Raw genomic sequence first — 144,179 nt, 5'->3', positions numbered from 1 at the left:
TCAAGCATTATTTGTTCACTAATATGTAGCATTGAGCTGAGCTGTTGGTGTCCACCGGAGTTTTTCCCTTGGCGGTTGGTGCTGTCCCAACCCTGCGGTGGAATGCTTTGTACCATAATTAATTCATCCGTGTCATAAACTCTGCTTATAGGTTGTTGGACTCCTGTATCTCCTGTGTACATGTGTTTGCTTCCAAAAGAAGAAGTAATTGAATAATTGAAACTTCTTAACGTATAGAATAAACCACGAACATCTTCTGTGTATCCATCTCTGAACTGATGTCTTTATTCATTCAGCAGTGTGGAAATATATCCTTAAATATCTTTTTTCATCCAGACTTTGATAAATTTGGCACATTTTATCACTGTCTAGTGTAAAGGAAACCTGTCACTTGATTCATGCTGCCCAAACTGTGGGCAACATGAATCAGCGCCTCGCTGCATGACTGCAGCCAGTTATATTTTTCTCTGAAGCACTCTGACACTTTAAAAATCTGGCTGGGGATGATGGCTGAAGGTTAGACTATTCCGGCTATTTCCAGTGCTGCTCTAGGTGATTGACAGGTTTATCAAAAACAGATTTAGGCAATGTACAAAATACATGGTTGTAAGTGATCAGCACTATGCCCACAGACTTACATAACTTTTTCATGTGGTGATTTAATTCACTATTTTTTATTGAAAGGGGTCTCTGTTATTTTTCCAATTCATTATGAGAGATCCACAAGGTATCCAATCTTCATTTGTCCTAATGAATAAAAAGTAATTAATTGTTCATATTATGGAGCTCAATTTTTGCATTCATTTTAGCACCAACAAGTCATTGCGCACCCTTCGGGAGTGCGCTGTGATTACGAACCACGCAATGGGGTGTAACCATGCAGCAGACTGACCTTGAAATGGGGTGTACCCACGCACTAGACAGGCGTATGTGCAGACTAATAGCAAACACAAATACCTGGTGTATCTCTCCTGCCGCTCCTACCTTGTGTATGAAAAAGCTCTGTAGTTAATATTGTTCAGGTAGAACTATCCGATAGCGCTATCCATGAAGAAAGTGAACAGGTAGAGCTATCCCATAGCCCTATTCCTAAAGGAAATGAACGGGTAGAGCGATCCGATAGCACTATTCCTCAATGTTCCTGAGTGTAAGCTATTTCAAATGGTTGAGCGCACTTGGGATCTGCCCACAAGCCCTGCCCATGCCCAATGTTTGGTCCATAGACTGCGTCTAGGAGTTAGTTCCGCTTTTGTGTACAAAATGTTTGGGCTTTTACAATTGTTAAAAATCTTAATAAAAGACTTCTTTGTACACACAGTTGACAGTAAACCATTTGTCAACGTTAGGAATAAGTTTACCTTGCTTCTGTGTCTCAAACATTTTGACCTTAATTTGATGGCTTTTCCTTCCCCTGGAGAAAGCCACATATACATAGTTACATAGTTACATAGTTATTAAGGTTGAAGGAAGACTATAAGTCCATCTAGTTCAACCCATAGCCTAACTTAACATGCCCTAACATGTTGATCCAGAGGAAGGTAAAAAAAAACCATGTGGCAAAGAGTAAGCTCCACATTGGGGAAAAAAATTCCTTCCTGACTCCACATACGGCAATCAGACTAGTTCCCTGGATCAACGCCCTATCGAGGAATCTAGTATATATAACAGGTAACATTATACTTTTCCAGAAAGGTATCCAGTCCCCTCTTAAATTTAAGTAATGAATCACTCATTACAACATCACACGGCAGAGAGTTCCATAGTCTCACTGCTCTTACAGTAATGAATCCTCGTCTGTTATTATGCTTAAACCTTTTTTTCTCCAAACGCAGAGGATGCCCCCTTGTCCCTGTTTTAGGTCTATGATTAAAAAGATCATCAGAAAGGTCTTTGTACTGTCCCCTCATATATTTATACATTAAAATAAGATCACCCCTTAGTCTTCGTTTTTCCAAACTAAATAGCCCCAAGTGTAATAACCTATCTTGGTATTGCAGACCCCCCAGTCCTCTAATAACCTTGGTCGCTCTTCTCTGCACCCGCTCTAGTTCAGCTATGTCTTTCTTATACACCGGAGACAAGAACTGTGCACAGTATTCTGCGTGTGGTCGAACTAGTGACTTGTATAGAGGTAAAATTATGTTCTCCTCATGTGCATCTATGCCTCTTTTAATGCATCCCATTATTTTATTTGCCTTTGTAGCAGCTGCCTGACACTGGCCACTGAGTATGAGTTTGTCATATAACTGCCCGTGTGAAAACACTGGGAGAGGCAAATAAATTCCTACAATATCCTAAGACTGTCTCTGAGATTTACTGATGGTCATTGCAAAAGCCAACATGACAGGAAACTGATGCACCACTCTCATGGGGGTGCTTTCCTTTTTGCTCAGGTAGCACACGGTCTATTGTTGATTCAAAAATATTCTTTTGTGAGGGTTATTAGACACTTCACAATTATTATTATTTTTGTTGATTTCTTTTTCATTGGTGTCTGTTTGGATTCTTGCTGTTATGGATTGGGAGACCAGGGAGGCCGCTTGGCGGACTTAATCATCTAATCTTCTACCTTGTGTTCTTGTTGCAGCGCTGGAGTCCTGGGTTTGAACCCCACCAAGGACAACATCTGCAAAGAGTTTGTATGTTCTCTCCGTGTTTGCGTGGGTTTCCTCCGAGCACTCCGGTTTCCTCCCACATTCCAAAGACATACTGATAGGGAATTTAGATTGTGAGCCCCATCTGGGACAGCGATGATAATGTGTGCAAAAAATGTAAAGCGCTGCGGAATATGTTAGCGCTATATAAAAATAAAGATTATTATTTATTATTAATCTATTTTCGAATACTAGTCCCATAGTGAATGATTCTGATTTCACCAAACTTTCTTTTGATCTCACTTCAGCCAATAAATCGGCTGTGAGGCTTTGGTGGAATATTCTAACTCTGGAAGAATACCTCAGAGTTGGCATTGTACCACGGGGTCTGCGGGTTCAAATCTTTCCTGCATGGGAACCATCTTCTTCCTTTCAACACACATGGGAAAAAGGATTATTGCAATGTTCAAATGTCATCATAAATATGTTATTAGAACGAACATGATAGACAACTTCTCGCCCTTACCAAACAAAATAATAAGGAGCTGGAAAACAAACTGGCTGCCTTTGATTAGACACAGATGGTATTACCCTTTAAATCTAAATTGAAAGAGATGCTTGACAAGTTTGAAAAAGAGGTAATTGATCGCAAACAGAAGAAATTTCAGAGGGACCGCTTTGATTTTGATAATCAAAGGGCCTTCCGATGGAGACACTCTGGGAATTCTCGTCCTACTCTACAACCACCAAATTATTCCACTTCCACTCTTTTGGAGACAGCGGCAGGTGCCACTAGCTAGAGTGATTTTTTATCCTTGGGAGGCAGCGACCTCGACACAAGACAAGACGGGGACACAAACGTAAGAAGCCTCAGAAAACGCCAGTCCAATCGGAGGGGTCTCATCTCGCCCTATCGATGCAATTACAGGAACAAGCGTCGATGACTGCCTCCCCTATCACTCCCTCTACAATGGCACCAACAAAGGTACAATCCTCTGTTCTACAGGTGATCAATTTATCCGATTATGTTTTATCACCAGCTGAATGCTCGGTATTGCAAAGAGGGCTGTCCTTTTCCCCTACTCAGACCACAGACAAATTTGACCTCATTAAGGACCTTTACTTATTTTGCAGAAAATTGATTTTACTGGTGATCCATCAATGACCAGAAGCTATTCAAACTTCCTCCATCAGTGACCAACAAGTGCTTCAGGATCTTTTGGACCTTCTAAAAGAAAATGGCACACCATCAGGTAGGAAAAATTTTCCATATAAAAATAAGTCTTCTACTGCTCCATTTTTTTCTTTGGTCCCAGCGGTCAAATTTTTCTTTGAGTCCACTAAAAGAGACATTTTACAGCTACCTCTGACTATTGGTAACCTTCATAATCTCTCCTTGCAAGAAAGGAAAGCCATTGGCTCCTTTAAAAATAATGACTCCATTATCATTAGGGAAGCGGATAAAGGTTGGAATATGGTGCTTTGGCCCACCCACCTTTATCTTGAAGAAGCCAACAGACAACTTAATAATCCAAACTTCTATGTGAGATTACCTTCAGACCCTACAGAGGTGTTTTTAGAGAGGCTACATAAACTAATTAACCAAGCAGCAGTCATGGGAAATATTTCTACAAATGAAATTAAATTTATGTGGGTTGAAAATCCTGTCATTCGCACATTTTATCTTTTGCCAAAGGTGCACCAGAACACCCGCAAACCACCAGGCAGGCCCATTGTGTATAGCATTGGAAGTATATGTGAACGAGTATGCACTTACATTGATTTTTTCATACAACCAATAGCATTATCACTACCATCTTTCATCAAGTACACGGCGGATTTTATTCGCATTTGCCGTAACTTCACCCTCACTGGCCATGAGTTACTTGTAACCTGTGATGTTGAATCACTTTATTCCAACATCAACCATTCCCATGGCATTAAGGCATTGTCTTTTTTCCTTAAACGACTCAGCAGGAAAAACCGTCTCCATGATTCTTTTATTTTAGATCTTCTGAGTTTTGTCCTGCACCATAATTATTTCCTTTTCGACAGAACCTATTACAAGCAAGTATCAGGCGTGGCTATGGGCACACGTTGTGTGCTGGCTTGCGCAAATATTTTTCTTGGATGGTGGGAAGAGATGATTGTTTTCCGTTCCCAGGGATTTCATGATCACGTCAAACATTGGCACCGCTATATAGACGATGTCTTCTTCATTTGGGTAGATACTGAAGCTGATTGTATACAATTCTTCAGGGAACTTAATGAAAATATGTTAAATATCTTTCTAACTCATTCTTGTTCCTCGGATTAAGCAGTTTTCTTGGATCTTCGGGTCTTGACAGATGGGTACAGATTGGTTACGGACCTATATCGCAAACCTACAGCGACTAATAGCCTTCTACAATATCAAAAGTTTCCATCCTCTGCACACTCGCATGGGAATTCCAACAGGACCGTTTCTTCGGACTCGCCGCAACTGTACTACAGATGAAGGTTTCAGGCAACAATCCTGGGATTTAACCATGAGGTTCCAACAGTGGGGAAACCCTCGGAGGACAATCTCTAAAGCCTTCCAGCGAGCCAAAACATTCAATCAAGAATCTCTTTTGACATCACATCCTCGACTGCAAGACTCTACAATGAGATTCATTACGGAATATTGCACCAACTGGAACCAGGTGAGGCATATTCTTATAAAAAATGGGACATTTTGACTTCAGATGCCCAAACCTTGACCTGTGTGAGTCCCAGACCCCTGATGACTGCAAAAAGGGCACCAAACTTACGTGACTTACTTACCAGAAGCCACTTTTCATGACCTGTCACCAGATTGAACCAAGGAATCCTCCTCAGGGGCTCATTCCCCTGCAGTGATTGCACAATCTGCTCCTTTATGCCGCCTACGAGAGACTGTTTTAGTAACCCTTCAGATAATTTGGACCATCCAATTCACCAATACATTAACTGTAAGACGAGTTTCGTGATTTATGCTATTATTTGTCCATGTCATAAAGTATATGTAGGTCAAACCTCACAGGAATTAAGAAGACGTGCACAAAAACATCTCTCAACAATCAATGTGGCTCACTCTGACTTCAAAAAGGGTAAGGTCTTAACCCCTTTCTGACATGGGACGTACTATCCCGTCGAGGTGGGGTGGGCCCCCATGACCACTGACGGGATAGTACATCCAGCGCGATCGGCGGCGCTCCCGGGGGGAGCGCCGCCGATCGCGGCCGGGTGTCAGCTGTTTATCGCAGCTGACATCCGGCACTATGTGCCAGGAACGGTCACGGACCGCCCCCGGCACATTAACCCCTGGCACACCGCGATCAAAGATGATCGTGATGTGCCGGCGGTATAGGGAAGCTTCCCGCAGGGAGGGCGCTCCCTGCGGGCTTCCCTGAGCCCCCCGCAGCAACGCGATGTGATCGCGTTGCTGCGAGGGTCTCACCTCCCTCCCTGCTTCCTCCAGCCCTGGATCCAAGATGGCCGCGGATCCGGGTCCTGCAGGGAGGGAGGTGGCTTCACAGAGCCTGCTTAGAGCAGGCACTGTGAAGGCTGCAGCGCTGCATGTCAGATCAGTGATCTGACAGAGTGCTGTGCACACTGTCAGATCACTGATCTGTGATGTCCCCCCCTGGGACAATGTAAAAAAGTTAAAAAAAATTTTTCAAAATGTGTAAAAAAAAATAAAAAAAAATATTCCTAAATAATGAAAATAAAATATATATATTATTCCCTTAAATACATTTCTTTATCTAAATAAAAAAAAAAACAATAAAAGTACACATATTTAGTATCGCCGCATCCGTAACGACCCGACCTATAAAACTGGCCCACTAGTTAACCCCTTCAGTAAACACCGTAAGAAAAAAAAAAAAAAACGAGGCAAAAAACAACGCTTTATTATCATACCGCCGAACAAAAAGTGGAATAACACGCGATCAAAAAGACAGATATAAATAACCATGATACCGCTGAAAGCGTCATCTTGTCCCGCAAAAAATGAGCTGCCATACAGCATCATCAGCAAAAAAAAAAAAAGTTATAGTCCTGAGAATAAAGCGATGCAAAAATGATTATTTTTTCTATAAAATAGTTTTTATCGTATAAAAGCGCCAAAACATAAAAAAATGATATAAATGAGGTGTCGCTGTAATCGTACTGACCCGAAGAATAAAATTATCAATTTTACCAAACGCGGAACGGTATAAACGCCTCCCCCAAAAGAAATTCATGAATAGCTGGTTTTTGGTCATTCTGCCTTGCAAAAATCGGAATAAAAAGCGATCAAAAAATGTAACGTGCCCGAAAATGTTACCAATAAAAACGTCAACTCGTCCCGCAAAAAACAAGACCTCACATGACTCTGTGAACCAAAATATGGAAAAATTATAGCTCTCAAAATGTGGTAACGCAAAAAATATTTTTTGCAATAAAAAGCGTCTTTCAGTGTGTGACGGCTGCCAATCATAAAAATCCGCTAAAAAACCCGCTATAAAAGTAAATAAAACCCCCCTTCATCACCCCCTTAGTTAAGGAAAAATTAAAAAAATGTATTTATTTCCATTTTTCCATTAGGGTTAGGGCTAGGGCTAGGGTTAGGGCTAGGGTTAGGGTTTGGGCTAGGGTTAGGGCTAGGGTTAGGGTTAGGGCTAGGGTTAGGGTTAGGGTTAAGGTTAGGGCTAGGGTTAGGGCTAGGGTTAGGGCTAGGGTTAGGGTTAGGGTTAGGGCTAGGGTTAGGGCTAGGGTTAGGGCTAGGGTTAGGGCTAGGGTTAGGGTTAGGGCTAGGGTTAGGGCTAGGGCTAGGGTTAGGGCTATGGTTAGGGCTAGGGTTAAGGCTACAGTTAGGGTTGGGGCTAAAGTTAGGGTTAGGGCTATGGTTAGGGCTAGGGTTAGGGCTACAGTTAGGGTTGGGGCTAAAGTTACGGTTAGGGTTTAGATTACATTTACAGTTGGGAATAGGGTTGGGATTAGGGTTAGGTGTGTGTCAGGGTTAGAGGTGTGGTTAGGGTTACTGTTGGGATTAGGGTTAGGGGTGTGTTTGGATTAGGGTTTCAGTTATAATTGGGGGGTTTCCACTGTTTAGGCACATCAGGGGCTCTCCAAACGCGACATGGCGTCCGATCTCAATTCCAGCCAATTCTGCGTTGAAAAAGTAAAACCGTGCTCCTTCCCCACCGAGCTCTCCCGTGTGCCCAAACAGGGGTTTACCCCAACATATGGGGTATCAGCGTACTCAGGACAAATAGGACAACAACTTTTGGGGTCCAATTTCTCCTGTTACCCTTGGGAAAATACAAAACTGGGGGCTAAAAAATAATTTTTGTGGGAAAAAAAAAGATTTTTTATTTTCACAGCTCTGCGTTATAAACTGTAGTGAAACACTTGGGGGTTCAAAGCTCTCACAACACATCTAGATGAGTTCCTTAGGGGGTCTAGTTTCCAAAATGGTGTCACTTGTGGGGGGTTTCTACTGTTTCGGTACATTAGGGGCTCTGCAAATGCAATGTGACACCTGCAGACCATTCCATCTAAGCCTGCATTCCAAATGGAGCTCCTTCCCTTCCGAGCCCTCCCATGCGCCCAAACAGTGGTTCCCCCCCACATATGGGGTATCAGCGCACTCAGAACAAATTGGACAACAAATTTTGGGGTCCAATTTCTCCTGTTACCCTCGGGAAAATACAAAACTGGGGGCTAAAAAATAATTTTTGTGGGAAAAATTTTTTGTTTTATTTTTACGGCTCTCCATTATAAACTTCTGTGAAGCCCTTGGTGGGTCAAAGTGCTCACCACACATCTAGATAAGTTCCTTAGGGGGTCTACTTTCCAAAATGGTGTCACTTGTGGGGGGTTTCAATGTTTAGGCACATCAGTGGCTCTCCAAACGCAACATGGCGTCCCATCTCAATTCCAGTCAAGTTTGCATTGAAAAGTCAAATGGCGCTCCTTCGCTTCCGAGCTCTGCCATGCGCCCAAACAGTGGTTTACCCCCACATGTGGGGTATTGTCGTGCTCAGGACAAGTTGTACAACAATGTTTGGGGTCTATTTTCTCCTGTTACCCTTGGTAAAATTAAACAAATTGGAGCTGAATTAAATTTTTTGTGAAAAAAAGTTAAATGTTCATTTTTATTTAAGCATTCAAAAAATTCCTGTGAAGCACCAGAAGGGTTAATAAACTTCTTGAATATGGTTTTGAGCACCTTGAGGGGTGTAGTTTTTAGAATGGTGTCACACTTGGGTATTTTCTATCATATAAACCCCTCAAAATGACTTCAAATGAGATGTGGTCCCTAAAATAAAATGGTGTTGTAGAAATGAGAAATTGCTGGTCAACTTTTAACCCTTATAACTCCCTAACAAAAAAAAATTTTGGTTCAAAAATTGTGCTGATGTAAAGTAGACATGTGGGGAATGTTACTTATTAAGTATTTTGTGTGACATATCTCTGTGATTTAATTGCATAAAAATTCAAAGTTGGAAAATTGCGAAATTTTCAAAATGTTCGCCATATTTCCATTTTTTTCACAAATAAACGCAGGTAATATCAAAGAAATTTTACCATTGTCATGAAGTACAATATGTCACGAGAAAACAATGTCAGAATTACTGGGATCCGTTGAAGCGTTCCAGAGTTATAACCTCACAAAGGGACAGTGGTCAGAATTGTAAAAATTGGCCCGGTCATTAACGTGCAAACCACCCTTGAGGGTAAAGGGGTTAACCCCCATTGCAGCCCACTATTACAAAGTACATGGAGGTAAACTCACTAATACCCATTTTTTTGGCCTACAGAGTATCCTATGTAATGAAAGGGGTGGTGACCGACACAAACTGCTATTGCAATATGAAGCTCATTGGATTTTTCGTTTGAAGTCCACTTCACCTATCGGTCTGAATGAAGAGCTCTTATACACAGGCTTCTTGGGCTAATTCCTCCATAAGCAACTGTCATCATACCTGGCCCTCCTTCTTCCATCTGGCATCTTGCGGATCCCTTGGGTAGCTTTCTCTGACTCCTCTATGTTTGGAAACACTTTGGGATGGATCATTTGGCGAGATATATATATACATATTTTTTGAACTGTCTTTGAGGACTGATGGGATTTGGGGACCAGTAAGGGATGTGCTGTGTCTATCAGCGAAGCAATCTGGCCTTTTTCCAAAGATGCATGTGTATTATGGAATAGACATCTGCGTACAGAGGCACCAGTGGATTAGAGACTCATTTAGAGATTTATCACATTTAAGATCATTATGGCATTGCACATATATTTTTTATTTTTATTTATATTTATTATGATAATTTTTATTTATATTATTATTATTTATTTATTTTTTGTTATAAAGCTTCTTTTGCTGTTTACATTTACATTTAACATTATGATTTCCATTTTGAACACGCATCATTTATTATGCAATAATTTTCGCTACATCCATATTATGGTCTGTATTTTATATATACGTAGCATGTATATTTTTGCATGTGCATCAGGGCCGTATTTGCCACTAGGCACTTGAGGGCACGTGCCTAGGGCGGGGACAGGCGAGGGGGCGGCACCTCAGCAAGGTTTTTTTTTTTTAAATACTAGTCCTGTGCGTCCCTTCCTGAAGAGTAGCCAGGGAGCGGCAGAGCGGCAGCCAGAACACGTGGTGCTGGTGCCGACTCTCCCTACTTCCCCTGCTGAGACACAGTGACCCCCTGCTCACAGTCAGCCTCACTGGTGCCCGGCAGAATGTGACTGCTGAGGTGGAGCAGCGGCGCCCTGTGTCCCGACCCTGGGTCCTGTAATGGACTCACATTGCCTGCCTGGAGAACTCGCAGTAGAGCAGTACATACACAGTAAGTAGTGTGCTGTCTCTGTAATCTGATCTCCCTCCTGGCTCGGTGGCTCCTGCCCGCGCGCTGCCTGCTGCAATGCACAGCTCTGTCTGTGACTCACCTCACGGTCCTCACCTCTTCCCTCACATTCCTCAGCCTCATTTCTGACTGTACTAGTGCCTGAGGCTGGAGGAGCCGTGAAAACACTGCAGCCCTTGAATGTTTGATCTTTGCTCCCAGCAGACAGATCCAGAGAGTGAGTGGTGGGGGTGGGGTATAATACACCCCCACTCACTCTATCTGGGTCCAAGGAGCAAACATTGCCAGTGCTGGTGTGTGTGCCTGTATGTATGTGTGTGTCTGTGCGGTGCTGCATGTGTGTGTGTGTGGGCAGCAGAGCTATATGTGTGTGCGGGCAGCAGAGCCGTATGTGTGTGCGGGCAGCAGAGCCGTATGTGTGTGCGGGCAGCAGAGCCGTATGTGTGAGTGGGCAGCAGAGCCGTATGTGTGTGCGGGCAGCAGAGCCGTATGTGTGTGCGGGCAGCAGAGCCGTATGTGTGAGAGGGCAGCAGAGCCGTATGTGTGTGCAGGCAGCAGAGCCGTATGTGTGTGCAGGCAGCAGAGCCGTATGTGTGTGCGGGCAGCAGAGCCGTATGTGTGTGCGGGCAGCAGAGCCGTATGTGTGAGTGGGCAGCAGAGCCGTATGTGTGTGCAGGCAGCAGAGCCGTATGTGTGTGCGGGCAGCAGAGCCGTATGTGTGTGCGGGCAGCAGAGCCGTATGTGTGAGTGGGCAGCAGAGCCGTATGTGTGTGCAGGCAGCAGAGCCGTATGTGTGTGCAGGCAGCAGAGCCGTATGTGTGTGCGGGCAGCAGAGCCGTATGTGTGAGTGGGCAGCAGAGCCGTATGTGTGAGTGGGCAGCAGAGCCGTATGTGTGTGCGGGCAGCAGAGCCGTATGTGTGAGTGGGCAGCAGAGCCGTATGTGTGTGCGGGCAGCAGAGCCGTATGTGTGAGTGTGCGGGCAGCAGAGCCGTATGTGTGAGTGTGCGGGCAGCAGAGCCGTATGTGTGAGTGTGCGGGCAGCAGAGCCGTATGTGTGAGTGTGCGGACAGCAGAGCCGTATGTGTGCGCGGGCAGCAGAGCCGTATGTGTGAGTGTGCGGGCAGCAGAGCTGTATGTGTGAGTGTGCGCGCGGAGCTGTATGAATGTGTGTGTGTGTGCGGGCAACAGAGCTGTATGTGTGTGCATTCACGGGCAGCGGAGCTGTATGTATGTGTGTGTGTGTGTACGCACGGAGCTGTATGTATGTGTGTATCTGTGCGGTGCTGTATGTGTGTGTGTGTGTGGGCAGCAGAGCTGTATGTGTGTGCGGGCAGCAGAGCTGTGTGTGTGTGTGCGCGCGGAGCTGTATGTATGCGTGAGTCTGTGCGGTGCTGTATGTGTGTGTGTGTGCGCGGGCAGCAGAGCTGTATGTGTGTGTGTGCACGGACAGCGGAGCTGTATGTGTGTGCATGCACGGGCAGCGGAGCTGTGTGTGTGTGCGCGCGGAGCTGTATGTATGTGTGTATCTGTGCAGTGCTGTATGTGTGTGTGTGCGGGCAGCAGAGCTGTATGTGTGTGCGGGCAGCAGAGCTGTATGTCTGCGTGCACGGACAGCGGAGCTATATGTGTGTGTGTGTGCATGTGGAGCTGTATGTATGCGTGTGTCTGTGCGGTGCTGTATGTGTGTGTGTGTGTGTGGGCAGCAGAGCTGTATGTGTGTGTGTGAACGGGCAGCGGAGCTGTGTGTGTGTGTGCGCGCAGAGCTGTATGAATGTGTGTGTCTGTGCGGTGCTGTATGTGTGCGTGTGTGGGCAGCAGAGCTGTGTGTGTGTGGGAAGCTCTATGTGTGTGCGGAGCTGTCAGTGCCAGTGTGTCGCCCCATCCTGGACCAACTTTTTACTATTGATGCTGTCTATGCAGCATCAATAGTAAAAAGATAAAATGTTAAAAATAATTACAAAAAATAAAAAATTGTGCTATTCTCACCTTCCTCCGTCCACCGATGCGCGACGCTGCCACCAGCTTCCGTTCCCAGTGATGCATTGCAAAAGTACCCAGATGACTTAGCGGTCTAGACCGCTAAGTCATATGGGTAATTTCGCAATGCATCACTGGGAACGGAAGCTGATGGCAGACCGCTAAGTCATCTGGGTAATTTTGCAATGCATCACTGGGAACGGAATCTGGCGGCAGCATCACGCGCATCGGTACAGCTTCGGTGGACGCCGGGGGGCGAGTATATAACTATTTTTTATTTGAATTCTTTTTTTAACAGGAATATGGTGCCCACACTGCTATATACTACGTGGGCTGTGTTGTATTCTACGTGGGCTGTGTTATATACTGCCTGGCTGCTATATACTACGTGGGCTGTGTTATATACTGCGTGGGCTGTTATATACTGCGTGGGCTGTTATATACTGCGTGGGCTGAGTTATATACTGCGTGGGCTGAGTTATATACTGCGTGGGCTGAGTTATATACTGCGTGGGCTGAGTTATAAACTACGTGGCTGCTATATACTACGTGGCTGTGCTATGTACTATGTGGCTGTGTTATATACTATATAATATGGTACTGAGGGGGTATAGAGCTTAGAGCTGGAGTAACAGATCTACTCCCTCATTTGTATGCAAACCGATTTCAGATGAATTGACTGAACATGTAAAAATATTGCTGGAATTGTCTTTGAAAGAGCTACATGGGCATATACATAGATTTGGACCCCTTACTGATTCCCTATGGGACTTGCGAACATGTGCAGCACTTGCGGTTTTACGGAAACCTGTCGCCCTCGTTTTTTCAGTATGAGATAAAAATACTGTTAAATAGGGCCTGAGCTGTGCGTTACAATAGTGTATTTTGTGTACCCTGATTCCCCACCTATGCTGCCGAAATACCTTACCAAAGTCGCCGTTTTCGCCTGTCAATCAGGCTGGTCTGGTCATATGGGCGTGGTGACATCGCTGTTTCTTCCCCCAGATCTTGCATATCTTTCCGTTGGTGGCGTAGTGGTTTGCGCATGCCCAACTGCTGAATCCACTGCGCAGGTGAAGAAAAAACGCGCGATCGGCTCTATTTCCCTGGTGATCGGTGGGGGCGGCCATCTTCCTGAGGCCGCGCGTGCGCAGATGGAGTCCTCTGCTGCCTGGGGCTTCAGGAAAATGGCCGAGGGATGCCGCGTGTGCGCAGATGGAGATCGCGGCGGCCATTTTCCTGAAGCCGAGTTCGGGGTACACAAAATACACTATTGTAACGCACAGCTCAGACCCTATTTAACAGTATTTTTATCGGGGTGACAGGTTCCCTTTAAGATGAGACAAAAAAAACACTGCTAGCAGCGTTTTTTTTTCCGTTGCTGCAAGTACCGCATTTACCGGATCGCAGCAAAACCGCAAGTGCGGCACATGTCTGCAAGTCCCACAGGGAATGAATGAGGCCGAACGCAGTGTTGCCGTAAGTGATGCGTTACATGGCAGATGCAGAAAAACTGCCCGATCTGCCGCGAATGGTAAAAATCGCTGATGTGAAAGTAGCCTAAGACACTGACAGTGTCTGCATTAGTCATAGTCACCAATGGGGGAGGCAGCACGAAAAGTGCCTAGGGCAGCAAAAACTCTAAATACGGCCCTGATGTGCATATATATTTATGGATGTTTCTATATATATATATATATATATATATACAGTTAGGTCCATATATATTTGGACAGAGACAACATTTTTCTAATTTTGGTTATAGACATTACCACAATTAATTTTAAACAAAACAATTCAGATGCAGTTGAAGTTCAGACTTTCAGCTATCATTTGAGGGTATCCACATTAAAATTGGATGAAGGGTTTAGGAATTTCAGCTCCTTAACATGTGCCACCCTGTTTTTAAAGGGACCGAAAGTAATTGGACAATTGACTCCAAGGCCATTTCATGGACAGGTGTGCGCAATCCCTTCTTTATGTCATTCTCAATTAAGCAGATAAAAGGCCTGGAGTTGATTTGAGGTGTGCTGCTTGCATTTGGAAGGTTTTGCTGTGAAGTAAACATGCGGTCAAAGGAGCTCTCCATGCAGATGAAACAAGCCATCCTTACGCTGCGAAAACAGAAAAAACCCTTCCGAGAAATTGCTACAATATTAGGAGTGGCAAAATCTACAGTTTGGTACATCCTGAGAAAGAAAGAAAGCACTGGTGAACTAATCAATGCAAAAAGACCTGGGCACCCACGAAAGACAACAGTGGTGGATGATCGCAGAATTATCTCCATGGTGAAAAGAAACCCCTTCACAACAGCCAACCAAGTGAACAACACTCTCCAGGAGGTCGGCGTATCAATATCCAAATCTACCATACAGAGAAGACTGCATGAAAGTAAATACAGAGGGTTCACTGCACGGTGCAAGCCACTCATAAGCATCAAGAATAAAAAGGCTACACTGGACTTTGCTAAAAAACATCTAGAAAAGCCAGCACAGTTCTGGAAGAACATTCTTTGGACAGATGAACCCAAGATCAACCTCTACCAGAATGATGGAAAGAGAAAAGTATGGTGAAGGCTCATGATCCAAAGCATACCACATCATCTGTAAAACATGGCGGAGGCAGTGTGATGGCTTGGGCATGCATGGCTGCCAGTGGCACTGGGTCACTAGTGTTTATTGATGATGTGACACAGGACAGAAGCAGCTGAATGAATTCTGAGGTATTCAGAGACATACTGTGTGCTCAGATTCAACCAAATGCAGCCAAACTGATTGGTCGTCATTTCATACTACAGATGGACAATGACCCAAAACATAAAGCCAAAGCAACCCAGGAGTTTATTAAAGCAAAGAAGTGGAATATTTTTGAATGGCCAAGTCAGTCACCTGATCTCAACCCAATTGAGCATGCATTTCACTTGTTAAAGACTAAACTTCAGACAGAAAGGCCCACAAACAAACAGCAACTGAAAACCACCACAGTGAAGGCCTGGCAGAGCATCAAAAAGGAGGAAACACAGCGTCTGGTGATGTCCATGAGTTCAAGACTTCAGGCAGTCATTGCCAACAAAGGGTTTTCAACCAAGTACCAAAAATGAACATTTTATTTAAAAATTATTGAATCCGTCCAATTACTTTTGGTCCTTTTAAAAACAGGGTGGCACATGTTAAGGAGCTGAAACTCCTAAACCCTTCTTCCAATTTTAATGTGGATACCCTCATATGAAAGATGAAAGTCTGAACTTCAACTGCACTGGAATTGTTTTGTTTAAAATTCATTGTGGTAATGTCTATAACCAAAATTAGAAAAATGTTGTCTCTGTCAAAATATATATGGACCTAACTGTATATATATATATATTTGTTTCAAATGTCACTTTATTACTGATGTACTATATATCGTAAACCCCCTTTTTTATTTGCAGTAGATTCTTTATATTTATTTTCTTTCATTTCAGCAATGGCTATCCACCTTCAGGTCCCTCCTATGTTCTCCATTTACTTTTGGGAATAAGAAAGAGAAAAATGGGGGCGCACCAATTTCATATATGAAAAGTCATGAAGGAGTGCAATACCAAGTCTATGCGTAACCACATAACAGAACAGAGAAAAGATAGACTCATAAGTAGTGTTGAGCATTCCGATACCGCAAGTATCGGGTATCGGCCGATACTTGCGGTATCGGAATTCCGATACCGAGATCCGATACTTTTGTGGTATCGGGTATCGGTATCGGATCCATAGTGAGGTGTAAAATAAAGAATTAAAATAAAAAATATTGATATATTCACCTCTCCGGCGGCCCCTGGACATCATCGCGGGTAACCGGCAGGCTTCTTTGTTTAAAATGAGCGCGTAGGACCTGAGGAATGACGTTGCGGCTTCTGATTGGTCGCGTGCCGCCCATGTGACCGCGACGCGACCAATCAGAAGCCGCGACGTCATTCCTCAGGTCCTAAATTCCTAGAATGAGCGCGTTTAGGACCTGTGGAATGATGTCGCGGCTTCTGATTGGTCGCGTGCCGCCCATGTGACTGCGACGCGACCAATCAGAAGCCGCGACGTCATTCTCAGGCACTAAACTCCTCATTCTAGGAATTTAGGACCTGAGGAATGACGTCGCGGCTTCTGATTGGTCGCGTCGCGGTCACATGGGCGGCACGCGACCAATCAGAAGCCGCGACGTCATTCCTCAGGTCCTAAACGCGCTCATTTTAAACAAAGAAGCCTGCCGGTTACCCGCGATGATGTCCAGGGGCCGCCGGAGAGGTGAATATATCAATATTTTTTATTTTAATTCTTTATTTTACACATTAATATGGATCCCAGGGCCTGAAGGAGAGTTTCATCTCCTTCAGACCCTGGGAACCATCAGAATACCTTCCGATACTTGGTGTCCCATTGACTTGTATTGGTATCGGATATCGGTATCGGCGATATCCGATACTTTTCGGGTATCGCCCGATACTATCCGATACCGATACTTTCAAGTATCGGACAGTATCGCTCAACACTTCTCATAAGATATGCACAACCACAAGAAAAATCAGAAGCATATATATATATAAGTACCGTATATAAAAAACATCTTTATTGCACCTCAGAAAACTATTAAAAACATTTAAAACATGAAAACACAATATAGTGCATATACCCCCAAAAACATCACAGATAAATGAATGAAAATCCCCTCAATATGCCCACCTACCAAGATTCTGTATGGAGTATCCCCTAAGAAATAACCATATATGCATAAACGACTTGTATATATCCGCCTAATGGAAAAAATGCCCAAAGATATCACCATCGGTAACTGGTGTACATACTGATGTATGTCCACCCCAGGAACCCAATAGGGGTGATTAAGGGAAATCAAGACAGATACAACCTGTAACTGATCTGCTGGCAAATGTAAGTGGAGCCGTTTGAAGATAAAAGTGTGGCAGGCATAAGCGGTACAAAGTCACTAGCCAGAGCTAAGTCCCCATAAGGCCAGTAAAGGGATCGGCACAATAGCCAAAAGGTAGATACAGGGGGTATGGAGAACACAGGCCCCACGCGTATCGCTGCCTCAGCAGCTTCGTCAGAGGAAGTGGCTAAAAGGTGTCATGGTCAGATATAAATAGTATATCGGATAATGGTAATTACGTACAGCTGTGTGTGAGATTCCCTGGACATGGGGAGGATACGGGGGCGGGACCGCCAAGTAAGCCAGATCGACACAGCCAGCACAATAAAGAAAATGAAAGTGAAAGTAAGAGTGACAACGTCCATAGGGCACAATGCGCGTGCGCAAATTGCGACTCCTGATTGGATCGCCTTGCGCATGCGCCGTCCCAAGCCGGCCGGACATGTAGAAAGAAGGAAACAACATGGTGGCAAATATGAAAAAAAATAAAAAAAATAAAAGAGATCAAAAGAAACAGGTAGAGCAGGCTGAAACAGCATGATGGAAGTGGGCACCAAGAGCCCATAGGAGGCAAAGTACACCCGTCACAAAGCGTCATATTATTGCACACGTGTTGTGTCAACCATAAACACATAAATAAATAAATAAACAAATGGACCCATAAGCACATATACCCCATAGAGGAAAAACTCCTGATAAAGGAACCAGATGGTGAAAAATACGTTTGAAGTATATATGGACTAATCCAGTGTTGGCGAGGCACTGGATAATAATCAAGTGAGCTCCAAGAACCTAGAAGGGAACTGGTTAATGGGCAAAATATATACACATGCCAGTAATGCATAAGTATCCCACTTTGAATATTATACCCATAATTTCCTTGTTTTTATCTATAATAAGATGGTAGAAACCCCCCCCCCCACTATGCAATATATCCCAGGGTCAAAAATGCACCCCGGGAGAATACATATACAGTCCCAGATAACAAAAGGGGTTCCTCGTGCCGCAATGTTCCATCTTGCTTGCTCAGTTTGGTAGCCCTTCCATGGTAGCAAACCCCATCAAATGACCAATGTGTGTCTCCATCTACTTTTGTCATCGCATGCTCTTTCCCCGCTCACAGCACCTTCCCCTTCTTCCCCTTAATACAGACGCTCCACCACTACATGTGCGGCCGCACAACGCGCCTGCTACAGCTCTCCTCTTTAAGCTGTCATTCCCTGCGCATGCGTGGCACTTACTGTTCTCATCGTGCTTCTGCGCTTGAACTCCTTGCCTCCTCCTTCACTTCCGGATCCTCAGACACCAGTAACTGATCAGCTTATTATTGCCGCTATATAGAGCTGACACCTTGCACTGGGGAATCACTTTCACTGACGAAGCTGCCCAGCGGCAGCGATACTCGTGGGATCTTCCCACACCCTTCCCACCATTTCTTCCAGTCCTGTTACCTTGGAGTTTCACTTGCTGCACCCTCTTCCATGCATTTTTACGGGCTCAAACCACTCTTGGTTCAGAACTATCCATGGCTGAGCCACACTTGGGGTACGCTTACCATCATTTTGTGCCTCACACAACGTTCATTTATGGCACTTTGTTAGCCATTGCTTTATTTTTTGTCATTGCAAATACCCCTTTTGCTTCATACATTCCTCTTTACTCCAACAGGGTCTTTTTCTATCTGGGCATTGCTTTATACTATATGTGCCGTGGTGATTAATGTATGACAAATTTGGGGACGCCCTTATATTGTCTGTATATACTGGATTAGAATCTTGTATCTTGCGTTAGGTGTTTATACACCTTTATTTTTTATTTGGAGTTATCTTTCATATATATGTGCAGTTGTGATTGCCACAGTCAATAATCCAAGACACACTATAGCTTGCCGTGTCCAGGTTTAATATATTATATGGGGAAGGGTGTTTTGTGGTCATGTTTTTAATTGGTTTAATATTTATGTTTGTGTCCTTGTTGTTTACATCATAACGTTTTGATCTTACCCCCAGCATGTAACAGGTGTGCACATATTTATGTAGTGGCTTTCTCTTTTTTTTTGGTACACGAAACTGATGCAGTCACATTTGGACTGGCAAGTTTTTATCTTTGGAAATCAGGTCAATTCTTGGAATAAGAACTGTCTGACCATTTACTTTTCCATTTAAAGGGACACTGTCACCTGAATTTGGAGGGAACAATCTTCAGCCATGGAGGCGGGGTTTTGGGGTTTTTGATTCACCCTTTCCTTACCCGCTGGCTGCATGCTGGCTGCAATATTGGATTGAAGTTCATTCTCTTGCCTTGTGCAGGCATGTACTACAGAGGACAGAGAATGAACTTCAATCCAATATTGCAGCCAGCATGCAGCCAGCGGGTAAGGAAAGGGTGAATCAAAAACCCCAAAACCCCGCCTCCATGGCTGAAGATTGTTCCCTCCAAATTCAGGTGACAGTGTCCCTTTAAAGCAACGGCATGAATAACGTTTGCATTTAAGCTTTTTACATAAAGCCTTGTGCCATTACAAAGGCCACGCTTTCTGTTATGATTACGCAGGAGCATTATTACAGCTCCTGGTTTCAGCTTTAGTTCATGAGGAGGCATCCCAGTGGGATTCAAACAGTTAAGATACTTTACAGGGTAATCTGTGAGAATCACACCCTCCTCTTCCGCAATTGTGTCGACGGAGAGATATGTTGGGTGTTCACCTTAAACTTGACTAAGAATTTTGTCATTCAAGGCGTGAATGTCATCATTCAATGGCGTAGGAATTGCTTTATTGGCAATTGCTTCTACCATTGCATCAGTAATCTCAATTGAGTCACCAAAAATAGCTGTAACTAAATCAGCCTCTTCAATAAAAGAATTTGAGATTTCAATTGCGTCTTCTGGTAAACCATATACATTTGACAACTCTCCATTGCCAAGTTTCAGTAACCATGAGTTGTACTCAACTTCGTCCTGAGACGTTCTCATATTCTGTTGTAACTGGAACCGTGAAAACTGATTCCAGGATTTTGAGTATTTAATGGTGGACTGAACAATTTGGGCTCTTTTTCCACCTTCCACTCTTGGTAGGGTTTGACGAAAGTCACCACCGTTTATGAAAAATTTTCAACCAAATGGTCTTTTTTTTCACATATGTCTTGGAACAAATTATCCATAGCGTTCATATTAAAACAGGGAGTCATTGTTACTTTGCCCTAAATAACGACAGATGACTCCCTAAGCTCCTTTGCTTGAAGTGAGGCTGGCTTAATTTTTGACACTGTGGTCTCATTTGTTGTAATTCCAAGGCCAAACTCAGAATGGTAGGTGCTACCGTTTTGTAGTAATTCAGCCGCCAATCCAGCCAAACCAGAGCAAATACACTTCTTTTCTTCTTGTAGTGTCTTGTGCAAGCAGTCGTACAAAAATGTCTTCCCACTGCCTCCTGGGCTGTCCAGAAATAAACAGTGTGAGCTAGTGTTGTCTGGCTGTGATGCAGCATTGACTGCTTGAATAATTGCATCGAAAGGTGATTTCTGAGCTTCATTAAGCAAAGCTTACAATTGCTCAGCCTCCTGCTTTATTACAGCATAATTCAGTTTGTCCAGTATTTCATCTGGAACATTTACTGGAGTTGGCAATCTGTAGTCAGCACAGGACTTTTTATTGCTTAGGAGAATTTCATTAATATCACAAAGAGCCAGTTGCTCAGCAATTTCTGGAGTATACTGCCTGGTGTAATCTTCCATGAATTTGGTTTTATATTTTTGCCATAATGCCAATGGTTTAGCTGGTTCCCCATATACACAAATTATAGCAAATAACTTGCGAAGCTGGTAGGGCATTTGGAAAGCGATTGCATCCATTATACCATCTTCCCATTGGGAATCGTCTTCCAAAAAAAAAAGATAAATGCACGCATTTTTATACATGTCATGTACCACTCTATTGACAGTCCTTAAGTCAGCATAAGACTTTACTCCTCTTATGTGAAGTAAAAGGAGTCTTAGGTAATACAGCTCACCATCTTTAAAAGAGACTGCATACATTCGGGCAATTGTTTTCCCAAATTGAGCCCGTCGTTTTTTCCATCCTTCTGGTACAGCTTTTCTATACCAGATGTAGTGTTCAGGAATTTCACTGTACAAATACTGATGGGTGGAAGCGTGAACTCTGTTTAGCTCAAAATAAGCCTGCAGAGTAGAGGCTTTTGAGTCTGAAATAAAAATATCCACACTACCATCTTTGAAAAATACTTGCTGCTTGTTTTCAAGGTGAACAGCAAGCCTTTTAATGGTATGTGAAGCTTCATGCATTTTATATTTTCTGATTCTCCACATGCCCTCAGGGGTGCTTATATACCAAGAATTTAGGTACATGGCTGGTTCATTCCAGTTTAATATATCAAACTTGATATTGGCACAGTCATGCCCTTTGTATACATATTTGAAAAGATATTTAACACTTTTTATTGAAGCACATATCTCAACATTGATATGGCAATTGTACTTGAGTAATAAATAGGGATTGTATGGAACTACCAATTAATTGTCTACTTCTCATATTCCTCGTCTGGTTTTCCCAGTATTGCTTCGACGGTACTGTGGGTAACCATCAACATTGGGGTTTGTCTCTGTATTAAATTCCTTTGGGAATTTTTTGGCGCATTGACCATCCGTCAAGCATATAGCACCAGGTTGATCTTTGCCACATGGGCCATGAATCATGTGCTTTATCACTGCCTCATGCAGTTTTGGATTTGCTGTCTCATTTGGGATTTCAGCACAGACCAATTTGTAATTTATTTCTCTGTCCCTCAGTTTATCTTCCTCTCTGAGGATTAAGAGCATGTGAGCGTGTGGTAGTCCACACTTTTGAAATTCTATTACATGCACATAGGCAACTACACGGCCAAAAATGTCTGTTTTCAAAATCTCGTTAAGCATAGCTTGGAGTTTGATTTTAAATACTTGTGCAACCAAATTTGATCTGAACTCTGGCCTTTGCTATGGTTCTAAGTTTTCAGTAACTTCTTTCCACTTTGGGTTACAGGTCATTGTAACAAAAAGATCTGGCTTTCCGAATTTTCGGACAATTGTCATGGCGTCTTGGTAATTTTGCTGTATAGCTCTTGGGCTTCCAATGAAAGTGGATGGTAAAATTACTGGTGTCCCAGCTTTTAGCCTTTGGTGTAACACATCATTATGGATGTTGTCAACGCGTAATGCCTTTTGATTTTGTTTTATATATTCGATCCTGCGGATTCAATTTTGACGTAACTGTCAATGATAAATTGTTGTGTCAACTTCCCAGCATTTAAAAAGGGATAGAACTCGTCACGAATGACCAGCCTGTATGTATAGTACTGCAACAGGGTGATTTTTTTCTTGTCGATCTTGATCCATTGGTATGGATGGTAGATTAATGTCACCAATTCCTTGATCTTGCACACTTAGGGCAATTGGAGTTGTGAAATGTATTGTCCATCCACTGTCCCCATATGGGAATAGAAGTGGATATAGCATTGCAAAATTTGTCCATGAATTCGAAAACAGTATGGACCATGCCCAGGAGGTGGTGCTACTTGTGCTCCCATTGATGCCAAAGCAAGCGAGCTATTGCATTGCCTTATATTAGCCATAAAATTATTGGAGATATGATGCTCTCCTGTCATCAACTTGACTAATTGATCATCCATACGAATGGGACGTAATTGGATGCGCCCTCTCTTGCAGCAGGAAGGGAATATTTTGTCCTGTGCCATTTCACCTTTGAAATTTTTAGATTGGCAGAACTGACATCGAAATGTCAGTTCGCCAGCATAGTGCTCTTCAATACGTATCTCATCAATTTGATTGAGAAGTCCTCTAGCAGCAAATGTAACTTGCCGTCGTCGAGTGGCTCTTGCATTTTGGACACATATTCTATCTTGTTCTCTTTTTGTGAAATATGTGTATTACTTTGTGCATTGCGTGTTGCTCATTGTTGTGCAGCATTAGATACTTTACGTGATTCAGTTACTTTATTAATTTCTCTTGCTCTGGCTGCCCTCTGTCGGGCTGCATCAGCAGTTCTTCAACAATTTTGTTCATCTTCTGCTTCATTAAGATGCAGGTTACGCATCCGTATGCAATTCGCTTCGCTACGTGCAGCAGCACACTCAATTTGATCCATCTTTGCAATGTTGCCTCACAATGTTGCCTCAGTGTTGCCTGAGTGTTGCCTCACAATGTTGCCTCACAGTGTTGCCTCACAATGTTGCCTCACAGGCTAACGTTCAAAAAAGGCTTATGCCTTAACTCGCCACCAAGGAGAGCTCCTCTCCTTAGGTATCCATGGTTATGCCCATGCAGTTAGCTGCTAGTGGTAATAACTATGAATACCTAAGTTACTGTTCAGCTGTGGATGACTCATTGCGCACAGACACACAGACTCATCCAAATTAGGTATATTGATAAAAAAATCAGAAATTTTAAAATCTGCATAACACACCAAATAGCTACAGATTCTGTAAGGATATGAAGTGTAATTAAAAGTTTACCTTATTGTCATAAATGGGCATGTTTTATACCAGTTTCACACAAACAAATTATAGGCTCATCTCTGCACCTGTATTACAGCCACATGTGGTGGTCTGTCTGAAGACGTAATGATCTGAACTGATGGCATGATAGATCTCTGTGAATCTGATTGTTCAGCTCATTAGTCCTGCAGTTGGGCCAGAACATTTAGCCACATAGGAGTGCAGAAATATGCCTGGTGTGCAGTGAGCCTGAATTTGAGCGTGGTATGAATAAAGGCGACAGTTTATCAAGAAGTATGAGAATACAGCATGTTCAATATTTAGTAACATAGTAACATAGTTAGTAAGGCCGAAAAAAGACATTTGTCCATCCAGTTCAGCCTATATTCCATCATAATAAATCCCCAGATCTACATCCTTTTACAGAACCTAATTGTATGATACAATATTGTTCTGCTCCAGGAAGACATCCAGGCCTCTCTTGAACCCCTTGACTGAGTTCGCCATCACCACCTCCTCAGGCAAGCAATTCCAGATTCTCACTGCCCTAACAGTAAAGAATCCTCTTCTATGTTGGTGGAAAAACCTTCTCTCCTCCAGACGCAAAGAATGCCCCCTTGTGCCCGTCACCGTCCTTGGTATAAACAGATCCTCCGCGAGATATTTGTATTGTCCCCTTATATACTTATACATGGTTATTAGATCACCCCTCAGTCGTCTTTTTTCTAGACTAAATAATCCTAATTTCGCTAATCTATCTGGCTATTGTAGTTCTCCCATCCTCTTTATTAATTTTGTTGCCCTCCTTTGTACTCTCTCTAGTTCCATTATATCCTTCCTGAGCACCGGTGCCCAAAACTGGACACAGTACTCCATGTGCGGTCTAACTAGGGATTTGTACAGAGGCAGTATAATGCTCTCATCATGTGTATCCAGACCTCTTTTAATGCACCCCATGATCCTGTTTGCCTTGGCAGCTGCTGCCTGGCACTGGCTGCTCCAGGTAAGTTTATCATTAACTAGGATCCCCAAGTCCTTCTCCCTGTCAGATTTACCCAGTGGTTTCCCATTCAGTGTGTAATGGTGATATTGATTCCTTCTTCCCATGTGTATAACCTTACATTTATCATTGTTAAACCTCATCTGCCACCTTTCAGCCCAAGTTTCCAACTTATCCAGATCCATCTGTAGCAGAATACTATCTTCTCTTGTATTAACTGATTTACATAGTTTTGTATCATCTGCAAATATCGATATTTTACTGTGTAAACCTTCTACCAGATCATTAATGAATATGTTGAAGAGAACAGGTCCCAATACTGACCCCTGCGGTACCCCACTGGTCACAGCGACCCAGTTAGAGACTATACCATTTATAACCACCCTCTGCTTTCTATCACTAAGCCAGTTACTAACCCATTTACACACATTTTCCCCTAGACCAAGCATTCTCATTTTGTGTACCAACCTCTTGTGCGGCACGGTATCAAACGCTTTGGAAAAATCGAGATATACCACAGTGTCATTTTAACAAAAAAATATACATTACAACCAATGGACAAAGAGCTAATAAGTTTGCATAGTTATGGTTGTATTGACAGGACTCACAATAAGCTCTCTTAAAAGAATGCCTTGGAATATGCAATATCATACTGAAAAAATTTGCAAGCTTGACCAAACAGCTTTTTGACAAATCATGAAAATACAACAGATACGAAAAAAAAAAACTGTTGAAAGTTTATCCTGTTAGCTCAGCGAGCTGAGGATTGTTGGTTCAATTCCCAAGTTCACTGGTTTAAAATGAAAGCCTGAGGCACTATGGAGTGCTCAGCTGCTGCAGAATCCTCACAAGTCTTCTAATCCCAATGCATATAGATACTGTCAGGAGAACTCTGACAATGATCTATTATTCTGATGTCAGATTGATAGGGATTGAAATGTCAGCTTATTTTCCAGGAAAGAGAAACAGTAGTAAGTCTTCAGTGTGGTCAGTAAGGAGAGGTAGGGAAAGATAATTACCAGCAAAGTGTAAAGGGGCAGGGGTTGGGAGATGGAATGTAATCTACAGCTGTAAAGTTTTTCTCTGTATTTCTCAATATATTTCCTCTAATGTAGTGAATTTCAAGGATGTCTCCTTATCCTACATTACAGGACATCTACTCTGTTGTATATTATACTATGTTATAAAACCAAGCAGATCACTCATAGCAAGAATAACCAGGGGTTATGTGGTTGATGAAAATCTTTTTCAAATATTCTATTTAGTAACTGAGTTTCCTGTTATGGACACATCTATTTGTCAGAGTGAATCTTGTTCTGGGGTACTTGGCACAACCATACATTACTTTGTCAGTCTATCCATTTCATAGTAAACAACGTGATACGTAAGAGGCGTCTATCTGATGTTTTAAGACTTTTAAATCAATAAAGTGAGTAGGAGACTTAAACACCTATACAAACATACCTTTGCGGTTGCATATAGAATAATATTAGAAAATGAACTTTGATCAATTAATCAAATCAGTTTATGAATGCTCAAGCTCTGAGAGTGCTAGAGTTCTCAGAAAACCCAACTGAAATACTCCCACTCTCACTTCGCCAGGGCTGCCAAACTTCCAGAAATTATGTCCATAAACATACTTTAAAGTGTCTCTAATTTTTTTGAAGCTGAAGAAACTTATTCAGATAATTTTGACTCTGCTTATCATCATTTTACAGTTCACAGAGAATGCAGCTGATGTCTTCATACCAGATTTATCAGCTGTAGACATTTATCACTTGTAATCATGATATATTGTTTTTAAATGTGTCCGTAAAATATATTGTTTGCCCATGATTTTTGATAAGCTGTACAAAAAAAATAAAATGTCAAGTTAGTAACCCTGCACTTGACTTTGATTGAGGACTCCACCATTCTGCTGTGTCACTGAACCATTTACTGGAGCCATCAATAAAGACCAACCAGGGAGTCAAATAGATTTTACTAAGGGCAGAGTACTTGTAGGTTTTGGGAATATCCTTTTGAACAAATTTGCACTTCGTGAAAGTTATTTTTCTCTGCAGTGCAATTAAATATGGAACCATAAACATATGTCCATCCCGTGATTGGTTTAGGAGACATTAACCATATTACTGTCTCCTTTTATAGAGGTTGTCCACAAAATCTGTTTAATTGTGTTTAAATGGCTAATTTATAGAGCAAGTACACTTTTTCTACTGTTTGGATTATTTCATCCCCTTCACCCTTCTATGTCAACACATGTAAAAGATTTGCAAAGGGGTTTACTGTGAGGCTCAGTGCAGAAGCTATGTTACATAGTAACATAGTAACATAGTTAGTAAGGCCGAAAAAAGACATTTGTCCATCCAGTTCAGCCTATATTCCATCAATTAATAAATCCCCAGATCTACGTCCTTCTACAGAACCTAATTGTATGATACAATATTGTTCTGCTCCAGGAAGACATCCAGGCCTCTCTTGAACCCCTCGACTGAGTTCGCCATCACCACCTCCTCAGGCAAGCAATTCCAGATTCTCACTGCCCTAACAGTAAAGAATCCTCTTCTATGTTGGTGGAAAAACCTTCTCTCCTCCTTACGCAAAGAATGCCCCCTTGTGCCCGTCACCTTCCTTGGTATAAACAGATCCTCAGCGAGATATTTGTATTGTCCCCTTATATACTTATACATGGTTATTAGATCGCCCCTCAGTCGTCTTTTTTCTAGACTAAATAATCCTAATTTCGCTAATCTATCTGGGTATTGTAGTTCTCCCATCCCCTTTATTAATTTTGTTGCCCTCCTTTGTACTCTCTCTAGTTCCATTATATCCTTCCTGAGCACCGGTGACCAAAACTGGACACAGTACTCCATGTTGGTCTCCTTCTGTGTTAATACATCAGTCAAGATGGGAAATGGTACACAATATAAAGTGACTAGCACACTCCAGGGTGTTGTGATGCAAAAAAGTGGGGATTTATTACATACAGTAAATCACAAACGTTTCGGTCGATACTGGACCTTCATCAGTGTGCTACAAAAAAGAATTATATACAGAACAAAAAACAATAAATGTGTTGTACATATGAAAGACAAAAACAAAACAAAAACAAAAGTATATACATCACGGACACACAGGTCATAAAATGAGGAGAGAGAACAATGACCCTGGAGGACATTCAACTTGCGTGGATACAGGTGTACATATATATCTATCCGTACATAATTCTTTAAATCATAGGCTGCAAGTTCTAACATGGAAAAGCCGTTGGTACGCTGAGGACATAGGTCCAAGAGGGAGTGTGAGAGGACTACTTTGTGGAACACGAGCGGTGAAGTGATATGCCGAGGGGAGAGTTGGTGTACAGTGAACACATACCTAGGTATAATTGTATACTTGTATGGCCCCAAAAACAATAGAATACTCGGATTTGCATCTAGAGATGAGAAAATGGGGTTACGGTCACAGACACTAATGGTGCCGAGTGTGTGTGGAGCTAAATAAGGCTACCTACCAATCAGACATGCTGGAAAAAAAGGGCAACAAGCCGGGAGGAAACAGAACCAGGCTGGTCTGTGGAGTAATGGCAAAATAATAATGGAAATGTAAGACAAGATGCTATTATGTGTACATGGAGAGTAATAAGGAGGGGTACATACCAACTGACGGTGAGTCAGAATAATAGGTGGCGCTGAGGCTTAAAAGAGCTGTCTGTAGGAGGAGGGTAAAAATCTATTGTTAATGTACTACTACAGAGACCATGTAAATTGTACCGCCATAAGCAGGGGTCGGTATTGGGACCTGTTCTCTTCAACATATTCATTAATGATCTGGTAGAAGGTTTACACAGTAAAATATCGATATTTGCAGATGATACAAAACTATGTAAAGCAGTTAATACAAGAGAAGATAGTATTCTGCTACAGATGGATCTGGATAAGTTGGAAACTTAAAGGTGGCAGATGAGGTTTAACAATGATAAATGTAAGGTTATACACATGGGAAGAAGGAATCAATGTCACCATTACACACTGAATGGGAAACCACTGGGTAAATCTGACAGGGAGAAGGACTTGGGGATCCTAGTTAATGATAAACTTACCTGGAGCAGCCAGTGCCAGGCAGCAGCTGCCAAGGCAAACAGGATCATGGGGTGCATTAATAGAGGTCTGGATACACATGATGAGAGCATTATACTGCCTCTGTACAAATCCCTAGTTAGACCGCACATGGAGTACTGTGTCCAGTTTTGGGCACCGGTGCTCAGGAAGGATATAATGGAACTAGAGAGAGTACAAAGGAGGGCAACAAAATTAATAAAGAGGATGGGAGAACAACAATACCCAGATAGATTAGCGAAATTAGGATTATTTAGTCTAGAAAAAAGACGACTGAGGGGCGATCTAATAACCATGTATAAGTATATAAGGGGACAATACAAATATCTCGCTGAGGATCTGTTTATACCAAGGAAGGTGATGGGCACAAGGGGGCATTCTTTGCGTCTGGAGGAGAGAAGGTTTTTCCACCAACATAGAAGAGGATTCTTTACTGTTAGGGCAGTGAGAATCTGGAATTGCTTGCCTGAGGAGGTGGTGATGGCGAACTCAGTCGGGGGGTTCAAGAGAGGCCTGGATGTCTTCCTGGAGCAGAACAATATTGTATCATACAATTAGGTTCTGTAGAAGGACGTAGATCTGGGGATTTATTATGATGGAATATAGGCTGAACTGGATGGACAAATGTCTTTTTTCGGACTTACTAACTATGTTACTATGTTACTATGTTACTAAGTTGCAGAGTGACGCTGAGAGTAGGGTTGAGCGAAACGGATCGTTCATTTTTAATAGTCGCCGACTTTTGGCACAGTCGGGTTTCATGAAACCCGACCCGACCCCTGTGCGGGGTCGGCCATGCGGTACGCGACTTTCGCGCCAAAGTCGCATTTCAATGACGCGAAAAGCGCCATTTCTCAGCCAATGAAGGTGGACGCAGAGTGTGGGCAGCGTGATGACATAGGTCCTGGTCCCCACCATCTTAGAGAAGGGCATTGCAGTGATTGGCTTGCTGTCTGCGGCGTCACAGGGGCTATAAAGAGGCGTTCCCGCTGACCGCCATCTTACTGCTGCTGATCTGAGCCTAGGGAGAGGTTGCTGCCGCTTCGTCAGAAGCAGGGATAGCGTTAGGCAGGGTCCATTAACCACCAAACCGCTTGTGCTGTAGCGATTTCCACTGTCCAACACCACCTTTTGTTTGCAGGGACAGTGGAAGCTACATTTTTTTTTCCTCAGCGCTGGAGCTCATTGGGCTGCCCTAGAAGGCTCCCTGATAGCTGCATTGCTGTGTGTACGCCGCTGTGCAAACCAACTGCTTTTTTCAAAGCACAAATCCTGTTGTTCCTTCCTTTCTGCACAGCTATCTTGTTTGTTTGTCCACACTTTTTATTTAATTTGTGCAGCAGTCCACTCCTTATTGCTGCCTGCCATACCTGGCTGAGATTACTGCAGGGAGATAGTAATTGTAGGACAGTCCCTGTGTTTTTTTTTTTTTTTTAATTCTCCCTAAAAAAAAAAGCTGTGGGAGATTAAGATTGGCATTTCTGCTTGAGTGCCATCCCTGTGTGTGCCATCTCACATAGTGGGCCATAGAAAGCCTAATTTTTTTTTCTGTTTTTTTTTGTGGGGTTTCTAAATTCTCCCTTAAAAAAAAAAAAAACAGTGGGAGATTAATATTGGCCTTTGGGCTTGTGTGCCAGTCCTGAGCGTGCCATCTCTCTCTCAAATAGTGGGCCATAGAAAGCCTATTTATTATTTTTTCATTGGTTTTATAAATTCTCCCTGAAAAAAAAAAAAAACAGTGGGAGATTAATATTGCCCTTTGGGCTTTTGTGCCAGTCCTGAGCGTGCCATCTCTCTCTCAAATAGTGGGCCATAAAAAGCCTATTTTTTTTTTATTGGTTTTATAAATTCTCCCTAAAAAAAAAAAAACAGTGGGAGATTAATATTGCTCTTTGGGCTTGTGTGCCAGTCCTGAGCGTGCCATCTCTCTGTCAAATAGTGGGCCATAGAAAGCCTATTTTTTTTTTTAATTTGTTTTCTAAATTCTTCCTTAAAAAATCATTTTTTTGGGGGGGTTTCTAAATTCTCCCTGAAAAAATAAAAAAAAAACAGTGGGAGATTAATATTGGCCTTTCTGCTTGTGTGCCAGTCCTGACTCCTGGGTGTGCCATCTCTCTCTCTGAGATAGTGGGCCATAGAAAGCCTATTTGTTTGTTTTTTTATTTGGTTTCTAAATTCTCTCTGAAAAAATCACTTTTTTTTAATTTGTTTTCTAAATTCTTCCTTAAAAAATCATTTTTTGGGGGGGTTTCTAAATTCTCCCTGAAAAAAAAAAAAAAAAACAGTGGGAGATTAATATTGGCCTTTCTGCTTGTGTGCCAGTCCTGACTCCTGGGTGTGCCATCTCTCTCTCAGATAGTGGGCCATAGAAAGCCTATTTGTTTGTTTTTTTATTTGGTTTCTAAATTCTCTCTGAAAAAATCACTTTTTTTTAATTTGTTTTCTAATTCTTAATTCTTCCTTAAAAAATCATTTTTTTTGGGGGGGGGTTTCTACTGTTAGGGGTCGAGTTCCCGCTTCTGCACAGGGGGAATCTCGGGCCGCTTCTGCTGCGGTCTCCCATTCCTCTCCTGCCGCAGGTAAACCTGCTCAGCAGAGACGACGGTCCTTGCGTCTGGCTCAGTCTCACTCGGTGCTTAGGCTTGCTGTTGCTTCTCCGGCTTTTGCCATTAAAGCCAGTGCTGGGCAGCAGCGAGCGGGCTTCTCTGGGACTAAGTCCTTATTTGCACACACTGAGCATGCCCAGGGCAAGATCTCCCGTTGGAGATCGAGGGTCACATGCTCAGGCACTGCAGCACATCCCATTGGTCCTCTTGGCAGGTCCTGAAAGGGCAAAACTTCTGTAGCTACTTCCTGTGCTGCAACTATATAAACTGCGCATGACCGCACGGCCATGTGCTAGTGTACAATTGTATACGTGTGTTTGTTGTGAGTGCAAGTCGTTCATTAAATACCCCTACCCTATTGTATGACTGTTCGCGTATGGAGTATGGCTGCTATCTAGCGCCCGACTAACCACTCAACGTGTCACACACGTATCAGCGTCTATTGCTGTGTCCGCCAGTGCGGCGCCACGCGCCAGTAGTGCGCTTCCTGACCCACGTCTGGGTGCTTAGTGGTGTTTGCCAGCACGGCACAGTTCGCACTTCGGTGCTCTAATTATAATAGTTACCTAACACACCCAGTTGCGGTGTTGTGTCAGCAAGTGGTCTAATCGGACTTCAATCCTGAGTCTTGGGGTTGTGTCCGCTGACTCCTTGCTTGCACTCTTTAGTGCGGTATTGCGGACCTGTGGCTTTACCGGGTTCGCTTCCACCGCCATATTACGCTGCCATTTACTAGCAGCAGGTTTTCACCTGCACGGTGGACCTCGGACTGCGAACGCATCTATTACATCTTTCTTGGTGCGTTCCGCCAGTCCTAACAGAACACTAGCGCCAGGGTCTGGCTAGTAAATGGCGGACGATCAGCGTTTACAGCGGTACATCCAGCAGCTGGAGGGAAGGTTGGCGGCTCTAGAGCGTTCAACCTCAGCTGTGGATGTCACTGCTGTCGCTGTTCAGGCTGCAAGTGTAGCCGCAGCCAGTTTGTCCGCTGCCACCCCTGCTCCGACTTTATCCCGTCTCCCGCTTCCTGACAAGTTTGCTGGCGACAGTAAACAATGTCGCGGATTCGTGAGCCAGTGCTCCATACACCTTGAGCTCCTGGCGTCACATTTCCCTACGGAATGGGCGAGAGTGGGATTTATTCTATCTCTCTTGTCGGGCAGGGCGTTGGAGTGGGCAACGCCACTTTGGGAGCGAGATGATCGTGTGGTACAGAGTGCTCCTCTCTTCCTGGACACTCTGAAGCAGGTCTCTTTAGGACCTCGTGTTACCCACGATACCGCGCTCCAGTTGTTGTCTATTACTCAGGGCTCGTCCGTGGTCAGCCAGTTTACATAGTAACATAGTAACATAGTAACATAGTTAGTAAGGCCGAAAAAAGACATTTGTCCATCCAGTTCAGCCTATATTCCATCATAATAAATCCCCAGATCTACGTCCTTCTACAGAACCTAATAATTGTATGATACAATATTGTTCTGCTCCAGGAAGACATCCAGGCCTCTCTTGAACCCCTCGACTGAGTTCGCCATCACCACCTCCTCAGGCAAGCAATTCCAGATTCTCACTGCCCTAACAGTAAAGAATCCTCTTCTATGTTGGTGGAAAAACCTTCTCTCCTCCAGACGCAAAGAATGCCCCCTTGTGCCCATCACCTTCCTTGGTATAAACAGATCCTCAGCGAGATATTTGTATTGTCCCCTTATATACTTATACATGGTTATTAGATCGCCCCTCAGTCGTCTTTTTTCTAGACTAAATAATCCTAATTTCGCTAATCTATCTGGGTATTGTAGTTCTCCCATCCCCTTTATTAATTTTGTTGCCCTCCTTTGTACTCTCTCTAGTTCCATTATATCCTTCCTGAGCACCGGTGCCCAAAACTGGACACAGTACTCCATGTGCGGTCTAACTAGGGATTTGTACAGAGGCAGTATAATGCTCTCATCATGTGTATCCAGACCTCTTTTAATGCACCCCATGATCCTGTTTGCCTTGGCAGCTGCTGCCTGGCACTGGCTGCTCCAGGTAAGTTTATCATTAACTAGGATCCCCAAGTCCTTCTCCCTGTCAGATTTACCCAGTGGTTTCCCGTTCAGTGTGTAATGGTGATATTGATTCCCTCTTCCCATGTGTATAACCTTACATTTATCATTGTTAAACCTCATCTGCCACCTTTCAGCCCAAGTTTCCAACTTATCCAGATCCATCTGTAGCAGAATACTATCTTCTCTTGTATTAACTGATTTACATAGTTTTGTATCATCTGCAAATATCGATATTTTACTGTGTAAACCTTCTACCAGATCATTAATGAATATGTTGAAGAGAACAGGTCCCAATACTGACCCCTGCGGTACCCCACTGGTCACAGCGACCCAGTTAGAGACTATACCATTTATAACCACCCTCTGCTTTCTATTACTAAGCCAGTTACTAACCCATTTACACACATTTTCCCCCAGACCAAGCATTCTCATTTTGTGTACCAACCTCTTGTGCGGCACGGTATCAAACGCTTTGGAAAAATCGAGATATACCACGTCCAATGACTCACCGTGGTCCAGTCTATAGCTTACCTCTTCATAAAAACTGATTAGATTGGTTTGACAGGAGCGATTTCTCATAAACCCATGCTGATATGGAGTTAAACAGTTATTCTCATTGAGATAATCCAGAATAACATCCCTCAGAAACCCTTCAAATATTTTACCAACAATAGAGGTTAGACTTACTGGCCTATAATTTCCAGGTTCACTTTTAGAGCCCTTTTTGAATATTGGCACCACATTTGCTATGCGCCAGTCCTGCGGAACAGACCCTGTCGCTATAGAGTCACTAAAAATAAGAAATAATGGTTTATCTATTACATTACTTAGTTCTCTTAGTACTCGTGGGTGTATGCCATCCGGACCCGGAGATTTATCTATTTTAATCTTATTTAGCCGGTTTCGCACCTCTTCTTGGGTTAGATTGGTGACCCTTAATATAGGGTTTTCATTGTTTCTTGGAATTTCACCTAGCATTTCATTTTCCACCGTGAATACCGTGGAGAAGAAGGTGTTTAATATGTTAGCTTTTTCCTCGTCATCTACAACCATTCTTTCCTCACTATTTTTTAAGGGGCCTACATTTTCAGTTTTTATTCTTTTACTATTGATATAGTTGAAGAACAGTTTGGGATTAGTTTTACTCTCCTTAGCAATGTGCTTCTCTGTTTCCTTTTTGGCAGCTTTAATTAGTTTTTTAGATAAAGTATTTTTCTCCCTATAGTTTTTTAGAGCTTCAATGGTGCCATCCTGCTTTAGTAGTGCAAATGCTTTCTTTTTACTGTTAATTGCCTGTCTTACTTCTTTGTTTAGCCACATTGGGTTTTTCCTATTTCTAGTCCTTTTATTCCCACAAGGTATAAACCGCTTACACTGCCTATTTAGGATGTTCTTAAACATTTCCCATTTATTATCTGTATTCTTATTTCTGAGGATATTGTCCCAGTCTACCAGATTAAGAGCATCTCTAAGCTGGTCAAACTTTGTCTTCCTAAAGTTCAATGTTTTTGTGACTCCCTGACAAGTCCCCCTAGTGAAAGACAGGTGAAACTGCACAATATTGTGGTCGCTATTTCCTAAATGCCCAACCACCTGCAGATTTGTTATTCTGTCAGGTCTATTAGATAGTATTAGGTCTAAAAGTGCTGCTCCTCTGGTTGGATTCTGCACCAATTGTGAAAGATAATTTTTCTTGGTTATTAGCAGAAACCTGTTGCCTTTATGGGTTTCACAGGTTTCTGTTTCCCAGTTAATATCCGGGTAGTTAAAGTCCCCCATAACCAGGACCTCATTATGGGTTGCAGCTTCATCTATCTGCTTTAGAAGTAGACTTTCCATGCTTTCTGTTTGCCATCCAGTTCCGGACTCTAGCTTCAGAGTTAGAGTGGCCAGACAAAGTTCTTATTCCGGTAAAGGACGCCTTGGCAACCAGGGAGATACCCGCCACACTGGAGGAACTTATTTCTGTATCTATCCGCATCGACCTCCGTTTTCACGAGCGGAGGTTAGAGCGGACCCAGTGTAGGCAGAGGTTTTGGCTGGCTCCCACCTTCGCCAGACCTCTTGAATCTCCTGTCTTGGCGTCCGACTCCCATGAGGCCATGGAGGTTTCTCGAGCGGGACCTAAGTCTCAGGCCGCTCGAGTACCCGTGGTTTCTAAAAACTGTCATCAACTAGGACATTACGCCAATAAATCTCCGCGGCGGTCGGGAAACGATCGCGTCTAGTAACCATTGGGGGAGGTTCACTAGACACAGCTGCATTTTCCTCCAAACTGTCCTTTAAAGGGACAATCCTGTTAGGCTCCTCCACTCTAACAGTCGAGCTTTGTGTGGATTCAGGAGCAGAGGGAAACTTCATGTCCTCTGCTTTTGCTCTGCGCCATGCTATACCACTAGTCATGCTCGCCAAACCTGTAACAGTTAGAGTTGTGAATGGGGCGACACTTCCACTGCAAATCACACACCAGAAAGTTCCATTCTCGCTGTCCATGTCCCCTTCCCACCAGGAGATTATTTCCCTTCTTGTTCTTCCCGAGGGAATGGATGAGATTTTGCTGGGAATACCCTGGCTCCGTTTCCACTCCCCACATATTGAGTGGTCCTCAGGGAGAATATTGGGTTGGAGTAAAGTCAGCACTGAAGTCAGCACTGGTCACAGCCGCTGGGTATCATGGACCACTGAGGGTTCTCACGCTGAGAATAGTTCACTACCGTTCAATGGCAGGCACAGAAATTCTCATGCTCCTGCCTGCACCTGACTGCGAATAACCATTTCAGGGGTGGCTAAGGGCTGGTACAATTGGACTGGGAAGTTGCCAATATCCATGGCCCTTTCCAGTCTATTAATATCAGCCCACAGCTGTCTGCTTTGCCTTAGCTGGTTATTAAAAATTAGGAGGACTCCATGTAATTTTTTTGGGATCCCCCATTTTTAAGAACCAGCAAAGACAAAGCAGGCAGCTGGGGGCTGATTTTAATAGACTGGGAAGGTTCATGGATTTTGTCCCCTTCCCAGTATAATAACATAAGCTCATAGCAGTCCGCTTTCCCTTAGCTGGTTATTAAAATTAGGGAAGACCCCAGGTCATTTTTTATATATTAATTTATTGGTATTTATTTATTTTGTATTATTAAATAAATAATAATAATAAAAAAGTTAGAAATGCAAGGGGGCCCTTCTATGTTTGATAACCAGCCAAGATAAAGCAGACAGCTTAGGACTGCAGCCCCCAGCTGTCTGCTTTATCTGGGCTCATTATAAAAAATCTTTTCTTTTTTATCATTTTTTTTTTTTTTTAAATGCTGCAATGGCCAGTCACATCCATGCCAATACTTGGCATGGCTATGATGGGGCCGGAAGTGCCCAGACTTTTAAAGCATATTGATTTGCTGTGCTGTAGCCTTTCAACAAGCTTTTCACAGGTTGTTGAACCAAAACAGTAACACAGACTTACATAAGAAATCTTTGGAATTTGGAGACCGTGCATTGAGACTAGGTGCTCGCTACGGACCCCGAACTTTAGGGTTCGGGTTTGCCCATCATTAACTACTATATAGTTGGTATTGCATGAAACTCTGCTGCATGGTTGTTTATGGGTATTATCATGTACTGCTGCATATGTAAGGGCAGGTAGGAAGGTAGGAAGATTTTCATAATACAAGTGGCAGATGGAAGATACTTGCTCTTAGACTCAGTGCACCAAAAAGACCAGTCCCATTTCCCATCTTGTGTTATAGAAGATGCTAAGCACAGCCTAAATAGGGGAGGTGCACAGTCATAGGTGCCCAAACCTGAACGTATACAATATAAAGTGACTAGCACACTCCAGGGTGTTGTGATGCAAAAAAGTGGGGATTTATTACATACAGTAAATCACAAACGTTTCGGTCGATACTGGACCTTCATCAGTGTGCTACAAAAAAGAATTATATACAGAACAAAAAACAATAAATGTGTTGTACATATGAAAGACAAAAACAAACAAAAACAAAAGTATATACATCACGGAGACACAGGTCATAAAATGAGGAGAGAGAACAATGACCCTGGAGGACATTCAACTTGCGTGGATACAGGTGTATATATATATATCTATCCATACATATAATTCTTTAAATCATAGGCTGCAAGTTCTAACATGGAAAAGCTGTTGGAACGCTGAGGACATAGGTCCAAGAGGGAGTGTGAGAGGACTACTTTGTGGAACACGAGCGGTGAAGTGATATGCCGAGGGGAGAGTTGGTGTACAGTGAACACATACCTAGGTATAATTGTATACTTGTATGGCCCCAAAAACAATAGAATACTCGGATTTGCATCTAGAGATGAGAAAACGGGGTTACGGTCACAGACACTAATGGTGCCGAGTGTGTGTGGAGCTAAATAAGGCTACCTACCAATCAGACATGCTGGAAAAAAAGGGCAACAAGCCGGGAGGAAACAGAACCAGGCTGGTCTGTGGAGTAATGGCGAAATAATAATGGAAATGTAAGACAAGATGCTATTATGTGTACATGTAGTGTAATAAGGAGGGGTACATACCAACTGACGGTGAGTCAGAATAATAGGTGGCGCTGAGGCTTAAAAGAGCTGTCTGTAGGAGGAGGGTAAAAATCTATTGTTAATGTACTGCTACAGAGACCATGTAAATTGTACCGCCATAAGTTGCAGAGTGACGCTGAGAGTCTTACCAGTACGCCGGGACACTAGGGATAAATGCGGTATCCACCGCTAATAGAGTGTGTGCAGGGATCGCCGGCATGGCCCTTTATATAGTGGGGCAGAGCACGTAGTGTGCTGTGTGAGCTGGCAAGACACAGGAAGGGGCAGGGCGGTGACGACATGGGAGTCAGCTGACTACAGGGGGCGGTGATCTGAGCGTTCCACTGACACACAAAAAAAAAATAAATGTTAGAGGTGTATTCCAGCTGCTGGGATGAGGTGTTAGCTGACCGCAGAGGGCGGTGATGTGAGCGTTCCACAAATGGAGGTGAGTTCCAGTTGAGAGGAGCAGTGAATAGCCGTGCATTCGTGGTGGCCGAAAGGTGTCACAAAACGGCAGTGGAGAAGTGAAGTCAGAGTGGGCGATTCTGTGAAAAAGAGCAAAGATAATTACTATGCTATATTGAACACATTTAGCAGCAGACATGATAACTACATTGGAATATACCAAACGTGCAATATTGATACCGATATAGATGCAAACCAAGGGGTTATACAGGTAAAAAAACCGGGTTATATTACAGACCTGGAGAATAGGAATAACAATAATTACTGTTAGCAAAAAACTCAGTGAGTTGCGGGGGTGAAAAGGACAACCCCTTAATTATGGGATATACAAGACCCAAAGATACTATACCATAGCATAATGGTTGCATGATAAAAAAAGGTGCACTTAGGTATAAACCTGATGAAAGAAACCATATGGGGCCACTAAAGATAGAGGTACTCCTGTCAAGGAAACAGAACTGCAGGTTATAAATAATATGATAACAAAATGTAGAATCATAAGGCAACGATAGCACATTGATGTTACAGATGATCAGAAATTGGATTTTTAATTTCAAATGAAGGACATTAGTTCGTAATCCCTGTTGAGACCTTTGGGACTTAAGGTGTTAAGCTCGTGTATCCAATAAGCCTCCCTACGCTTCAGTATAGTAACTCTGTCTCCCCCGCGGCGAGGTGGTGTGACCTGTTCGATTATTTGAAATCTGAGTTGGGACAGGTTGTGGCCTTTCTCTATGAAATGAGACGGTAATGGGAGCATGAGATTGTACAAGACTTACTCCAACCCAATATTCTCCCTGAGGACCACTCAATATGTGGGGAGTGGAAACGGAGCCAGGGTATTCCCAGCAAAATCTCATCCATTCCCTCGGGAAGAACAAGAAGGGAAATAATCTCCTGGTGGGAAGGGGACATGGACAGCGAGAATGGAACTTTCTGGTGTGTGATTTGCAGTGGAAGTGTCGCCCCATTCACAACTCTAACTGTTACAGGTTTGGCGAGCATGACTAGTGGTATAGCATGGCGCAGAGCAAAAGCAGAGGACATGAAGTTTCCCTCTGCTCCTGAATCCACACAAAGCTCGACTGTTAGAGTGGAGGAGCCTAACAGGATTGTCCCTTTAAAGGACAGTTTGGAGGAAAATGCAGCTGTGTCTAGTGAACCTCCCCCAATGGTTACTAGACGCGATCGTTTCCCGACCGCCGCGGAGATTTATTGGCGTAATGTCCTAGTTGATGACAGTTTTTAGAAACCACGGGTACTCGAGCGGCTGGTTACTGCTGTCTTCCATAATATCACAAGGAAGATCGCATGGTGCTTGGATTTGGGATCAAGTTTGGGCACCATCCTGGTACCCAAACCAAACTTATTTCTAAGGTTCTGTAGAACCCAACAGACCCAATAATCCACAAGTCAATCCATCCCTAAAAGCAAACTTTTCCTGCCAAGTAAGTATATAAGAGGTTAATGAATAAGTTTAGCATATGTGAACAGAGATCTGAGGAGTGTACATGACAGAGGTGAGTGAATCTTTTGAAATATATATTTGACAGGTTTAGTGAATTAAAAAAAATAATTTTATTAAGCGTGATTTGATTAATCAAGTATTTTAATTGCCTTGATAACTTTAGTATAATACTCAGAGATGTCTTAGAATTGTATTCATCTCACTTCAAGCTCTTTAGCAATAACACAGACTTTGTAATGTATATGACCTCAACATATATGGTAATGGATGTTAACAGCTATTCACTGATGTGCTATCACACACTATTTCACACTCTGTCACACACAGTGCAGTAGTTTTCTCCCCTTATCTCTATGGCTTAGCTGTGAGTTGTATAGTCCTGACTACTGCATTTCCTGTCTCTGCTTTCACACATTTTTTAATGGCGCTGAGAAAGAAGGGTATAGTGCCACCAGTGTTGGAAAATCTCCGGGGTCTCAGCTACCGGGGGCAGCTTAGCCTCTGAAGAATATGATCAGGACTGGTTTTTATGGTCCCTTGTCACGTGATTACATACACGCACAAAAAAATTCAGATTTAAAATTAATTTCTCTCTCCTCTAATATGATCTAAAATATCAGAGAAGACAAAAATGGGGTCCCCCGAGCCCTCTTGATACCTTCTCCATCCTCGGGCCCTCCGCATCATCTTCCTGGAAAAAAATGGCAGGCACATGTGTGGTGCGCCCACCAAGATCTGCCACCCAGTACATGGCAACAATAGGGAATTTTTCCTATTGATTCCTTATTATCACTGTGATAATAGTAAATCAAACACCACTTTGTCACCCCCTTAGTTAGATTTAAAAAATTATAATATAAAAAATTGAATTTTTTTCCTTCCATTGCAGTTAAGGTTGGAATTAGATTTAGGGTTGTGTTAGCATTAGGGCTATGTTAGGGTTGGGGTTGTTTAGGGTTGAGGAAAGGGTTATGTTTGGGATGGCGTTCAAATATTTTTTCAAATGTTAAAAAAATGATGATATCATGGCTAGTGTTCAGCACAAGCGCTTGTTACCCGAGTGTGCATCAGGTGCTCGGGTATTCACGGAGTATCGTGGAACCCCCCCATGTTTTTTGGGGGTGTCTAACAGTGAAAAAACATGCAGGGCAGGCACTTGAGCATGTCATTTCAGCACCCACGATATTTGGTGCATACCCGAGAATCCGATGCAAACTGGAGTAGCGAGCACTACTAATGATTACAAATTCAATATGACGACCTAGTGTTATCAAATTCTGTGTCGTACCTGTGGGTTCAAAATGCTCACTATTCCCCTGGATAAAATCCTTGAGGGGTATGGTTTTACAAAATGGCATCACTTTTGGGGAGTTTCCACTGTTTAGGCACATCAGAGGCTCTCAAAACGAGACATGGCATCCGCTCTCTATTCCAGCCAATTTTGCATTCAAAAAGTCATATCGCACTCTTTCCATTCCAAGCCCTCTCATGTGCCCAAACAGTGGATTTCCCCCACATATGGGATATCAGGGTACTCAGGAGAAATTGCACAACAAATAAATTTTGTGGTCCATGTTCTCCTGTTATCCTTGTAAAAATAAAAAAGTTTGGGTCTAAATTAATTTTTTTGTGAAAAAAGTTATTAATTTTTTCCTTCCACATTGCTTTAGTTCTCGTGAAGAAACTGAAGGGTTAATAAACATTTTGAATTTGGTTTTCAGCACCTTGAGGGGTGCAGTTTTTAGAATGGTGTTACTTCTGGGTAATTTCTGCCATATAGACCCCTCAAATTAATTTCAAATGTAATGTGGCCCTTAAAATGGTTTTGTAAATTTTGCTGGAAAAATGAGAAATCACTTGTCAACTTTTAAACCTTATGACTTCCTAACAAAATAAATTGTTGAAAAAATTGTTCTGTTATAAAATAGACATGTGGGAAATGTTATTTATTAACTATTTGTGTGACATAACTCTCTAATTTAAGGGCAGAATGAAAGCGTGAAGAGTGAGAAAATTGCTAAATTTTCAAAATTTTTACCAAATTTCCATTTTTTTTATAAATAAATGCAAGAAATGTTACCTCTACCATAAAGTTCAATATGTCATGAAAAAATCATTCCCAGAATCAGTGGGATATGTTGAAGAGTTTCAGAGTTTTTGCTATATAAAGTGATACTGGTCAGAATGATTAAACTTTGCTTGGTCATTAACCCCTTAATGACCGCCAATACGCCTTTTAACTGACCTGACATATAAGAGAATGGCCTCCCCATACAGATGACAATCCAGCATCTGTTGGTTGTACACTATAGCTGACAACTTGCTGTATCAGCCATGATCAGTATTTGCACCTTCTAAATCTGTTTAACCCCTTAGATGCTGCTGTCAATAGTGACTACATCATTATAAATGGTTAACAGAGTGTGGGGGCTTCTTCTTTATCCCAATTGGTGCCCTCAGATCATGATTTTGTTGTCCTGATGTTTGCGATGGCAATTCATGACCAAATAGCGGCCTTAGAGTCTGACGGCTGTTGTAACCTGTTCAAAAGTTAGGGCCATTTAGGTGGTAAAAATACACATTTTCATTTCTGTCATGTCACTTTGCATTAATTCCTGTAAAGCACCTGATGGGTTAATAAACTACCTGACAGCAGTTTTCAATATGTTTAGGGGTGCTGTTTTTAAAATGGTATCACGTTTGGGGGTTTCCCAATATATGGGACCCCTAAAGTCACTTCAAACATGGATAAGTCCCTAAAAAAATAAATGTGGTAAATTTCTTTGAAAAAATGAAAAATTGCTGCTACATTTTTAAACCTCCTAAAATGCTAACAAAATAAAATAACATTTTACAAATGGTGCTGATGTAAAGCCGACATGTGGGAAATGTTATTTATTAATGGTTTGCTGTGGTATGACTATCTGGATTAAAGGGATAATCATTCAAATTTAGAAAATTGCTAATTTTTTAACATTTTTCTCAAATTTTTTATATTTTTTATAAATAAACACAAAAAATGTTGAACTAAATTTACCATTATCATAAAGTATAATGTGTCACGAAAAAACAATCTCAAAATCACTGGGATTTGTTGAAGTGTTGCAGAGTTATTACCACATAAAGTGACACTGGTCAGATTTCAAAAATTTGGCTCGGTCACTAAGGGGTTAAGGTTAAAATTTGTTCAGTCACTAAGGGGTTACTGAAGTATTGTTTACATAAAGTTTGGAATATGGAGTGTTATATTTATAACTAGAGTAGCCATGAGGGAATTATTACCCTTACTAGTGCTAGGGGCCCGGTGAGCAGAAGCAAAGGAGGAGGGGCCCAGACTGCCTGAGACATGCTGGCAGAGTCTGACCCAGTCCAGGCCCGTCCTCCTTTCCTCTTCCTCACCGGGCCCCAGGGGCAGCATCAGTCATCTTTTTTTGCTAACACAGCCATGCACACATGCGGATTGTATAAACACAGACCTTCGTGGTGCTTGTCTGTGATTGGCTGTGAGCTCCAGCTCACGGCTTCCTGGACCTACCCTTCTGCTCCAGTGACAAGACAGGTTTCCCTGTGTTTGTGCAGAGTGGTGCACAGACCTAATGGCAACTAGAAAGAAAGGGAAGAGGTGGGCAGGGATAGGTATTGAGGGGAATAAGACAGTGCTGATGACGGGGTTGATGATGGGAGAATCTGCTGAGGAGATGGGAAAAGCTACAAAGGGGAGGTTGATACATAGTACTGGGGAGAGGAGAGTAATATTCCTGAGGAGAGAGGAGAAAATTGACAGCACTTTCCCCTGTATGGCTGCTTTTCACACACAAGAGCCCCTTTCCTCCTGTAATGCTCCCAGCACCTCATCAGTCAGGACGGGGAGGTGCGCAGGGCTGACAAGACTGTTCCCTGCCCTCCTAATTCCTAACTACTTGACCCCCCATTTCTTGTCCTTTATGATGAAGAAAAGAGTGAGTATATATGTGTATATACAGTGTGTATGGTGTGTGTGCAGGTTGTGTGTTGTAATGTGAGTATACAGTTGTGCTCAAAAGTTTACATACCCCGGCAGAATTTTTACTTTCTTTTTTCAGACAGTATGAATAACACCAAAACTTTTTCTCCACTCATAGTTAGTGGTTGGGTAAAGCCTTTTATTGTCAAACTACTGTGTTTTCTCTTTTTAAATCACAACTGTATATGTGCAGGGCAGCAATCAGGGCATTACTGGTGTATGGGGCCCTATCTCTTCTGCTCTCCTGGCCCCAGCGGAAGGATTTTGTCAGTGCAGTTCCTGAGTTTGCGTCGGAGACCCAAGTTCAGTTAAAATCTATTACCGTGCAGGCCTGCATGGCAATAGTTAAAAGCCACAAGCCAATCGGAGGCTGACAGCTGACATCAGTGTGCACATCGCCAGCGTATGACGTCATTGTCATTTGCCAGCAAGTCCACACTTGAAATGGCTGGAGGGGATGTCGCTGCTGGACATCGGCCAGGTAAGGAGAAAGTATTTCCTTTTTAATTGAAAAAGGCAAACCCCAATATGCTTTGATGGCAAGATGGAGACACATGGGGCACAATGGAGACAGATGGGATGTTATACAGACAGATGGAGCAGGAGCATGGGGCATGATGGAGACAGATGGGGCATGATGGAGACAGATGGGGCAGAAAAATGGTGCAGGATCATGGGACAGGATGGAGATAGATGAAGCAGGATGGAGACATATGGCGCAGGATCAAGATGGACACAGATGGGGAGGGATGGACACAGATTGGACAGGATGGAGACAGATGGGGGAGGAACATGGGGCAGGATGGAGACAGATGGAGCAGGATAGTGACACATGGTGCAGGATCATGGGGCATGATGGAGACGGATGGGAGTGGAGGGAGATAGATGGGGAAGTATCATCAGACAGATGGGGTAGGATAGAGATGGATGGTGCAGGATGGACAGAAGGGCAGGATGGAGACAGATGGGGCAGGATGGAGACAGATGGGGTAGGATCATGGGGCAGGATGGAGACACATGGTGCAAGATCATGGGGCTGGATGGAGACACAAGGGGCAGGAACATGGGGAACAATGGAGACAGATGGGGCAGAATGGAGACAGATGGGGCAGGATGGGGAGATCATGTGGGGCAGGATGGGAAATCACATTGGGATTTGGTATTCATGAGGGCAGGATAGGAGAGCAAATAGGGCAGGAGCCAGGAATGAGATACAAAGGGGCTAGGATGGGGATAGTATTACTGTAGGGGCTAATTAAGGGATATTATTACTGCAGTGTTGTATTTTATTTTTGAAGGATTCCATTTTCAATTGGGGTCCTGTTACTGTGCAGAGAGACACTATGTTGCCTATTTTTCTTCACCTGATGTGGTGTAGAAGTTGGGAAAAGATGAGGTAATGTGCTCTGCACGCGGCTCTCTACATACCTGTGTTATTTCCTTTAGAGATGAGTCCTGGCTGGAAGAAATGATGGCGGTCTGTGCTGGATGAAGATGAAAAGCGAAGATGAAGGACATCACCTAGATACGTCACTGGTGTGTCATTGTATTACATGCACATGCACACTATACACTGAATATTATATGCAGAGCTCCTGTGTATAATGTCACTGGTGATCACTGTATTACCTGTACTCTGACACTGTATACAGAGCTCCTGTGTATAAAGTCCCTGATGATCACTGTATTACCTGTGCACTATATACAGCACTCGTGTTTATAATGTCAATGGTGATCATTGTATTACCTGTACTCTGACACTATACTGTTATGGCTGGCAATCAGGCAACACAGCGTGCAGTAATCAGCGCACATACAGAAATCTGGCAATAACCAAAAACAATAGGACGAGCTCTGAGACGTGGAATCTCTGTAGACTGCAGTACCTGATCTATCCTCACACAACTATAAGCAGCAGTGGATTGCGCCTATCACTACCTATGCAACTCGGCACTGCCTGAGGAGCTGACTAGCCTGAAGATAGAAATACAAGCCTGACTTACCTCAGAGAAATACCCCAAAGGAATAGGCAGCCCCCCACATATAATGACTGTTAGCAAGATGAAAAGACAAACGTAGGAATGAAATAGATTCAGCAAAGTGAGGCCCGATATTCTAGACAGAGCGAGGATAGCAAAGAGAACTATGCAGTCTACAAAAAACCCTAAAACGAAAACCACGCAAAGGGGCAAAAAGACCCACCGTGCCGAACTAACAGCACGGCGGTGCACCCCTTTGCTTCTCAGAGCTTCCAGCAAAAGTTAATAGCAAGCTGGACAGAAAAAACAGAAAACAAACTAGAAGCACTTATCTAGCAGAGCAGCAGGCCCAAGGAAAGATGCAGTAGCTCAGATCCAACACTGGAATATTGACAAGGAGCAAGGAAGACAGACTCAGGTGGAGCTAAATAGCAAGGCAGCCAACGAGCTCACCAAAACACCTGAGGGAGGAAGCCCAGAGACTGCAATACCACTTGTGACCACAGAAGTGAACTCAGCCACAGAATTCACAACAGTACCCCCCCCTTGAGGAGGGGTCACCGAACCCTCACCAGAACCCCCAGGCCGACCAGGATGAGCCACATGAAAGGCACGAACAAGATCTGGGGCATGGACATCAGAGGCAAAAACCCAGGAATTATCTTCCTGAGCATAACCCTTCCATTTGACCAGATACTGGAGTTTCCGTCTAGAGACACGAGAATCCAAAATCTTCTCCACAATATACTCCAATTCCCCCTCCACCAAAACAGGGGCAGGAGGCTCCACAGATGGAACCATAGGTGCCACGTATCTCCTCAACAACGACCTATGGAATACATTATGTATGGAAAAGGAGTCTGGGAGGATCAGACGAAAAGACACCGGATTGAGAATCTCAGAAATCCTATACGGACCAATAAAACGAGGTTTAAATTTAGGAGAGGAAACCTTCATAGGAATATGACGAGAAGATAACCAAACCAGATCCCCAACACGAAGTCGGGGTCCCACACGGCGTCTGCGATTAGCGAAAAGCTGAGCCTTCTCCTGGGACAAGGTCAAATTGTCCACTACCTGAGTCCAGATCTGCTGCAACCTGTCCACCACAGAATCCACACCAGGACAGTCCGAAGACTCAACCTGTCCTGAAGAGAAACGAGGATGGAACCCAGAATTGCAGAAAAATGGAGAGACCAAGGTAGCCGAGCTGGCCCGATTATTAAGGGCGAACTCAGCCAACGGCAAAAATGACACCCAATCATCCTGGTCAGCGGAAACAAAACATCTCAGATATGTTTCCAAGGTCTGATTGGTTCGTTCGGTCTGGCCATTAGTCTGAGGATGGAAGGCCGAGGAGAAAGATAGGTCAATGCCCATCCTACCACAAAAGGCTCGCCAGAACCTCGAGACAAACTGGGAACCTCTGTCAGTAACCAGCTGGGGTTGTCAGGGAGTACATGGTGATGTTCCATTTTTGTCTATTTCGTCATCCATTCCTTCTGACATCGCAGAGTTCTTGTCGGACTTTCAGGATGTATTTGAAGAGTCCAAGTCTGATGCCCTACCTCCGCATAGGAATTGTGATTGTGCTATCGATTTGATTCCTGGTAGTAAATTCCCTAAGGGTCGTTTATGTAATTTGTCCGTACCTGAACACACCGCTATGCGCAGTTATGTGAAGGAGTCCCTGGAGAAGGGACATATTCGCCCATCGTCGTCACCATTGGGAGCAGGGTTCTTTTTTGTAGCCAAGAAGGATGGTTCGCTAAGACCGTGTATTGATTACCGCCTTCTTAATAAGATCACTGTTAAGTTTCAGTATCCCTTGCCATTGATTTCTGACTTGTTTGCTCGGATTAAGGGGGCTAGTTGGTTTACTAAGATTGATCTTCGTGGTGCGTATAATCTGGTGAGAATCAGGCAGGGAGATGAATGGAAAACGGCATTTAATACGCCCGAGGGTCATTTTGAGTATCTGGTGATGCCGTTATTGGTACTGTACAGTCCAAATTCCTTTTGTCCATTACCTTAATGTGCTCTTTGTCATCGTATTCTGTCATGGCGTTTGTGGATTCAGGCGCTGCCCTGAATCTGATGGATTTGGATTATGCTAAACATTGTGGATTTTTCTTGGAGCCTTTGCGGTGTCCTATTCCGTTGAGAGGAATTGATGCTACACCTTTGGCCAAGAATAAGCCTCAGTACTGGGCCCAGCTGACCATGTGCATGGCTCCTGCACATCAGGAAGTTATTCGCTTTCTGGTACTGCATAATTTGCATGATGTGGTCGTGTTGGGGTTGCCATGGCTACAAACCCATAATCCAGTATTGGATTGGAACTCTATGTCGGTAACCAGCTGGGGTTGTCAGGGAGTACATGGTGATGTTCCATTTTTGTCTATTTCGTCATCCATTCCTTCTGACATCCCAGAGTTCTTGTCGGACTTTCAGGATGTATTTGAAGAGTCCAAGTCTGATGCCCTACCTCCGCATAGGAATTGTGATTGTGCTATCGATTTGATTCCTGGTAGTAAATTCCCTAAGGGTCGTTTATTTAATTTGTCCGTACCTGAACACACCGCTATGCGCAGTTATGTGAAGGAGTCCCTGGAGAAGGGACATATTCGCCCATCGTCGTCACCATTGGGAGCAGGGTTCTTTTTTGTAGCCAAGAAGGATGGTTCGCTAAGACCGTGTATTGATTACCGCCTTCATAATAAGATCACTGTTAAGTTTCAGTATCCCTTGCCATTGATTTCTGACTTGTTTGCTCGGATTAAGGGGGCTAGTTGGTTTACTAAGATTGATCTTCGTGGTGCGTATAATCTGGTGAGAATCAGGCAGGGAGATGAATGGAAAACGGCATTTAATATGCCCGAGGGTCATTTTGAGTATCTGGTGATGCCGTTCGGACTTGCCAATGCTCCATCTGTTTTTCAGTCTTTTATGCATGACATTTTCCGTGAGTATCTGGATAAATTCTTGATTGTTTACTTGGATGACATTTTGATCTTCTCAGATGATTGGGAGTCTCATGTGAAGCAAGTCAGAATGGTTTTCCAGGTACTGCGTGCTAATTCCTTGTTCGTGAAGGGATCAAAGTGTCTCTTCGGTGTGCAGAAAGTTTCATTTTTGGGGTTCATCTTTTCCCCTTCTACTATCAAGATGGATCCGGTTAAGGTTCAGGCCATCCAGGATTGGACTCAGCCGACATCTCTAAAAAGTCTGCAGAAATTCCTGGGCTTTGCTAATTTTTATCGTCGCTTCATCTGTAATTTTTCTAGCATTGCCAGACCATTGACCGATTTGACCAAGAAGGGTGCTGATTTGGTTAATTGGTCTTCTGCTGCCGTGGAAGCTTTTCAGGAGTTGAAGCGTCGTTTTTGCTGTGCCCCTGTGTTGTGTCAACCTGATGTTTCTCTTCCGTTCCAGGTCGAGGTTGATGCTTCTGAGATTGGTGCAGGGGCGGTTTTGTCACAGAGAGGTTCTGGTTGCTCAGTGTTCAAACCATGTGCTTTCTTTTCCAGGAAATTTTCTGCTGCTGAGCGTAATTATGATGTGGGCAACCGAGAGTTGCTGGCCATGAAGTGGGCATTCGAGGAGTGGCGTCATTGGCTTGAGGGTGCTAAGCATCGCGTGGTGGTTTTGACTGATCATAAGAACCTTACTTATCTTGAGTCTGCCAAGCGCTTGAATCCTAGACAGGCCCGTTGGTCGTTATTTTTTGCTCGTTTTGATTTTGTGATTTCATACCTTCCGGGCTCTAAAAATGTGAAGGCGGATGCTCTGTCTAGGAGTTTTGTGCCCGACTCTCCGGGGTTATCTGAGCCGGCGAGTATCCTCAAGGAAGGAGTCATTGTGTCTGCCATCTCCCCTGATTTGCGGAGAGTGTTGCAGAAATTTCAGGCTAATAAACCTGATCGTTGTCCGGCCGAGAAACTGTTCGTCCCTGATAGGTGGACTAGTAAAGTTATCTCTGAACTTCATTGTTCGGTGCTGGCCGGTCATCCAGGAATCTTTGGTACCAGGGAGTTGGTTGCTAGATCCTTCTGGTGGCCATCTCTGTCACGGGATGTGCGTGCTTTTGTGCAGTCCTGTGGAATTTGTGCTAGGGCTAAGCCCTGCTGTTCACGTGCCAGTGGGTTGCTTTTGCCCTTGCCGGTCCCGAAGAGGCCTTGGACACATATTTCGATGGATTTCATTTCTGACCTTCCCGTTTCTCAAAAAATGTCGGTCATTTGGGTGGTCTGTGATCGCTTTTCTAAAATGGTCCATCTGGTGCCCTTGGTTAAATTGCCTTCCTCCTCTGATTTGGTGCCTTTGTTCTTCCAGCATGTGGTTCGTTTACATGGCATTCCTGAGAATATTGTTTCTGACGGAGGTCTCCTTGTACTGTTATGGCTGGCAATCAGGCAACACAGCGTGCAGTAATCAGCGCACATACAGAAATCTGGCAATAACCAAAAACAATAGGACGAGCTCTGAGACGTGGAATCTCTGTAGACTGCAGTACCTGATCTATCCTCACACAACTATAAGCAGCAGTGGATTGCGCCTATCACTACCTATGCAACTCGGCACTGCCTGAGGAGCTGACTAGCCTGAAGATAGAAATACAAGCCTGACTTACCTCAGAGAAATACCCCAAAGGAATAGGCAGCCCCCCACATATAATGACTGTTAGCAAGATGAAAAGACAAACGTAGGAATGAAATAGATTCAGCAAAGTGAGGCCCGATATTCTAGACAGAGCGAGGATAGCAAAGAGAACTATGCAGTCTACAAAAAACCCTAAAACGAAAACCACGCAAAGGGGCAAAAAGACCCACCGTGCCGAACTAACAGCACGGCGGTGCACCCCTTTGCTTCTCAGAGCTTCCAGCAAAAGTTAATAGCAAGCTGGACAGAAAAAACAGAAAACAAACTAGAAGCACTTATCTAGCAGAGCAGCAGGCCCAAGGAAAGATGCAGTAGCTCAGATCCAACACTGGAACATTGACAAGGAGCAAGGAAGACAGACTCAGGTGGAGCTAAATAGCAAGGCAGCCAACGAGCTCACCAAAACACCTGAGGGAGGAAGCCCAGAGACTGCAATACCACTTGTGACCACAGAAGTGAACTCAGCCACAGAATTCACAACACTATACACAGAGCTACTGTGTATAATGTCACTGGTAATCACTGCATTACCTGTACACTGACATTATAAACATAGCTCCTATGTATAATGTCACTGGTGATCACTGTATTACCTGTACAATGACACTATATACAGAGCTCCTATGTATAATGTCAGTGGTGATTAGGGTTGAGCGACTTTTCTTTTTATAGGATCGGGTCGGGTTTCACGAAACCTGACTTTTTCAAAAGTTGGGTCGAGTGAAATCGGCCGATCCTATAGAAAAGTCGGGGTCGGGGTCGGCCGAAACACGAAACCCAATGCAGTGCATTGGGTTTCTAATGGTTCCCAGGGTCTGAAGGAGAGGAAACTCTCCTTCAGGACCTGGGATCCATATTTAAGTGTAAAATAAAGAATCAAAATAAAAAATATTGATATACTTACCCTCGGACGTGCCCTGGTTCTCACCGGCAGACTTCCTTCCTAAGAATGAGCGCCTGAAGGACCTTCGATGACGTCGCGGCTTGTGATTGGTCGTGTGAGCGGTCACATGGGCGTCACGCGACCAATCACAAGACGCGACGTCATCTTAGGTCCTTCAGGCGCTGATTCTTAGGAAGGAAGGCTGCGGGTTAGAACCAGGGCGCGTCCGAGGGTGAGTATATACCTATTAGGAATATACTCACCCTCGGACACGCCCTCGGACGCTTCCTTCCTAAGAATTAGCGCCTGAAGGACCTTAGATGACGTCGCGGCTTGTGATTGGTCACGTGACCGCCCATGTGACCGCTCACGCCTCCAATCACAAGCCGCGACGTCATCGAAGGCCCTTCAGGCGCTCATTCTTAGGAAGGAAGGCTGCCGCTGAGAACCAGGGCGCGTCCGAGGGTGAGTATATCAATATTTTTTTTTTATTATTCTTTATTTTACACTTAAATATGAATTCCGATACCGATTCCCGATATCTTAAACATATCGGAACTCGGTATCGGAATTCCGATTCCAGATTCAGAAGATCGCCGACCTCATGGCCGACCCCACACAGGGGTCGGGTCGGGTTTCATGAAACCCGACTTTGCCAAAAGTCGGCGACTTCTGAATCTGGCCGACCCGTTTCGCTCAACCCTACTGGTGATCACTGTATTATCGGTACACTATATACAGCGCTCATGTGTATGATGTCACTGGTGATCTTTGTATTACCTGTGCAGTGACACTGTATACTGAGTGCAGATCTCCTGTGTATAATGTAAATTACGGTGATGTTAGTATTGTGTTTTTCTATTAATGTGTTTTTCTATTAATGATCAGTATTGTAGTATTCAGTCACTGTGGTGGTAATATGTGGTCTGGCCATGGTGTGGTGGTATTTGTCCCCTGTATGTGGTATTATTCAGTCACTATGTGGTGGTAATATGTGATCTAGTCATGACATGGTGGTATTTGTTCCTTGTATGTGGTATTATTTGGTCACTATGGTGGTAAAATGTGGTCTGGCCATGGTGTGGGGGTATTTTTCCCCTGTATGTATTATTCGGTCGCTATGTGGTGGTAATATGTGGTACAGTCATGGTGTGGCGGGATTTGCTCCATGTATGTGGTATTATTCAGTCACTATGTGGTTGTAATATGTGGTCCAGCCATGGTGTGGTGGTATTTGTTCTTGTATGTGATATTATTCAGTCACTGTAGTCGTAATATGTGGTCTGGTCATGGTGCAATGGTATTTTGTTCCTTATATGTGATATTATTGGCTATTTTAAAAATTGAAAAATAAATAAAAATATACCTAAAGAGTATTGGATATTTTAACAAATATTCAATAAGTTTGAGGGGTCAGTACAAAGAACTTTCTGATGATCTTTTTAATCATAGACCTGAAACCGGGACAAGGGGGCATCCTCTGCATTTGGAGGAAAAAAGGTTTAAGCATAATAACAGACGTGGATTCTTTACTGTAAGAGCAGTGAGACTATGGAACTCTCTGCCGTATGATGTTGTAATGAGTGATTCATTACTTAAATTTAAGAAGGGACTGGATACCTTTCTGGAAAAGTATAATGTTACAGGGTATATACACTAGATTCCTTGATAGGGCGTTGATCCAGGGAACTAGTCTGATTGCCGTATGTGGAGTCGGGAAGGAATTTTTTTCCCCAATGTGGAGCTTACTCTTGCCAAATGGTTTTTTTTTTGCCTTCCTCTGGATCAACATGTTAGGGCATGTTAGTTTAGGCTATGGATTGAACTAGATGGACTTATAGTCTTCCTTCAACTTTAATAACTATATGTAAGTTACAGTAGAGTAGTGCTCGGTCAGAGGAGCTACTTTGACATGGTGGTGGATTAACCCCATTCTGACATATGACGTACTATCCCGTCAAGGTGGTATGCACCCGTATGACCACTAATGGAATAGTACACCATCATCGATCAGCCATGCTGACATCTGGCACTATGCGGCACAATAACCCCCAGAACACTGTGATCAAACATGATCGCAGCATTCTAGCGACATGAGGAATCATCGCAAAGGGAGGGGGCTCCCTGCGTGCTTCCCTGAGACCCTCAGAGCAACGCGATGTGATCACGTTGCTCCTAGGGTCTCCTACCTCCTCCTCCCTGCAGGCCCCGGATCCAAAATGGCCACGGGGCTGCTTCCAGGTCCTGCAGGGAGGTGGCTTACAAGCAGTTCCTGTCAAGATCGCTGATCCGACACAGTGCACTGCAAAGTGTCAGATCAGCGATCTGACAATATATAGTCATGTCCCTCCCCCCGGGACAAAGTAAACAGGTAAAAAAAAATATTTACATGTGTAAAAAAAAACAAATCCTAAATAAAGAAAAAAAAGTATTGTTCCAATAAATACATTTATAAATAAGAAAACAATAAAAGTACACATATTTAGTATCGCCGTGTCCATAACGACCCGACCTATAAAACTGTCCCACTAGATAACCCCTTCAGTGAACACCGTAAAAAAAAAACGAGGCAAAAAACAACGCTTTATTATCATACCGCCGAACAAAATGTGGAAAAGAAATTCATGAATTGCTGTTTTTTGGTCATTCTGCCTCACAAAAATCGGAATAAAAAGCGATCAAAAATGTCACGTGCCCAAAAATGGAACGAAAAAAAATGTCAACTAGTCCTGCAAAAAACAAGACATCACATGACTCAGTGGACCAAAATATGGAAAAATTATAGCTCTCAAAATGTGGAGACGCAAAAACTATTTTTTGCAATAAAAAGCATCTTTTAGTGTGTGACAGCTGCCAATCATACAAATCTGCTAAAAAAAAACCCCGCTATAAACAGTAAATCAATCCCCCTTCATCACCCACTTACATAGTAACATAGTAACATAGTTAGTAAGGCCGAAAAAAGACATTTGTCCATCCAGTTCAGCCTATATTCCATCATAATAAATCCCCAGATCTACGTCCTTCTACAGAACCTAATAATTGTATGATACAATATTGTTCTGCTCCAGGAAGACATCCAGACCTCTCTTGAACCCCTCGACTGAGTTCGCCATCACCACCTCCTCAGGCAAGCAATTCCAGATTCTCACTGCCCTAACAGTAAAGAATCCTCTTCTATGTTGGTGGAAAAACCTTCTCTCCTCCAGACGCAAAGAATGCCCCCTTGTGCCCGTCACCTTCCTTGGTATAAACAGATCCTCAGCGAGATATTTGTATTGTCCCCTTATATACTTATACATGGTTATTAGATCGCCCCTCAGTCGTCTTTTTTCTAGACTAAATAATCCTAATTTCGCTAATCTATCTGGGTATTGTAGTTCTCCCATCCCCTTTATTAATTTTGTTGCCCTCCTTTGTACTCTCTCTAGTTCCATTATATCCTTCCTGAGCACCGGTGCCCAAAACTGGACACAGTACTCCATGTGCGGTCTAACTAGGGATTTGTACAGAGGCAGTATAATGCTCTCATCATGTGTATCCAGACCTCTTTTAATGCACCCCATGATCCTGTTTGCCTTGGCAGCTGCTGCCTGGCACTGGCTGCCCCAGGTAAGTTTATCATTAACTAGGATCCCCAAGTCCTTCTCCCTGTCAGATTTACCCAGTGGTTTCCCATTCAGTGTGTAATGGTGATATTGATTCCTTCTTCCCATGTGTATAACCTTACATTTATCATTGTTAAACCTCATCTGCCACCTTTCAGCCCAAGTTTCCAACTTAGTTAGGGAAAAATAATAAAATAAAAAATGTATTTATTTCCATTTTCCCGTTAGGGTTAGGGCTAAAATTAGGGTTAGGGTTATGGTTGGGGCTAAAATTAGGGTGTGGGTTAGAGTTAGGGTTGGGGCTAAAGTTAGGGTTAGGGTTGTGGCTAAAATTAGGGTTAGGGCTAAAGTTAGGGTTAAGGTTGGGGCTAAAGTTAGGGTTAGGGTTGGGGCAAAAGTTAGGGATGGAGCAAAAGTTAGGGATAGGGTTTGGATTACATTTATGGTTGGGATTAGGGTTAGGTGTGTGTCAGGGTTAGGGGTGTGGTTAGGGTTATGGTTGGGATTAGGGTTAGGGGTGTGTTGGCATTAGGGGTGTGGTTAGAGTTGAGATTAGGGTTAGGGGTGTGTTGGGTTTAGGGGTATGGTTGGGATTAGGGTTAGGGGCGTGTTCGAGTTAGGGGTGTGGTTAGGGTTATGGTTAGGGTTGAAATTAGGGTTAGGGGTGTGTTTGGGTTAGGGTTTCAGTTAGAATTGGTGGGTTTCCACTGTTTAGGCACATCAGGGGCTCCCCAAACACGACATGACGTCCGATCTCAATTCCAGACAATTTGCATTGAAAAGTCAAACAGCGCTCCTTCCCTTCCGAGCTCTGCCATGTGCCCAAACAGTGGTTTACCTCCACATATGGGGTATCAGCGTACTCAGGACAAATTGCACAACAACTTGTGGGGTCCAATTTCTCCTTTTATCCTTGGTAAAATAAAACAAATTGAAGCTGAATTAAATTTTTTGTAAAGAAAAGTTAAATGTTCATTTTTGGTTAAACATTTCAAAAATTCCTGTGAAACAACTGGAGGGTTAATAAACTTCTTGAATGTGGTTTTGAGCACCTTGAGCAGTGCAGTTTTTAGAATGGTTTCAAACTTGGGTATTTTCTATCATATAGACCCCTCAAAGTGACTTCAAATGTGATGTGGTCGCTAAAAAAAATGGTGTTGTAAAAATGAGAAATTGCTGGTCAACTTTTAACCCTTATAACTCCCTAACAAAAAAAATTTTGGTTCCAAAATAGTGCTGATGTAAAGTAGACATGTGGAAAATGTTACTTATTAAGTATTTATTGTGATATATCTCTGTAATTTAAGGGCATAAAAATTCAATTTGGAAAATTGCAAAATTTTCAAAATTTTCACCAAATTTCAGTTTTTTTCACAAATAAACGCAGGTAATATCAAAGAAATTTTACCACTATCATGAAGTACAATATGTCAGGTAAAAACAATGAATTATCAGGATCCGTTGAAGCACTCCAGAGTTATAACCTCCTAAATGGACAGTGGTCAGAATTGTAAAAATTGGCCCAGTCATTAACGTACGAACCACCCTTGGGGATAAAGGGGTTAAAAAATATTTTGGCAAAAGCAAAAGCTGCTATCCATGTCATCTGGTAATGAGGAATGTTAATGTATGATTGGTGAGGATGTAGTGCAGATGTGGAGTTTTTCCAAAAGTGGGCAGTGGACTTGACGCGGAAGCAGCTTAAATATTGTGGCCATAATATCGACCAATACCTTGCATACATTGTTATGTTTTTGGTGCACTGTATATTTTTCCGGGGTGCGGCTGGGCCCTAGATGGCTCTTTACACTGTGGCCTCTGTTCACACAGGATGCATTATGGTGAGCCCGCTACATGGCGTCATTAATAGGCTTTGAGCCATATACTTTGGATTCCTGTGTGAACACTCCACATACAGACTATTTGTTTGCACAGGTGCACCAAGCGGCCAATTCCTCATTGTAGGGTGGCTGCCTTATCAGTATTATTGCACCTGTGTATTTGCCATCTTAATTTGGGTCCACTGCACCTTGGTTAGTGCAATTGTTGGAGGCCTTGAACAGGTAAGCATCTCTGCCTGTGTACTGGTGTTTTTTTTTGTATGGTTCGAGGAGTGGAGGTGGAGCTGGGGTGGAGCCTGGGTGGAGTCTCAAGGGAGAGCCAAAACTTTTGTCAGTATAGGGCCCCAAAATTCCTAGTGACAGCCCTATGTATGACAAACCAGCAGCACTGAGAAAGTTAAAAGAAGAATATTTGGGGTATTTTCCCTTTGATTTCTGTAATTTTTAAAATAACAGTGGCCATTTTAGACAATATGCCCGAATTGAAATGCAAAATGTTCAAATTCAGTGAGCTCAGAAATTTTCTAAAGATTGAATACGGATTTGACCTCATTGACTTGATTGCCTTATTATTAGTACACAACAAACATGATGTGAACACTCATAGCAGTTCATCAAAGTGTCTTCACCAGAACGTTTTGAAAAATCTTTGAACAGTGCAGAGTTGTGCCAAAATTTTGTGACTTTAGATATTTTCACCCCAGTTTGATGCAGGTCTGCTAAAATAGGCAGAGCTGGGGAGGAGCCAGTGTGGGACAAAGTATGGATATGCCTGCCTCTCAACTTCATTGAAATACATTACACCAGAAATTTTACTCCAGACACTGACTGGAGTAACATTTGTGGCAAGGTGTAACAAGGCTCATGCCTCTAATTAGATGCACAGAATTCATTAAGTGGCCTATTAGTGAATTTTGCTAATCTTATTCTTACACACTACTCATTATGACGTATACAAAATTCTGGTCTTAATGAATCAAGGCGATAGACATGTTTTTAAATAATTATTTAAATGACTGCTAATACACGTAAACAATATTTTATGTAACATTCTTTTTTTATTTATTGCATATTAATTAATTGTAAAAGCTATTGGCTAAATCATAAATTGTCCTATATTATATTGTATAATTAATATGCAATATAATGTAAAACCATATTGGCAGTATCAATGTTTCAACATGTAACATTTTAAGGAAGTTCTCTCTAAAGCTAACGTACCTAGGGAAGAAAAGTCACTGTCAAAAACAAAAGTAATGTTGGACATTTAAAAACAAAGTCAGTGACAGTAACTGACAGAGCATCCCCCATAGTCCACTAAAAAAAACAAATGTGACAGAGCCATGGGCTTGGGACTATTAGCACATGGCAGGCCAATGAAGCTGGACCTATATTATCTGGAGCTTGTCTTATTTTCTTATTTGGAATCTTTGCACTAATGACCTATAAATGTAAATATACAGTATATTACACACTTATTTGATTTTATTTTCAGATTTTTGCTCTGATATTTCTTTTATATTTCAACTTTGAACTGAACAGATAGAGCAAACTGAAAGTACATTAGCAAAAGCTGAAAAACACAACATATTTAGTAATATAATTAAACAGGTAGTTGTATTTAGCGGCTTTTGCTAATTTGATTTCAGCTTCCTCTATCTTCCTAGTGCAAAGAAGGTATCAAAGAGTTAAATTCTGAAAATAACATTTTTTGTTTTAAAAATAAAACTGTTATATATACACTATATATATATATATATATATATATATATATATATATATATATATATTGCTCAAAAAAATAAGGGGGACACTGTGACTCTGTGAAATCAAACTGTCCACTTAGGAAGCAACACTGTCAGTCAATTTCACATGTTGTTGTGCAAATGGAATAGTTAACAGATGAAAATTATTGGCAATTATCAATACACATTCAATAAAGGAGTAGTTCTGCAGGTGGGAATCACAGACCACATCTCAGTACCAATGCTTTCTGGCTGATGTTTTGGTCACTTTTGAATGTTGGTTGTGCTTTCACACTTGTGGTAGCATGAGACGGCCTCTACAACCCACACAAGTGGCTCAGGTAGTGCAGCTCATCCAGGATGGCACAAGTTGAGCCAAGAAAGTTTGCTGTGTCTGTCAGCATAATGTCCAGAGGCTGGAGGCGCTACCAGGAGACAGGCCAGTACACCAGGAGATGTGGAGGGGGCCGTAGGAGGGAAATAACCCAGCAGCAGGACTGCTACCTCAGCCTTTGTGCAAGGAGGAACAGGAGGAGCACTGCCAGAGCCCTGCAAAATGACCTCCAGCAGGCCACAAATGTGCATGTGTCTGCACAAATGGTTAGAAACTGAATCCATGAGGATGGTCTGAGTGCCCAACGTCTACAGATGGGGGCTGTGCTCACAGCCCAACACCATGTAGGACGCTTGGCATTTGCCACAGAACACCGGGATTGGTAAATTCACCACTGGCTCCCTGTGCTCTTCACAGATAAAAGCAGGTTCACACTGAGCACATGTGACAGACATGACAAAGTCTGGAGATGGCGTGGAGAGCGATCTGCTGCCCGCAACATCCTTCAGCATGACCGGTTTGGCAGTGGGTCAGTAATGGTGTGGGGTGGCATTTCTTTGTAGGGCCACACAGCCCTCCATGTGCTCGCCAGAGGTAGACTGACTGGCATTAGGTACCAAGATAAGATCCTCAGACCCCTTGTGAGACCATATGCCGATGCAGTTGGCCCTGGGTTCCTCCTAATGCAGGACAATGCCAGACCTCATGTGGCTGGAGTTTGTCAGCAGTTCCTGCAAGATGAAGGCATTGAAGCTATGGACTGGCCCTCCCATTCTTCAGACCTGAATCAGATTGAACACATCTGGGACATCATGTCGCGCACCATCCACCAATGTCACGTTGCACCAAAGACTGTCCAGGAGTTGGCGGATGCTTTAGTCCAGATCTGGGAGGAGATCCCTCAGGAGACCATCTGCCACCCAGGAGGAGTCCACGAGTTGTAGGGAGGTCATACAGGCACATGGAGGCCACACACACTACTGAACATCATTTCCTTGTCTTGAGGCATTTCCACTGAAGTTGGATTAGCCTGTAACTTCATTTTCCACTTTGATTTTGACCATCATTCCAACTCCAGACCTCCGTGGGATATTAGTTGTGATTTATGTTGATAATTTTTAGGTTTTATTGTTCTCAACACATTCCACTATGTAATGAATAAAGATTTACAACTGTAATATTTCATTGATATCTAGGATGTGGGATTTTACTGTTCCCTTTATTTTTTCGAGCAGTGCATATATATGTGTATATTATTATTATTATTATTATTATTAATAGAGGTTCATGTTGGATTATTTACTCTTGGTTGTGGTGTACTTTGATGCCAAGATATTAAGGGGTTATTTAAATTTGATTCAGTTACTGATTTTAATTTGCAAGCAGCAATAGCCAATGCAAAGTATTATATATTCCACAGGCAAGTACCTGAATGTCAGAAATGAGAAAGTGCTGCATCCAGATAAGGTAGAGATGAAAGATAACAAACTAGGAATTTTCGTTACCTAGAGGCTAAGAAATGCTACATCCTTTTATAAATAAGCTTTTAAGCTTTTTTGCTATGATAAGGGGATTTGAGTCCAGAAAAACTGCTTTGGCTATCTTCCAGACCTTGTTAGACATGTTTTAGAGGTGGACAGGACACTCATTCTACATTATATAATTACATACATCAAATAATTAAGCTATATCGAATAAAAAACTTTTTTTAATTTATTTAATGTAAAATGTTTAAATTGTTGTAGAAAATATGAAATGATGGTCAATAGAATAAAGTCAGTAAATTGCTTAAAATATGCTTAAAAGGTAATAAATAGCATTGTACACCATTTTTATTAAAATCACAGCTTTTTAATAAAATATTCAGGTACATAAACTCATATTGCAGTAACAGAAAGTTATACATTATAAAGTAAATTTGCATTACATTCAAATTAGTTGACTTTGAAATCTCAAAAGCTTAATAGAATGCATATCACTTCTTACCATGTTAGAATGTAAATTGAAAAACATATTATTATTGATAATTTTAACCCATTTACCCCCAAGGGTGGTTTGCATGTTAATGACCAGGCCAATTTTTACAATTCTGACCACTGTCCATTCACGAGGTTATAACTCTGGAACGCTTCAATGGATCCTGGTGATTCTGACACTGTTTTGTCATGAGATATTGTACTTCATGATAGTGGTAAAAATTTCTTTGATATGACTTGCACTTATTTGTGAAAAAAAAAACGGAAATTTGTCGAAAATGTTGAAAATTTCGCAATTTTCCAACATGAATTTTCATTCCCTTAAATCACACAGATATGTCACACAAAAAATACTTAATAAGTAACATTTCCCACACGTCTACTTTACATCAGCACAATTTTTGAACCAAAATTTTTTTTTTGCTAAGGAGTTATACGGGTTTAAATTTAACTATCAATTTCTCATTTTTACAACACCAATTTTTTTTAGGGACCACATCACATTTGAAGTCACTTTGATCAGTCTATACGATAGAAAATACCCAAAGTGACCCCATTCTAAAAACTGCACCCCTCAAGGTGCTCAAAACCACATTCAAGAAGTATATTAACCTTTCAGATGCTTCACAGACATTTTTGGAATATTAAAAAAATGAGCATTTAATATTTTTCACAAAAATTTTTTGTCATATCCAATTTGTTTTATTTTACCAAGGGTAACAGGAGAAATTGGACCCCACAAGTTGTTGCGCCATCTGACTTTTCAATGCAAAATTGTCTGGAAATGAGATCGGACGCCATGTCACATTTGGAGAGCTCCTGATGTTCCTAAACAGTGGAAACACCCCACAAGTGACAGCATTTTGGAAAGTAAACTCCCTAAGGAACTTATTTACATGAGTGTTGAGGACTTTGAACCCCCAAGTGCTTCACAGAAGTTTATAGTGTAGAGACATAAAATTAAAAAATCATATTTTTTCACAAAAATGATTTTTTAGCCCCCATTTTTTTATTTTCATAAGGGTAACCGGAGAAATTAGACCCCAAAAGTTGTTGTCCAATTTGTACTGAGTATGCTGATAACCCATATATGGAAGAAAACTACTGTTTGGGCACATGTTGGGGCTCGGAAGGGAAGTAGTGAAATTTTGGAATTCAGACTTTGATGGGATGATCTGCGGGCGTCATGTTGCATTTGCAGAGCCCCTGATGTGCCTAAACAGTGGAAACCTACCACAAGTGACATCATTTTGGAAACTAGACCCTCCAAGGAACTTATCTAGATGTATTGTGAGAAATTTAAACCCCTAAGTGTTTCACTAAAGTTTATAACGCAGAGCTATGAAAATAAGACATCATTTTTTTCCCACAAACATGATTTATTAGCCCCAAAATTTTTATTTTCCCAAGGGTAATAGGAGAAATTGAACTGCAAAAGTTGTTTTCCAATTTGTCCTGAGTATGCTGATAACCCCATATATGGGAGTAAACCACTGTTTGGGCACATGGCAAAGCTCAAAATGGAAGGAGCACCATTTGACTTTTTCAACGCAGAATTGTCTGGAATTGAGATTTGGACGTCATGTCGCGTTTGGAGAGCCCCTGATGTGCCTAAACAGTGGAAACCCCCCAATTCTAACTCCAACCCTTACCCCAACACACCCCTAACCCTAATCCCAACCCTAACCATAACCCTAACCACACCCCTAACCCGAACACACACCTAACCATAATCACAACCCTAACCATAACCCTAAGCCCAAAACACCCCTAACCTCAATGCACCCTTAGGCAGGAGTCTCACTACAGAGAGATACGGCTGAGTCTCACAGGTTAAAAACAAGCTCTGGCACCAACTCTCCGGAGTGGAGCGTGCGGCTCCATGTATTGCTATGCGGCCGCACGCTCCACTCTGGAGTGCCGGTGCCAGAGCTTGGTTTTAACCTGCGAGACTCGGCCGTATCTTGCTGTAGTGTGACTCCGGCCTTAACCCTAATCTCAACCCTAACCATAACCCTAACCACACCTCTAACTTTGACACACCCCTAACCTTAATTCCAACCCTTACCCTAATCTGAACCGCAAATGTAATCCCAACCCTAACCCTAATGCAAACCCTAACCCTAACTTTAGCCTCAACCCTATCCCTAACTTTAGCCCTAACCCTAACTTTAGCCCCAACCCTAACCCTAACTTTAGCCCCAACCCTAACTTTAGCCCCAACCCTAACCCTAACTTTAGCCCTAACTCTAACCCTAACCCTAATCACCCTAATCACCAGGCTTTTGTCATCTAACCTAAGAGTGGCATAATGTAAAGACAGAGACCCTGATTCCAGTGATGAGTCAAATGTTCTGCTGCAGGGTATAGTTTTGTTAATCTCCTGTTGTTAAATGTTGATTTTAACACTAGAGGACTAAGGGGGTCAGATCGAGCGATGTTGGTAGCCATTCATGTGGCCCACGATGACCAATCCACTTTCCAGGAAACTGTTCATGTAGGAATGCTCAGACTTGACACCCATAATGTGGTGGTGCACAATCTTGGGTGTCAGGTCCAAGCATTCCTACATGAACATTTTCCTGGAAAGTGGATTGGTCATCGTGGGCCAGTTGAAAGGTTACCAAGGTCCACGATCTGACCCCCCTTAGACTTTTATCTTTGGGGTCATCTGAAGGCAATTGGCTATGCTGTGAAGATAAGAGATCTGCAGCATCTGAAACAATGGATACCGATAGCCTGAGCTAGCATTTTTTCTGTGGTGTTGCTATCAGTGTGTCAAGAGTCGGAGTTTAGAGTTACATTGACAATCCAACACAATGGGCAGCACTGTGAATACATTTTATAAGTGGTCATAAACTTGTAAATAACTGATGAAAAAATAAAGTTATGTTACAACCAAGCACACCATAGTTTTTCTTGTGAAATTCTCAATAAGTTTGATGTGTCACAAGACCTTCTTCCCATTGAAAAAAGTAAAGTTGGATCCAAAATGGCCGACTTCACAACTGTTACCACCCATCTTGAAAAGTTTTTCCCCTCCCATATACTAATGTGCCACAAACAGGAAAATGAGATCACCAACCATTCCCATTTTATTTAGGTGTATCCATATAAATTGCCCACCCTATACTTTTGCGTGTGTACTTAGCAAAATGTCTATATATGTTTGTATTAAAAAATGATTCACTTGAATAAATTTATACCTTTTTAATATTAATTTGGACAGTGTTACTCCACAGTTTCTTCTAATGTTCTGCCTGAGATCTATCCACTGGGCTTTGGGTCCTCATGGCAGTCCACTTATGACTTCCTATGTGGGTTTGTGTTACTTTGAAGTCTGTGCAGTTTATTTAACATTGATAAATACAATCGGTGAAGCAGCATTGCTATCACAGAAGAGGATAAAATGGTGGATGTCCTCATTACACCAGACTGTAAGAATAATTTGCTTATTCTTCCCACAATGCATCACTACAGAGCAAGAGACAGGAAGAGAAGAGAGACAAAGGCTAGTGCCGACAGGCGAATTCAGGCACTAGATGGAGCAAGTGTGCTGCAAACAAAAACTCAGTAAAGAAACTCAATGCTGAAGACATGTTAGTAATATAAATATATACAGTGCCTTGCGAAAGTATTCAACCTTTTCCCACATATCATGCTTCAAACATAAACATACCAAATGTAAATTTTGGTGAAGAATCAACAACAAGTGGAACACAATTGTGAAGCTGAACGAAATTTATTGGTTATTTTAAATTTTTGTGGAAATTCAAAAACTGAAAAGTGGGGCGTGCAATATTATTCGGCCCCTTTAGTTTCAGCGCAGCAAACTCACTCCAGACGTTCATTGTGGATCTCTGAATGATCCAATGTTGTTCTAAATGTCTAATGATGATAAATATAATCCACCTGTGTGTAATCAAATCTCTGTATCAATGCATCTGCTTTGTTATAGTGTCAGAGTTCTGTTTGAAGTACAGAGAGCATCATGAGGACCAAGGAACACAACAGGCACTGTTTTGAGCAATAAAGCATAAAAGTCATCCAAACACGACCCAACCAGGACTGTCCTATTATTTCTCCACTATAAAAACCTCACCTTGTGTAAGTTAACCTCAACATAAATAAGGGCAGAGCAGGACAGGAATATAGATAACCATATGCAAAGCATTTCATGAACATATGTTTAGGAATATTCTTCAAATGGAAATATAAAACAATGTGTGAACAAAGCTTTATAGAGAATCTGTCACCAAATTTTGGCCCTATGCTGTAGATAAGCCCCAAATGTAACCTGTAAGATAAGAAAAACAAGTTAGATTATACTCATTTGGGGGGGGGGTCCGGTGTGGTCTGGTCCGATGGGTGTCGCAGGTCGGGGTCCGGTGCCTCACATCTTCATACGATGTTGTCCTCTTCCTTGCTACTGTCATGGCTCCTGCGCAGGCGTAATTCTCTGCCCCGTTGAGAGCACAGCAAAGTACTGCAATGCACAGGCGCCGGGAAAGGTTAGAGAGGCCCGGCACCTGCGCAGTGCAGTACTTTACGCTGCCCTTAACAGGGCAAATCAGTACGCCAATGCAGGAGTCGCAATGGAAGCAAGGAGGATGATGACATTGTATGAAGATGGGAGGCACTGGACCCGGACCTGCAACACCCACCGGACTAGAGCACACAGGACCGCCCCCCAGGTGAGTATAATCTAACTTGTTTTTCTTATCTTTCAAGTTACATCGGGGGGCTTATTTACAGAATGCTGTAGATAAGCCCCTGATGGCAGTGGCTGAAGCTTATAGGGCCAAAATTAGGTAACAAATTACTTTTAAGGGCCTTTTAAATGAACAATATTTTCCTTAACAAATGATCAAGTGACAAATACGCAAATGATTTCATGGCTGCTCCCATGTTATATCTGGGGAAAACACTATTTTTTGCCGATTGCAAATCTCTTTATTTAAGTGTGTTACTGACATGAAAGTAAAGAGTTTCATATGAATAATCGCAAAAACAATCATTTCCAGATAATTGCAACATGTCATCATGTCAACTTTTGAAAAACAAGCAGCAATAAACTTCTTACATTGTTGACTGATGATCATTCTAAGAAATTTGTCTACTATACAAAAGGCCCATCTTTAGATTCCTTATGCCTTACCATAGCCAATAAAAAATGGGATTAAACTCTTATCTGTTTCTATTTTGGTGCTAGCAATGGATTCCATTAAAGCATTAAGACCAGCTGACAAAGAACATAATGAAACATGCATTCTCAATGATTTCAAGACTCTCAAAGAGATGTCAAGCTTCAGTCTTCTAGACATAGTCACTGTCGCTGCTTAGCATTGATGGGTATAAAGGGCTTCAAACACATTGCAAACTACTACAAGATAGAGGTATGTATTTAACAATAGGTCAATATTTTATAAACTAAAAATTCATGTCCAAATCAGTAATATATTACTTAAAACATCTGTGTTACCTGAAAGATTTTTACCCATTTCAGCTTTCCATAGCTGAGATGGGAACAACTGTGTCCAGGCTCGGTAACCCGGAGGTACAGTAATTGACAAGAGTGGTTGAGCCACACCACTTACAACTTACGTTATGTTTTGTACCACTTACTTACAAAACATAATTCCCATAAAAATATTAGGGGCAGAAACAGTGCAGCACAGTAAGCTATGTTGTTTCAGTAACCTCTGAGTAGCTCCATTTCCAGGAACCTGTCATTAGAATAAATATTTAAATGGTTTTCTGACCAAAGGATATGAATGCTAAATCCTTAAGATAGGTCATCAATCGAAGGTAGATGTTAGGGCTAGTGGAACGCACCAAATAATAAGACAGATAGTGTATGGTGCGTTCGCAGCCCGGGGTCCACCGTGCAGAGATGGAACCTGCTGCTAAGTAATGACGAACTATATGGCGGTACTCATAAGTATACACACGTGGGTTAAACTTCACCCAGCGTGAAGGAAGCGATCCTGTTGCGTCACAGGATCGCGGTACCGCACATAGAAGGCGAGCAAGTAGTCAGCGAACTCAACCCCAACTAGGATTGAAGTCCGATTAGATCCTTGCTGGCACAACACCGCAACTGGGTGTGTAAGGAAGCAGAATAACAATATTAGGACACAAGAGTGCATGCAGTGTCGCACTGACGAACGCCACTAACCACCCAGGCTTGGGTAAGGAAAGCACAGAGGAAGTGCACGGCGCCGTACTGGCGGTCACAGCAACTGGACGCTGTAACGTGTGATTAGTGCTGTAGGATAAGTCGGGCGCTAGATAGCAACCATACACCTTCCGCGAACAGACATTCAATAGGGAAGGGGTATCCAAGGACGACTTGCACTCACAACAAACACACGTAAGCAAATGTACACTGGCGCATGGCCGTGCGGTCATGCGCAGTTTATATAGTTGCAGCACAATAAGTGGCCACAGAAACTTTGCCCTTCCAAGACCTGCCAAGAGGACCAATGGAATGTGCTGCAGAGCCTGAGCACATGACCCTCGATCTCCAACGGGAGATCTTGCCCTGGGCATGCACAGTGTGTGCAGACAAGGACTTAGTCCCAGAGAAGTCCGCTCGCTGCTGACCAGCACTGGCTTTAATGGCAGAAGCTGAAGAAGCAGCAGTAACTCTCTGTACAGAGTGAGACTGAGCAAGACGCTGGGACCGACGTCCCTGCTGAGCAGACTCCACTGCGGCTGGATAAGAATGGGAGACCGCAGCGGAGATGGCTCGAGATTCCCCCTGTGCAGAAGCGGGAACTCGAGACCTAACATTACCCCCCCTCCTAGGGAGACCCCCTCCTTGGGCCTCGCTACGCTCGAAGGCAGCAATGAGCTGTGGGGCCTGAATGTTCTCAGCAGGCTCCCATGACCTGTCCTCTGGGCCATAACCCCTCCAATCCACCAGCTAGAACTTTTTGCCGCGTACCACCTTGCACCCCAAAATAGCGTTCACCTCGTAATCGTCCGTAGACGAACCCGATGTCCCGGCAGAAGACTCGGAAAACCGGGACATGTATACGGGTTTCAAGAGGGACACATGAAAGGTGTCGGTGATACCCAAGCGTGGAGGAAGAGCCAAACGGTAGACCACAGGATTAACCTGTTCAAGAACCTTGAAGGGACCCAAGTAGCGAGGAGCAAACTTAGCGGACTCAATTCGCAGCCTGATGTTACGGGCGGAGAGCCACACCATGTCACCAGGAGCAAAGGTCGGAGCGGGGCGCCGATGAACATCGGCGGAGGACCTCATTCTTTCCTTGGAGGCCCGAATGGCATCCTGCGTGCGGTCCCAAATGTCCCGTGCCTCCACAGCCCAGTCTGCCACCCTGGAGTCAGCAGAAGACACAGGCATGGGCACAGGAACACGCGGATGCTGGCCGTAATTTAGGAGGAATGGAGTCTGACCGGTGGAGTCGGCTACGGCATTGTTAAGTGCAAACTCTGCCCACAGTAGCAAGGATGCCCAGTCATCCTGCCTGGCAGAAACAAAATGTCGTAAATATGTGACCAAGGTCTGGTTGGCCCTCTCCACCAACCCATTCGTCTCGGGATGATATGCCGAAGAGAGATTCAACTCAATACTGAGTAGACGACAAAGCTCTCTCCAGAATCGAGACGCAAACTGGGGACCCCGGTCACTAACAATTTTGTCTGGCATACCGTGTAGGCGAAAGATATGCTTGACGAACAAGACAGCCAACGCCCGTGCAGAAGGTAGCCGTGGAAGAGGCACCAAGTGCACCATTTTGGAATAATGGTCGGTGATCACCCAGATAATGGTACAGTTACGAGACTTGGGTAAGCCCACCACAAAGTCCATCCCGACCATCTCCCAGGGCCTGTCCGCCACCGGCAGAGGAAAAAGCAAACCAGCTGGCCGTTGCCGAGGAGTCTTGTTCTTGGCGCAAGAGACAAACGCCCGAACATACTCTGCGACATCACGAGCCATATGCGGCCACCAGTACGTCCTCGCCAGTAACTCAGATGTCCTTTTGGTACCAAAATGTCCACCCACCCTGGACGAGTGTGCCCAAGAGAGAATCTCCAGTCGCAAATTGGATGGAACAAAAATCTTGCCCGGGGGCACAGACTCTAGCGAAACCGGGGCCACAGTTCTCAAGCTCTCGGTGGGGACAATAAGCCGAGGCTCCTCCTCCGCAGATGACACAACGGAGCGAGAGAGAGCGTCGGCCCGAATGTTCTTCTCCCCAGAAAGAAAATGGAGGGTGAAATGAAACCGGGAGAAGAATAAGGACCATCTGGCCTGGCGAGAATTCAACCGCTGGGCTGTCTGCAGGTACACCAAATTTTTATGGTCTGTGAAGACTTGGAAGGGAAAACGTGCTCCCTCCAAGAGATGTCTCCACTCCGAGAAAGCCAACTTCATGGCTAGCAACTCCCTGTCCCCGATGGAATAATTCCTCTCTGCTGGTGAGAAGGTCTTGGAGAAAAAGAAGCAAGGATGCTTCTGACCTTGAGCATCCTTTTGGAAGAGGACTGCTCCAGCACCAACAGAAGAGGCATCCACCTCCATGATAAATGGCTTATCAACATCGGGGCGATGTAGGATGGGAGCGCTAGCGAAGTGTGACTTTATAGAGTTAAAGGCCTTGGAGACCTCCTCAGACCACAATTTGGGATTCGCCCCCTTCTTGGTGAGGGCAACCAAGGGAGCTACCAAAGTTGAGAAGTGCGGAATGAACTGGCGATAATAATTAATGAACCCCATAAAGCGCTGCACCGCTTTAAGAGAATGGGGTTCCTGCCAGTCCATCACAGCCTGTAGTTTGGCAGGATCCATAGCAAATCCCTGGGCAGAGATGATGTAGCCTAGGAAAGGTAGGGACTCCTGCTCAAACATACACTTCTCCAACTTGGCATAGAGGGAGTTTGCCCGTAGGAGGTCAAAGACTTTGCAAACATCTCTCCGGTGGGAGTCAATATCTGGAGAGTAGATGAGAATATCATCCAGATAGACTACGACCGAGGTGGAAAGCATATCCCGGAAGATATCGTTCACAAAGTCTTGGAAAACGGCTGGGGAATTACAGAGCCCGAAGGGCATCACCAGATATTCATAGTGCCCATCCCTGGTGTTAAAAGCCGTCTTCCATTCGTCCCCCTCACGGATGCGAATCAGGTTGTAAGCACCCCGCAGATCTAGTTTAGTAAATACCCTTGCTCCCCGAAGCCTATCGAAGAGCTCAGATATCAAGGGCAAAGGATACTTATTTTTAACGGTGATAGCGTTAAGACCCCTGTAGTCTATGCATGGACGCAATTCCCCATTCTTCTTCTGCACGAAGAAGAACCCTGCCCCAGCAGGTGACACTGACTTCCTAATGAATCCTCTTGCCAGATTTTCCTGGATGTACTGTGACATTGCCTCCGTCTCCGGGAGAGATAGCGGATAGACTCGACCCCGGGGAGGCTCAGCACCAGGCAAGAGATCAATAGGACAGTCATAGGGGCGATGGGGCGGAAGGATCTCCGCCGCCTTTTTGGAGAACACGTCTGCATAAGACCAATACTGCTTGGGGAGAGAGGAAAGATCTGCGGGTACCTCTGTAGTAGCAACCTGAACGCACTCCCTCTGACACCTACCCCCACAAGATTCACCCCATCCCAGGATTCTGATAGAGGACCACTCGATATGAGGAGAGTGGTACCGTAGCCAAGGTATTCCCAACAGGACCTCATCAATTCCCTCTGGAATGATGAGCAGAGATATAATCTCCTGATGAGATGGCGACATGGACAGAGTAAAAGGGATGGTCTGGTGTGTTATCTGTGAGGGCAGTGTCGACCCATTCACCACTCGTACCGTTACTGGTTGAGCTAGCATAACCAGGGGTATTGCGTGACGTTGGGCGAAGGCAGAAGACATAAAATTGCCCTCCGCCCCAGAATCCACGCAGAGCTCTACCGAGTGGGAGAATGAGCCTATAGTAATTGTCCCCTTAAAGGACAATTTAGAGGCAAACGTCGCCGTGTCTAGTGTACCTCCACCAACTACCACTAGACGCTGACGTTTCCTCGACCGCTGAGAACATCTGGTGGCTAGATGTCCTGACTGCTGGCAAACATGACAGACCTTGAGTGCACAAGCGGTCCGAGACTTAGATCCCGCTTGTGACACTTCCCTGGCCTCATGTGACTCAGGAACCAGGACCGGAGATTCCAGAGGTTTGGCGAAGGTAGGAGCCAGCCGAAACCTCTGCCTACACTGGGCTCGCTCTAACCTCCGCTCGTTAAAACGGAGGTCAATTCGAGTGGAGACAGTTATTAACTCCTCCAGTGTGGCAGGAATCTCCCTAGTGGCCAGAGCGTCCTTAACGTGGTCAGCCAGGCCCCTCCAAAATATGGGGATAAGAGCTTTATGCGACCAATCCAGCTCAGAAGCTAAAGTGCGGAATTGGTCGGCAAAATGACTGACCAAGGACTCACCCTGAGTTAATGCCAGCAGTTGGAGCGCAGTATCATGGGTGACTTGAGGTCCTAAAAAGACCTGTTTCAGAGTGCTCAGAAACAGCGGAGCACTCTGCACCACATGATCACCACGCTCCCACAGCGGCGTAGCCCATTCCAACGCCATGTCCGACAAGAGAGACACTATAAATCCCACCTTAGCCCGCTCTGTGGGAAATCGTGCAGCCAGTAGCTCGAGGTGAAGAGAGCACTGACTCACAAATCCCCTACAAAACTTGCTACCACCAAAAAATTTTTCTGGCAGCGGGAGGCGAGAAAATGTCGGAGCAGGGGTGGCAATGGACAGAGTTGCTGCAGCCACGCTAGCAGCCTGTACAGCAACTGCGGTAACATCCACAGCTGAGGTTGCGCTCTCAAGAGCCTACCCTCCAGCTGCTGGATATACTGCAAGGATTGCTGTTTGTCCGTCATTACTAGCCAGACCCTGGCGCTAGTGTAATATTAGGGCTAGCGGAACGCACCAAATAATAAGACAGATAGTGTATGGTGCGTTCGCAGCCCGGGGTCCACCGTGCAGAGATGGAACCTGCTGCTAAGTAATGACGGACTATATGGCGGTACTCATAAGTATACACACGTGGGTTAAACTTCACCCAGCGTGAAGGAAGCGATCCTGTTGCGTCACAGGATCGCGGTACCGCACATAGAAGGCGAGCAAGTAGTCAGCGAACTCAACCCCAACTAGGATTGAAGTCCGATTAGACCCTTGCTGGCACAACACCGCAACTGGGTGTGTAAGGAAGCATAATAACAATATTAGGGCACAAGAGTGCATGCGGTGCCGCACTGACGAACGCCACTAACCACCCAGGCTTGGGTAAGGAAAGCACAGAGGAAGTGCACGGCGCCGTACTGGCGGTCACAGCAACTGGACGCTGTAACGTGTGATTAGTGCTGTAGGATAAGTCGGGCGCTAGATAGCAACCATACACCTTCCGCGAACAGACATTCAATAGGGAAGGGGTATCCAAGGATGACTTGCACTCACAACAAACACACGTAAGCAAATGTACACTAGCGCATGGCCGTGCGGTCATGCGCAGTTTATATAGTTGCAGCACAGGAAGTGGCCACAGAAACTTTGCCCTTCCAAAACCTGCCAAGAGGACCAATGGAATGTGCTGCAGAGCCTGAGCACATGACCCTCGATCTCCAACGGGAGATCTTGCCCTGGGCATGCACAGTGTGTGCAGACAAGGACTTAGTCTACGTTCACATTAGCGTCGCGTCGCCGTTGCGTCGGCGACGCACGGAAAAACGCGCGCAAACGCGCGCAAAAACGCGCGCGTTTTGCGACGCGTGCGTCGTTTTTGACGAAAATCGGACGCACAGAAAATGCTACATGTAGCGTTTTCTTGCGTCCGACGCTAGCGTCGGAAACGACGCACGTGGCGAAAAACGCCACCAAAACAACGCACGCGTCCCCTATGTTAAACATAGGGGCGCGTCGCCGCTGCGTCGCCGCTGCGTCGCCGACGCAACAGCGACGCACATTAGCGTAACGCTAATGTGAACGTAGCCTTAGTCCCAGAGAAGTCCGCTCGCTGCTGACCAGCACTGGCTTTAATGGCAGAAGCTGAAGAAGCAGCAGTAACTCTCTGTACAGAGTGAGACTGAGCAAGACGCTGGGACCGACGTCCCTGCTGAGCAGACTCCACTGCGGCTGGATAAGAATGGGAGACCGCAGCGGAGATGGCTCGAGATTCCCCCTGTGCAGAAGCGGGAACTCGAGACCTAACAGTAGATGCCTGGAATAAACTACATCTATCGGTGGTCGGAAGGGTTAACCTTATTAAAATGGTCCTGATGCCTAAAATTCTATATGTTTTACACAATGCACCAATTTGGATCCCTCGGGGGAAGTTCAGGCAGATTAATGCCCTCTTTAGAAGTTTGATATGGGGGAGACAATATCCACGTATTAGCCTGGAGACGCTTCAGCGACCCAAGGAAGATGGTGGTTTGGCTTTGCCCAACCCGGAAATATATTTTCTTGCAGCCCAGAGTCAGCATTTGAAGGGCTGGGCGCGAGAGGCGTCATCCAGTGCAGTACAATACCTAATGGAAGAGGTGACAGGCCCGACGACCGGTGGTTTGGTGTTTGGAAGATGGCTCCTTGGGCGCTTTAGGGAAATTATATCCAACCCTGTTCCTGATTCGTAAATTATGGAACAGACTAAGGCAGATTCGTGGGGTTACAGGGCTGACTAAATTCACACCGATATGGTCTAACAGCAATTTAAAGGAATTTGAGGCTCTGGGAGGACTGATGGAATGGCAGACTAAGGGAATTTGCTTTGTTCACCAGATAATCTAGCGGCTAGCATTGAAATCCTTTTCCCAATTGCAGGTAGAGTTTGGTCTGCGATCCACAGGGGAATATCAGTACGCGCAGATGAGACATGCCTTTAGAGCTCAGAATAAGAAAGCTGATATCAGGATTCAAGATGATATAGTTTTGGAGTATGTGTGTGGTGACGGGACTACAAGGGGAGTTATTTCCACCCTGTATAAGGACCTTATACACACGTTTTTGCTAGATTTCCCTATAAAGGCGAGAGCTAAATGGGAGAGGGACGTGGGGCCGATGGAGAATGAAACCTGGGAATCGGTGATGGAGTGGGTTCCGCGACTATCCTTGAGTGAACCATATAGACTCTCGCAGCTATATATTTTGCACAGAGTATATAAATCTCCGGAAGTGCTACACAAAGCGGGGTTGCGTGCCAATTCTGAGTGCCCGAGGTGTGCGAGTGAGAATGCAGGAATATATCACATGATGTGGACGTGTCCTAGGCTGGCTGCTTTTTGGGTGGTGGTTTTGAGCCGGGTTGAAGTAGCTTATAAGTGTAGAGTTCTTAGAGATCCGATAGTATGTTTGCTGGGATATGTGGAAGAAATTGGAGTTGACAATACCTGGAAGATTGCAATCGCTAGGCTACTATACATGGCTAGGAAAGTGATAGCACGAAATTGGATAAACGCTGAACCACCTGCGAGGAGGGAATTTCTCCAATATGTACAACATGGTTTAAAATTGGAAAAGGGGGTGTACAAAAAAAGGGGGAGAATAGAAATGTTTAATAGAATGTGGTCTCCTTGGCTTGAACTGGATTGAGGAGTATAGAAGTCGGGTTTCTTAAGACCTGGATAAGGGTAAATTACTCGAGGCAGAGATGGCCTCAGAGGGGTGCAGATTGGGAATGAGCTGTCTTATGGGGGAGTGGGGCTGTTGGGGTAATGTTGGGGTTTATTAAAATAAGAAAATGTGTATGTGACATATTGTAATGTCAATGGCATTCTGATGTTCTTCTTTATATTGTTAATAAAAATCTATTTAAATCAAGATAGGTCATCAATATCAGATCATTGGGAGTCCTAGAGCAGACACTTCCATTGATGATCCTTAACTAGCTCCAATGGTATCCAGGTGTTTAAAGTAAATGGAGCTGAATAGCAAAGTTCTGTTCCATAAACTGTAGCTCAGTCTCAAGGAAGAAAGTAGGAGCTATGATGTCATTCTCAGCATAAGACACTACATGTTAATGACTGGGTGCTGTTCAGCTCCATTAACTGTTCCCATCAAGCCATTGGGTCATAAGGCCAGAAAACTCCTTTAATCCTTAGCATATGTTTTGTATGGATGTATTGATTAAGCATTTATAATTTAATTACAATGATGGTGTTGAGAAAACTTAACCATTGGGTAACAAGGTTTTTTTCTTATTTAATTTCCCTTTGCAATGGGATGATAAATACACTAAACATCAAAATTAATGTGCACAAACAAAATAATAGTTTCTTAATTCATTTAGAGTTGTCTTCCTTATTTTTTTTAGAAATGAACAAATCTGCCAAAACTCGAATTCAGTAGATGTGTTTGAAATTTGCTGGGAATTTTGATTTATTTAGAATTTACTAAGTGCAAAAGAAAGCCGATTATTATGCTCTGGGGACTCCGTACCCCAAAGCATTATAAACAGATAGGCCAGGAAGGGTTGAAAATAAACACAAAAAAAACCCACTTCATTTTCACCTAGCCTCTCACTAATCCCTGCTAATGCGGGTTTCTGTTTTTAGCTCCTTTCCAGCCTACATGAATAAAAAGCAGCTGGCTAGCCTCTATTTTACTTGATTTATGTGAATTGGATGCAAAAAAATTGAATTCACTACTATCTGTTAATTTTGGGAAATCCTAACAAATGTAATTAATGTAGAATCAATTAGCTCATGCTCATTTTTAATAGTTGATGCAAATTGTAGCAGCAAATGTGTCACCATGGGAAAAGTGCCAAAAGTAAAGGAGTTCTATGAGGCTGTTGGGAGAATGCATTTAGCAGTAATGAACAGGAGAGCTTATTTTCTGTCTATAATGGTAGGCTTCAGTCTACTAATAAGCAAATTATCATAACTGCACATTTCAGCACTCTGATCAAAAATCCTTTGATTCTAAATATCAATAGTAGTTCTTTAGACTTTAATGTCCTAATAATTATAAATGTACCTTATGTTTGAAGGTTTTCTTATGTGCTGCTAAATCTAACTCTTTAAAGGTATCTAGGGATCAACAAGATACTGATTCTAATTTAGTTCTAAAGTTCTAACCATAGTTTCCGAGTTCTGTTCATACTTGTTTCTTTTTTTTATGGAAAAGGTATCTACTCTGGCTTGACATCTGCTGTTGATACACAATGGATCAGAGATGTGAAACTCAAGTACACAGAGGGACAAATTTAATTGTTTGGACAAAGTCCTGGCCAACCGTGATATTAATTTTAAAAAAGTCTACAATTCAAGAAATTTTTCCTTATTATCAATTATAACAATTAACTTTTTCACATGGAAACAAATTTAAAGGAGTTGTACCACAAACTAAGTACATTTTAATTAATAGATCTTAGAATAAAATATTGAAATAATATGTTATGTAAGAGCAGTAAAAAGCATATGGCTCAATGGACTTATTTAAACATGTAATAAGAAAGGATAAAAAAACTTGAATAATACAGATAATACAGTATAATGCAAACAAAAGTGCCCCCACGCCAAGTCTACTTCCCCTTCCAACATGGCCACAGAAGAAAGAATTGTTTGAGTGTGGATAAGGCCTGTATCACAAAGAAGATATGCTACAAACAATTTGAAAGATGTCCCCTACTGTATGACACTAGGAAGAGAAGAATTAAACACGTGCCAAACACTCATGATCCACTACCATTATCATTGCAAAAGCGCTGAAAATACTTTTGCGGCAACGCAAATATTTTCATGCACCTTTTACTAAATGTTACCAATTGTTTCTGATTTTACAAAATTTTGCTCGTGTTTCCGATTACGAATACGAATGTGCCATATTCGTGCCAAATTTATCTTTGGCTATCGCTTTCTGAACAAATTCGCTCATAGTTGTATGCAGTTTTGCTTGTAGCAAATTTGATAAGGTAGATTTATTCTTCGGGTCAGTATGATTACAGTGATACCACATTTATTTTTTTTATGTTTTGGCTAGTGATGAACGAGTGTAATCGTTGCTTGGGTTTTCCCAAGCACACACAGGTGGTCTTCGAGTATTTGTAACTGCTCGGAGATGTAGTTTTTGTTGACGCAGCTGCATGATTACTGGATGCTAGCCAGCCTGAGTACAAGTGGGGGTTGCCTGGTTGCTAGGGAATCCCCACATGTATTCAAGCTGTCTATCAGCTGTAAATCATGCAGCTGAGGCAAGGAAAACTAAATCTCTGAGCACTTACAAATACTCGGAGATCACCCGAGCAACGAGTAAACTCGCTCATCACTAATTTTGGCGCTTTTACACAATAAAAACATTTGTAGAAAAAATTATTGTTTTTGCTTCTCTATATTCTGAGAACTGCAACTTTTAAATATTTTGACTGATGGAGATGTATAGGGGCTCATTTTTTACGGAACAAGATGATGTTTTTAGCAATACCATTTTTTAACTAGGTATTGGTACTTTTGGCAATGTGGATGTGTGCCAAGTCCTACTGGATAATTAAATTTCCATCTCCCAAAAGCTTGTCAGCAGAGGGAAGCATGAAGTGCTCTAAAATTTCCTGGTAGATGGCTGCGCTGACTTTGGACTTGACAAAACACAGTGGACCTACACCAGCAGATGACATGGCTCCCCAAACCATCACTAATTGTGTAAACTTCACACTAGACATCAAGCAGCTTGAATTTTGTGCCTCTCCACTCTTCCTCCAGACTCTGGGACCTTGATTTCCAAATGAAATGCAAATTGTACTTTCATCTGAAAACAACACCTTGGACCACTGAGCAACAGTTAACTTCTTTTTCTCCTTGGCCCAGGTAGGATGCTTCTGACTTTGTCTATTGGTCATCAGTGGCTTGACACAAGGAATGTGACACTTGTTGCCCATGTCCTGGATACATCTGTGTGTCGTGGCTCTTGAAGCAATGACTCCAGCAGCAGAGACTCCAGCAGCAGTCCACTCCTTGTGAATCTCTACCAAATTTTTGAATGACCTTTTCTTACCAATCCTTTCAGGGTTGAGTTTATCCCTGTTGCATGTGCTTACACTCAACTTTCCATTACTATGCTTGGATAGACCCCAGAACAGAGCCTCTCATCTAGCCAAATTAGTTTTCATGCTTCACACTGACGAGGGCCAACAGCCCGAAACACCGTGTCTGCGAATTGAGATACTGATTTGGCTTTTATCCTAAGTCACATTGCATGACTCGTTAAAGGGTTGATTGTGACTTGTAGGATCACTGCTTCCAACAGGTGGTGCAATAGAGTTTAAGTCCTCTTTTTCTCTGAAGAGGCAATTTACATATGCTTGGATATACTGCAGCACTCTGTCAACAGCCACCTTCTTTAGCAATGACCTTTCATGGCTTACCCTCCTTGGTTGCCACAACATTGCATTAAAATGCAATAATGAGTGACCAAAAGATCATATATACATCAAAATAGTATCACTAAAAAAGTCGGCTCAGCATGCAAAAAATAAGCCCTCACCTGACCCCAAATCCTGAAAAATGGAGACGCTACGTATCTCGGAAAAAATGACACAATTTTTTAAACTCAAATTTTGGATTTTTTATTCACCACTTAAATAAAAAAGAACCTAGACATGTTTATTGTCTATGAACTTGTATTGACTTGGAAAATCAGAAAACAATAATGCTAGTTCAGTTTTAGCGTTTGGTGAGCATGGTAAACAAAAATCCCCAAAACAGTTGTGGAATTGCACTTTTTTTTTGCAATTTCACTGCACTCGGAATTTTTTTTCCCTTTTTCAAGTTCCAGATATGGTAAAAACCGATGATGTGTTTCATCATCAAAAAGTGCATGTCATCCCACAAACAGCAAGCCCTCACATGGCCATATCGACGGAAAAATAAAAAACTTATGGCTCTGGGAAGAAGAGGAGAGAAAAACAGAAAGCAAAAATGAAAAAAATGGCTCTGTCGTTAAGGGGTTAAACATCATACAATGTGATTTTCTGTTTTTTACTTATATATTCTATATCTCACAGTTGAAGTGTACATACGATAAAAGCTACAGCAGACATCTCTATTCTTTGTAGGTGAGAAACCTTGCAAAAATAAAAAAATAAAAGTAAACAAAAAAGTACACATATTAGGTGTCGCCACGTCCGGAACAACCCGATCTATAATTATGTCACACTAGTTAACCTCTTCAGTGAATGCCATTTAAAAATAAAATGTGGCATGCTATGCTTTTTTATCACACCGCTTGAAAAAATAAATAAAAAACAATCAAATAGACAAATATATTTAAAAACAACAGTATCACTGTACTTGATTGGCCAGCAAACTCGCCTGAACTTAACCCCATGAAGAATCTATGGGGTATTGTGAAGAGGAAGATGAGAGACACTAGACCCAACAATGCAGACGAGCTGAAGGCTGCTATCAAAGCAACCTGGGCTTCCATAACACCTCAGCAGTGCTACAGGGTGATCGTCTCCATGCCAGGCTGCATTAATGCAGTAATTGATGCAAAAAGAGCCTCGACCAAGTATTGAGTGCATTTACTGAACATACTTTTCAGTAGGTCAACATTTCAGATTTTAAAATCATTTTTCAAGCTGGTGTTGTAAATTATTCTAATTTACTGAGATATTGACTTTTGGGTTTTCATTGGCTGTAAGCCATACTCATCAACATCAATAGAAATAAACACATGAAATAGATCACTCTGTAATGACTCTTTATATTATATTAACTTTTTGATGATATTCTAATTTTGTGAGAATTAGAAGTAACAATGCTTTTAAAAATTAGTTCTCATGCTTCGCACTGACGAGGGCCAACAGCCCGAAACACCGTGTCTGCGAATTGAGATATTGATTTGGCTTTTGTCCTAAGTCATATTGCACGACTCGTTAAATTAGAGTTGAGTGTGACTTGTAGGATCGCTACTTCCAACAGGTGGCGCTATAGAGTTTAAGTCCTCTTTTTCTCAGAAGAGGCAATTTGCATTTTAAAAATAGAAGTATTCATAGATTATTTTTAACAAAATGCAAAGTGAATGAACTAAAGATAAATCAGAATCAAATCAATATTTAATGTATTTATTGTGACCTCTAGAGTTGGGTGGATTGTTCGAAATATGGATTTACTGGCTTTGTTGAATTTTCAACTAGTACAATATAACTTTCACTAATGTATTAAGAAAATGCTCCTGCTACATGCAAAAACGTTTATGCACACATAGATAAAAGCTACTCTGATATATAGCACTACTAGCTAAACAGGACACTATGTTTCAGCCTGTTCTCTACTCATATACTAAATAAACAATATTGTACTGTTTGTAATGACTCTATATAATATATGAGTTTCACTTTTTGTATTGAAGAACTGAAATAAATGAACATTTGATGATATTCTAATTTTGTGGGAAGCGCCTGTATATGTATATAAGCTCAGATGCGTTTTTTCCTTAATGATATGCAGGTCACTGTCTCTCAGCTTGACTTGCAAAATCCTTATTGAGTGTCATCAATCACTATAATATACTGTATATATTGTTTTAATATTAGATATAAAGAAACACAGCAGCACATGTATATGAATCTAGGCCATGTGAAAACACAGACAAATATTCGATATGAATCATACTATTCAAAAATATTTTTTCATAAAAAATTTTTCAAAAATTTTTTTTTCATAAAACTTACAGTTATAGATAAAATGAAGATTCTTAGCGCATAAATTGGCCAATTCATGTGTGCCCATCAACCACTCCTCCCATTGACCTTGCAGGTGGCGGTAATCATCTCTACTTGCCCATAAATTGTAGGCTTAGCCCAGAGTGACATGTTTGTCCTAAGTTGTAGGCTGGTGCCCAAGAGTGGCATGTACAGTAGAGTAGGAGATCACCTTGCCGTGGTTGATGGGCACACATGAATTGGCCAATTTATGCGCTAAGAATCTTCATTTTATCTATAACTGTAAGTTTTATGAAAAAAAATTTTTTGAAAATTTTTTTATGAAAAAATATTTTTGAGTAGTATGATTCATATCGCATATTTGTCTGTGTTTTCACATGGCCTAGATTCATATACATGTGCTGCTGTTTTTCTTTATATCTATATGATACAGCTTGCAGCTTGCATGTGTTCACATTGGGAGTGCTGGTTGTTTTTTTTTCTTTGTTTTAATATTAGATAGAAAATTATTTTGACATTATTTACTTGTGTCAGAAATACATTTTCATTTTATTTTTGGAATAATTACTTACATACATTAACCCCTTTCTGCCATTAGACGTACTATTCCGTCCATGTGGGGTGGGCTTTACTTCCCAAGGACGAAATAGTACGTCATAGCCGATCGGCCGCGCTCACGGGGGGAGCGCGGCCGATCGCGGCCGGGTGTCAGCTGCTTATCGCAGCTGACATCCGGCACTATGTGCCAGGAGTGGTCACGGACCGCCCCCGACACATTAACCCCCGGCACACCGCGATCAAACATGATCGCGATGTGCCGGCGGTGCAGGGAAGCATCGTGCAGGGAGGGGGCTCCCTGCGGGCTTCCCTAAGACCCCCGCAGCAACGCGATGTGATCGCGTTGCTCCGGGGGTCTCCCACCTCCCTCCCTGCATCAAGTCCCGGATCCAATATGGCCGCGGATCCGGGTCCTGCAGGGAGGGAGGTGGCTTACCAAGTGCCTGCTCAGAGCAGGCACTTGGCAACGCTGCACTGCTCTCAGACAGATCGGTGATCTGTCAGAGTGCTGTGCAAACTGGCAGATCACCGATCTGTATTGTCCCCCCCTGGGACAAAGTAAAAAAGTAAAAAAAATGTTTTTTACAAGTGTGTAAAAAAAAAAAAAAAATCCTAAATAATGAAAAAAAATATATATATATTATTCCCATAAATACATTTCTTTATCTAAATAAAAAAAAAAACAATAAAAGTACACATATTTAGTATCGCCGCGTCCGTAACGACCCGACCTATAAAACTGGCCCACTAGTTAACCCCTTCAGTAAACACCGTAAGAAAAAAAAAAAAAAAACGAGGCAAAAAACAACGCTTTACTATCATACTGCCGAACAAAAAGTGGAATAACACGCGATCAAAAAGACAGATATAAATAACCAGGATACCGCTGAAAGCGTCATTTTGTCCTGCAAAAAATGAGCCACCATACAGCAACATCAGCAAAAAAATAAAAAAGTTATAGTCCTCAGAATAAAGCGATGCAAAAATAATTATTTTTTCTATAAAATAGTTTTTATCGTATAAAAGCGCCAAAACATAAAAAAATGATATAAATGAGGTGTCGCTGTAATCGTACTGACCCGAAGAATAAAACGGCTTTATCAATTTTACCAAACGCGGAACGGTATAAACGCCTCCCCCAAAAGAAATTCATGAATAGCTGGTTTTTGGTAATTCTGCCTCACAAAAATCGGAATAAAAGGCGATCAAAAAATGTCACGTGCCCGAAAGTGTTACCAATAAAAACGTCAACTCGTCTCGCAAAAAACAAGACCTCACATGACTCTGTGGACTCAAATATGGAAAAATTATAGCTCTCAAAATGTGGTAACGCAAAAAATATTTTTTGCAATAGAAAGCGTCTTTCAGTGAGTGACGGCTGCCAATCATAAAAATCCGCTAAAAAACCTGCTATAAAAGTAAATCAAACCCCCCTTCATTACCCCCTTAGTTGGGGAAAAGTAAAAAAAAATTAAAAAATGTATTTATTTCCATTTTCCCATTAGGGTTAGGGCTAGGGCTAGGGTTAGGGTTAGGGCTAGGGCTAGGGTTAGGGTTAGGGTTAGGGTTAGGGCTAGGGTTAGGGCTAGGGTTAGGGCTGAGGTTAGGGCTAGGGTTAGGGTTAGGGCTAGGGTTAGGGTTAGGGCTAGGGTTAGGGTTAGGGCTAGGGTTAGGGCTAGGGTTAGGGCTAGGGTTAGGTTTAGGGCTAGGGCTAGGGTTAGGGCTAGGGCTAGGGCTAGGGTTATGGTTAGGGCTAGGGTTAAGGCTACAGTTAGGGTTAAGGCTACAGTTAGGGTTAAGGCTACAGTTAGGGTTGGGGCTAGGGTTAGGGTTTGGATTACATTTGCGGTTGGGAATAGGGTTGGGATTAGGGTTAGGGGTGTGTCAGGGTTAGAGGTGTGGTTAGGGTTACCGTTGGAATTAGAGTTAGGGGTGTGTTTGGATTAGGGTTTCAGTTATAATTGGGGGGTTTCCACTGTTTAGACACATCAGGGGCTCTCCAAACGCAACATGGCGTCCGATCTCAATTCCAGCCAATTCTGCGTTGAAAAAGTAAAACAGTGCTCCTTCCCTTCCGAGCTCTCCCGTGTGCCCAAACAGGAGTTTACCCCAATATATGGGGTATCAGCGTACTCAGGACAAATAGGACAACAACTTTTAGGGTCCAAGTTCTCCTGTTACCCTTGGGAAAATACAAAACTGGGGGCTAAAAGATAAGTTTTGTGGGAAAAAAAAGATTTTTTTAATTTTCACGGCTCTGCATTATAAACTGTAGTGAAATACGTGTGGGCTCAAAGTTCTCACAACACATCTAGATAAGTTCATGGGGGGGTCTAGTTTCCAATATGGGGTCACTTGTTGGGGGTTTCTACTGTTTAGGTACATCAGGGGCTCTGCAAACGCAATGTGACGCCTGCAGACCATTCCATCTAAGTCTGCATTCCAAATGGCGCTCCTTCCCTTCCGAGCCCTCCTATGCGCCCAAACGGTGGTTCCCCTCCACATATGGGGCATCAGCGCACTCAGGACAAATTGGACAACAAATTTTGGGGTCCAATTTCTCCTGTTACCCTCGAGAAAATACAAAACTGGGGGCTAAAATATAATTTTGGGGGGAATTTTTATTTTTATTTTCACGGCTCTGCGTTAGAAACTGTAGTGAAACACTTGGGGGCTCAAAGTTCTCACAACACATCTAGATAAGTTCCTTGGGGGGTCTAGTTTCCAATATGGGGTCACTTGTGGGGGGTTTCTATTGTTTAGGTACATTAGGGGCTCTGCAAACGCAATGTGACGCCTGCAGACCATTCCATCTAAGTCTGTATTTCAAATGGCGCTCCTTCCCTTCCGAGCCTTCCCATGCGCCCAAACGGTGGTTCCCCCCCACATATGGGGTATCAGCGCACTCAGGACAAATTGCACAACAAATTTTGGGGTCCAATTTCTCCTGTTCCCCTCGGGAAAATACAAAACTGGGGGCTAAAAAATAATATTTGTGGGAAAAAAAATTTGTTTTATTTTTACGGCTCTGCATTATAAACTTCTGTGAAGCTCTTGGTGGGTCAAAGTGCTCACAACACATCTAGATAAGTTCTTTAGGGGGTCTACTTTCCAAAATGGTGTCACTTGTGGGGGTTTTCAATGTTTAGGCACATCAGTGGCTCTCCAAACGCAACATGGCGTCTCATCTCAATTCCTGTGAATTTTGCATTGAAAAGTCAAACGGCGCTCCTTCCCTTCCGAGCTCTCCCATGCGCCCAAACAGTGGTTTACCCCCACATATGGGGTATCAGCGTACTGAGGATAAATTGTACAACAACTTTTTGGTTCCAATTTCTTCTCTTACCATTGGGAAAATAAAAAATTGGGGGCGAAAAGATCATTTTTTTTTTCACAAAAATGATTTTTTATTTTTACGGTTCTGCATTATAAACTTCTGTGAAGCACTTGGTGGGTCAAAGTGCTCACCATACCTCTAGATAAGTTCCTTAGGGGGTCTACTTTCCAAAATGGTGTCACTTGTGGGGGGTTTCAATGTTTAGGCACATCAGTGGCTCTTCAAACGCAACATGGCGTCCCATCTCAATTCCTGTCAATTTTGCATTGAAAGGTCAAACGGCACTCCTTCCCTTCCGAGGTCTCCCATGCGCCCAAACAGTGGTTTACGTCCACATATGGGGTATCAGAGTACTCAGGACAAATTGTGCAACAACTTTTTGGTTCCAAATTCTTCTCTTACTATTGGGAAAATAAAAAATTGGGGGCGAAAAGATCATTTTTTTTACAAAAAATATTTTTTATTTTTACGGTTCTGCATTATAAACTTCTGTGAAGCACTTGGTGGGTCAAAGTGCTCACCACACCTCTAGATAAGTTCCTTAGGGGGTCTACTTTCCAAAATGGTGTCACTTGTGGGGGGTTTCAATGTTTAGGCACATCAGTGGCTCTCCAAACGCAACATGGCGTCCCATCTCAATTCCAGTCAATTTTGCATTAAAAAGTCAAATGGCGCTCCTTCGCTTCCAAGCTCTGTCATGCGCCCAAACAGTGGTTTACCTCCACTTATGTGGTATCAGCGTACTCAGGACAAATTGTACAACAAGGTTTGGGGTCCATTTTCTCCTGTAACTCTTGGCAAAATAAAACAAATTGGAGCTGAAGTAAATTTTTTGTGAAAAAAAGTAAAATGTTAATTTTTATTTAAACATTCCAAAAATTCCTGTGAAACACCTGAAGGGTTAATAAACTTCTTAAATGTGGTTTTGAGAACCTTGAGGGGTGCAGTTTTTAGAATGGTGTCACACATGGGTATTTTCTATCATATAGACCCCTCAAAATGACTTCAAATGAGATGTGGCCCCTAAAATAAAATGGTGTTGTAAAAATGAGAAATTGCTGGTCAACTTTTAACCCTTATAACTCTCTAACAAAAAAAAATTTTGGTTCCAAAATTGTGCTGATGTAAAGTAGACATGTGGGAAATGTTACTTATTAAGTATTTTGTGTGACATATCTCTGTGATTTAATTGCATAAAAATTCAAAGTTGGAAAATTGCAAAATTTTCAAAATTTTCGCCATATTTCCGTTTTTTTCACAAATAATCGCAAGTAATATCAAAGAAATTTTACCACTATCATGAAGTACAATATGTCACGAGAAAACAATGTCAGAATCACCGGGATCCGTTGAAGCGTTCCAGAGTTATAACCTCATAAAGGGACAGTGGTCAGAATTGTAAAAATTGGCCCGGTCCATAACGTGCAAACCACCCTTGGGGCTAACGGGGTTAAATTGCTTTGAAATAACTTTAGATTAAATTTAGTTTGCAGTTTATTTCCTTGTAATGTTTGTTATCTATCACGGACTGAAATAGAAATTTGCTTAAAAAATTTGTAACATAGAAATAATGAAAAAAAATATAATGTTTACAACCTAGCATGCACTTTTTTATCCCTTGTAAATGAGTAGTTACTATAATGTATAATTAATCAGTATTAGTCCCATGCTGTTATATAACTGCAAGACTTAGATGAGCCACTGTCAATTTAACAACTAGAATCCTTGATTTTTCATGCAGTGTTTGACATTTTCAGCATTGCTCTGATGAACTGCTGAGTCAATCAATCCCTTTGTCTTGGTGGCAGGTTTATACTTTTTATAGTTTACATAAAGATTTGTGGTAAGGTAAAAAGTTATACAGCTAACAGTTTTGAAATCCATTAAAACTTAGTAATATTGATGCACACAAATTGTATAAGTATTTAAACTACATAGTTATGGTGTGTTACTACACATAAAGTGACTTAACAGAAGTTTACTTTTGGGTGCATATTAAAGGGAAAGATTTATGGGTTATTCTTAGGAAAGGTTATCAATAATAGATCGGTGGAAGCCTGACTCTTAGTGCCCCCAATGTATGAAGAGGCTATAGTATGCCATTCTCTTTTTCAGTTCCAGCTGGATTAAAGTTACATAGGTTGAAAAAAAACACACCAGTCCAACAAGTACTTTATCATTTATGCATTCTTTATTGATAGATTGTTTATAATCCTCTACACTATTTGTTAATAGATATGAATCACGTTCTTTTTTAAATGCTGACAAAACATTTGCCCATTACTAGTTATTGCAGTGGAGCAGTCCACAATCTGATTGCTCTAAGTGTAAAGAATTCTTTCCTTGGCATATGCCTAAATCACCTTTTCTCCCCAAGTAATGTGTATCCCTTAGATGTATATGAGCTCGCCTCAGAGGTGCCTTTTGCCATAGCTAAACATGCTGATTTTTTTTATGTCATTGTGAGGTAGACCTCACATCCTATCATATTTATTTGTCTGCATTGAAATTGATTCTACCTTTCCAATATCCTTTATAGAATGTGAAAAACTGAGGAAATTACAAAACATGGTAGTTCTAGTTTTAGTGCTACTGTTTAAAATAAGCACAGAAGTAAAATCTGAAAAGTTGACAATTATTAAAATAATAAAAAATCAGTACATGAAGGGCATTTTTATTCATTTATGTTAAGAAATTCCACCTTTTTGGATCTTACTTGTTAATTGAACTGCAACTGCCATTTTTTCCCATTTTGTCCTTAATTCAATTATTGATATTATGGTGATTCACCTGATCAGCCAAGGGAGTTAACAGCAGTTGACTTGTTACTGTTATTTGAACAACTTTACAAGGTGAGTCCACTACCTCATAACTTCTTACTATCCTCTCAATTTACTGGGTGACGAGAACTTTGTTACACCTGATCTGGTCCCTGTACCTTAGCGGGTTCCCCATCATGACTCCCGCTCTGTGCTGCCTCCATGCTGCCCTGACAGGGCCTCTGCTTCCTCTTCCTCCTCTGCTTCCTGGCATGCAGCCAGCAGGTCCTCATGCTGTGTGCTTAGGTCGCACATGTGCTCGCTCCCGGTCTCATTAAGAGACAGCGTGCATTTTCCAAAATGTGCTTCTGACCACCCGGTCTTGGCCACTAAAAGAGTAAGGGGTAAGTATTTTTATTTGGTGGATTGGAGAGGCTTTGTTCCTGAGGAGAGATCATGGGAGCCTAAAGAGAATATCCAGGTCCCTCGCTTTCTGAAAAGATTCTATGCAGGCTTGAAAAAGAGGGGGCGTAAAGAGGGGGATACTGTTACACCCGGTCCGTTCCCTGTACCTTCGCGGGGTCCCCATTGGGACTCCCGCTTTGTGCTGGCTCCACACTGTCCTGACAGGTCCTCTGCTTCTCCTTCCTCCTCTGCTTCATGGCATGCAGCCAGCAGGTCCTTGGGCTGTGTACTTAGGTCACACACGCTGCTCCTGGTCTCTTAACCCCTTCATGACCTTGGGATTTTTCATTTTTCCGTGTTCGTTTTTCACTCCCCTCCTTCCCAGAGCCATAACTTTTTTATTTTTCCGTCAATTTGGCCATGTGAGGGCTTATTTTTTGCGGAACGAGTTGTACTTTTGAAAGACATCATTGGTTTAAGCATGTCGTGTACTAGAAAATGGGAAAAAAATTCCAAGTGCGGTGAAATTGCAAAAAAAGTGCAATCTCACACTTGTTTTTTGTTTGGCTTTTTTGCTAGGTTCACTAAATGCTAAAACTGACCTGCCATTATGATTCTCCAGGTCAGTACGAGTTCATAGACACCTAACATGACTAGGTTATTTTTTATCTAAGTGGTGAAAAATAATTCCAAACCTTGCAAAAAAAAAAATAAAAAAATTGCGCCATTTTCCGATACTCGTAGCGTCTCCATTTTTCGTGATCTGGGGTCGGTTGAGGGCTGAGATGGCGTTTTTAATGATAGCATTTTGGTGCAGATACGTTCTTTTGATCGCCCGTTATTGCATTTTAATGCAATGTCGCGGCGACCTAAAAAACGTAATTCTGGCGTTTCGAATTTTTTTCTCGCTACGCCGTTTAGCGATCAGGTTAATGCTTTTTTTAATTGATAGATCGGTCGATTCTGAGCGCGGTTATCCCATATATGTGTAGATTTGATATTTTTTTTATTGATTTATTTTGATTGGGGCGAAAGGGGGGTGATTTAAACTTTTATATTTTTTTTATTTTTTTCACAATTTTTTTAACTTTTTTTTTACTTTTGCCATGCTTCAATAGCCTCCATGGGAGGCTAGAAGCAGACACAACTCGAACGCCTCTGCTACATAGCAGCGATCTGCTGATCGCTGCTATGTAGCTGAAAATCAGGTGTGCTGTGAGCGCCGACCACAGGGTGGCGCTCACAGCCATCGGTGATCAGTAACCATAGAGGTCTCTAGGACCTCTATGGTTACCATCCTGATGCTTCGCCGACCCCCGATCATGTGACGGGGGTCGGCGATGACGTCATTTCCGGACGCCCGGCCAGAAGTGGTAGCTGAATGCCGCTGTCTGCGTTTGACAGCGGCTTTTAACTAGTTAATAGGTGCGGGCAGATCGCGATTCTGCCCGCGCCTATTACGGGCACATGTCAGCTGTTCAAAACAGCTGACATGTCCCGGCTTTGATGCGGGCTCACCACGGAGCCCTGCATCAAAGCAGGGGATCTGACCTCGGACGTACTATCCCGTCCGAGGTCAGAAAGGGTTAAAGAGAAGTGCTTCTGACTAGGGTTGAGGGACTTTTAGTTTTTTAGGGTCGAGTTGGGAAACCCGACTATCTCAAAAATCGAGTCGAGTGGAATCGGCCGATTATCGCAAAAAGTCGGGGATCGACCGAAACACGAAACCCAATGCAAGTCAATAGGGGAGCATAGTCGGCAGTGAGTGGAGGCCAGGAAAACATGTACAGTGCCCATTTTAATGGCAAAAACATACATTCTTGTTACTGAAGCTTGTCAATCTTAATTTACCTTAATAATGATAGTAAGGCATTGGAAATTGGGGGTCATTTGGCTAAAGTTGTGGGGGGTAGGGCTGGTTCAAGTATTTAGTGGGCCCAGGAAATCTGGACCACGTCATGGCAGTGGAGCAGGGAGAGGTAAGTATTTAAACTTTGCAAGTGCTGTGATCCTGAGCAAGCAGGGGGGGCCCACTCGTTGGCATTGGCACTGGCACAGGGCCCCTCAAAGTACGGCGGTGTGTTGCACGGCGGGGGCGCCTCCCACCGGCAGCGACACTTTTGCGTACTATGAGGGGCCCTGTGCCAGTGACGTCGCCAACGAGTGTTCCTCCCCCCACCTGATGAAGGAACCTGCACTTTCATCTGCACCTTCCTCTTTGTCCCCGTGTAAGGTGGTATGGTATGCGGGAAGGGGAACCTGACTTTCAGCAGGGTCACAATCTTGCTGTGTAGCGTGCACGGGGAATGTTGCGTTATGGGTCAATGTACCAGCAGACTCATCTATCACTGGCTGGGCAATGGGCAGGATGAGGAGGAAACACAGATATAGGCCCAAAGAATAAAGTGGGCTAAATGCAGTTCAAAATTGGTAACAGGACTAACCAGGGGGCATTGCTTTGTTCAGTGGAGTACAACTGTAATGAGAGGCTGACACAGTGAGTAGGCCCAAATCAGTAAGTAGGCTAAATGCAGTTCAAAATTGGTAACAGAAGTAAACAGGCGGCACTGGTTTGTTCAGTGTAGGAGAACATCAAGGAGCGGCAGACACCGATAGTAGGCCCCAACCCAACTAGTAGGCCAAATGCAGTCTAACATTAACAACTACTTAACGAGAGCTTGAAAATGGAATTTCAGGACAGGAAACCAGGAGAACAGCAAGGAGCGGCAGACACTGTTAGTAGGCCCCAACCCAACTAGTAGGCCAAATGCAGTTGTTCCATTTAACAACTATTTAACAAGAGCCTGAAGATAGAAGCTCAGGAAAGGCAACCAGGAGAACACCTTGGAGCGGCAGACACTGTTAGTAGGCCCCAACCAAACTAGTAGCCCCACTGCAGTTTTAAAATTCCGATAGGCTGAAAACCTGATAATTGCAGGTCATTATTTTAAAGAGGACAGCTGTATTGAGTGGTGCAGCCAGACACTGCAAGTAGGCCTTACACCACAAAGTTGGCTCGTTTAAAATAGGGTACATGGGTACACGGTCTTCATTGGTGTGCTCAGTGGAGGACAATTGGAAGGAGGGACCGCAGAAAGACTTAGTAGGCCTAAAATAACAAAATAGGCTATATGCAGCTTCAATTATGTGGCAACCTGGAGAGCACCTTGGAGCGGGAGACACCGTCTCTACAAGCCAGACCCAACTTGTAGGCCTAATGCAGTGTTGTTTCAACAACTACTTAACGAGAGCTAGACGATAGAAGCTATGGAGATGCAACCTGGAGAACAGGAAAGAGAAGGAGATCCAGCTCAACGATATAGTGAAAAATCCATAGTTTTATTTCACTTCGAAAATATAGTGTGAGGATAAAACATCAGCATACAGAAAAATTAAAACCAAGGTCAACGCGTTTCCGGTGACTAAGCACCCTTAATCATGAGAGGCAACCTGGAGAACACCTTGGAGCGGCAGACACCGTCTCTACAACCCAGACCCAACTTGTAGGCCTAATGCAGTGTTGTTTCAACAACTACTTAACAAGAGCATGAAGATTGAAGCTATGGAGAGGCAACCTGGAGAACACCTTGGAGCGGGAGACACCGTCTCTACAACCCAGACCCAACTTGTAGGCCTAATGCAGTGTTGTTTCAACAACTACTTAACGAGAGCTAGAAGATAGAAGCTATGGAGAGGCAACCTGGAGAACACCTTGGAGCGGCAGACACCGTCTCTACAACCCAGACCCAACTTGTAGGCCTAATGCAGTGTTGTTTCAACAACTACTTAACAAGAGCATGAAGATTGAAGCTATGGAGAGGCAACCTGGAGGACACCTTGGAGCGAGAGAAACCGTCTCTACAACCCAGACCTAACTTGTAGGCCTAATGCAGTGTTGTTTCAACAACTACTTAACAAGAGCATGAAGATTGAAGCTATGGAGAGGCAACCTGGAGAACACCTTGGAGCGGGAGACACAACGCCTCTACAACCCAGACCCAACTTGTAGGCCTAATGCAGTGTTGTTTCAACAACTACTTAACAAGAGCATGAAGATTGAAGTTATGGAGAGGTAACCTGGAGAACACCTTGGAGCGGGAGACACCGTCTCTCCAACCCAGACCCAACTTGTAGGCCTAATGCAGTGTTGTTTCAACAACTACTTAACAAGAGCATGAAGATTGAAGCTATGGAGAGGCAACCTGGAGAACACCTTGGAGCGGGAGACACCGTCTCTACAACCCAGACCCAACTTGTAGGCCTAATGCAGTGTTGTTTCAACAACTACTTAACGAGAGCTAGAAGATAAAAGCTATGGGGAGGCAACCTGGAGAACACCATGGAGAGGCAACCTGGAGAACAACTTGGAGCGGCAGACACCGTCTCTACAACCCAGACCCAACTTGTAGGCCTAATGCAGTGTTGTTTCAACAACTACTTAACAAGAGCATGAAGCTTGAAGCTATGGAGAGGCCACCTGGAGAACATCTTGCAGCGGGAGACACTGTCTCTACAACCCAGACCCAACTTGTAGGCCTAATGCAGTGTTGTCTCAACAACTACTTAACAAGAGCATGAAGATTGAAGCTCTGGAGAGGCAACCTGGGGAACACCTTGGAGCGGGAGACACCGTCTCTACAACCCAGACCCAACTTGTAGGCCTAATGCAGTGTTGTTTCAACAACTACTTAACAAGAGCATGAAGATTGAAGCTATGGAGAGGCAACCTGGAGAACACCTTGGAGCGGGAGACACCGTCTCTACAACCCAGACCCAACTTGTAGGCCTAATGCAGTGTTGTCTCAACAACTACTTAACAAGAGCATGAAGCTTGAAGCTATGGAGAGGCAACCTGGAGAACATCTTGCAGCGGGAGACACCGTCTCTACAACCCAGACCCAACTTGTAGGCATAATGCAGTGTTGTCTCAACAACTACTTAACAAGAGCATGAAGATTGAAGCTCTGGAGAGGCAACCTGGGGAACACCTTGGAGCGGGAGACACCGTCTCTACAACCCAGACCCAACTTGTAGGCCTAATGCAGTGTTGTTTCAACAACTACTTAACAAGAGCATGAAGATTGAAGCTATGGAGAGGCAACCTGGAGAACACCTTGGAGCGGCAGACATCGTCTCTACAACCCAGACCCAACTTGTAGGCCTAATGCAGTGTTGTTTCAACAACTACTTAACAAGAGCTTCAAGATAGAAGCGAAGGAGAGGCAACAGAGAGAACACCTTGGAGCGGTAGACTCAGTATGTAGACCACAACGAAACTTGTGGCCCCAATGCAGTTTTATAATTCTGACAAGCTGAAAATCCGCCATTTTTCTTTTTAGAGGAGGACAGGTGTATTAAGTGGCGCAGACAGACACTGCTAGTAGGCCTTACACCACAAAGTAGGCTCACTGCAGGATGACAAAAAGTTACATGGGTACACGGTCGGCATTGGTGTGCTCAGCGGAGGATAAATGGGAGGAGGGACCGCAGACAGACTTAGTAGGCCTAAAATAAAAAAAATTAGCCTCAAAGCAGTTTCAATTATCTTGCAGGGGTACACAGGCAGCATTGGTGTGTTCAGCGGAGGACAATTGGAAGGAGGGACCGCAGACAGACTCAGTAGGCCTAAAATAAAAAAATTAGGCTCAAGGCAGTTTCAATTATCTTGCAGGGGTACACAGGCAGCATTGTTGTGTTCAGCGGAGGACAATTGGAAGGAGGGACCGCAGACAGACTTAGTAGGCCTAAAATAAAAATAATTAGGCTCAAAGCAGTTTGAATTATCTTGCAGAGGTACACAGGCAGCATTGGTGTGGTCAGCGGTGGACGATTGGAAGGAGTGTCTGACACAGTTAGTACTCCCAAAAAATAAATAGATGTTAATGTCTCGCAAAACAAAACCAAAAAACAAAAGGGTGGCATACTTAGGTACAGGGGTGGGTGTCATGATCCCAATGGCAGGGGATCACAAAAGGACAAGCACACAAAAAAACAGAACAAGCTCTAGGGTGATGGAAACTGAGCTGACCGCGATCCTGAACCTAATTCACAACACTAGCAGTAGCCGGGGAACGTGCCTACGATGATTCTAGACGTCTCGCGCCAGCCGAAGGACTAGCTTCCCCTATTAGAAGAAACAAAGACCTCTCTTGCCTCCAGAGAAACACCCCACAGAAATAGCAGCGCCCCACATATAATGACGGTGAAATGAGAGGAAAGCACATACGTAGTAATGAAAACAGATTCAGCAAAATGAGGCCCGCTAAAACTAGATAGCAGAGGATACAAAAGTGAACTGCGTGGTCAGCGAAAAACCCTACAAAAAACCATCCTGAAATTACCTGAACTCATGTGCCAACTCATGGAACATGAGGAGTAATATCAGCCCACTAGAGCAACCAGCAACAAGGAATCACATAACTGCAAGCTGGACTAAAACAAAAATAAAGCAAAACGTGGAACAGGAAAATGAAAAACTTAGCTTGTCCTGAAGATTACTGAAGCGGAAAGCAGAGGTAACAAGAAACACTGATTACATTGATCGCCGGCGAGGAAATGACAAGAAAGCCAGGTTAAATAGGAAACTCCCATATCCTGATAGAACAGGTGGACACCAGAGACCGCAGAAAACACAAGTCACCCAGTACCATCTGTAACCACCAGAGGGAGCCCAAAAACAGAATCCACAACAGTACCCCCCCCTTGACGAGGGGTCACCGAACCCTCACGAGAACCACCAGGGCGACCAGGATGAGCCCTATGAAATGCACGGACCAAATCAGCAGCATGAACATCAGAGGCAACCACCCAAGAATTATCCTCCTGACCATAACCCTTCCACTTGACCAAATACTGAAGTTTCCGTCTGGAAACACGAGAATCCAAGATCTTCTCCACAACATACTCCAATTCTCCCTCCACCAGCACCGGAGCAGGAGGCTCAAGCGAAGGAACAACAGGTACCTCATACTTCCGCAACAACGACCGATGGAACACATTATGAATAGCAAACGATGCCGGGAGATCCAAACGAAACGACACAGGGTTAAGAATTTCCAAGATCCTATAGGGACCGATGAACCGAGGCTTGAACTTAGGAGAAGAGACCTTCATAGGAACAAAACGAGAAGACAACCACACCAAGTCCTCAACACGAAGTCGAGGACCCACGCGGCGACGGCGATTAGCAAACTGCTGAGCCCTCTCCTGGGACAACTTCAAATTGTCCACCACATGACTCCAAATCTGATGCAACCTATCCACCACCATGTCCACTCCAGGACAATCAGAAGGCTCCACCTGACCAGAGGAAAAACGAGGATGAAACCCCGAATTACAAAAGAAAGGAGAAACCAAGGTAGCAGAACTAGCCCGATTATTAAGGGCAAATTCGGCAAGCGGCAAAAAGGTAACCCAGTCATCTTGATCAGCAGAAACAAAACACCTTAAATAAGTTTCCAAGGTCTGATTAGTTCGTTCCGTCTGGCCATTCGTCTGAGGATGGAATGCAGACGAAAAGGACAAATCAATGCCCATCTTAGCACAGAACGTCCGCCAAAATCTAGACACAAACTGGGATCCCCTGTCAGAAACAATGTTCTCCGGAATCCCATGCAAACGAACCACGTTCTGAAAAAACAGAGGGACCAACTCAGAGGAGGAAGGTAACTTAGGCAAGGGTACCAGATGAACCATCTTAGAAAAGCGGTCACACACAACCCAGATGACGGACATTTTTTGAGAGACAGGGAGATCCGAAATAAAGTCCATGGAAATGTGCGTCCAAGGCCTCTTCGGGATAGGCAAAGGTGACAACAATCCACTGGCCCGAGAACAGCAAGGCTTAGCCCGAGCGCAAACTTCACAAGACTGCACAAAAGAACGCACATCCCTCGACAAGGAAGGCCACCAAAAAGACCTGGCCACCAAGTCTCTAGTACCAAATATTCCAGGATGACCTGCCAACGCAGAAGAATGGACCTCGGAGATGACTCTACTGGTCCAATTATCCGGAACAAACAGTCTTTCAGGCGGACAACGATCAGGTTTATCTGCCTGAAACTCCTGCAAAGCACGTCGCAAGTCTGGGAAGACAGCCAACAAAATCACCCCATCCCAAAGGATACCAGTGGGCTCAGAATTTCCAGGGGAATCAGGCACAAAACTCCTAGAAAGAGCATCCGCCTTCACATTCTTTGAACCTGGCAGGTATGAAACCACAAAATCGAAACGGGAGAAAAACAGTGACCAACGAGCCTGTCTAGGATTCAGACACTTGGCAGACTCAAGGTAAATCAGATTTTTGTGATCAGTCAAGACCACCACACGATGTCTAGCACCCTCAAACCAATGACGCCACTCCTCAAATGCCCACTTCATGGCCAAAAGCTCCCGATTACCAACATCTTAATTCCGCTCAGTGGGCGAAAACTTTCTAGAAAAGAACGCACATGGCTTCATCACCGAGCAATCGGAGCTTCTCTGTGACAAAACCGCCCCCGCTCCAATCTCAGAAGCATCAACCTCAACCTGAAAAGGAAGCGAAACATCTGGCTGACGCAACACAGGAGCAGAACAAAACCGGCGCTTAAGTTCCTGAAAGGCCTCCACAGCCGCAGGAGACCAATCAGCAACATCAGCACCCTTCTTAGTCAAATCCGTCAAAGGCTTAACAACACTAGAAAAATTAGTTATGAAACGACGATAGAAATTAGCAAAGCCCAAGAACTTCTGTAGACTCTTAAGAGATGTAGGCTGCGTCCAGTCACAAATAGCTTGAATCTTGACGGGATCCATCTCAATAGTAGAAGGGGAAAAAATATACCCCAAAAAAGAAATCTTCTGGACTCCAAAGAGACACTTTGAACCTTTTACAAACAAAGAATTGGCCCGCAGGACCTGAAACACCTTCCTGACCTGCTGAACATGGGACTCCCAGTCATCAGAAAAAACCAAAACATCATCCAAATACACAATCATAAATTTATCCAGATATTCACGGAAAATATCGTGCATAAAGGACTGGAAGACAGAAGGAGCATTAGAAAGTCCAAAAGGCATCACCAAATACTCAAAATGGCCCTCAGGCGTATTAAATGTGGTTTTCCACTCATCACCCTGCTTAATCCGCACAAGATTATACGCACCCCGAAGATCAATCTTAGTGAACCATTTAGCCCCCTTAATGCGAGCGAACAAATCAGTCAACAATGGCAAAGGATACTGATATTTGACCGTAATCTTATTCAAAAGACGGTAATCTATACAAGGCCTCAAGGAACCATCTTTTTTGGCCACGAAAAAAAAACCTGCTCCCAAAGGAGACGAAGATGGACGGATATGTCCCTTTTCCAAGGACTCCTTAACATAATCCCGCATAGCAGTATGCTCTGGCACTGACAGATTGAACAAACGACCTTTAGGAAATTTACTGCCAGGAATCAAATCTATAGCACAATCGCAATCCCTGTGAGGAGGAAGCAAATTGAGCTTAGGCTCCTCAAAAACATCCCGATAATCAGACAAAAATACAGGAACCTCAGAAGGAGTAGATGAAGCAATAGAAATCGGAGGTGCATCATCATGAACCCCCTGACATCCCCAGCTTAACACAGACATCGTTTTCCAGTCCAAGACTGGGTTATGAGTTTGTAACCATGGCAGATCAAGCACTAAGACATCATGTAAATTATACAGTACCAGGAAGCGAATCACCTCCTGATGAACGGGAGTCATACGCATGGTCACGTGTGTCCACTACTGAGGTTTATTCATAGCCAAAGGTGTAGAGTCAATTCCTTTCAAAGGAATAGGGACTTCCAGAGGCTCCAGACTAAACCCACAGCGGTTGGCAAATGACCAATCCATAAGACTCAGGGCAGCGCCTGAATCCACATAGGCATCGACGGAAATGGCTGATAATGAACAAATCAGAGTCACAGACAGAATGAACTTAGACTGTAAAGTACTAATGGCAACAGACTTATCAACCTTTTTTGTGCGTTTAGAGCATGCTGATATAACATGAGCTGAATCACCACAATAAAAACACAACCCATTTTTCCGCCTATAGTTTTGCCGTTCACTTCTGGACTGAATTCTATCACATTGCATTGTCTCAAGTGCCTGTTCAGAAGACACCGCCAAATGGTGCACAGGTTTGCGCTCCCGTAAATCTGAATAGCCATAGTCATAGACTCATCCAGACCTGTAGGCGCAGGGATCCCCACCATAACATCTTTAATGGCCTCAGAAAGGCCATCTCTGAATCTTGCAGCCAGGGCGCACTCATTTCCGAAATTTCTGACAATATAATTCTGCTTCATCTTGCCCCTGAGAGAGAGCCAATAAAGCTTTTTCAGCCTGAATCTCTAGGTTAGGTTCCTCATAGAGCAAACCCAATGCCAGAAAAAACGCATCCACATTGAGCAACGCAGGATCCCCTGGTGCCAATGCAAATGCCCAACTCTGAGGGTCACCCCGCAGGAAAGATATTACAATCTTGACTTGCTGAGCAGGGTCTCCAGAGGAGCGAGATTTCAAAGAAAGAAACAACTTGCAATTGTTCCTAAAATTCAGAAAACTAGATCTATCTCCAGAAAAAAATTCTGGGATAGGAATTCTAGGTTCAGACATAGGAGCATATACAACAAAATCTTGTATATTTTGAACCTTAGCAGCAAGATTATTCAGGCTGGAAGCCAAACTCTGGACGTCCATGATAAACAGCTGAGGTCAGAGCCATTCAAGGATTAAGAGGAGGTAAGACGCAGCAAACTCTGAGGAAAGGAAAAAAAAAAAAACTTCCTCAGACTACTTTTCCTCCTACTTCAGCCAATATGATTACCACTTTTCTGGCCGGCGATACTGTCATGATCCCAATGGCAGGGGATCACAAAAGGACAAGCACACAAAAAACAGAACAAGCTCTAGGGTGATGGAAACTGAGCTGACCGCGATCCTGAACCTAATTCACAACACTAGCAGTAGCCGGGGAACGTGCCTACGATGATTCTAGACGTCTCGCGCCAGCCGAAGGACTAGCTTCCCCTATTAGAAGAAACAAAGACCTCTCTTGCCTCCAGAGAAACACCCCACAGAAATAGCAGCCCCCCACATATAATGACGGTGAAATGGGAGGAAAGCACATACGTAGTAATGAAAACAGATTCAGCAAAATGAGGCCCGCTAAAACTAGATAGCAGAGGATACAAAAGTGAACTGCGCGGTCAGCGAAAAACCCTACAAAAACCCATCCTGAAATTACCTGAACTCATGTGCCAACTCATGGAACATGAGGAGTAATATCAGCCCACTAGAGCAACCAGCAACAAGGAATCACATAACTGCAAGCTGGACTAAAACAAAAATAAAGCAAAACGTGGAACAGGAAAATGAAAAACTTAGCTTGTCCTGAAGATTACTGAAGCGGAAAGCAGAGGTAACAAGAAACACTGATTACATTGATCGCCGGCGAGGAAATGACAAGAAAGCCAGGTTAAATAGGAAACTCCCATATCCTGATAGAACAGGTGGACACCAGAGACCGCAGAAAACACAAGTCACCCAGTACCATCTGTAACCACCAGAGGGAGCCCAAAAACAGAATCCACAACAGGTGGGCTCCTCTGCTGAGTTTGAAACATAGTAATTTGGCGCTAAGTATTTACTGGTGTCAATATAGGACACTGACCCTGACTATTTTAACTAGCATCATACATGTCAACAAATTGGTATTGTCAGTGCCAGGCATTGAAGGATGTCAGCGCATAGACAAAACATTGGTGGAGCTGTGAGAGATAATTTTGCAAGTGGTAGAGCACTGTTTGAGCTGGGGGGGAACTCTCTTGTGGCCGGCGGTACAGGCTCAGGGCCCCTCATGTTACAACGGTGTGTCTGACGTTGGGTGTGCACCACCACTTTATTGTACTATGAGGGACCCAGTTGCAGTGCCGTTGACCAAAAGCGGGCACACCCACCTCTTCAGACAAACGGCACTCTCACGGGTGCTTGCGCCAAGTGGCGCGACCACGGCCCCGTGGGGGGAGTTAGCCCATTTAGGGAGGTGTAAACATGTTGTATGCTGCACAAACAGCTACTGCAAATTAAGAGATTGGAACAGTCAGTAAGACGAGTCCACAAACAAGACCTTTTTATAGGAAAGCTAGGTGTCAGCCGGGAAAGGTGGGGCAAAATAATTTGAAATCCATGAGTGGTTCATTTTAATGAAGGTTAGATCATCAACATTTTGGGTAGCCAGACGAGTCCTTTTTTCGGTCAATATTGAACCAGCAGCACTGAATACTCTTTCTGATAGCACACTAGCTGCTGGGCAAGCAAGCTCCTGCAATGCATATTCTGCCAATTCAGGCCAGGTGTCTATTTTGGATGCCCAGTAATCAAATGGGAATGACGGTTGAGGGAGAACATCGATAAGGGATGAAAAATAGTTTGTAACCATACTGGACAAATTTTGTCTCCTGTCACTTTGAATTGATGCTGCAGTACCTGTCCTGCCTGCGGTCATTGCGAAATCACTCCACAACCTGGTCAGAAAACCCCTCTGTCCAACGCCACTTCTGATTTGTGCAACTCTAACACCTCTGCCCTGTTGCCCCCTGCAGCTCGTGTGAGAACCATTTTAATAATGCGTGGGTCTCTTTTGAGGATACGTAAGGCATAATCCGCCATGTGGGCCAAAGTTCCAGTTGTCAAATCTGCGGTTGTGCTGGGTTGAGGGGCAGTTTCAGGCAAATCTACGTCACTTGTCTCCCTAAAAAACCCTGAACCCGGCCTTGCAACGCCACCAGTTGCTATTGGCCCCGGAGAAGCTTCCTCATACAAAAAATACTCATCCCCATCATCCCCCTCATCCTCCTCCTCTTCACCCGCTACCTTGTCCTGTAGACTGCCCTGACCAGACAATGGCTGACTGTCATCAAGGCTTCCCTCTTCCTCGGCTGCAGACGCCTGCTCCTTTATGTGCGTCAAACTATGCATCAGCAGACGCATTAGGGGGATGCTCATGCTTATTATAGTGTTGTCTGCACTATCCAGCCGTGTGCATTCCTCAAAACACTGAAGGACTTGACACAGGTCTTGTACCTTCGACCACTGCACACCTGACAACTCCATGTCTGCCATCCAACTGCCTCCCCGTGTATGTGTATCCTCCCACAAATACATAACAGCACGCCTCTGTTCGCACAGTCTCTGAAGCATGTGCAGTGTGGAGCTCCACCTTGTTGAAATGTGGATGATTAGGCAATGCTGGGGAAGGTTCAAAGACCACTGATGGTTCTGCATATGGCTGGAGTGCACGGGCGAACGGTGGATATGCGAGCAAAGTCTGCGCACTTGGAGGAGCAGGTCGGGTAACCCCGGATAACTTTTCAGGAAGCACTAAACCACCAGGTTTAAGGTGTGAGCCAGGCAAGAAATGTGTTTCAGTTGTGAAAGGGCTATGGCAGCCCTAAAATTTCTTCCGTTATCACTCACTACGTTGCCTGCCTCAAGATGTACAGTGCCCAGCCATGACTGAGTTTCTTTCTGCAAGAACTCGGACAGAACTTCCGCGGTGTGTCTGTTGTCACCCAAACACTTCATTGCCAATACAGCCTGCTGACGCTTGCCACTAGGTGTCCCATAATGGGACACCTCGTGTGCAACAGTGGCAGCTGCGGATAGAGTGCTCATGCGACTGCAGTCTGTGGACGAGCTCTTGCTTCTGCAGGAGGATGAGGAGGAGGAGGGGGGGGCCAACGTCTACAGCCAACTGTTTCCTAGACCGTGGGCTAGGCAGAACTGTCCCAATATTACTGTCCCCTATGGACCCTGCATCCACCACATTAACCCAGTGAGCCGTGATGGACACGTAACGTCCCTGGCCAAGCCTACTGGTCCATGCATCTGTTGTCAGGTGCACCTTTGTACTCACAGATTGCCTGAGTGCATGGACGATCCGGTCTTTTACATGCTGGTGGAGGGCTGGGATGGCTTTTCTCAAAAAGAAGTGTCGACTGGGTAGCTCGTAGCGTGGTTCTGCGTAGTCCATCAGGGCTTTGAAAGCTTCGCTTTCAATTAACCGGTAGGGCATCATCTCTAATGAGATTAGTCTAGCAATGTGGGCGTTCAAACCCTGTGTACACGGATGCGAGGATGAGTACTTCCTCTTCCTAATGAGAGTCTCATGTAGGGTGAGCTGGACTGGAGAGCTGCAGATCGTGGAACTAGCGGGGGTGCCGGTGGACATGGCAGACTGAGAGAGGGTTGGAGATGGTATTCTTGCTGGTGCCCTACATGCAGTGTTTCCTACTACGAAACTGGTGATCCCTGACTGCTTTGGCCTGGCGACGAAATCAGCACATTTGCTGCAGGTGGTGCGGGAAATGGTGGGCTTACAGTGAGGGAAGGGATGTAGCGTTGCTGATTAGCTTCATTGGCCGAGGGTGCTACAACCTTAAGGGACGTTTGGTAGTTAGTCCAGGCTTGAAAATGCATGGTGGTTAAATGTCTACGCATGCAACTTGTATTTAGACTTTTAAGATTCTGACCTCTGCTTAAGGTAGTTGAACATTTTTGACAGATGACTTTGCGCTGATCATTTGGATGTTGTTTAAAAAAATGCCAGACTGCACTCTTTCTACTATCGGATACCTTTTCAGGCATTGCAGACTGAGCTTCTTTAACCGGATGTCCACGCTGTCCTACAACTGGTTTTGCGACGCCTGGCAGATGGAACTTGTTGCGATGTTGATGCCTTCTGCGGCTCCTCCTCCGCTTCAGAACTACTGCTGCCTGCACACTGTTCCCCCAATGGCTGCCAATCGGGGTCAACAACTGGGTCATCTATGACCTCCTCTTCTTTCTTGTGTGCAACTTCGTCTGTGTCACCGTGTAAGCCGGTGGTATAGCGTTCGTGACGGGGCACCATAGTCTCATCAGGGTCTGATTCTGGATCAGTACACTGCGAGGGCAATGTTGTGGTCTGAGTCAAAGGAACAGCATAGTAATCTGGTTGTGGCTGTGCATCTGTGCACTCCATGTCCGATTCAACTTGTAATGGGCATGGCCTGTTAACTGTTTCACTTTCTAACCCAGGAACGGTATGTGTAAAGAGCTCCATGGAGTAACCTGTTGTGTCGCCTGACGCATCCTTCTCTGTTGTTCTTGGTGAAGAAGACAAGGAAGCGACTTGTCCCTGACCGTGAACATCCACTAACGACGCGCTGCTTTTACATTTAGCAGTTTCCGAAGAGGAGGCGAAAGAGCTAGAGGCTGAGTCAGCAAGGAAAGCCAAAACTTGTTCTTGCTGCTCCGGCTTTAAAAGCGGTTTTCCTACTCCCAGAAAAGGGAGCGTTCGAGGCCTTATTTAGCCAGACAACGAACCTGGCTCAACAACTCGAGACTTAGGTGCTATATTGCTTTTCCCACGACCACCTGATGCTCCACCACCACTACCATCATTACCAGCTGGCAATGACCGCCCACGGCCACGACCTCTTCCACCAGACTTCCTCATTGTTTGAAAAATGTAACCAGGCTAACGGTATTTGTTACTGTAAAACCAGTTACAAGGTGAACTCAAACTTCTGTTGGATTTATATATCCCTTTATAGGTGGGTCAGACTGCAGGGAAAATCAGGCCCAATGTATAACAGTACACAGCTTCAGTGGCAGACAGATATGCCACTAACAGGAATGACGCTGATGCAGACACTAACAAATCTTCCCCTTTTTATTTTTTCTGGGAGAATATTGAAGAAATGTGGCCCACTCTCATACAGTATATGTTCTGTGGCGCAAAATTTAGTGTGTGTCAGGAGCGCTCCACGGCTATTTCTAGTGTGTGTGATAGGATTAGGGATTGCGGTCAGCAGAGCTCCCACATCCCAGAGCTTGTCCTGTGTGAGTTTTAACTATCAGGTCATTCCGGGTGCTCCTAACAACCAGGTCATAACAGGTGGCACACACAGGAGTGGCACAGAAGCAGAAATGCCAATCTTAATCTCCCACTATTTTTTTTCAGTGAGAATTTAAAAGAAATCTGGCCCAGTATTACACACTAGGTTTAATGTGGCACACAATTTGAGACAGGTGGCACACACAGGAGTGGCACTGAAGCAGAAATGCCAATCTTAATCTCCCACTATTTTTTTTTCCAGGGAGAATTTAAAAGAAATCTGACCCAGTATTACACACTAGGTTTAATGTGGCACACAATTTGAGACAGGTGGCACACACAGGAGTGGCTCTGAAGGAGAAATGCCAATCTTAATCTCCCACTATTTTTTTTTCAGGGAGAATTTAAAAGAAATCTGGCCCAGTATTACACACTAGGTTTAATGTGGCACACAATTTGAGACAGGTGGCTGTTGTGAATTCTGTTGTCGAGCTCACTCCTGTGGTCGTGAATGGTACTTCGGTGAGTTCTGTCCGTGGGCTCCCTCTGGTGGCTGTGAGTGGAGCTGCTGCTTCTGAGGTTCCTTACACAGGTGACATGGTTTATCCTTTGGTTGGCTGCTCTATTTTACTCCACTCAGATCGTTACTCCATTCCAGCTGTCAATGTTTCTGCATTGGTTCAGTTCACTCTTGGATCTTTCTGGTGACCTGTCTACTCCAGCAGAAGCTAAGTTCCTGATAGTATCTAATTCGTTCATTGTTTTCTTGTCCAGCTGGATATCATGATTTTGTCTTGCTAGCTGGAAGCTCTGGGAAGCTGAGTGGCATCTCCGCACCGTTAGTCGGTGCGGAGGTCTTTTTGCACACTCTGTGTGGTCTTTTGTAGTTTTTTGTGCTGATCACAAAGCTACCTTTCCTATCCTCTGTCTATTTAGTAAGTCTGGCCTCCCTTTGCTGAAACCTGTTTCATTTCTGCGTTTGTGACTTTCATCTTTACTCACAGTCAATATATGTGGGGGGCTGCCTTTTCCTTTGGGGAATTTCTCTGAGGCAAGGTAGGCTTTATTTTCTATCTCTAGGGCTAGCTAGCTCTTAGGCTGTGACGAGGTGCCTAGGGAGTGTCAGGAGCGCTCCACGGCTATTTCTAGTGTGTGTGATAGGATTAGGGATTGCGGTCAGCAGAGCTCCCACATCCCAGAGCTTGTCCTGTGTGAGTTTTAACTATCAGGTCAATCCGGGTGCTCCTAACCACCAGGTCATAACAGTACAGCTGGCCCAAAGTATTAATGCATCTCAATAGAGGTATAAGAGAAGTTCTGAGACCATTTTTTCTTCTTTGCACTGTGTTTTGTCTTTCTTTTCCCCTAAACCTTTGGGTGGTTCAGGACAGAGGTGTAGATATGGACATTCAAGGTCTGTCCTCTTGTGTGGATCATCTCACTGCAAGGGTACAAAACATTCAAGATTTTGTGGTTCAGAATCCGATGCTAGAGCCTAGAATTCCTACTCCTGACTTATTTTCTGGAAATAGATCTAAGTTTCTGAATTTCAAAAATAATTGTTAACTGTTTCTAGCTTTAAAACCCCTCTACCTCTGGTGACCCCGCTCAACAAGTAAAAATAATTATTTCTTTGTTGCGTGGTGACCCTCAAGACTGGGCATTTTCCCTTGCGCCAGGAGATTCTGCATTGCGTGATGTTGATGCGTTTTTTCTGGCGCTTGGATTGCTTTATGATGAACCAAATTCAGTGGATCAGGCAGAGAAAATCTTGCTGGCATGGTGTCAGGGTCAGGATGAAGCGGAGGTGTACTGTCAGAAGTTTAGAAAGTGGTCTGTGCTTACTCAGTGGAATGAATGTGCCCTGGCGGCAATTTTCAGAAAGGGTCTTTCTGAAGCCCTTAAGAATGTCATGGTGGGATTTGCCACGCCTGCTGGTCTGAATGAGTCTATGTCCTTGGCCATTCAGATCGATCGGCGCTTGCGTGAGCGCAAAGCTGTGCAACATTTGGCGGTGTTCTCTGAGAATGGGCCTGAGCCTATGCAGTGTGATAGGAATTTGACCAGAGCTGAACGGCAAGAACACAGACGTTGGAATGGACTGTGTTTTTACTGTGGTGAATCCACTCATGCTATCTCCGATTGTCCTAAGCGCACTAAGCGGTTCGCTAGGTCTGCCACCATTGGTACGGTACAGTCTAAATTTCTTTTGTCCGTTACTCTGATTTGCTCTCTGTCGTCCTATTCTGTTATGGCATTTGTGGATTCAGGCGCTGCCCTGAATTTGATGGACTTGGAGTTTGCCAGGCGCTGTGGTTTTTCCTTGGAGCCCTTGCAGTATCCTATTCCATTGAGAGGAATTGATGCTACGCCTTTGGCCAAGAATAAACCTCAATACTGGACGCAATTGACCTTGTGCATGGCTCCTGCACATCAGAAGGATATTCGCTTTTTGGTGTTGCATAATCTGCATGATGTGGTCATTTTGGGTTTGCCATGGCTACAGGTCCATAATCCAGTATTGGATTGGAAATCTATGTCTGTGTCCGGCTGGGGTTGTCAAGGGGTACATGGTGATGTTCCATTGTTGTCAATTTCGCCTTCCACTCCTTCTGAAGTCCCTGAGTTTTTATCAGATTACCGGGATGTATTTGAGGAGCCCAAATCCGGTGCCCTACCTCCTCATAGGGATTGCGGCGCGTGCTGCAGAAGTTTCAGGCTGATAGACCTGACCGTTGTCCAACGGAGAAACTGTTTGTCCCTGATAGATGGACTAGTAGAGTTATCTCTGAGGTTCATTGTTCGGTGTTGGCTGGTCATCCTGGAATCTTTGGTACCAGAGATTTGGTGGCTAGATCCTTTTGGTGGCCTTCTTTGTCACGGGATGTGCGTTCTTTTGTGCAGTCCTGTGGGACTTGTGCTCGGGCTAAGCCCTGCTGTTCTTGTGCCAGTGGGTTGCTTTTGCCCTTGCCGGTCCCGAAGAGGCCCTGGACGCATATTTCCATGGATTTTATTTCTGATCTCCCTGTTTCTCAAAGGATGTCGGTCATTTGGGTGGTTTGTGATCGCTTCTCTAAGATGGTCCATTTGGTACCCTTGTCTAAATTGCCTTCCTCCTCTGATTTGGTGCCATTGTTTTTCCAGCATGTGGTTCGTTTGCATGGCATTCCGGAGAACATCGTCTCGGACAGAGGTTCCCAGTTTGTTTCAAGGTTTTGGCGGTCCTTTTGTGCTAAGATGGGCATTGATTTGTCTTTTTCTTCGGCTTTCCATCCTCAGACTAATGGCCAAACCGAACGAACTAATCAGACTTTGGAAACATATCTGAGATGCTTTGTTTCTGCTGATCAGGATGATTGGGTGTCCTTCTTGCCTTTGGCTGAGTTTGCCCTTAATAATCCGGCCAGCTCGGCTACTTTGGTTTCTCCTTTTTTCTGCAATTCTGGTTTCCATCCTCGTTTCTCTTCAGGGCAGGTTGAGCCTTCGGACTGTCCTGGTGTGGATACTGTGGTGGACAGGTTGCAGCAGATTTGGACTCATGTGGTGGACAATTTGACATTGTCCCAGGAGAAGGCTCAACGTTTCGCTAACCGCCAGCGCTGTGTTGGTCCCCGACTTCGGGTTGGGGATTTGGTTTGGTTGTCATCTCGTCATGTTCCTATGAAGGTTTCCTCTCCTAAGTTTAAGCCTCGTTTCATTGGGCCATATAAGATTTCTGAAGTTCTTAATCCTGTGTCATTTCGTTTGGACCTTCCAGCTTCTTTTGCCATCCATAATGTGTTCCATAGGTCGTTGTTGCGGAGATACGTGGCGCCTATGGTTCCCTCCGTTGATCCTCCTGCCCCGGTGTTGGTCGAGGGGGAGTTGGAGTATGTGGTGGAGAAGTTTTTGGATTCTCGTGTTTCAAGACGGAAACTCCAGTACCTGGTCAAGTGGAAGGGTTATGGTCAGGAAGATAATTCCTGGGTTTTTGCCTCTGATGTTTATGCTGCCGATTTAGTTTGTGCCTTTCATTTGGCTCATCCTGATCGGCCTGGGGGCTCTGGTGAGGGTTCGGTGACCCCTCCTCAAGGAAGGGCTACTGTTGTGAATTCTGTTGTCGAGCTCCCTCCTTTGGTTGTGAATGGTACTTCGGTGAGTTCTGTCCGTGGGCTCCCTCTGGTGGCTGTGAGTGGAGCAGCGGCTTCTGAGGTTCCTTACACAGGTGACGTGGTTTATCCTTTGGTTGGCTGCTCTATTTAACTCCACTTAGATCGTTACTCCATGCTAGCTGTCAATGTTTCTGCATTGGTTCAGTTTGCTCTTGGATCTTTCTGGTGACCTGTCTACTGCAGCAGAAGCTAAGTTCCTGATAGTATCTAATTCGTTCATTGTTTTCTTGTCCAGCTGGATATCATGATTTTGTCTTGCTAGCTGGAAGCTCTGGGATGCAGAGTGGCATCTCCGCACCGTTAGTCGGTGCGGAGGTCTTTTTGCACACTCTGTGTGGTCTTTTGTAGTTTTTTGTGCTGATCGCAAAGCTACCTTTCCTATCCTCTGTCTATTTAGTAAGTCTGGCCTCCCTTTGCTGAAACCTGTTTCATTTCTGCGTTTGTGACTTTCATCTTTACTCACAGTCAATATATGTGGGGGGCTGCCTTTTCCTTTGAGGAATTTCTCTGAGGCAAGGTAGGCTTTATTTTCTATCTCTAGGGCTAGCTAGCTCTTAGGCTGTGACGAGGCGCCTAGGGAGTGTCAGGAGCGCTCCACGGCTATTTCTAGTGTGTGTGATAGGATTAGGGATTGCGGTCAGCAGAGCTCCCACATCCCAGAGCTTGTCCTGTGTGAGTTTTAACTATCAGGTCATTCCGGGTGCTCCTAACCACCAAGTCATAACAGGTGGCACACACAGGAGTGGCACAGAAGCAGAAATGCCAATATTAATCTCCCACTATTTTTTTTCAGGGAGAATTTAAAAGAAATCTGGCCCAGTATTACACACTAGGTTTAATGTGGCACACAATTTGAGACAGGTGGCACACACAGGAGTGGCACTGAAGCAGAAATGCCAATCTTAATCTCCCACTATTTTTTTTCAGGGAGAATTTAAAAGAATTCTGACCCAGTATTACACACTAGGTTTAATGTGGCACACAATTTGAGACAGGTGGCACACACAGGAGTGGCTCTGAAGCAGAAATGCCAATCTTAATCTCCCACTATTCTTTTTTCAGGGAGAATTTAAAAGAAATCTGGCCCAGTATTACACACTAGGTTTAATATGGCACACAATTTGAGACAGGTGGCACACACAGGAGTGGCACTGAAGCAGAAATGCCAATCTTAATCTCCCACAATTTTTTTTTTCAGGGAGAATTTAAAAGAAATCTGACCCAGTATTACACACTAGGTTTAATGTGGCACACAATTTGAGACAGGTGGCACACACTGTTAAGGACTGGCGGAACGCACCAAGTATAGATGATATGAAACTAGGTGCGTTCGCAGTCCGAGGTCCACCGTGCAGGTAAAAACCCTGCTGCTAGTAAGACGGACTACATGGCGGTACTATAAGTATACACACATGGGTTAACTTCACCCAGCGTAAAGGAAGCGATCCTGTTGCGTCACAGGAACGCGGTACCGCACATAGAGCGCGAGCAAGAAGTCAGCGAACACAACCCCTACTCAGGATTGAAGTCCGATTAGACCACTTGCTGGCACAACACCGCAACTGGGTGTGTAAGGAAACTATTAAAATAGTATATAAAGGCACGAGAGTGCGTGCGTTGCCGCACTGACGGACGCCACTAACCACCCAGGCTTGGGTAAGGAAAGCGCAGAGGAAGCGCACGGCGCCGTACAGGCGGACACAGCAACTGGACGCTGTGATGTGTGTTACGTGCAGATGGCTAGTCGGGCGCTAGGTAGCTACCATCATCCGCGAGCAGTCAACAACACTAGGGAGGGATACTTAGGAGCTTTCATCCATCGACATACATCCATCTACACACACACATTATATCAAGACAATACTAGCGCATGGCCGTGCGGTCATGCGCAGTTTATATAGTTGCAGCACAGGAAGCTGCTACAGAAGTTTTGCCCTTTCAGGACCTGCTAAGAGGACCAATGGGATGTGCTGCAGCACCTGAGCATGTGACCCTCGATCTCCAACGGGAGATCCTGTCCTGGGCATGCTCAGTGTGTGCAAATAAGGACTTAGTCCCAGGGAAGCCCGCTCGCCGCAGATCAGTGCAGGGTATAACAGGAGAGCCGGAAAAGGCAGCAGTAACCCTTTGCACAGAATCAGTCCCAGCGAGACGCTGGGAGCGACGCCTCCGCTGAGCACAGCCCACTGCGGCCGAAGCAGATTGGGAGACCGCAGCAGACACGGATCGAGATTCCCCCTGTGCAGCAGGGGAAACTCGACTCCTAACATTACCCCCCTTCCTAGGGCCCCCCCCCCTCCTTGGGCCTCGCTACGTTCAAAGGCAGCAATAAGCTGCAGAGCCCGAATGTGCTCAGCAGGCTCCCAGGACCTATCCTCAGGGCCGTAACCCTTCCAGTCCACCCCAAAAAAATTTTTGCCACGTACCACCTTGCACCCCAAGATAGCATTCACCTTGAAATCATCCGTAGACGAACCCGATGTCTCGGCAGATGACTCAGAAAACCGGGACATGTATACGGGCTTAAGGAGGGACACATGAAAGGTGTCGGTGATACCAAGGCGTGGAGGAAGGGCCAGACGGTAGACCACTGGATTAACCTGTTCGAGGACCTTGAAGGGATCCAAGTAGCGAGGAGCAAACTTAGTGGACTCAACTCGCAGCCTGATGTTACGGGTGGAGAGCCACACCAAGTCGCCAGGAGCAAAGGTCGGAGCGGGGCGCGATGAGCATCGGCGGAGGACCTCATTCTCTCCTTAGAGGCCCGAATGGCATCCTGAGTGCGGTCCCAAATATCCCGTGCCTCCACAGCCCAGTCTGCCACCCTGGAGTCTGCGGAAGACACGGGCATAGGCACAGGTACCCGTGGATGCTGACCATAGTTGAGGAGGAATGGGGTTTGTGCAGTGGAGTTGGCTACGGCGTTATTCAGCGCAAACTCTGCCCACGATAGCAAGGATGCCCAGTCATCCTGCCTGGCTGAAACAAAATGTCGCAGGTATGTGACCAAGGTCTGGTTGGCCCTCTCTACCAACCCATTCATCTCGGGATGATAAGCGGAAGAGAGATTCAACTCAATACTGAGAAGACGACAAAGCTCTCTCCAGAACCGAGACGCAAACTGGGGACCCCAGTCACTGACAATTTTGTTAGGCATACCATGTAGGCGGAAGATGTGTTTAATGAACAACGCTGCCAAGGCCCGTGCAGAAGGTATCCGTGGTAGCGGCACCAAATGCACCATTTTTGAGAAATGATCGGTGATGACCCAAATGATGGTACAGCCGCGAGATTTGGGTAAACCCACGACAAAGTCCATCCCGACCATCTCCCAGGGCCTATCTGCCACCGGCAAGGGATAGAGCAACCCAGCTGGCCTTTGCCGCGGAGATTTATTTTTGGCGCAGGAGACACACGCCAGAATATAATCCCTGAGATCCCGGACCATATGCGGCCACCAGTACGTCCTCGCCAGTAGCTCAGATGTCCTCTTTGTCCCAAAGTGTCCACCCACCCTGGACGAATGAGCCCAAGAGAGAACCTCCGGTCGCAAATTAATGGGCACAAAAGTCTTGCCCGGAGGCACAGACTCCAGCGAAACCGGCGCTACGGTTCTCAGGCTCTCAGAAGGGACAATAAGCCGAGGCTCCTCTTCCTCCTCTTCAGTTGCCATAAGGGAGCGAGAGAGAGCGTCAGCACGAATATTCATCTCCCCGGCGAGAAAATTAAGGGAAAAGTGGAATCGGGAAAAGAACAAGGACCATCTGGCTCGGCGAGAATTTAGCCGCTGGGCTGTTTGCAAGTAGACCAAATTTTTGTGGTCCGTGTAAACTTGGAAGGGAAACCGCGCACCTTCCAGAAGGTGTCTCCACTCTGAAAAGGCCAATTTCATTGCTAGCAACTCCCTATCCCCGATGGAGTAGTTTCTCTCCGCTGGCGTGAAGGTCTTAGAGAAGAAGAAGCATGGATGCTTCCGACCTTGAGCATCCTTTTGATAGAGGACTGCTCCAGCACCAACGGATGAGGCATCCACCTCCATTAGGAATGGCTTATCCACATCGGGACGATGTAAGATGGGAGCGCTAGCAAAGTGGGACTTAATAGAAGTGAAGGCCTTGGAGACCTCTTCCGACCACAATTTGGGATTCGCTCCCTTCTTGATGAGGGCTACCAAGGGAGCTACCAGAGTTGAGAAGTGGGGAATGAACTGGCGATAATAGTTAATGAACCCCATAAAGCGCTGCACCGCTTTAAGAGAATGGGGCTCTTGCCAGTTCATCACAGCCTGTAGTTTGGCAGGATCCATAGCCAATCCCTGGGCGGAGATGATATAGCCCAGGAACGGTAAAGACTCCTGCTCAAACATACACTTCTCCAACTTAGCATAAAGAGAGTTTGCCCGTAGGAGGTCGAAGACTCTGCCAACATCTCTCCGGTGGGAGTCTATATCTGGAGAAAAGATGAGAATATCATTCAGATAGACTACAACTGAGGTGGAAAGCATATCCCGGAAGATGTCGTTGACAAAGTCTTGGAAAACGGCTGGGGCATTACAGAGCCCGAAGGGCATCACCAGATACTCATAGTGCCCATCTCTGGTGTTAAACGCCGTTTTCCATTCGTCCCCCTCACGGATGCGAATCAGGTTATAAGCACCCCGCAGATCTAATTTAGTAAACACTCTAGCTCCCCGAAGCCTATCGAAGAGCTCGGATATCAAGGGCAAAGGATACTTGTTCTTAACGGTGATAGCGTTAAGACCCCTGTAGTCTATGCATGGACGTAGTTCCCCATTCTTCTTCTGCACGAAGAAGAACCCTGCCCCAGCAGGTGACACTGACTTCCTGATAAACCCTCTTGCCAGATTCTCTTGAATGTACTGAGACATGGCCTCCGTCTCCGGGAGAGATAATGGATAAACTCGACCCCAGGGAGGCTCCGCACCAGGCAAGAGATCGATAGGACAGTCATAGTCACTAGACGCTGACGTTTCCTCGACCGCTGATGACATCTGGTGGCAAGATGTCCTGACTGTTGGCATACATGGCAAACCTGGGGTGCACGAGCGGTCCGGGACTTAGATCCCGCTCGTGACACTACCTTAGGTTCATGGGACTCAGGAGCCTGGACTGGAGATTCCAAAGGTTTGGCGAAGGTGGGAACCAACCGAAACCTCTGCCTACACTGGGCTCGCTCTAACCTCCGCTCGTGAAAACGGAGGTCAATACGAGTAGATACTTTTATTAATTCTTCCAGTGTGGCGGGAATCTCCCTAGTGGCCAGGGCGTCCTTAACGTGGTCAGCCAGCCCCCTCCAAAATATAGGGATAAGGGCTTTATCCGACCACTCCAGCTCAGATGCTAGAGTGCGGAAGTGAACGGCAAAAAGGCTGACCATGGACGAGCCCTGAGTCAATGCCAACAGTTGGAGCGCCATATCATGGGTGACACGAGGTCCTAAAAAGACCTGTTTAAGAGTGCTCAGGAATAACGGAGCACTCTGCACCACATGATCGCCACGCTCCCACAGCGGCGTAGCCCACTGCAACGCCCTGTCCGACAATAAGGATATGATAAAGCCCACCTTAGCCCGCTCTGTAGGGAAACGAGAGGCCAGAAGCTCGAGATGTATTGAGCACTGACTCACGAAACCCCTACAGGACTTACTGTCACCAGAAAATTTCTCTGGTAGCGGGAGGCGAGATAGCGTCTGTACAGGGGCGGCAGTGGACAAGGTAGCTGCAGCCACACTTGCAGCCTGAACAGCGACAGCAGTAACATCCACAGCTGAGGTTGAACGCTCTAGAGCCGCCAACCTTCCCTCCAGCGGCTGGATGTACCGCTGTAAACGCTGATCGTCCGTCATTACTAGCCAGACCTTGGCGCTAGTATTATGTTAAGGACTGGCGGAACGCACCAAGTATAGATGATATGAAACTAGGTGCGTTCGCAGTCCGAGGTCCACCGTGCAGGTAAAAACCCTGCTGCTAGTAAGACGGACTATATGGCCGTACTATAAGTATACACACATGGGTTAACTTCACCCAGCGTGAAGGAAGTGATCCTGTTGCGTCACAGGAACGCGGTACCGCACATAGAGAGCGAGCAAGAAGTCAGCGAACACAACCCCTACTCAGGATTGAAGTCCGATTAGACCACTTGCTGGCACAACACCGCAACTGGGTGTGTAAGGAAACTATTAAAATAGTATATAAAGGCACGAGAGTGCGTGCGGTGCCGCACTGACGGATGCCACTAACCACCCAGGCTTGGGTAAGGAAAGCGCAGAGGAAGCGCACGGCACCGTACAGGCGGACACAGCAACTGGACGCTGTGATGTGTGTTACGTGCAGATGGCTAGTCGGGCGCTAGGTAGCTACCATCATCTGCGAGCAGTCAACAACACTAGGGAGGGATACTTAGGAGCTTTCATCCATCGACATACATCCATCTACACACACACATTATATCAAGACAATACTAGCGCATGGCCGTGCGGTCATGCGCAGTTTATATAGTTGCAGCACAGGAAGCTGCTACAGAAGTTTTGCCCTTTCAGGACCTGCCAAGAGGACCAATGGGATGTGCTGCAGCACCTGAGCATGTGACCCTCGATCTCCAATGGGAGATCCTGTCCTGGGCATGCTCAGTGTGTGCAAATAAGGACTTAGTTCCAGGGAAGCCCGCTCGCCGCAGATCAGTGCAGGGTACAACAGGAGAGCCGGAAAAGGCAGCAGTAACCCTTTGCACAGAATCAGTCCCAGCGAGACGCTGGGAGCGACGCCTCCGCTGAGCAGAGCCCACTGCGGCCGAAGCAGAATGGGAGATCGCAGCAGACACGGATCGAGATTCCCCCTGTGCAGCAGAGGAAACTCGATTGAAGCAGAAATGCCAATCTTAATCTCCCACAATTTTTTTTTTTCAGGGAGAATTTAAAAGAAATCTGGCCCAATATTACACACTAGGTTTAATGTGGCACACAATTTGAGACAGGTGGCACACACAGGAGTGGCACTGAAGCAGAAATGCCAATCTTAATCTCCCACTATTTTTTTTCAGGGAGAATTTAAAAGAAATCTGACCCAGTATTACACACTAGGTTTAATGTGGCACACAATTTGAGACAGGTGGCACACACAGGAGTGGCACTGAATCAGAAATGCCAATCTTAATCTCCCACTATTTTTTTTTTCAGGGAGAATTTAAAAGAAATCTGACCCAGCATTACACACTAGGTTTAATGTGGCACACAATTTGAGACAGGTGCCACACACAGGACTGCCACTGATACAGATTTGCCAATTTTAATCTGCACTCTTTTCTTCTTCAGGGAGACTAGTGAATAAATCTGGGCCACTGTATTAGAGTATATTTTCTGTGGCAGAAAGTGGCTTGAAGAGATATAACGAAACAAAAACAAAAAAAGGGACTGTCCTACAATTACTATCTCCCTGCAGTAATCTCAGCAATGTATGGCAGGCAGCAATAACAAGGAGTGGACTGCTGCACAAAAAAAGTCAACAGTGTGGACAAACAAACAAGGAAGCTGTGCAGAAAGGAAGGAGCAACAGGACTTGTGCTTTGAAAAAAGCAGTTGGTTTGCACAGCGGCGTACACACAGCAATGCAGCTATCAGGGAGCCTTCTATGGCAACCCAATGAGCTACAGCGCTGGGGAAAAAAAAATGTAGCCTCCACTGTCCCTGCAAACAAAAGGTGGTGTTGGACAGTGGAAATCGCTACAGCACAAGTGGTTTGGGGGTTAATGGACCCTGCCTAACGCTATCCCTGCTTCTGGCGAAGCGGCAGCAACTTCTCCCTATGCTCAGATCAGCAGCAGTAAGATGGCGGTCAGCGGGAACGCCCCTTTATAGCCCCTGTGATGCCGCAGAAAGCAAGCCAATCACTGCAATGCCCTTCTCTAAGATGGTGGGGACTGAGACCTATGTCATCATGCTGCCCACACTCTGCGTCCACCTTCATTGGCTGAGAAATGGCGCTTTTCGCATCATTGAAATGCGACTTTGGCGCGTAAGTCGCGTACCGCATGGCCGACCCCACACAGGGATCGGGTCGGGTTTCATGAAACCCGACTTTGCCAAAAGTCGGCGACTTATGAAAATGAACGACCCGTTTCGCTCAACCCTACTTCTGACAAATGGCATGTTAATGATCACTATTTCTAGTCCCTCCACCATAGAGAGGGTGCCGGAGCAACAAGCATCCTCAGTTGCTAACTTCCAGTTCCTGTTAGCATATGCTTCTGTTTCTGAAATTCTCTGTCAGTGCTCCGCTTAAACTGTTTGTCTTCACAGACTATCTGCTACCCGTTACCTGGCTTTCCTGAACGATCTCATATCTGCCTACTCCAGTTCCGTCTCATCCTGCCATTCAGTTACCAGGACCTCTGGATAACGTCAGTACCACTGGAACCAGCTTCTACCAGTACCCCCGGTACCCACCAGTTAGCTCTACGTCACCCGCTAACCCTGCTCGTCCGTCTTTCCCACTGGGTCAGCTACCATGAGTCCAGGGTGTAACTGGAGGTAGCACCCGTGTCCCCCTGGCTTCCCATTCTGACCCTGTTCGAGGGGTCTTACCACGAGTGTCTGGGGCTCACGTAGTCATGCCCCCTTCGGAGTCCCCCGGACCATGGTCTCGATGTTCCACGTTAAATTACAATAAAAACGAATGTGAACTTCACCATCTGTGCCTCCCTTTCCATTCGTTACAAACTTTGCACTATGGACCGCACTGTTTCTTTTTTTCTTATTTTCTTTAGACTGTGTAGCCTGAGATGTGGGCTTACAAGTGATTTTTACAGGGGAAGTAATCCGCAGGACAATTTTTAATTAAATTGAAAAGAAGTGGTCCTACATTGATCATTATAATCCTCATCTACTGACTTTAGCCCATTAAAATGACACTTTGAGCCCAATCCATTATTTGTGCCTTTTGTTGTCAAGTTTTTGGTAGGTATGAGCGGACCCATGGATGTTCAGGTTCGTCCAGTTCTAGCGAACTTTAGTAAAAAGTTTGACACGGGTGCCATACCTCTATCTGAACTTGAAGTCAAACCTCACAGAAGCTAATGGGGACCTGAACTTTGGTACTGTAAAATGGTCACACTAAGGGCTACGGTGCTGCAAAAGGCTCACTCTCTCCCTTTTTCTTTCTCCAAACACTACAATGGTCTTCTGGGAACCTCTACATTTTGGGTTTCCTCTTCTTTTGGGAGTTTTGCTCCTTTTTTGTTTGCACCAAATTTATCTTTTCATTTTCACCCTTTTTTAAATCTATTTAATCTGTCATCCCCACCCCCTTTTTTTTCTTTTGTAGCTTGCTACTTTGGTTCCAGTGGTTTCTACCTGATTTATCAAAATTTGTTGCAAATGTGCTCCAGAAAACTTTGAGCAATTTTTGCATACATTTGCAAAATGTTGTCTAGATAGATGCAATAATGTTTCAAGATGGAAAAAATGCAATTTTTTTAATTTGCGCATGTTCACATGTGTGCAAAGTACATGCTAAGTCCACATGAAAATAATCAACTTTGTAATATACCCTATCAGAGAAATCTACTTTCTTCTCCTTGACTGATCATTCATTCTCAAAATGTTCAATTCATGGAAAAAAGCTGTGTTCAGTGAAGACAGTAATGTTAATATCTGTCTTTATTCAATATAGATTTTACCCAGGAATTGAGAAGTTTCAGAATGAAAATGTTGAGACAGAAGCAGATGTTTCTGATAAGATATATTACAAAGTTGATTATTTTCATGTATACTATTAATTTATGGAATAAAAATTAAAGTTGTTTCTAGCAATCTGTCTTGATTGGTGGTTACGCGATCATATGCACTGTCTCTGCATCTTCAGCTAAGACTTATGTATTTACCTTTGTTACTGAGAAATCCAAGTAGATAGGAGTGGCTCAGTTCAATCAATTACAAGGGGGTTAAAAGACCTAAGCTGGATCAATATAGTTACTGTGTAGAGTATCATCATTAGATATGTGCATGCCCAAGATAACTAGAGAAACGTCAGTTCCTAGGTGACTCCGGGGATGCCCACCTAGGCAAACGGGTATTTCTCCATATTTACACAAAATCTTAGCTCCTGTTTGATTATTTTCTCTAGAAAACTCTGTGTGGCTTAAGGGTGTTTTTCATTGCTTTTATGCAACAAATTTTGTTGGTGCCAAAGTGGTAAAGATCTTGATTTACCAGTGGTATTCTTCTGTTTTCCTCTAAAAAATGACCACTGTTGACAATGCACCTCTTACTCAGGGTGTGATGAAGTATTTCACTAAGGAGATTGCTTACTGGCACCTTACCTATTAAATACATTTTCCTTTTTGTTTTCGAATATTTGTCTGCACCTGTTATTGACAGGCATCTTGGCAATATTGCATGCTGGAATCCTGATTGTAAGAAAAATTGTATGTCTTTATTTGTGATTTTATTTAAATCATTACCCAGTGATTTACCTTAATTATTTAAAAATTTTGCTCATTTTTTGTGTGTCCGTTAGGGTTGAGCGAAACGGGTCGTTCATTTTCAAAAGTCGCCGACTTTTGGCAAAGTCGGGTTTCATGAAACCCGATCCGACTCCTGTGCGGGGTCGGCCATGCGGTACGCGACTTTCGCGCCAAAGTCGCGTTTCAATGACGCGAAAAGCGCCATTTCTCAGCCAATGAAGGTGAACGCAGAGTGTGGGCAGCGTGATGACATAGGTCCTGGTCCCCACCATCTTAGAGAAGGGCATTGCAGTGATTGGCTTGCTGTCTGCGGCGTCACAGGGGCTGTAAAGGGGCGTTCCCGCCGACCACCATCTTACTGCTGCTGATTTGAGCTTAGGGAGAGGTTGCTGCCGCTTTGTCAGAAGCAGGGATAGCGTTAGGCAGGGTCCATTAACCACCAAACCGCTTGTGCTGTAGCGATTTCCACTGCCCAACACCACCTTTTGTTTGCAGGGACAGTGGAAGCTACATTTTTTTTCCTCAGCGCTGTAGCTCTTTGGGCTGCCCTAGAAGGCTCCCTGATAGCTGCATTGCTGTGTGTACGCCGCTGTGCAAACCAACTGCTTTTTTCAAAGCACAAATCCTCTTGTTCCTTCCTATCTGCACAGCTATCTTTTTTGTTTGTCCACACTTTTTATTTAATTTGTGCATCAGTCCACTCTTTATTGCTGCCTGCCATAACTGGCTGAGATTACTGCAGGGAGATAGTAATCGTAGGACAGTCCCTGTTTTGTTTTGTTTTTTGTGGGAGATTAAGATTGGCATTTCTGCTAGAGTGCCATCCCTGTGTGTGCCATCTCTCACTCAGTGGGCCATAGAAAGCCTATTTATTTTTTTGCTTGATTTGGGTTCTAAAATCTACCTGAAAAAATCACTACATCAATCAGTGGGAGAAAAATATTGGCCTCAGGGCTTGTGTGCCACTCCTGACTCCTGTGTGTGCCATCTCTCACTCAGTGGGCCATAGAAAGCCTATTTATTTTTTTGCTTGATTTGGGTTCTAAAATCTACCTGAAAAAATCACTACATCAATCAGTGGGAGAAAAATATTGGCCTCTGGGCTTGTGTGCCACTCCTGACTCCTGTGTGTGCCATCTCTCACTCAGTGGGCCATAGAAAGCCTATTTATTTTTTTGCTTGATTTGGGTTCTAAAATCTACCTGAAAAAATCACTACATCAATCAGTGGGAGAAAAATATTGGCCTCAGGGCTTGTGTGCCACTCCTGACTCCTGTGTGTGCCATCTCTCACTCAGTGGGCCATAGAAAGCCTATTTATTTTTTTGCTTGATTTGGGTTCTAAAATCTACCAGAAAAAATCACTACGTCAATCAGTGGGAGAAAAATATTGGCCTCAGGGCTTGTGTGCCACTCCTGACTCCTGTGTGTGCTATCTCTCACTCAGTGGGCCATAGAAAGCCTATTTATTTTTTTGCTTGATTTGGGTTCTAAAATCTACCAGAAAAAATCACTACATCAATCAGTGGGAGAAAAATATTGGCCTCTGGGCTTGTGTGCCACTCCTGACTCCTGTGTGTGCCATCTCTCACTCAGTGGGCCATAGAAAGCCTATTTATTTTTTTGCTTGATTTGGGTTCTAAATCCTACCTGAAAAAATCAATAAATCAATCACTGGGAGAAAAATATTGGCCTCAGGGCTTGTGTGCCACTCCTGACTCCTGTGTGTGCCATCTCTCACTCAGTGGGCCATAGAAAGCCTATTTATTTTTTTGCTTGATTTGGGTTCTAAAATCTACCAGAAAAAATCACTACATCAATCAGTGGGAGAAAAATATTGGCCTCAGGGCTTGTGTGCCACTCCTGACTCCTGTGTGTGCCATCTCTCACTCAGTGGGCCATAGAAAGCCTATTTATTTTTTTGCTTGATTTGGGTTCTAAATCCTACCTGAAAAAATCAATAAATCAATCAGTGGGAGAAAAATATTGGCCTCTGGGCTTGTGTGCCACTCCTGACTCCTGTGTGTGCCATCTCTCACTCAGTGGGCCATAGAAAGCCTATTTATTTTTTTGCTTGATTTGAGTGCTAAAATCTACCTGAAAAAATCACTACATCAATCAGTGGGAGAAAAATATTGGCCTCAGGGCTTGTGTGCCACTCCTGACTCCTGTGTGTGCCATCTCTCACTCAGTGGGCCATAGAAAGCTTTTTATTATTATTATTATTATTTGGTTTCTAAATTGTCCTTGACAAAATCATTTTATTTTATTTGGTTTCTAAATTCTTCCTGAAAAAATCATTTTATTTTATTTTGTTTCTAAAGTCTCCCTGAAAAAAATAAATAAATAAAACAGTGGGAGATTAATATTGCCCTTTCTGCTTGTGTGCCAGTCTTGACTCCTGGGTGTGCCATCTCTCTCTCTCTCTCTCAAATTGTGGGCCATAGAAAGCCTATTTATTTTTTTGCTTGATTTGGGTTCCAAAATCTACCTGTAAAAATCACTACATCAATCAGTGGGAGAAAAATATTGGCCCCTGGGCTTGTGTGCCACTCCTGACTCCTGTGTGTGCCATCTCTCACTCAGTGGGCCATAGAAAGCCTTTTTTTTTTTTTATTTGGTTTCTAAATTGTCCTTGAAAAAATCATTTTATTTTATTTGGTTTCTAAATTCTTCCTGAAAAAATCATTTTATTTTATTTTGTTTATAAAGTCTCCCTGAAAAAAAAAAAAAAAATAGGTGGAAGATCAATATTGCCCTTTCTGCTTGTGTGCCAGTCTTGACTCCTGGGTGTGCCATCTCTCTCTCTCTCTCTCAAATTGTGGGCCATAGAAAGCCTATTAATTTTTTTGCTTGATTTGGGTTCCAAAATCTACCTGAAAAAATCACTACATCAATCAGTGGGAGAAAAATATTGGCCTCTGGGCTTGTGTGCCACTCCTGACTCCTGTGTGTGCCATCTCTCACTCAGTGGGCCATAGAAAGCCTTTTTTTATTTTTTTTTATTTGGTTTCTAAATTGTCATTGAAAAAATCATTTTATTTTATTTGGTTTCTAAATTCTTCCTTAAAAAATCATTTTATTTTATTTTGTTTCTAAAGTCTCCCTGAAAAAAAAAATAAATAAAACAGTGGGAGATTAATATTGCCCTTTCTGCTTGTGTGCCAGTCTTGACTCCTGGGTGTGCCATCTCTCTCTCTCTCTCTCAAATTGTGGGCCATAGAAAGCCTATTTATTTTTTTGCTTGATTTGGGTTCCAAAATCTACCTGTAAAAATCACTACATCAATCAGTGGGAGAAAAATATTGGCCTCTGGGCTTGTGTGCCACTCCTGACTCCTGTGTGTGCCATCTCTCACTCAGTGGGCCATAGAAAGCCTTTTTTTTTTTTTATTTGGTTTCTAAATTGTCCCTGAAAAAATCGTTTTATTTTATTTGGTTTCTAAATTCTTCCTGAAAAAATCATTTTATTTTATTTTGTTTCTAAAGTCTCCCTGAAAAGAAAAAAAAAACAGTGGGAGATTAATATTGACATTTGTGCTTGAGTGACAGTCCTGCGTGTGTGGCATCTCTGTGATTTGGTGCCACAGAAAACAGAGTGTGTAACATTGTGCCTGATTTTCCTTGTGGTCTCACCAACCTGTAAAGGGATATTGAAATCATACTGAAGTTATAGCTCACCGTGTAAGTTGTTTGACAGCAACAAATAAAGTTACTTTGGTTAAGTTTTTAAAACAATGAGGAAGTCTGGTGCAAGAGGTCGTGGCCGTGGGCGTTCATTGTCAGCTGGTAATGATGGTAGTGGTAGTGGAGCATCAGGTGGTCGTGGGAAAAAAAAATATTCCACCTAAGTCTGGAGCTGTGGAGCCAGGTTCGTCGTCTGGCTACACAAGGCCTCGAACGCTCTCTTTTCTGGGAGTAGGAAAACCGCTTTTAAAGCCGGAGCAGCAACAGCAATGGCTTACATTGCAGACTCAGCCTCTAGCTCTTTTGCCTCCTCTTCTGAAACTGGTAAATGTAAAAGCAGTGCGTCGCTTGTGGATGTTCACGGTCAGGGACAAGTCGCTTCCTTGTCCTCTTCAGCAAAAAACAACAACAAGAGAGAAGGATGCAGCAGGCGACACAACGGGTTACTCCATGGAGCTCTTTACACATACCGTCCCTGGCTTAGAAAGTGAAACAGTTAACAGGCCATGCCCATTACAAGTAGATTCTGACATGGAGTGCACTGATGCACAGCCACAGCCAGACTACTATGCTGGTCCTTTGACTCAGACCACAACATTGCCCTCTCAGGGTACTGATCCACAATCAGACCCTGATGAGACTATGTTGCCCCGTCACGAACGCTATACCACCGACCGACACGGTGACACAGACGAAGTTGCACACGAGCTAGAAGAGGAGGTAATAGATGACCCAGTTGTTGACCCCGATTGGCAGCCATTGGGGGAACAGGGTGCAGGCGGCAGTAGTTCAGAAGCGGAGGTGGAGGAGGGGCCGCAGCAGGCATCAACATCGCAACAGGTTCCATCTGCCGGGCCTGTATCTGGCCCAAAACGCGTGTCAAAGCCAAAACGTGGCCATCCGGTTAAAGCTCAGTCTGCAATCCCTGAAAAGGGATCCGATGCTAGGAAGAGTGCAGTCTGGCATTTTTTTAAACAACATCCAATTGATCAGCGCAAAGTCATCTGTCAAAAATGTTCAACTAGCTTAAGCAGAGGTCAGAATCTGAAAAGTTTCAATACAAGTTGCATGCATAGACATTTAACCACCATGCATTTTCAAGCCTGGACTAACTACCAAACGTCTCTTAAGGTTGTAGCACCCTCGGCCAATGAAGCTAGTCAGCAACGCAACATCCCTTCCGTCACTGTAAGGCCACCATTTTCCGCACCACCGGCAGTATCTGTGCAGGTTTCTTTGCCAGCCAAAAGCAGTCAGGGTCAGGGAATCACCAGTTTTGTAGGAGGAAATATTGCATCTAGGGCACCGGCGGAAACAATACCGTCTCCAACCGTCTCTCAGTCTGCCATGTCCACCGGCACACCCGCAAGTTCCACGATCTCCAGCTCTCCAGTCCAGCTCACCCTACATGAGACTCTGGTTAGAAAAAGGAAGTACTTATCCTCGCATCCGCGTACACAGGGTTTTAACGCCCACATAGCTAGACTAATCTCGTTAGAGATGATGCCCTACCGGTTAGTTGAAAGCGAAGCTTTAAAAGCCCTGATGGAGTACGCTGAACCACGCTACGAGCTACCCAGTCGACACTTTTTTTCCAGAAAAGCCATCCCAGCCCTGCACCAGCATGTTAAACAGCGCATCGTCCATGCACTCAGGCAATCTGTGAGTACAAAGGTGCACCTGACTACAGATGCATGGACCAGTAGGCATGGCCAGGGACATTACGTGTCCATCATGGCACACTGGGTGAATGTGGTGGATGCAGGGTCCACAGGGGACATCAATTTCGGGACAGTTGTGCCTAGCCCACGGTCTAGGAAACAGTTGGCTGTAGGCGTTCGCACCCCCTCCTCCTCCTCCTCGTCCTCCTGCAGAAGCGACAGCTCTTCCACAGACCGCAGTCGGCCAACCACTCCATCGGCAGCTGACACTGTTGCACACCAGTTGTCCCATTATGGGGCAACTACTGGCAAGCGTCAGCAGGCTGTATTGGCTATGAAGTGTTTGGGCGACAACAGACACACCGCGGAAGTTCTGTCCAAGTTCTTGCAACAAGAAACGCAGTCGTGGCTGGGCACAGTAGATCTTGAGGCAGGCAAGGTAGTGAGTGATAACGGAAGGAATTTCATGGCTGCCATCTCCCTTTCCCAACTGAAACACATTCCTTGCCTGGCTCACACCTTAAACCTGGTGGTATAGTGCTTATTGAAAACTTATCCTGGGTTCTCCGACCTGCTCCTCAAAGTGCGTGGACTTTGCTCACATATCCGACGTTCGCCTGTACACTCCAGCCGTATGCAGACCTATCAGCGGTCTTTGAACCTTCCCCAGCATCGCCTAATCATAGACGTTGCAACAAGGTGGAACTCAACACTGCACATGCTTCAGAGACTGTGCCAACAGAGGCGGGCTGTTATGTTTTTGTGGGAGGATACACATACACGGGCAGGCAGTAGGATGGCAGACATGGAGTTGTCAGGTGTGCAGTGGTCGAAGATACAAGACATGTGTCAAGTCCTTCAGTGTTTTGAGGAATGCACACGGCTGGTTAGTGCAGACAACGCCATAATAAGCATGAGCATCCCCCTAATGTGTCTGCTGATGCAAAGTTTGACGCACATAAAGGATCAGGCGTCTGCACCAGAGGAAGAGGAAAGCCTTGATGACAGTCAGCCATTGTCTGGTCAGGGCAGTGTACAGGACGAGGTAGCGGGCGAAGAGGAGGTGGAGGACGAGGAGGATGATGGGGATGAGTATATTTTTAATGAGGAAGCTTTCCCGGGGGCACTGGAAATTGGTTGCGTGGCAAGGCCGGGTTCTGGTTTTTTGAGGGACACAAGTGACGTAGATTTGCCTGAAACTGCCCCTCAACCAATCACAACCGCAGATTTGACAACTGGAACTTTGGCCCACATGGCGGATTATGCCTTACGTATCCTCAAAAGGGACACACGCATTACTAAAATGATGAACGATGACGATTACTGGTTGGCCTGCTTCCTTGATCCACGCTATAAAGGCAAATTGCAAAATATTATGCCACATGAGAACTTGGAACTAATATTAGCAACCAAACAATCAACTCTTGTTGACCGTTTGCTTCAGGCATTCCCAGCACACAGTGCACGTGATCGTTCTCACACGAGCTCCAGGGGGCAGCAGACCAGGAGTTTTAGGGGTGCACACATCAGAAGTGGCGTTGGACAGAGGGGTTTTCTGACCAGGTTGTGGAGTGATTTTGCTATGACCGCAGACAGGACAGGTACTGCTGCATCAATTCAAAGTGACAGGAGACAACATTTGTCCAGTATGGTTACTAACTATTTTTCATCCCTTATCGATGTTCTCCCTCAACCGTCATTCCCATTTGATTACTGGGCATCAAAATTAGACACCTGGCCAGAATTGGCAGAATATGCATTGCAGGACACTAGCTGCCGGGCAATCAAGCTCCTATCAGAAAGAGTATTCAGTGCTGCAGGTTCAATATTAACCGAAAAAAGGACTCGTCTGGCTACCCAAAATGTTGATGATCTAACATTCATTAAAATGAACCACAACTGGATTTCAAATTCTTTTGCCCCACCTTGCCCGGCAGACACCTAGCTTTCCTATGAAAAGCTCTTGCCTGTGGACTACTGTGAATTACTTTTCTAATGTCTAATTTGCTGCAGCTGATTGTCCAGCATACGACATGTTTACACCTCCCTAAATGGCCAAACTCCCCACACGGGGCCGTGGTATCGCGACTTGACGCAAGCACCCGTGAGAGTGCTGTTTGTCTGAAGAGGTGGGTGTGCCCGCTTTTGGTCGACGGCACTGCCACTGGGTCCCTCATAGTACAATAAAGTGTCTCTGGCGGTGGTGGTGCGCACCCAACCTCAGACACACTGTTGTAACATGAGGGGCCCTGGGCCTGTACCGCCGGCCACTAGAGAGTTCACCCAACCCCAGGTCAAACATTGCTCTACCACTTCCACAGTTATCTCTCACACTTCCACCAATGTTTAGTCTATGCGCTGACATCCTTCCATTCCTGCCACTGACAATACCATTGTGTTGACATGTATGATGGTACTTAACATAGTCAGGGGCAGTGTCCTCTATTTACCACAGAAAATACTTTGCGCTAAATTAGTAGGTCTGAAACTACGCAGAGGATCCCACCCCTGAACCTAATGATTGCACCCTTTAGTGTTTTCGTTTTGTTTTAATGCGAGACATTCACATTTATTTATTGTTTTGGACTACTAACTGGCAGACACTCATTACAATCGGCCTCCGCTGACCAGACCACTGCTGCCCGTCTACCCCTGGAACCAAATTTTAAATTGCCTACAGCCAGCCAATTTTATTATGTTAGGCCTTCGAAGCCTGTCTGCGGCCCGTTCTTTCTACTACTACTACACTGACCAGTCTACTGCTGCCTGTGTACCCCTGGAACCAATGTTAAAGTGCCTACAGTCCAATATTTTTTTATGTTAGGCCTTCGAAGCCTGTCTGCGGTCCCTCCTTCCACTAGGCCTCCACTGACCTGTCTACTGCTGCCTGTGTACCCCTGGAACCAATTTTAAATTGCCTACAGCCAGCCCATTTTATTATGTTAGGCCTTCGAAGCCTGTCTGCGGCCCGTTCTTTCAACTACTACTACACTGACCTGTCTCCTGCTGCCCGTGTACTCCTGGAACCAATTATAAAGTGCCTACAGCCTGTCCAATTTTATTATGTTAGGCCTTCGAAGCCTGTCTGCGGTCCCTCCTTCCACTAGGCCTCCAATGACCTGTCTACTGCTGCCCGTGTACCCCTGGAACCAATTATAAAGTGCCTACAGCCTGTCCAATTTTATTATCTTAGGCCTTTGAAGCCTGTCTGCGGCCCGTTCTTTCAACTACTACTACACTGACCTGTCTACTGCTGCCCGTGTACTCCTGGAACCAATTATAAAGTGCCTACAGCCTGTCCAATTTTATTATGTTAGGCCTTCGAAGCCTGTGTGCGGTCCCTCCTTCCACTAGGCCTCCACTGACCTGTCTACTGCTGCCCGTGTACCCCTGGAACCAATTAAAAAGTGCCTACAGCCTGTCCAATTTTATTATGTTAGGCCTTCGAAGCCTGTCTGCGGTCCATCCTTCCACTAGGCCTCCAATGACCTGTCTACTGCTGCCCGTGTACCCCTGGAACCAATTTTAAATTGCCTACAGCCAGCCCATTTTATTATTTTAGGCCTTCGAAGCCTGTCTGCGGCCCGTTCTTTCAACTACTACTACACTGACCTGTCTACTGCTGCCCGTGTACCCCTGGAACCAATTATAAAGTGCCTACAGTCCAATATTTTTTTATGTTAGGCCTTCGAAGCCTGTCTGCGGCCCGTTCTTTCTACTACTCCTACACTGACCAGACCACTGCTGCCTGTGTACCCCTGGAACCTATTTTTTATTGCATAGAGCATACTTTTTTTAATAGTAGGCGTACAAAGTCTGTCTGCGGTCCACTATTGAAATTGTCCTCCACTGCCCAGAGCAATGCTGCCTGTGTACCCCTGTAACCTTTTTTAAGCTGCAGTGAGCCACATTTTTGGTTTAAGGCCTACTACCTGTGTCTGTCTGCGCCACTCAATTCAGCTGTGTTCCTTTGAAAAAAGCTGAGCGTCAATAGTCTTGTTTTCAGCCTCTAGGAATTTTAAAACTGCATTGGGGGTACAACTTTGGTAGGGCCTACTAACGGTGTCTGCCGCCCCAAGGTGTGCCCCAGGTTTCGTCCACATTGCTTCGGACTTCAGACTCTCGTTTAGTAGTTGTAGAAAACTACACTGCATTAGGCCTACAAATTGGGTATGGGGTGTAGAGAGATGGTGTGTTACACTCCAAGGTGTTCCCCAGGTTTCGTCCACATTGCTTCGGTCTTCTGACTCTTGTTTAGTAGTTGTAGAAAACTACACTGCATTAGGCCTACAAATTGGGTATGGGGTGTAGAGAGATGGTGTGTTGCACTCCAAGGTGTTCCCCAGGTTTCCTCTCCATTGCTTCGATCTTCTGGCTCTCGTTTAGTAGTTGTTGGAAACTACACTGCATTAGGCCTACAAATTGGGTATGGTGTGTAGAGAGATGGTGTGTTCCACTCCAAGGTGTTCCCCAGGTTTCCTCGCCATTGCTTCGATCTTAATGCTCTCGTTTAGTAGTTGTTGGAAACTACACTGCATTAGGCCTACAAATTGGGTATGGGGTGTAGAGACGGTGTGTTCCACTCCAAGGTGTTCTCCAGGTTGCCTTTCCTGAGCTTCTATCTTCAGGCTCTCGTTTAGTAGTTGTTGGAAACTACACTGCATTAGGCCTTCAAATTGGGTATGGGGTGTAGAGACGGTGTGTTCCACTCCAAGGTGTTCTCCAGGTTGCCTTTCCTGAGCTTCTATCTTCAGGCTCTCGTTTAGTAGTTGTTGGAAACTACACTGCATTAGGCCTACAAATTGGGTATGGGGTGTAGAGAGATGGTGTGTTCCACTCCAAGGTGTTCCCCAGGTTTCCTCGCCATTGCTTCGATCTTAATGCTCTCGTTTAGTAGTTGTTGGAAACTACACTGCATTAGGCCTACAAATTGGGTATGGGGTGTAGAGAGATGGTGTGTTACACTCCAAGGTGTTCACCAGGTTTCGTCCACATTGCTTCGGTCTTCCGACTCTCGTTTAGTAGTTGTAGAAAACTGCACTGCATTAGGCCTACAAATTGGGTATGGGGTGTAGAGAGATGGTGTGTTGCACTCCAAGGTGTTCCCCAGGTTTCCTCTCCATTGCTTCGATCTTCTGGCTCTCGTTTAGTAGTTGTTGGAAACTACACTGCATTAGGCCTACAAATTGGGTATGGGTTGTAGAGAGATGGTGTGTTCCACTCCAAGGTGTTCCCCAGGTTTCCTCGCCATTGCTTCGATCTTAATGCTCTCGTTTAGTAGTTGTTGGAAACTACACTGCATTAGGCCTACAAATTGGGTATGGGGTGTAGAGACGGTGTGTTCCACTCCAACGTGTTCTCCAGGTTGCCTTTCCTGAGCTTCTATCTTCAGGCTCTCGTTTAGTAGTTGTTGGAAACTACACTGCATTAGGCCTACAAATTGGGTATGGGGTGTAGAGACGGTGTGTTCCACTCCAAGGTGTTCTCCAGGTTGCCTTTCCTGAGCTTCTATCTTCAGGCTCTCGTTCAGTAGTTGTTGGAAACTACACTGCATTAGGCCTACAAAATGGGTATGGGTTGTAGAGAGATGGTGTGTCCCACTCCAAGGTGTTCCCCAGGTTTCCTCGCCATTGCTTCGATCTTAATGCTCTCGTTTAGTAGTTGTTGGAAACTACACTGCATTAGACCTACAAATTGGGTATGGGGTGTAGAGACGGTGTGTTCCACTCCAACGTGTTCTCCAGGTTGCCTTTCCTGAGCTTCTATCTTCAGGCTCTCGTTTAGTAGTTGTTGGAAACTACACTGCATTAGGCCTACAAATTGGGTATGGGGTGTAGAGACGGTGTGTTCCACTCCAAGGTGTTCTCCAGGTTGCCTTTCCTGAGCTTCTATCTTCAGGCTCTCGTTCAGTAGTTGTTGGAAACTACACTGCATTAGGCCTACAAAATGGGTATGGGTTGTAGAGAGATGGTGTGTCCCACTCCAAGGTGTTCCCCAGGTTTCCTCGCCATTGCTTCGATCTTAATGCTCTCGTTTAGTAGTTGTTGGAAACTACACTGCATTAGGCCTACAAATTGGGTATGGGGTGTAGAGAGATGGTGTGTTCCACTCCAAGGTGTTCCCCAGCTTTCCTCGCCATTGCTTCGATCTTAATGCTCTCGTTTAGTAGTTGTTGGAAACTACACTGCATTAGGCCTACAAATTGGGTATGGGGTGTAGAGACGGTGTGTTCCACTCCAAGGTGTTCTCCAGGTTGCCTTTCCTGAGCTTCTATCTTCAGGCTCTCGTTTAGTAGTTGTTGGAAACTACACTGCATTAGGCCTACAAATTGGGTATGGGGTGTAGAGAGATGGTGTGTTCCACTCCAAGGTGTTCCCCAGGTTTCCTCGCCATTGCTTCGATCTTAATGCTCTCGTTTAGTAGTTGTTGGAAACTACACTGCATTAGGCCTACAAATTGGGTATGGGGTGTAGAGACGGTGTGTTCCACTCCAACGTGTTCTCCAGGTTGCCTTTCCTGAGCTTCTATCTTCAGGCTCTCGTTTAGTAGTTGTTGGAAACTACACTGCATTAGGCCTACAAATTGGGTATGGGGTGTAGAGACGGTGTGTTCCACTCCAAGGTGTTCTCCAGGTTGCCTTTCCTGAGCTTCTATCTTCAGGCTCTCGTTCAGTAGTTGTTGGAAACTACACTGCATTAGGCCTACAAAATGGGTATGGGTTGTAGAGAGATGGTGTGTCCCACTCCAAGGTGTTCCCCAGGTTTCCTCGCCATTGCTTCGATCTTAATGCTCTCGTTTAGTAGTTGTTGGAAACTACACTGCATTAGGCCTACAAATTGGGTATTGGGTGTAGAGAGATGGTGTGTTCCACTCCAAGGTGTTCCCCAGCTTTCCTCGCCATTGCTTCGATCTTAATGCTCTCGTTTAGTAGTTGTTGGAAACTACACTGCATTAGGCCTACAAATTGGGTATGGGGTGTAGAGACGGTGTGTTCCACTCCAAGGTGTTCTCCAGGTTGCCTTTCCTGAGCTTCTATCTTCAGGCTCTCGTTTAGTAGTTGTTGGAAACTACACTGCATTAGGCCTACAAATTGGGTATGGGGTGTAGAGAGATGGTGTGTTCCACTCCAAGGTGTTCCCCAGGTTTCCTCGCCATTGCTTCGATCTTAATGCTCTCGTTTAGTAGTTGTTGGAAACTACGCTGCATTAGGCCTACAAATTGGGTATGGGGTGTAGAGAGATGGTGTGTTGCACGCCAAGGTGTTCTCCAGGTTTTCCTCTCCATTGCTTCGATCTTCTGGCTCTCGTTTAGTAGTTGTTGGAAACTACACTGCATTAGGCCTACAAATTGGGTATGGTGTGTAGAGAGATGGTGTGTTCCACTCCAAGGTGTTCCCCAGGTTTCCTCGCCATTGCTTCGATCTTAATGCTCTCGTTTAGTAGTTGTTGGAAACTACACTGCATTAGGCCTACAAATTGGGTATGGGGTGTAGAGAGATGGTGTGTTCCACTCCGAGGTGTTCCCCAGGTTTCCTCGCCATTGCTTCGATCTTAATGCTCTCGTTTAGTAGTTGTTGGAAACTACACTGCATTAGGCCTACAAATTGGGTATGGGGTGTAGAGACGGTGTGTTCCACTCCAAGGTGTTGTCCAGGTTGCCTTTCCTGAGCTTCTATCTTTAGGCTCTCGTTTAGTAGTTGTTGGAAACTACACTGCATTAGGCCTACAAATTGGATATGGGGTGTAGAGAGATGGTGTGTTCCACTCCAAGGTGTTCCCCAGGTTTCCTCTCCATTGCTTCGATCTTCTGGCTCTCGTTTAGTAGTTGTTGGAAACTACACTGCATTAGGCCTACAAATTGGGTATGGGGTGTAGAGAGATGGTGTGTTACACTCCAAGGTGTTCCCCAGGTTTCGTCCACATTGCTTCAGTCTTCCGACTCTCGTTTAGTAGTTGTAGAAAACTACACCGCATTAGGCCTACAAATTGGGTATGGGGTGTAGAGAGATGGTGTGTTCCACTCCAAGGTGTTCCCCAGGTTTCCTCGCCATTGCTTCGATCTTAATGCTCTCGTTTAGTAGTTGTTGGAAACTACACTGCATTAGGCCTACAAATTGGGTATGGGGTGTAGAGACCGTGTGTTCCACTCCAAGGTGTTCTCCAGGTTGCCTTTCCTGAGCTTCTATCTTCAGGCTCTCGTTTAGTAGTTGTTGGAATCTACACTGCATTAGGCCCACAAAATGGGTATGGGGTGTAGAGAGATGGTGTGTTCCACTCCAAGGTGTTCCCCAGGTTTCCTCGCCATTGCTTCGATGTTAATGCTCTCGTTTAGTAGTTGTTGGAAAGTACGCTGCATTAGGCCTACAATTTGGGTATGGGGTGTAGAGAGATGGTGTGTTGCACTCCAAGGTGTTTCCCAGGTTTCCTCTCCATTGCTTCGATCTTCTGGCTCTCGTTAAGTAGTTGTTGGAAACTACACTGCATTAGGCCTACAAATTGGGTATGGGGTGTAGAGACGGTGTGTTCCACTCCAAGGTGTTCTCCAGGTTGCCTTTCCTGAGCTTCTATCTTCAGGCTCTCGTTTAGTAGTTGTTGGAACCTACACTGCATTAGGCCTACAAATTGGGTATGGGGTGTAGAGAGATGGTGTGTTCCACTCCAAGGTGTTCCCCAGCTTTCCTCGCCATTGCTTCGATCTTAATGCTCTCGTTTAGTAGTTGTTGGAAACTACACTGCATTAGGCCTACAAATTGGGTATGGGGTGTAGAGACGGTGTGTTCCACTCCAAGGTGTTCTCCAGGTTGCCTTTCCTGAGCTTCTATCTTCAGGCTCTCGTTTAGTAGTTGTTGGAAACTACACTGCATTAGGCCTACAAATTGGGTATGGGGTGTAGAGAGATGGTGTGTTCCACTCCAAGGTGTTCCCCAGGTTTCCTCGCCATTGCTTCGATCTTAATGCTCTCGTTTAGTAGTTGTTGGAAACTACGCTGCATTAGGCCTACAAATTGGGTATGGGGTGTAGAGAGATGGTGTGTTGCACGCCAAGGTGTTCTCCAGGTTTTCCTCTCCATTGCTTCGATCTTCTGGCTCTCGTTTAGTAGTTGTTGGAAACTACACTGCATTAGGCCTACAAATTGGGTATGGTGTGTAGAGAGATGGTGTGTTCCACTCCAAGGTGTTCCCCAGGTTTCCTCGCCATTGCTTCGATCTTAATGCTCTCGTTTAGTAGTTGTTGGAAACTACACTGCATTAGGCCTACAAATTGGGTATGGGGTGTAGAGAGATGGTGTGTTCCACTCCGAGGTGTTCCCCAGGTTTCCTCGCCATTGCTTCGATCTTAATGCTCTCGTTTAGTAGTTGTTGGAAACTACACTGCATTAGGCCTACAAATTGGGTATGGGGTGTAGAGACGGTGTGTTCCACTCCAAGGTGTTCTCCAGGTTGCCTTTCCTGAGCTTCTATCTTTAGGCTCTCGTTTAGTAGTTGTTGGAAACTACACTGCATTAGGCCTACAAATTGGATATGGGGTGTAGAGAGATGGTGTGTTCCACTCCAAGGTGTTCCCCAGGTTTCCTCTCCATTGCTTCGATCTTCTGGCTCTCGTTTAGTAGTTGTTGGAAACTACACTGCATTAGGCCTACAAATTGGGTATGGGGTGTAGAGAGATGGTGTGTTACACTCCAAGGTGTTCCCCAGGTTTCGTCCACATTGCTTCAGTCTTCCGACTCTCATTTAGTAGTTGTAGAAAACTACACCGCATTAGGCCTACAAATTGGGTATGGGGTGTAGAGAGATGGTGTGTTCCACTCCAAGGTGTTCCCCAGGTTTCCTCGCCATTGCTTCGATCTTAATGCTCTCGTTTAGTAGTTGTTGGAAACTACACTGCATTAGGCCTACAAATTGGGTATGGGGTGTAGAGACCGTGTGTTCCACTCCAAGATGTTCTCCAGGTTGCCTTTCCTGAGCTTCTATCTTCAGGCTCTCGTTTAGTAGTTGTTGGAATCTACACTGCATTAGGCCCACAAAATGGGTATGGGGTGTAGAGAGATGGTGTGTTCCACTCCAAGGTGTTCCCCAGGTTTCCTCGCCATTGCTTCGATGTTAATGCTCTCGTTTAGTAGTTGTTGGAAAGTACGCTGCATTAGGCCTACAATTTGGGTATGGGGTGTAGAGAGATGGTGTGTTGCACTCCAAGGTGTTTCCCAGGTTTCCTCTCCATTGCTTCGATCTTCTGGCTCTCGTTTAGTAGTTGTTGGAAACTACACTGCATTAGGCCTACAAATTGGGTATGGGGTGTAGAGACGGTGTGTTCCACTCCAAGGTGTTCTCCAGGTTGCCTTTCCTGAGCTTCTATCTTCAGGCTCTCGTTTAGTAGTTGTTGGAACCTACACTGCATTAGGCCTACAAATTGGGTATGGGGTGTAGAGAGATGGTGTGTTCCACTCCAAGGTGTTCCCCAGGTTTCCTCGCCATTGCTTCGATCTTAATGCTCTCATTTAGTAGTTGTTGGAAACTACGCTGCATTAGGCCTACAAATTGGGTATGGGGTGTAGAGAGATGGTGTGTTGCACTCCAAGGTGTTCCCCAGGTTTCCTCTCCATTGCTTCGATCTTCTGGCTCTCGTTTAGTAGTTGTTGGAAACTACACTGCATTAGGCCTACAAATTGGGTATGGGGTGTAGAGAGATGGTGTGTTACACTCCAAGTTGTTCCCCAGGTTTCGTCCACATTGCTTCGGTCTTCCGACTCTCGTTTAGTAGTTGTAGAAAACTACACTGCATTAGGCCTACAAATTGGGTATGGGGTGTAGAGAGATGGTGTGTTCCACTCCAAGGTGTTCCCCAGGTTTCCTCGCCATTGCTTCGATCTTAATGCTCTCGTTTAGTATTTGTTGGAAACTACACTGCATTAGGCCTACAAATTGGGTATTGGGTGTAGAGACCGTGTGTTCCACTCCAAGGTGTTCTCCAGGTTGCCTTTCCTGAGCTTCTATCTTCAGGCTCTCGTTTAGTAGTTGTTGGAATCTACACTGCATTAGGCCTACAAAATGGGTATGGGGTGTAGAGAGATGGTGTGTTCCACTCCAAGGTGTTCCCCAGGTTTCCTCGCCATTGCTTCGATGTTAATGCTCTCGTTTAGTAGTTGTTGGAAACTACGCTGCATTAGGCCTACAAATTGGGTATGGGGTGTAGATAGATGGTGTGTTGCACTCCAAGGTGTTCCCCAGGTTTCCTCTCCATTGCTTCGATTTTCTGGCTCTCGTTTAGTAGTTGTTGGAAACTACACTGCATTAGGCCTACAAATTGGGTATGGGGTGTAGAGACGGTGTGTTCCACTCCAAGGTGTTCTCCAGGTTGCCTTTCCTGAGCTTCTATCTTCAGGCTCTCGTTTAGTAGTTATTGGAAACTACACTGCATTAGACCTACGAATTGGGTATGGGGTGTAGAGAGATGGTGTGTTCCACTCCAAGGTGTTCCCCAGGTTTCCTCGCCATTGCTTCGATCTTAATGCTCTCGTTTAGTAGTTGTTGGAAACTACGCTGCATTAGGCCTACAAATTGGGTATGGGGTGTAGAGAGATGGTGTGTTGCACTCCAAGGTGTTCCCCAGGTTTCCTCTCCATTGCTTCGATCTTCTGGCTCTCTTTTAGTAGTTGTTGGAAACTACACTGCATTAGGCCTACAAATTGGGTATGGGGTGTAGAGAGATGGTGTGTTACACTCCAAGGTGTTCCCCAGATTTCGTCCACATTGCTTCGGTCTTCCGACTCTCGTTTAGTAGTTGTAGAAAACTACACTGCATTAGGCCTACAAATTGGGTATGGGGTGTAGAGAGATGGTGTGTTCCACTCCAAGGTGTTCCCCAGGTTTCCTCGCCATTGCTTCGATCTTAATGCTCTCGTTTAGTAGTTGTTGGAAACTACACTGCATTAGGCCTACAAATTGGGTATGGGGTGTAGAGACGGTGTGTTCCACTCCAAGGTGTTCTCCAGGTTGCCTTTCCTGAGCTTCTATCTTCAGGCTCTTGTTAAATAGTGGTTAAATGGAACAACTGCATTTGGCGTACTAGTTGGTTTGGGGCCTACTAACAGTGTCTGCCGCTCCTTGCTGTTCTCCTGGTTTCCTGTCCTGAAATTCCATTTTCAGGCTCTCGTTAAGTAGTTGCTAATGTTAGACTGCATTTGGCCTACTAGTTGGGTTGGGGCCTACTTTCGGTGTCTGCCACTCCTTGCTGTTCTCCTCCACTGAACAAAGCTGTGCCGCCTGTTTACTACGGTTGCCAATTTTGAACTGCATTTCGACTACTTACTGATTTGGGCCTACTCTCTGTGTCAGCCTCTCATTCCAGTTGTCCTCCACTGCAATGCCCCCTGGTTAGTCCTGTGTTACCAATTTTAAACTGCATTTAGCCAACTTTATTCTTTGGGCCTATATCTGTGTTTCCTCCTCATCCTGCCCATTGCCCAGCCAGTGATAGATGAGTCTGCTGGTACATTGACCCATAACGCAAAATTCCCCGTGCACGCTACACAGCAAGATTGTGACCCTGCTGAAAGTCAGGTTACTCTTCCCGCATACCATACCACCTTACACGGGGACAAAGAGGATGGTGCAGATGAAAGTGCAGGTTCCTTCATCAGGTGGGGGGAGGAATACTAGTTGGCGACGTCACTGGCACAGGGCCTCTCATAGTACGCAAAAGTGTTGCTGCCGGTGGGAGGCGCCCCCGCCGTGCAAACACACCGCTGTACTTTGAGGGGCCCTGTGCCAGTGCCAATGCCAACTAGTGGGCCCCCCTTGCTTGCTCAGGATCACAGCACTTGCAAAGTTTAAATACTTACCTCTCCCTGCTCCACTGCCGTGACGTGTTCCAGATTTCCTGGGCCCACTAATTACTTGAACCAGCCCTATCCCCCACAACTTTAGCCAAATGACCCCCAATTTCAAATGCCTTCCAATTATTATAAGCTAAATTACGATTGACAAGCTTCAGTAACAAGAATGGATGTTTTTGCCATTAAAATGGGCAGTGTAGGTGTTTTCCTGGCCTCCACTCACTGCCGACTATGCTCCCCCATTGACTTGCATTGGGTTTCATGTTTCGGGCGATACCCGACTTTTCGCGATAATCGGCCGATTCCACTCGACTCGACTTCTAAGATAGTCGGGTTTCGCGAAACACGACTCGACTCTAAAAAGGTCAAGGTCGCTCATTCCTAGTGTCCGTATCTGAAGAATTACGCAAAGATTATGTTTGTCCAATTGATTGATTCGGGTAATGGTGTTATTTGCTGGATGGTACCAAATATAAAGTCACTACATTCACTTACCACTAAAATCTGACATACTGCGCATAAAATCAGCTAAAAGACTCAACCCTACTCAAGCTATGTGGGTTTTTTGTTTTGTAGGTTTTGTCACGATATGGTATGAAATATCATAAGTAGTTCTCTTGCTAGCCTGCGTGGGCTAAGCCCCCCTTCTTGGAGTGATACTGCCACAGTTTGAGCTGAGAAACCAGCCCACCACCTGGTCCGCGGCATGCGCCCCATCCTCCTGGAAGATGGTACGTTCCCAGTAGCCCAAAAAAAGATTGGCATAGGACAGAGCGCATGCCGCCCCTATGGCAGTCCCCTGTAACTGTAAATAATATTTATCCTTAAATACAAAAAAATTGTGCGTCAACACAAATTCTAATAATTCCAAAATAAAATCTGAAAAGTGTCCATCCCAGTTGGCCGTCTCAAGGAAGAAGCATGTCGCCCTCAAACCATCTCAATGCCTAATTGAAGTGTAGAGTGATTCTATATCGATGGTAACTAGGAGCATGCCTGTCTCGAGGGACAGACCATCGACCCTTGTGAGTACATCAGTAGTGTCCCTGACATAGGAAGGTCTCTTACCCAAATTCCCAAGAATCGCTACTTTCTACGTATTGCCTAAAGTGCACAAAGATGCTGTTAATCCCCCTGGCAGACCTTTAGTCTCTGGCATAGGGGGGTTGTGTGACAATGTATGCAAGTTCATTGACTTCTATCTCAAACCACTTGTGGAGACGCTCCCCTCCTATGTCAGGGACACTATGCCAATCTTTTTTTGGGCTACTGGGAACGTACCATCTTCCAGGAGGATGAGGCGCATGCTGCGTACCAGGTGGTGGGCTGGTTTCGGTAAATTGATGATGTGCTCATGATCTGGAATGGTGACGAAGCCAGCCTCACCAAATTTATGCAGGACCTCAACACAAATTGTTTTAAGTAAAATTCACATATGTATGGGACCATAGTCGAATTAATTTTTTGGATATCACCTTTGTGTTGCCGAGGATGGCTCAATTGAAACAGATCTCTATCGGAAAGAGACAGCAGTCAATTCATTACTGCACGCCTCCTCGGCACACAATTATACAACGATTAAGGCCATCCCAGTTGGCCAGTTCCTGAGGAACAGGCGTGTCTGCTCTACGGAGGCCCGTTTCGAGGGACAGTCCGCGACCCTTACCAACAGGTTTAAAGCCAGGGGGTACAGTAATCAGTGCATTAGGGCTGGGTATAGACGGGCCAAACTAACTCGTAGAGAGGATCTACTATTGCCCCCCAAGACAATTGGTACGTCGAGAAATACTGAGACGAGATTTATCTCTACGGCCAATTGCCGCTGGAATCGGATCCGTGAGATTATGACCAAACATTGGTAGGTTTTGCTTACAGATAGTGCCCTGTCGAAACATTTTTCTTCTTCCCCATGCATGGTACAACGTAGGGGAAGAAATTTAAAAGATAGCTTGGTTGCTAGCCACTGTGGCCAAACATAATACCTTCCTTGCTAAAGCCAGTCCCAGAGTGGGATGTTTCCCCTGTGGCTCGTGTGTGTCGTGTGTCCTAACATCCCTAGAAGTGGGACTTTCAAATCATCTGATGGGAGCAGGGAATATAAGATTCGTGAATATATTACCTGTAATACTACTTAGTGGTATATTATGCCACCTGTCCCAGCTCCCTCATTTATGTCGGTCTCACTTCTAGGGAACTGAAAGTTAGGACGCGCGAACACGTTCGGGATATAATAGCTGCAAGGGATTTTTGGGATGTATCTACGCTCAAGACTCTGCCACGGCACTTCCGTATGTACCACAGATCCGATCCTAGTGGTTTAAAAGTAAGGGGGATCGATAAAATCCATGGGGGCATCAGGGGTGGCAATCTAAAACAATTACTTGCACAACGTGAATGCAGGTGGATTGTCACCCTTGATACTATGTCCCCCAAAGGATTGAATGAACAGTTAAGCTTTTGTCCCCTTTTTGTGATTCTTTTGGGTTGGGCTCATTATCATGTTCCGCTACCTCCTTGTTCTCCTGTTCTGTGATGAAGGAGACCTTATCTTCCATCGCGTCACCATTCGCGTCGTATGATATGTTTTTTGCTATAATATTTTTCTGTGTCATGCACTTTATTGCACCTTTGTATTTTTCTGACTACTTGTCCACTTGTCTATGTATTATTGCCAATGTGTAAAACTTCTTATTCACTACCATTGCTGGAGCAGCAGTATGGTGTTACATTATGCTGTTTGTATTTTACCTCTGGTAAAATGGCGACTTGCGTGGCCTTCGGCAATATGGCCGCTGGTCGTGTGTGCACTGAGGTAGCTTCTTATCACTATGTTTTATAGATTGTATAGTGGTATATTTATACTATGCTGCTCTATTTCTGTATCGTAACAGTACTAAGTCTTGCACTTTATTTCACTGCACGCTGGCACTGTGGTGCTATTTCATGTGCCCCTATATTCCCCCTGCAAAATGGCGACTTGTATGGTCTCTGGCAAGATGGCCACCGGCTGTGTGCATGCGCATTCTGGATCCTTTCCTCCCTTCTCCTGTGGGGCTATCTGATATAGCTGTGCGCGCATACTATGTGACGTCAATAGGCGGACTTCCGCCTTGTGCGCGCGTAGCGATGACGGCCACCAGAGGGGTGTGAGCTGGAACCCGGATGCGCGTGCGCGCCGATGCGGCAGGTACACTTCCGGTTTTCTCCCCATTTAAACCCCTAAGAGCGACCAATTGATACACCCCTTTTGAAAAAGCAGACCGCGAAACGTGCGTCAGGGGGCCCCGTGTGGAACTGGAGGGAATCATCCTTATTTATGGGTAAGCCTGTCTGATTTTTGTCAGTGTTCATATTTATTTGCACGGTGGCACTTTACATTTATATTACCATGGACATGTTACTGAGGTATTTAAGACTATGGAATGATTCCATGAGTCTTTAACATGATTGTTGTAATCTTCCAGCTGTACCTAGGATGTAATAGGTTCTGTTCCCTTCTATTCCCCAAGCATGCCATAAGTTTCCTCTACACCCCATTTTCTGGCTATGTGCCTGTTTTGTATTATGATATAACTTGTTAGTATTGGTCAAAATAAAATTTATACTATTTTATGAACATGATTTTTGGGATTTTATTACTCCATTCTCTTGTGTTGTATGTGTTTTGGAGTTTCCTGAGTTGTCCCAGAGATTTGGACATCGTTACTGGGGGAGGTATACGATTGCACTCCTGGCCACAAATTTATTATAATTTTTTTGAGTTTTGTGTCAAAAGTACATGACTGCATGTAAGTTTCATTACATAATTTTCAGTGATTATCAATTTATATACCAGTAAAATAGTATTCTATTACTAGATGGTGGCCCAATTCTAACGCATCAGGTATTCTAGAATATGTATGTCCATGTAGTATATTGCCCAACCACGTAGTATATTGCCCAGCCACGTAGTATATTGCCCAGCCACATAGTATATTGCCAAGCCACGTAGTATATTGCCCAGCCACGTAGTATATTGCCCAGCCATGTAGTATATTGCCCAGACACGTAGTATATTGCCCAGTGACATAGTATATGGCCCAGCTACATAGTATATTGCCTAGCCATGTAGTTCACGTACTATATTGCCCAGTCACATAGTATATTGCCCAGCTATGTAGTATATTGCCCAGTCACATATAGTAGATAAGGAGTCTAAGTGATTAATGGTGGGGTGGTGACATCAGAGGACGGGGCTGTGTGGCCGCCGCTCCCGTCTGTCTGGGATCATTGATGATTAGCCGCAGTCACGTGGTTACCTGGGGAGGAGGTGAAGTTCTGGCCGGCGCCGCTCACAGTCTGGATGAGGAAGTTGTTGTGAATTCCGCTCTTGGGCTCCCTCCGGTGATTGTAAGTGACACTTTTGTGAGTTCTGCTCTTGGGCTCCCTCTTGTGGTGTCAAGTGGTATGGCTGCTCCTTGGAGTTAGCTGTCAGCAGCTGCTTTCACTGATCGTCTTTTCTGCTCGACTATTTATGCCTGCTCTGTCCTTCAGCTAGTGCCACTTGTAAATGGTTCCTGGTTGGATTCACATCTCTTTTGGATTTCCCTGTTATCCTGACCAGTTCAGCAAAGCTAAGTTTTTTGCTTGCTCTTTTCTGTTCACAGATTGTGGACTTATCCGTTCTGTGCTTTCTTTGTTTATCCAGCGTTATCAGTATGAATTGATTCTGTCTTGCTGGAAACTCTGGGAAGCAGATTTACCCTCCACACCTTTAGTCAGGTGTGGAGATTTTTAGTAAACTCTGCGTGGATTTTTGTAGTGTTTTATACTGACCGCACAGTATTCCATCCTGTCCTATCTATCAAGCTAGACTGGCCTCCTGTGCTCATCCTGGTTTCATTCTGTGTATGTCTTTTCCCTCTCCACTCACAGTCATTATTTGTGGGGGGCTACTCTATCCTTTGGGGATTTTCTCTGAGGCAAGATAGTTTTCCTGCTTCTATCTTTAGGGGTAGTTAGCTCTTAGGCTGTGACGAGGTGCCTAGGGAGAGTTAGGAGCATCCCACGGCTGCTTCTAGTGTTGTGTTGAGCTTAGGGACTGCGGTCAGTACAGTTACCACTTCCTTCAGAGCTCGTTCCATGTTGCTCCTAAACCACTGTGTCATAACAGTACAAGTGGCCAAAAATGAATTAAATGCATCTCAAAAGAAGGAAAAGAAAGTTCTGAACCATTTTTTTTTCTGTGCTCTATTTTGTCTTTTTTTTTCCTCTTGACATTTGGGTGGTGCAGGATTTGTGCTCTGGCATGGATGTTCAGGGTTTGTTTTCTCGTGTGGATCAACTTGCTGCAAGAGTACAGAATATCCAGGACTATGTTGTCCAGACTCCGGCTTTAGAGCCTAGAATTCCTACTCCTGATTTGTTTTTTGGGGACAGATTCAAGTTTTTGAACTTTAAAAATAACTGCAAATTGTTTTTTGCTTTGAAACCCCGTTCTTCAGGTGATCCCATTCAGCAAGTAAAAATCATCATATCCTTGCTGCGTGGTGACCCTCAAGACTGGGCCTTTTCTCTTGAAACAGGGGATCCGGCATTATTGAATGTAGACGCATTTTTTCAAGCGCTCGGATTATTGTATGACGAACCTAATTCTGTGGATCATGCAGAAAAAACCCTGTTGGCCTTGTGTCAAGGTCAGGAAGCGGCAGAATTATACTGCCAGAAATTTAGAAAATAGTCTGTGCTCACTAAATGGAATGAGGAGGCTCTGGCTGCTATTTTCAGAAAAGGACTTTCTGAAGCCCTTAAAGATGTTATGGTGGGCTTTCCTACGCCTGCCGGTTTGAGCGAATCTATGTCTCTAGCCATTCAGATTGATCGGCGTCTGCGCAAGCGCAAAGCTGTGCACCATATGGCAGTGTCCTCGGAGCAGAGTCCTGAACCTATGCAATGTGATAGGATTTTGAATAGAACAGAACGGCAGGAATTCAGACGTCAGAATAGGCTGTGTTTTTACTGTGGTGATTCTGCTCATGTTATCTCTGATTGCCCTAAGCGTACTAAGAGGGTCGCTAGGTCTGTTACCATTAGTACTATACAGCCTAAATTTCTCTTATCTGTGACCCTGATTTGCTCATTGTCATCCTTTTCTGTCATATCATTTGTGGATTCAGGCGCTGCCCTGAACTTAATGGACTTAGAATTCGCCAGGCGCTGTGGTTTTTCCTTGCAGCCTTTTCAGAGCCCTATTCCTTTGAGGGGTATTGATGCTACACCCTTGGCCAAGGATAAACCTCAGTACTGGACGCAGATGACTATGTACATGGCCCCAGCACATCAGGAAGATTGTCGTTTTCTGGTGTTGCATAACCTGCATGATGTTGTTGTACTGGGTTTTCCATGGTTACAGGAACATAATCCGGTGCTGGATTGGAAAACTATGACTGTGACTAGTTGGGGTTGTCAAGGGGTACATAGTGATGTTCCTTTGATGTCAATTTCCTCTTCCCCCTCTTTTGAGGTCCCTGAGTTTTTTTCGGATTTCCAGGATGTATTTGATGAGCCCAAGTCCAGTTCCCTTCCACCGCACAGGGACTGTGATTGTGCTATTAACTTGATTCCTGGTTGCAAGTTCCCTAAGGGCCAACTTTTCAATCTGTCTGTGCCAGAGCATGCCGCCATGCGGAGTTATGTTAAGGAGTCTTTGGAGAAGGGGCATATTCGGCCCTCTTCGTCACCATTGGGAGTGGGTTTCTTTTTTGTTGCTAAGAAGGATGGCTCCTTGAGACCCTGTATTGATTATCGTCTTCTTAATAAGATCACGGTTAAACTCCAATACCCCTTGCCCCTGCTTACTGATTTGTTTTCTCAGATTAAGGGGGCTAGTTGGTTTACTAAGATTGACCTCCGAGGGGCATATAATCTTGTTCAAATTAAACAGGGTGACGAATGGAAAACTGCATTTAATACGCCCGAAGGCCATTTTGAATACCTTGTGATGCCATTTGGGCTCTCTAATGCTCCATCTGTGTTCCAGTCTTTCATGCATGATATTTTCCGCAGTTATCTTGATAAATTCATGGTCGTATATTTGGATGATATTTTGATTTTTTCCGATGATTGGGAGTCTCATGTGAAGCAGGTCAGGATGGTGTTCCAGATCCTTCGTGATAATGCTTTGTTTGTGAAGGGGTCTAAGTGCCTATTCGGAGTTCAGAAGGTCTCTTTTTTGGGTTTTATTTTTTCTCCCTCGTCTATAGAAATGGATCCTGTTAAGGTCCAAGCTATTCATGACTGGATTCAACCCACATCTGTGAAGGGCCTTCAAAAATTTTGGGGCTTTGCTAATTTCTATCGCCGTTTCATTGCCAACTTTTCCAGTGTGGTTAAGCCCCTTACTGATTTGACGAAGAAAGGCGCTGATGTGACAAATTGCTCCTCTGCGGCTGTTGAGGCCTTTCAGGAGCTTAAACGCCGATTTACTTCTGCCCCTGTGTTGCATCAGCCGGATGTTTCTCTTCCTTTTCAGGTTGAGGTCGACGCTTCTGAGATTGGGGCAGGGGCCGTTTTGTCTCAGAGGGA

General features: G+C 44.4%; 1 pseudogene; it reads right to left on the bottom strand.

The window, feature by feature from the left end:
* Positions 1–20,900: 20,900 nt before the first annotated feature.
* Positions 20,901–23,905, bottom strand: LOC138674511 (uncharacterized; annotated as a pseudogene).
* Between the last annotated feature and the right edge of the window lie 120,274 nt (positions 23,906–144,179).

Source organism: Ranitomeya imitator, chromosome 4 (genome assembly GCF_032444005.1).
Source record: "Ranitomeya imitator isolate aRanImi1 chromosome 4, aRanImi1.pri, whole genome shotgun sequence".
In the NCBI taxonomy this organism is placed as follows: domain Eukaryota; kingdom Metazoa; phylum Chordata; class Amphibia; order Anura; family Dendrobatidae; genus Ranitomeya; species Ranitomeya imitator.
Note: the sequence above shows the minus strand (reverse complement) of the source record. Positions and strands in the feature narration are given on the sequence as shown.